We start from the raw sequence: 121,896 nt of genomic DNA, 5'->3' as shown, positions 1-121,896 counted from the left end.
CGGTCCTCTCTGCAAACCACCTGAGCGACCCAGGAACAACGCGGCTGCCGGGCCACCGTGGGGACCAGACGCCCAGGGCGGCAGGTGCAAAGGCGCCAGAGCCAGGGAGGCCAAACGCGCCCGCCCAGACTTTAGGGGTGCGGACCAGGCGCCGGCTGCCGCAGCCAGGTGGACGCTCCACCCGCCGGGACGCGTGTGGGCCATCCGGATCCCGGGGGATTCCGCGGGTGCGGGGCCTCGCGGCCTGGGCATCGGGATTGGCCCGCTGCTTCCCCCGGGAGCTGCTGATGCAAAGCCAGGTTGGGGCGGCCGGGCCCGGCCAGCGCCCTCTAGGCAGCGGAAGTGGCGCTTGCTTTACATCCGTCCTCCCCGCCTCGCAGAGTTGGGAGAAGGAAGGCTGGGGGGTGTGGAAAAATAAAAGGAAAAGTCCTTGCACCATGTAGACCCGCGCCCCCCACCCTGGCACCCGCGCCAGCCGGGGATCTCCCAGTCTGCGGCCATGAACGCGAGCAGCGAAGGCGAGAGCTTCCCGGGCTCGGTGCAAAGTAAGTGCTTTTCCGGGCGCAGTGCGCGCTCCGGGGCCCAGTGCGCGCTCCGGGGCCCGGGCCCAAGCACGTCTGCGACGCAGCGAGCAGGCCCGGGGCCCCGAAATCGGGGTGACGGCCCGGAACCGGCGTCTCGGGGACCGCGGCGCGCGCGCGGTGCAGGAGGCGCCCGTGTGGGTTTGGGGTCGGGGCACCCAACCCAGTCGGGGCACCCAACCCGGTTGGGGGCGCTCTCCGGCATTGAAGGCTCCCCTGGAAGGGAACCGTGGGGGAGGGCATGCATTTCAGACAATCGCCAACCCCTCGGGGCATTCCCCGCCCCCCGGCGGAGTTTGGAGGTGGATTTGGGGTAACCGCGGCAACGCTGATGGGAAACTTCTGTCTCGGTGGCCCCAAATCCTTGAAGTCTGGGGGCTCGGAGGATTTCACGAGATCTGGCCGGTTGGACTTGCAGGCTTACTGCAAAGCATTTTCCACATAAAAGGTGGAGATCTGAATGGGTAACGGGGCTGTGGTCGTTTTCTCTGAGTTTAGGGTTCATTTTAATTTTCTTAATGAGGACAGCCTTTTTCAAGTCCCTGATTTCGTCCGGCGCATTGTTTCCCTAAGAGTGGTCCAGAGAACGCAAACCAGCCACCTGGGAGCATGAGCGCTTATTTAAAAAAAAAAAAAAAAAAAGAAGAAGAAGAAGAAGGAGAAGAAGGCTCTCCAGACCCCACCCATCAGGTGGCGGGGTTGGAGTTTGAGGAGAACAGAGCGATCTGCCGGCCTTACCCTGGGGGATTCGAATGCACATTAAGTTTGAGAACCCCTGGCACAGAGGTTGGCAGACACCTAGCACGTCGTCAGCGCGTAGCTTGTTGGGTAGTTACTGTGAAACAATTTTGGAGACATTGGCTCCCAAACTTAGGTGTATATTCCTTGCGTAAGTTGTGAAAAGCTCAGATTTCCCTAAACACCAGTCCCCATTCACCCCATCTCCCTGTGACTCAGTATCTCCGAAGTGGGGCTCGGATGTGTCCGTTTAAACGAGTCCCCTCCCCCGCCCCCTCCCCCCGTTATTCTGATCCCAAGACGAGTTTGAAGAACTTGGCAAAGGTAAAGGCATTCTTTTTGTTGGTGGTGAGCATTCACTGCCCAGTGCTTTTTGTTCGTTTTTAATATGGTCTTAGTTACACATTTTCAGAGGGGATACTTTGAAATTCAGGTAGGGTACCTCAGTAATAACCCCACCAGGTGACATGCTGGGGCATGGGGATCCCTGTGGTGGCCTTTTACAAGCACCACCTCATTTAATCCTCAGTACCATCCTATGAAGCAGAAACTTCTCCCCATTTCTTCCTGAGTATCCATCCTATTTGATTATTAAGGAGCCCTCAGCTATGCAAGTCACTCTCTTGGTTCCTCATCCTCCTCTTAGCAGGGGCTCCTCAGTAGCTACAGGAGGGCGGTGTTTTAGTGAAGAAAAGGGACCATTCCTTCCATCCACTGATTTCAAAGTAAAGTGCACAGGGCGCTCTACAAACTGGTTTATAAAACATTACCATGATCAGCCCACAGTAGCTCTTCTTAGCAAATTAACCAAATTGTATTTCTACCTAAAGATGGAAGAGGGAAATGGGACATAAAACAAATGTTTTATAAATTTTCAAAAAATAATGAATCGTGGGAGTTCCCATTGTGGCTCAGTGGATTAAGAACCCGACATGGTGTCCTGATGGATGGGTTTGATCTCTGGCCTCGCTCAGTGGGTTTAGGATCCAGTGTTGCTGTGGCTGTAACCTAGGCCTGCAGCTGCAACTCCATTGTTGCCCGGAACTTCCATATGCTGCAGGTGTAGCCCTAAAAAGAAAAAAGAAAGAAAAATGCCAGACACAAATGATTCATGGATGCCAACCATATATGCACAAAGGTAGTTCTCATACTACTTAGATTTGGGGAAAATTGGAAATAATATAAAAACCTTACAATTATTGAGAAGTTCTGAGGCATGGAAAACATGGAATGGTGTGTTATATTTATAAAGAGATTTTAGTGATAAAACACAATGCTTATGTGATATTATGTGGGAAAAAATTAATTTACAATGCATTACGGTCTTAAATTTTTTTTAATTGAAAGAAAATATTTTGAATGAAAGAAAATATTTTGTAATGTTCATGGTACCCATAAGTGGAAAGAATGATTTCCTTCCTTCTCTTCCGTATTTTCTGTTATAAACATGAGTTTCCTTGTAATAAGGCAAAGAAAACTTTTTAAATAAAAATTCAAGTAGTCATATCAATTAGAGACTTATTGTGTTTATTTAACATACATTTATATAGCACTTTCTAATATAGTGTCAGGACTGTGTTAAGTGCTTTGGAAATGTTAATACAGCATTAACTCTTGGTATTATGACTATTGAGAAATAATGTCTCTGTCAGGAATGAATTTTGGCTACAAGTAACAAAACTGAACTATATTGGCCAAATGAGATATCTAGAATTGGTTAATTACAGGGTTGATTCAGGGGATCAGTGAAGTAGGCTTTGATTGAGATCTTAGCATTTACCTCATGGTTACATCATGGCTGCAGAAGTCCCTCACAACTCATTTGCATTCAAGGCCAGAAGAAGAGATGGACAGTGCCAACCATGTCAGCTCCCTGTTTATCATGAAAGCCACACTTTTCCCAGAAGCTCTTCCATCATTGTGCTGGAGGGGTTCCCAAATAGGTAGGGAACCAAGATTATTTAAACTACTGGTTCTCATGTTGAGGGAAGGGCTTAGAACAGTGAGGGCATGGGTTTTCATAATGACCAGGAAGTACAACTATTTTGTAGTTGGGATAGGAGATGGCTGCTGGTCTTTTGAAGTGCAGGGTAGTCCTGCACACTGAAGAACTTCCTTGCATAAAATACCGCTAGTGCCCCTGTGAGGAGCATCATTTGGGTCTGGGCACATCGCTGCTGGGACAGAGCTGGGATTCTGTTTGCCAGGAAGAAGAGGGGAGTGAAATAGATATTTAGCTAGCAAGTAGCCGCATCTGCCATCATTCCCTTTCCTCCCATGAATCTGGTTGGTATTGTAATTTCAGGCTATTTGGAATTAATCTGTGACTTTCCCTTTGCCCCGTGGAGTTCCAGGTGGCACAACCGTGCTGGTTGAGCTGACTCCTGACATTCATATCTGTGGCATCTGCAAGCAGCAGTTTAACAACCTGGATGCCTTTGTGGCTCACAAGCAAAGTGGCTGCCAGCTGACCAGCACGTCCGGGGCGACGCCCAGCACGGTCCAGTTTGTATCAGAGGAAACGGTGCCTGCCACCCAGACTCAGACCACCACGCGAACCATCACCTCAGAGACCCAGACGATCACAGGTAAGAATGGGGGATGCGGAAGTCACTTAGAGCTGGCCTGGCTATGCCCAAATGCCTCCGCAGAACTTGTTAAAAGTATAGACACCCAGGGTCCACCCCTAGGGTTGCTGATTCATTATTTTTAACAAGCTCCACTGGGAAGCCAGCTGCCCAGCCAGGTGTGGGAACTGCTAGGTTAAAGCATTACGTGGTAGCAGTTATAAATTGTTGTCACATGCGAAACAAAACAGACCCAAACCAGGTTTCTAAAACAAAAACCTACCTACTAAGAAAAAAAAATACTTGCAGGAAATGGTAAAAAAGGAAAAGTGGTTATTTTGGGTGGTGAGAATACATGTATGATTCCTGAATTTGCATTATTTGTGTAAAGGGGCAAAACATGATTTTTCAAAACCTATAAACAGGCATTGATGCCTTCCCTCCCTTGTACTGCCAACCAGGAAAACAGAAAAGTTCATCCTAGTTCTTGGTTGTGTACAAAATACATTGCAGATGGATCCACATCTTAAATGTGCACAATGCAGCTGTGAAAGTTCTGGAGTGAAAACTATACACACACACACAGACACACACACACACACACACACCTACCTGTACTTATACCTGTGTGATCTGCCTTAAGGGACCAGACAGGTAACTTTAAAAATAGGAAGTAACCCACTTGGGAGATAGCAGACACACTGTTGGATCCTGTGGGGAAGTGAAAAATATATTCCTTAGATAAAGGCATTCAAATTTTTAAATTGAAATATATATTGATTAATATTGTGCCTACCAAGGAAGGATTCCTTCCCTTGAAAGAAAAACAATTATGTCATATGATTGCAAATAAAGTTACTATTTTTCCAATGTAAAAACAATGTATAAAAAAGTCAAACAGGAGTTCCCATCATGGCACAGCTGAAACGAATCCAACTAGGAACCATGAGATTGCAGGTTTGATCCCTGGCCTCCCTCAGTGGGTTAAGGATCCGGCATTGCCATGAACCGTGGTGTAGGTTACAGATGCGGCCTGGATCTGGCCTTGCAGTGGCTGTGGTGTAGGCTAGCAGCTACAGCTGATTGGACCCCTAGCCTGGGAACCTCTGTATGCTGCGGGTGCGGCCCTGGAAAAGACAAAAAAAGACAAAAAAAAAAAAAAAAAAGCTCAAGGGAGTTCCCATTATGTTGCAGTGATTAATGAATCCAACTAGGAACCATGAGGTTGTGGGTTCGATTCCTGGCCTCATTCAGTGGGTCAAGGATCTGGTGTTGTCCTGAGCTGTGGTGTAGGTCGCAGAGGCGGCTCGGATTCCGCATTGCTGTGGCTGTGGTGAGTTCGGCAGCTACAGCTCCGATAAGACCCCTCGCCCGGGAACCTCCATATGCTGAGGGTGTGGGCCTAGAAAAGATTAAAAAAAAAAAAAAAAGGTCAAACAACTGGAGGAAAAAAATTGCAGCACATATATGACTAAGGTCTAATGCCTCTCATATATAAAGAACTCCTAAAAGTCAATAAAAGAACCAAATGGAAAAGTCAGCGGAGTTCCTGCTATGGCTTAGCAGTAATGAGTCTGACTAGCATCCATGAGGATGCAGGTTTGATCTCTGGTCTTGCTCAGTGGGTTAAGGATCCAGTGTTGTCATGAGCCGTGGTGTAGGTCACAGACATGACTCAGATCCCACATTGCTGTGGCTGTGACTTAGGCTGGTGGCTGTGGTGTAGGCCAGCAGCTGTGGCTCTGATTCGACTCCTAGCCTGGGAACCTCCATATGCTACAGGTGCCACCCTAAAAAAGACAAAAAAAAAAAGGAAAAAAGGAAAAGTCAGCAAAGGGCAGCAGATTATATCCAAGGGTCACTAAACACAAAAAGATGCTCCACTGCCTTAGTAATTAAAGAACTGCAAAGCAAATACTGCTTTCCTTTCCTTTCTGGAAATGTAAATTCATATTACCTAGGCAATTTTGTGATCTCTCCCAAACTTTAAATCTTACACTTAAAATCTTTCAAATGTTAAAATGTACAGAAACACATCTACCCATTAAGTGCACTTCTGGGTATTTATCCCATAAAGTTTGATAAACAAATGTACAAGCATATTTGCTTAGAGCATTTTCTATAAAGAAAATAGAACTGGGAGTTCCCATCGTGGCGCAGTGGTTAACGAATCCGACTGGGAACCATGAGGTTGTGGGTTCGATCCCTGCCCTTGCTCAGTGGGTTAACAATCCAGCATTGCCGTGAGCTGTGGTGTGGGTCGCAGATGCAACTTGCATCCTGCGTTGCTGTGGCCCTGATGTAGCCCAGTGGCTAGAGCTCCGATTTGACCCCTAGCCTGGGAACCTCCATATGCCGCGGGAGCGGCCCAAGAAATGGCAAAAAGACAAAAAAAAAAAAAAGAAAGAAAAAAGAAAATAGAACTGTCATATGTACCTGTCAAGAGGAAATTAGATGCATAAATACCAGAGATGAATAATGAATAATAATCTAATGATAGATAAATTCAGATAGTAGAATATTATTTCACTTTGAAAAGGAGACGTAAACCTGTGTACAGACATAGATTTTCCAGGTATGTGTAAAAGGCATACACATATAGTATTATGTTCAAGGAAAGCTTCTATAACTAGAAGGAGGCAGGTAAAGTTAATGAGAGAAGTAAGCTGTGTGTGAGGTATTAGGGAGTAGTAGGGACTGTGGTAAAGTAGAGAAAGCTGCTCTTTGGATCCTTTCAGATATTTGGGTTTCTCTGAGAAACTGAAAAATGTAAAATTTCTCAGATTTTAAAACTTTGTTGGCCTCAGTACATCCATGAGACTGATTGAGCCCTCCAGCAGCTTCTGGCTTATTCTCAGTGTTTACTAAAGAGTAAGTCTGGAGCAGAGGAATGGTCTGAAGTGGGGGTATCAACTTTTTACCTTATCAGTTGTATATTGGCGTGGGGGTCTGAATTTTTTGGCTATAAGCAAAGTTTTGTGGTTGTTTCCCTAATGCATCCAAAATAATGTTTCTGCTGAATTTTTCAGCTTTGAAATATAATTGATCACCTTGCAAACCTTAATAAGATTACCTTGAGGGCTTCCCACTTTTTCCTGAATTTATCCTAATTCTCATCTTAGAGGCATCACCCGGAAAGTGTTAAAACTGAAAACCACCTTACCGATGGGCCTGGTACAACCTTCTCATTTTACAGCTGGACAGAGTGGGGCTGTGCCTGGGGATGAGACATGGCCAGGGTCTCACTGCAAGTCAGGACAGTCCTGGGATGTCAGTGCTTTGGCCTTTACCCTAGTGGCCTTCTCCCTGAAGCCAAACAGTGTTTGGTTACCTGTCCTCAAAAATAAATCCCCAGTGAGTGGAGTTCCCTGGTGGCGCAGCAGGTTAAGGAGCCAGCATTGTCACTGCTGTGGCTTGAGTTGCTGCTGTGGCATGGGTTCAACCCCTGGCCTAGAAACTTCCACATACTGTGGGTGTAGCGCCACAAAAACCCATAACTCCCAGAAGCCCCACACACCAGGAGTGAAGCCTGTGACACAAGACCCCAGCCCGAGGAGGCTTCCAGGCAATCCGTACATTACTCACGGCCATTGCATCTTTCTGGGTTCAGAGCCTTCGCTCAGAAATACCTCTCTTCTGGAGTTCCCGTCGTGGCGCAGTGGTTAACGAATCTGACTAGGAACCATGAGGTTGCAGGTTCGGTCCCTGTCCTTGCTCAGTGGGTTAACGATCCGGCGTTGCCGTGAGCTGTGGTGTAGGTTGCAGACGCGGCTCGGATCCCGAGTTGCTGTGGCTCTGGCGTAGGCTGGTGGCTACAGCTCCGATTCAACCCCTAGCCTGGGAACCTCCACGTGACGCGGGAGCGGCCCAAGAAATAGCAACAACAACAACAAAAAGACAAAAGACCAAAAAAAAAAAAAAAAGAAATACCTCTCTTCTGGCTATAATGGAAAAAATAAAAATCATTTAAAATTAAAAAAAGAAAAAAAGAAATACCTTTCCTCCTGAAATACCTTTCCCACCTTTACCTGGCGGACCCCAACTCATCCTCAGATTGCACACAGAGGATGTGGCTTCGTCTCTGGACACTCCTCTCCCCTCTGAACTGCAGCAGCCGTGATGATGTCCTTTCTGTTACCACATGAGCCGTTCTTATGTCTCAGAGCCTTTGTACATGTTGTTCCCTCCTCCTGGCACTGACTTCATGCTTGTGTGTGTGTCAGAGCTGGGTGTACACGCCTTGCCTTTCCTCAAAGGCATTTACACATGCGTGCACACTGTTCTCTCAGACCAGGTCAGGTCCCTGTACTTAAACAATTATTTGTAGAACAAACTTAAATTCTATCCCATCACTGAACCATAAGTACCATGCAGGCAGGGCTGCACCCCTCATGTTCACCATGCAACAGCACCATATTCTAAGGTTTTTTTTTTTTTTGCTTTTTACGGCTGCACCTGCAGCATATGGAGGTTCCCAGGCTAGGGGTCAAATCAGAGCTACAGCTGTTGGCCTACACCACAGCCACAGCAATGCCAGATCCAAGCCATGTCTGTGACCTATACCACAGGTCACGGCAATGCCAGATCCTTAACCCACTGAGTGAGGCCAGGGATCAAACCCGCAACCTCATGGTTAGCAGTCGGATTCGTTTCCACTGTACCACAACAGGAACATCTAAGCTATTATTCTTTGTGGAGTGAATGCACAGTGGCCCAAATCTCACGTCCATAAGTGAAGCTGAGCCACACCAGATAACAGCTCCTTCTTCTGTCCTGGATCTTTGCTCAGAGGCGTTCATCCTCCTCTTAGCATCTCTGTTGCCGTTGCTCACACTGACCACGCCTCAGTTTTGACTACTGCTCTGTATGCTCAGGCCAGACCTGGAATCCTCTTTGGGTCCTGCTGACAATGGCACCAGCTGCACAGTGTTGACAGGAGCTCCCAGTCCACTGCTGGACTTTTATCCCAGTCTTGCCACCCTGGCCCATGGGCCAGCCACTTCCTCTGCTGTAGAAAAGAGTTAGCTTGGTACCCAACACTATTGGGTAATGGCGTTAGGTGCTTAATACCTAATACCACTGGGTTATTATGAGGACTCTGTGATAACCCACAGGGGACCTGGGACAGAGTCATTAGGCTCAATAAACGACCACTTTTATTAATGGAGAGATGAGTGAGCAGTGGTGAGCAGATGATGAATTTGCAGGCCGCCGTGTCTCCGCTCGACTTAGCTGGTCTTCCTGATCACACCTGCATCTCTGACATAAAACAAACAGAATCTTGCTTTTTGTCCCTTTCCTTTACACGATTTAAATAGTTTGATTTTTCTGGGCCTGACTCCCCTGAAGTTTGGGCTTCAGTGTTGCACAAGAGGCCATTTCCAGACCTGCCTGTGAACCCTTGATTCCCCCAGGGAGCTTATTAAAGATACCAGTTCCCCAGGCTGCACCTCTGAATCCGAGTTGATGAGGCTCGGGCATCTGCATTTTTAACAAGCTCCCAGGGGCTTCCGGAGCCTTGACCCAGCCTGAGAGTCGTTCACTGCCCCAGGCCACAGTCCGAGTTCCTCAGCCTGGCAGATTCCTCTAAATACTGGCATCCAGGAATTCTCTGGGCATCTTCGGAGCGCTGGGTCACAGGTTCGATCCCCAGCCTGGCACAGTGAGTTAAGGCTCTGGTGTTGCCACAGCTGTGGCATAGATCAGACCTTCAGCTGGGATCTGATCCCTGGCCCAGGAACTCCTTATGCTATGAGGAGGCCAGAAATGAATGAATGAATAAACAAATCAATCAATCAATAATACTGGCATCCAGACATCGTTCAGGGCTGTTTGTCTGTCTTCAGTCCTTGATTAAACCAGATTCTTCCTCACTCAGCTCTTAGGTCTTCTCTCCACCCAGTAACATTTGGATATGCAGTAAAATGCATTCTCTGCCCACTCGCTTTGAAAGGTGCCTGTTTGGCATTTTGGAACTTTCCCATAGGAGCCGTAAAATTAGATACTGATGCTGGTGTAAATGTTAGCATCTTACACACATTTTCTAAGTTCATGGCTTAAAGTTAGGGGGCTTTGGAGTCAAGCCGCTGAATCTGAGTCTTGGCTGCAGAAAGCCTTAGGAGCTGTGTGACCAGTGCTAATTCTAAGAGCGCTTGGTGTCTCATTTTTAGAGCGGGGACAGTGTAAATCACCCACCATTCAATAAAATGTTAAAAAATGAAAAGTTAACATTAGAAAATTAAAAATTAAAAAAAATAAAGGGGGGACAAGAATAAATAGAAAGGCCACAGACCTTCGTAGTGAGGAGTCTGGGGTCTAGAGCCAGACTGCCTGGTTCCAATCCCGGCTGCTAACCAGGTAACCTTGGGCAGATGATGCAGTGTCTCCATTTTCCCATCTGTAAAATGGGAGCAATGACTGTCCTCACCTCAGAGGGCCCCAGCTGGGCTTCTGAGCACTCCCACCTGGAAGACAGAGCTGTCAGGGTTAGCTCTCATTACTTAGCGAATTAGGGGGCTGTGCGAATTAAATGAAACTGCACATGGAGAATTTTGCCTAAGGCCTGGCTCATGGCAAGCCCCTAGCCAATATTTGTTGAATTATCACTGAACCTAGAGTGATCTTTCCTGCCTCTTCTGCTTAATTCGTACTTTTTTAGGTTCCAAGTTAAAAGTCACCTCCACCTGGAAGCTAGCCATGATTTCCAACCCCCTGCCCTGCCCCGCCCTACCCCGCCACCCCTGAGGTTAGGGCTTCACTGCTTCCCCCGCCAACACTTAACACTTGTTGCAATTTATTTGGTAACAAGCAGTCTTTAGTCAGAGAAGTGAATTCAGATGCACCCGGGGAACAGGCTGTGACCATGAATGCAGTGTCAGATCCGCTGTGATGGGGAGTGGGCAGGCCTGTGACACCCCCTGAGGAGGAGGAAAGCAGCCCCGAGATTGAGCCAGGAAGCATCGGAAGCACTGCCAGCTGAGCTGGCGTTCCCAGGTGGGCTATGCTGTTCTCCTGTTGAATACAAACAGTGTAGCAGGACCTCGCCATGAGACAGGGGCCACTCTGTGACTGGTGGAACAGGACGAAAACAAAACCGCTCCGTCATCACATCCAAGTCACAGAACACTAGATGTCCCTGCTCCCCGGCTAATCAGAGTGCCTGTTACAGCTTTAGCCTCCTCTGCTTGTTGGTGATAGTTATTAAGGTATCAAATCAGGGAGTTCCCGTCGTGGCGCAGTGGTTAACGCATCTGACTAGGAACCATGAGGTTGCGGGTTCGATCCCTGGCCTTGCTCAGTGGGTTAAGGATCCGGGGTTGCCGTGAGCTGTGGTGTGGGTCGCAGATGTGGCTCAGATCCCGCGTTGCTGTGGCGTAGGCCGGCGGCTACAGCTCTGATTAGACCCTAGCCTGAGAACCTCCATATGCCTCAGGAGCAGCCCTAGAAAAAGGCAAAAAGACAAAAAAACAAAGCAAAAACAACAAAAAAAACAACGAAAAACAAAAAACAAAGTTATCAAATCATAGACTTATCTCCACTTCCCAACAGCCTCCAGTGCAGGCTTCCTTGCTCCTCCCCCCAAAGTTATCTTACCTGAACCCCAAACCTCTAATACTCTAAGTCTTTTCTAGCACCCTCTTACTGAGCCCCTCTGCGGCTCCCTGGGGTGAGGTTTCCCTCGTTGTAACGAGTCATCAACTTATTCAACTCCAGGTGTGTTCCTGGCCAGAAGTCATTGACCTGAGGAGACTCAGCCCACTTAATTGATTTTGGTTTTTTGGTCGCACCCATGGCATGTAGAAGCTCCCGGGCCGGGAATTGAACCCCACTGCTATGCCACAGCAGTGACTCCAGCCACAGCAGGCACAACTGGTTCCTTAACCCACTAGGCCACCAGGGAACTCCCATCTAATTGATTTTGAAAGCCTTAAAAAAAAAAAATAAAGAAAAATATGAAGGCTCAATGTGGCCTGTGGGCCTCAAAGTCGTGGTCTGATTTCTAGTTTACCAGACTGTAAGTCTCAAGCAAGCAGAGACTAAGTCTGTCTCGTTATCCTCCCACCCAGCACCGGGCCTGGCGCATGCTAGGTGCTCAATAAAACAGTTAGCAAGTGAGGGCAGGAAGGGGCAGCTGTAAGGATTAAATTTGTTAAGAGTGCAAGCCATTCATGGCGTGGTGGCTGCCCCATCGTGAGGGCCCAGGGAGGGCAGCTGGGGGACTGGGGTGGGCCAGATGCTGGAACCGAGATAAAGGAGATGCTTGGCCCTGAAGAATTCCAAGCTCATCAGGGAGGGGAGGAGAATTTCGTTGTAAGACATACAAGCCCAGCCATCTGTGACAGGTACAGCCTCGTGCAGAGGCGTAGTAGATTGGTCCCAGTGGGGAACATGATGAGTGAGATTAAATGGAGAACAGGCTTTGAGAAGCTCACCGGCTTTTGGGAGGAAGATGGTGGGAAGGGGGCTTTTCTTCCTGGAGGTCTGGAGGTGGAGCAGCTCAGGGCGTGATCCGGTGACAGCAGCTGGAGATGCCACAGGGAGTACATGGTAGAAGCTCTGCTTTGACTCTGGCCTTTATTCTGAAGGAGCTGGGGAGCCATTGAAGGTTGTTGAGCGTGTGAGTCATTTCGTAAGACAAACTGTATAATGATTTGCCAGGAGGACCTGGCAAATAATTATCTGGCAATAATAATCATGACACCAGCAGCTATTTTCCTATAGTGCTGATTGTATGCCAGGCACTTTTCTCAGTACTCGAAATAGTTTTTCATGCCTTAAACTGTTAGGAATTTAAATTTAACCTTTAATTTAAAAGATTAAATTTTCACAGCGTAAGTTAGGTGCTAAGAATTATTAGCTCCATTTTACCCATGATGTACTAAAGCACAAAGGAATTAAATACTTGACCAAGGTGACAGAGCCAGAACATGGCAGAAAAGGGCCTCAAAGCCAGGCTGCCTGGCTGCAGACTCTTTGCACTTGACCATACCACATCACCCCTTGGGAAAGTCCTCACTGCCATATTTCTAAAAGAACCACCTACAGCTTCGGTGAAAAATGCAGGTGCCCAGCCCGCACCTTAAGGATATCATCTGGGACCATCTGAGCAGAGTCCTGGGAATGGGAACCAGCCAGTGAGGGCTTGGGTTAGTTTCCATGCTTTCAGTTGCTCTTAGTAACACTCAGCTACAAGAGGGCTGGACTGAAAGACATTGCTTTTCTCAGGACAAGAACCAGCATGGCAGACCTAGAGTTTTTTGCATCTTCTGGCTGTCCTCAGCCAGAGTCCTCCTCATGGCCACAAGGTGGCTGCTACAGCCCTCAGCCTCAAGTCTTCACTCAGCCCTGCCCACGAACGGGGAAAGGGGAAGCTTCTCTTTATCAGACGGGAAGCACTTCTCCAGAAACTCCCAGCCCATTGGCTAGGATAGGTAACATGCCCACTTCCCATGCCCCGTCCCACTGCCTCGGAGGTAGCCAGGCGAGGAAGCGACAAGGAGGAGGGGCTTAGTGGAATCCAATCCCAAGTCCCCCTGCAGAGCCACACACCTGCCACTACTGGATTAGAATAGACTAGAGCAGGAGTACTCACAGCCGGCATGCAGAAGAATTACCTGGAAAACCTGCTTAAAACTACAACTATAAATATACCAGACAATACCCAGATCACGGCATCAGAATCTCTGGTACATGATCCATTTTTGAGAACCACTGGACCAGGAGAAAGGCCAGAAACGACCAAACCACACTATTTTAGCCCGGGTTTCTAATTCCAGGACAACGCGGGTCTGATTGGTCCAGCTTCTGTGCAGGTGCCTCCCCTAGGCCAATCAGCTGCGGCAGAGAGAGGGGGGTGGGACGAGGCTCACCCTGCATGGAACAGGGGGTGGTTGGGCTGATGTGCCCAGGCGGGATGTGCCAGGTGGGGAAAACCCTTTAGAGTAGCATGAGACAACTCTTCCTGGCAGCGTGAGGTGGATTTTCTCTCAGAAGGTCAATTCTGCATTTGAATCAAGTCCCCTAAATGGGAATCCCAAGCAAGGACAGTATGGGGAGAAACAAGCAATAGCTTGGACTGTATGACATCGAAGGAATATCCTTAATGTGTGAAGGTCGTTTATAAGTCAGTGAGTCAGAAACCAATAGGGAAAAAAAAAAAAAGAGCTGCAACCCTGAGTAGACAGTTCATGAAGAAGGTGTGTGAATGGATAAAATATGGTGCAAAGGGATTACTCTTCACCCATGATGAAAGAAATGCAAATTAAACTAAACCGATCTTGTTTTGTCCTGTCAGATACTCTGTGTGGCAGCCAAGGTGAGGGGGAGAATGTACATGGATTTAGATTTTCTGGAAGGGTCCTTTTTTTTTTTTTTTTTGCTTTTTGCTTTTGGGGGCCTCACCCTCGGCATATGGAAGTTCCCAGGCAAGGGGTCGAATCAGAGCTACAGCTGCCGGCCACAGCCACAGCCGCAGCCACAGCCACTCAGGATCCAAGCCGCGTATGTGACCAACGCCCCAGCTCACGGCAACTCTTGATCCATAACCTGCTGAGCAAGGCCAGGGATCAAACCTGAGTCCTCCTGGATACTAGTCAGATTCATTTCCACTGTGCCACAACGGGAACTCCCTGGAAGGGGCTTATAATTATGAATCACTAAACAATAAAATGATCATTCTGTTTTGACCTAGTTCTTCAGCTTTGAGGAAGATATCCAGAAACTAGAGAGAAGTTAGAACTTGCGGGTAGGTGTTGCTTATAAAGGTAAACACCTAGAAACCAACTCAGTGTCCAAAAAAGGAGAATGGTTAATTTAACTGTGACAACCAAAATGGTGACATATCACGTAGCCATACGAACCTGTGTTTTGGATGAATGATAACATGGTAAAATGCTTGCACCTAGTAAAATTGTTTAATAAACTGTTAAGTTGTTTAATAAAAAAGAGTAAGAAACACTTTAAGCCACGAGCACGGATTTATACTTTTAAAATCTATGTAAAAAGAATGCATTAGCCATTTGGTCCATCGTGAATTCAGCCGGTGTTCTCTGAGCCGTTGCACTGTGCCAGATTCTGTGTGAGGTGCTGGGAGACAAACAGTTGTCCTTCCCTGGCTCATCCAACCGACTGGAGGAGATGCGTGAAATACTTTCCCAAATGACTGCTTAACTGCAATAGAGACGAGAGCTCTGTCGGACAAGTGCCGTGTGTAGGGGCTCAGCACGGGGCCGTTTTTCTTCTCCACACATTTCTGTATTCCCCAGATTCTCTGCAATTCGCATTTACCCTTTTTGGAAAAAAAAAATAACACATTTTTCATTTTCAAAAAGAGAAAGGGATTTTTAAATTTGTGAGCTTTTAAGCTGGAGAAGGTAGAGGCCGAGTAGCTTGGGACCCAAGAACGTCTTCAGACATTTGAAAAGCGATTTTGTGAGCCAGGAGCTATAATTGGCCCCGGTGAACCCAGAGGGTCCAAGACACCCGTGGGTCCCAACCGCCGGGAGAGATTTGGATTGCCTTGAAGTTCATGTGACAGTCTTACTTTTTAAACAACGTCATGAGTGAACAACTGAACACCCAGGGTGCTCCTGCTGCAAACAGGGTTGGCGTATAAAAAAACACACGTCCTGCACTCCTGGGCACACGGGCCAGCCAGGGGGAGCCCGGCGGCAACCACAAACCCAGAAGCAGGTGTGAGGCCGTGAGCGGCTGGGGATGTTGGGGGAGGGGTGGGTGCTGCTCTGGCTAAACACTGAACTGGATTGTTAAGAGCCATGCCTGAGGGGGAGACAAGGCCTTGAGCTCTTGCAAAAAGTTAGAAATGAGACCTCCTTCTCTACGGGGGAGAATGGCCCTGGCTGTCTGCAGCTTCTGTGAAAAGAGGGGCTTAAGAACATTCTTCCCTGGGGGTGGGTCATACCCTCTGCTCTTCTCCACTCTGCAGACCTGGGTGCTTGGGGTGGTCCCTGCTGTCTGCATGTCTCCTGGGCACTCTGGAGGTTCCCCAGGGCCACTGCCACTATTTATGCCAAGTCTGAAGACAGACAAGGGACTAACTCTTATTGTGTAACATTATAGCGCTATCAGCTGATAGATAACTTTGCAGCACTCAGGGTGTGCCCAGCTGGCTGTGTCTTAACCTCCTTATGGCTTGACTGGAGCAATAAGGTCTAGGCTGTAAGGTCACCGAAGAGCAGAAAAGGGACTTGGTCGAGACCCCACAGCTAATGAGCAGTGGAGACACAAGTTGGTCCCAGGCTGGTGTGACTACACCCCCCCACCCCCCACACACAAAACCTTGAAATGAAGGGCCACTCTGACGTCAGACCACACACAGATGCCCAAAGGGACTGAGGCAGCCCCTTAGAGATCAAGGCCACCTGAAGGCTTTCCCTGGGCTGCGGGTTCCTTCCAGACCCACTGTAAAGAAGCCAAGTGTATGTGTATGTAAGGGGGGAATGGGAGGAAGTGGCCTTGATAAAGCCAGCAGGGAGCTCCACCCTGGGGTAACTGGGTGCCCCGGTGCCCCTTTGTTAACTGTGCCATTCCAGACACCTGCAGCCGAATGCTATTAATAGTTCCGGGCTTCCATGTTCTGTATGGAAATGTCACATCCTCCCTGAATCCTTCCCAGAGCACCTGCTTAAAACTGCATTCCCCCCACCATCCCCTGGACCCTTCCCTGCTTTCTTTTTCTCCATAGCGTGTAGCTACACAGTGCAGATTTAAATTATTTATTGCCTGCACCCCTCCCAGCTAGAGCGTCCGCTCCAGGCAGGCAGGGATTTTTGTCCCTTTGGCTCTCTGGTGTGTTTCTCGTACTTAGACTAGTGCCTGGCCCACAGCAGGTGCTGAGTAAATCAATGAACAATGACAACAGCAGTAACAGTTTCACATGGCCATCTCCAGCCCTCACCACAGCCCTAGGAGACGGGAAGAGAAATTGTTCTCATTCCCCAGGTGGGGAAACAGGCTGGGAGAAAACTTAAGAGTCCAGACTCTTCAGCAAAAACCCCCTCTGGTCCAGGAGCTGTCGACCGTGGGGTGACTCAAGGGGGATTAGCGCCTGCCCCACAAACGATCCTTGCAGTTGGGTGCCTGACTCCCTGTGCTTCCTGCTGCCTCCCCAGGACACCCAAGGCCAGGCAACAAAGGCAAAAACAGACAAATGAGAAGCCGTCCAACGTCTGTGCATCTAAGGAAGTGACCAGTAGAATGGAAAGGGGCCCGTGGAATGGGAGGAAATATTTGCAAACCATGTATCTGAGAAGGCATCCATATCCAGGAATATTTGGCGTTCCTGTTGTGGCTCAGCAGGTTAAGAATCCAGCAGAGTCCGTGAGGATTCGGGTTCAATCCCTGGCCTCCTTCAGAGGTTAAGGATCCAGCCTTACAACAAGCTTTGATGTAGGTCACAGTTGTGGCTCAGATCCAGTGTTACTGTGGCTGTGGCGTGGGCCTCAGCTGCAGCTCCAATTCAACCCCTAGCCTAGGAACTTCCATATGCTGCAGGTGCAGCCCTGAAAACAAAACAAAACAAAACCCAGAATATTTGGAGTTCCCATCTTGGCTCAGCGGAAATGAATCTGACTGGTATCCATGAGGACCCAGGTTCGACCCCTGGCCTCAATCAGTGGGTTAAGGATCCGGCGTTGCCGTGAACTGTGGTGTAGGTAGCAGACATGGCTCGGCTCCCGAGTTGCTGAGGTTGTGGTGTAGGCCGGCAACTACAGCTCCAATTCGACCCTTAGCCTGGGAACCTCCATATGCCACAGGTGCACCCCTAAAAACAAAACAAAAACCCCAGAATGTTCATGTTTCCCTTTACCGTGACTCACCGTGAAAGCGATGCTGAGGCTTGTGATGGAGGGGCAGGTGGACCGTTAAGAGACAGAGCCCTGCCACTCTCCCAGGAGGGTGGACCACAGGTTCAGGAGCATCCAGGGCCCAGCCCTGACCTCCCAGGAGGCTGTGACAACTCACAGCTGAGCTGCAGGGAGGGCCTGGCCCCTCACAACCCCTTCCCACCCCAGCGCCGTCCAGCCTTCTTTTTGGTCAAAAAGTGGCAGAGCAACAAGCTGGGAGGTGGTGACAGCATGACCATCCTAGTTTCATCACCAGAGGTCCCATGTCCCGGGGAAGCCTCAGTCCCAGGCAGAGGGAGGCTGTTGGTCCCCCTTAGTTTTCATCATTCCCGCTGGGAGTCTGGTGCCCAGTTCTGTTCAGTTCTAGTGACTGGCATTTATTAGGACTCAGCTGTGGCCGTACCTATGGCACAGGTGTGAAGCTTGGCAACAACCACCAAGTGGGCACGGAGATTATCTCCATTTACAGGCGATGAAACTGAGCCTCAAAGAAGCCCCGTAAGTGGGCTGAGGTGCCACGCGTAGTGACTGAATCTGGACTCTATCAGCTCAAAGAACAAACCCAGAGTGGGCGTGCACCCTGGGATCCATGAGATTGCCTTTGAACAAACCGACCACCGTTGATCACCTTCTTGTCACTTTGGCAGAGTTGTGTGCATTTTTGGAGCTGTAAGTGCTGCATTTAATTGCTGTCTGAAATATCTTCTGAGATACCGCAGGATGATTCAGGTTGAAGGCGAAAGTAGCTGTGCCCCAAAATACCTGGAAACGGAAGCAGGGGGTCAGTTTGATATCAATGAAGCAAATTTTCTTGTTGGAGGAACAGCTGCTGTTCTCGCAAAGAGATTACCGCGAAAGAAAGATGGATTAAGATTTACGTTGACTGTACAACAGAAATTGAAATGTTGTAAACCAACTATACTTTAATAAAATTTTTTAAAAAACAAAACAACCCCCCCAAACAAAAAAAACAAAAAAAAAGATTTATGATTGAGTTGGGCAGAAAGGATTGTCTACACCATCGGTTGTCAGGCTTGAGTGAGTGTCAGAATCACGTGGACAGCTTGTTATTACAAGTTGCTGGGTCCACCCGAGAGTTTCTGATTCAATAGGTGGGATGGGGCCTGAGAATCTGCCTCTGTAACAAGTTCCTAGGTACGTCCAGCACTGCTGGCTGCGGAGCAGACTCTGAGGACCGGCGGAGCAGAAGCAGCAGGAGCAGCCGCTAAACCACGCAGAGCAGATGCGGCATCTTCACAGCAGGCAGCGGTGGTAGATCAGTGCATCCGAGAGGCTGGGCCCGAAGACGCATATCAGTTTGTCAGAGTCTTTCAGCCAGCTTTAAACAAAAGCCACTTACCTTCTTCCTGCATGTTTCAATCCAGAAAAATGGAGACCACGAGTCCGCTCAAATGCCAAATGCGGATCAACCGGGCGTTCTTTGGCGCACATTGGAATGAAGTCATCGGCGCTAAAGGTGCCCATGAGCTACAGGTCAAGGACTCAGGTTTCCTGTCAACTGTCCAATGATGGCTGCAAGAACTCATTCAACACTTGTAAAATTTATTTCTAAGGAATGTCAGTATATATACAAACTACCCAAGGAGTATGGAACCATGGTAGTATGTTGAATTGGCAGCTTTTAAACATGTATATAAAATAATGCTGCATCTTATGATCTATAGCATCTTAGATTCAAAGAATTATGATATTTCAAGAGAAAACATAAGTAGCACCTCAGACTTGTGGGGTGAGTATTACTGCTTCGGCAAAGCCCAACTAGGGAGGGCTGCCAGGCCCATGTCGATTTAAATAAATGTACTCTGTAAACACAATGGCAGAAATGTCAAAGGTAGTGCCTCCGTGACTGAAAGTTGGGAAGCAGAACGTGACAGTGGCTCTCAAGTTCATCACTAGGGCCTCTCCACCTGACAGTTTGCCCAGTGAAAAAGCCCCCGGTCATATTTTCTCCTATTTGAATCCAGATCTCCATTCAAATTATTATAATTCCATGTAATAAAGGAAGAAAGAAAATACATATTCCAAACCCCACACCATAAATTTAATTAACAAAGTACTCAGAAAAAATTTTAAGTGAAAAAAATTTAAAAAGAAATTTGACCCTGCCTATTTTACCTGTGATGATGACAGAATTAAAGACAAGGTGATAAAGATGTTTGGTCTCCTTTTTACTCTTTTTTTTCCCTCAAAACTTCAGTAAGAGTACAAGGATTTTTTCTTTTGGAGTATTTGTGTTAAAGAGTATTTGTGTTTGGAGAGTGTTTTGTGGTTTTGCCCAGAATTCTTTCAATCACTTCCTTTCCAGTTGTGGTTAGGATTTTGTGATTAAAGCTTATGAAGTACCCAAATGCATTTGCCTGAAGTTAATAGAAAACTGTTAACTACCTGGTGCAAATGATAGGGACTTTTTTTTTTTTTATTTGATAAGTCTAGATTGGAATGGTTTTCAGGGCTCTGGCTCAGTATCTGATTTTCTTGCTTCCCTTTATGGTTACAGAATGGCTGCCACAGATCCAGACATCACACCTTAACTCCAGCATGTCCAAAGACAGAAAGTGGGGCAACCAGGGTGGCAAGAATGAGCTTTCCTCAACTGTCTCTCTTTCTGCCCCTACCTTTTTTTAAAATCAAGGGGAAAAATCTTCCCAGAAGCCCCCCAGCCGATGTTCTCTAGTGTCTCCTTGTCTGGAATGGGGTCACATGATCACTGCTAACAGGAAGGGCGACTGGGAAAGCAATCAGACATGTTCATTCTCTACAATGAAGGTAGGCAACGGGAATAGCTATTGGTATTCATAGTATGAAAAGTCATAATCATCATATCTTTCAGTTTCAGCTCCCGAATTTGTCTTTGAACATGGCTATCAAACGTATCTGCCCACGGAAAGCAATGAGAACCAGACAGCCACCGTCATCTCTCTCCCTGCCAAGTCCCGTGCCAAAAAGCCCACGGCCCCACCTGCTCAGAAACGGCTGAACTGTTGCTATCCAGGTAAAGGCAGCATCCTGTGCTCCTTGTGTAGAGACTGTGACATGTAACAGGTCCAGGGATGGAACTTCTGAATTCCTGACAACTGTTCCTAAACATGCTCCCAACTGCCTGGCTTAAAACTCAACCCCACGGCATTCGCATCATCACACACGACCCATCTCTCACCATCTTTGGTCACCAGGCGTGTGGGCCTGAGACTTGTATAGCCATGGGCCTTTGCCTGGGTCTAGTGAACATTTCAGATTCTGCGAATTTTTCTTTCTGTGCTAGAGCTAGGAAGACATCCAGAAAACGTCTTCCTTCCTAACCCAAACAACAACAACAACAACAACAAAACTGTACTTGGAAATAATTTCAGACTTAGGGAAAAATTCCAAAAAGTACAAAAAATTTCTTTATGCTCTTCACCTGGATTTCCCCAAATGTTAACATATTGCATTTGCTTTGTTTTTCTTTCTATATAAACGTGTGTTTCCCCCAAAGCTGCAGACATGCGGTGCCTTTACCCCCAAGTACCTCAATGCGTATTCCTACCGACAGGGAAATTCTTTTATTTACCCACAGTACAATCATCACTATCAGGAAATTAACATCTATGCATGCTATTATCAAACTACTCTGATTTCACTATGGTTTTACCAGTTGTCTCAGTGGTGTCCTTTGTATCAAAAACGTTTTTCCCCCGTCCAGGATCCAGTTCATGAACACATATTGCATGTAGTCTTCATGAGTCTTCAATTTCCTTTAATCCTAAACTTTCGTCTTTCCTGACCAGGACATTTTTGTAAAGTACAGGCCAGTTATGTTATCAAACGTTCATCACTTTGGATTTAAGTGAAGCAGGTTGAGCAGGAAGCATAGAAGTGAGGTTACGTCCTCCTTGGTCCGTGGTATCAGGAGGCACACTGATACCTGGTGGGCCTGTTACTGTGGGGTTATCTTTCATCACTTGGTTAAGGAAGTTTCTGCCAGGTTTCTCCACCTGAAGTGACTGTCTCCCTCTGTCCTTAATCTTAATCTTTCTTTGTCTATCATGGACTTGGAGAAGAGACTTGTGGTTGCTGAGGGGGAGGGGGAGAGGGCGGGATGGACTGGGAATTTAGGGTTAATTGATACAAAACTAATGCCATTGGAATGGATAAGCAATGAGGTCCTGCTGTGTAGCACTGGGAACTATATCTAGTCACTTATGATGGAGCAGGATCATGTGAGAAAAAGGAATGTGTGTGTGTATGTGTGACTGAGTCACCTTGCTGTACAGTGGAAAATGGGCAGAACACTGTAAACCAGCTAGAATGGAAAAAAATAAAAATCATTAAAAAAAGAATCTTTCCTTGTCTTTTTAAGGTTGTCAGTTCAAGACTGCCTATGGCATGAAGGACATGGAGCGTCATTTAAAAATCCACACGGGTAAGTTGCATCACATAGATCTGCTCTCTGCACCGGAGCTGAGGATCCAGACAAGTCAGACATGTGATGTGACCCAGAACCTTTCTGGTTATCATGGGAACAGAAATACGTATTAAATAAAAGAGATGCTGTTTCTACACGTAATTTTGGCAGAAAATGTTTAGAGCAATAAAATCCAGTGCTAGAACAGATATGAGTGAATTTAGGAGTGGAAATGTGAACTGGCACAGCTATTTTTGAACATTAATCTGCCAGAATTAATTAAAATTTAAATGCCAATATTCTACTCGTTTGGAGGAGATGATCCCAAAATGCGTGTGGGGGTGGAGTGTAATGACTGGTAAATCGGAAGAAGGCGGAGAAGCTTTACATTACATCGTTGGATACAGTGAGCGTATGTTATTTGGGGAATTTTTTTTTCCTTTTGGCTGCCCCCAGGCACGTGGAGTTCCTGGACCAGGGATGAGATCTGAGCCCAGCTCGGATCAGTTGCAGCCTATGCCCCAGCTGTGTGCAACATGGGATCCTTTAACCCATTGTGCCAGGCTGGGAATTGAACCTGCATCCTGACACTCGAGAGACACTGCTGATCCCGTTGCACCACAGTGGGAACTCCTATTTTTGGAATTTTGAAGAGGGAATTTAATAAGTACTTTTGTTAAAGGAGAGAAGAAGATGGATGCATGGAAGAAGAAAACCATGATTATTTCTGGTGATGTGGATTTTTTTTGGTATATTATTTTTATGTCTCCCAGACTTTCTGCATGGAGAAGGAATTTCTTTTAGACTATTTTAAACAAAGTATTAGATGTTCATAATTCAGATGATACAGACATGTATAAATTCATAGTATCAGTGTGCATAAGGGGGAAAATGTGCCCCGAAATTTGGCGTGGGCATCACTCATTGCCCATATTCTGCTAGGTAGCCTCCGCCTTTGGAAGATGAACTATCTGACAGTTATCTCTGGCCAATGATTTCCTTGTTGCACTGGGGTGACCATCATATCTAATCAACTTCACAGCCTCATGTCATTTGGATTTCTTGTAATGATCAGAACCTGGAGTTACTATGTTTCAGGTGTCGGTAAACTTCTCAATGTAACAAGCAATGAACCGCTCCTGGTCTGTTTCCTGTGTTGAGGATCGCACATACCATATTCATCAGGGCAAGAGTAAAGGGATGTAATTAGTCATGATAAAGCATTATAAAAATATAAATGAGGACAGTTGAAGTCCATTGCTGCACATCTCCAGGAGCGTTTTCTACTGACAGTTACCCAAGCTTTGCTGTGTAGACTAGTTTCTGCCTGCCTGCAGCATCTTCAAGTTGGAGAGGTGACACAGTGTCCTCAACTTAGTTACTTTCAGAGAAGAGGGTGTTGCCAGCCGCAGCAAGAGCAGGCTCCTTTACCAGGAGAGCTGGCCAAAAACCATCTATCTCCCCCAGCATCCAGCATCTGCTCAGCATTGCAGATACACAGGATGGCAACCACAGAAGCTGCTGAGTAGCTGACAACAATGAGAAACAATTGTTGCTGATTTCTTAGCTTGACTATGAACATTTTTAATCATAAGTTGATGATCTTTAATACACTTTTAGATGTATTTCTGAATCCCAGATGTTTATTCTATGAGGATAGGGATCAATTTTGGCTGACAATGGCGTTCCCATTGTGGCTCAGTGGAAACAAATCCAACTAGCATCCATAAAGGTGCAGGTTCGATTCCTGGCCTTGCTCAGTGGGTTAAGGATCCGGGTTAAGGATCCGGTGTTGTTGTGAGCTGTGGTATGAGTCGCAGAAGTGGCTTGGATCTGGCATTGCTGTGGCTGCAGTGTAGGCTAGCAGCTATAGCTCCAATTCACCCCCTAGCCTGGGAACCTCCATATGCCACAGGTGTGGCCCTAAAAAGACAAAAAAAAAAAAAAAAAAAAAAAAAAAACGAAATTTTGGCTGACAATGGATTTTAGTGCTTGGCTATTTAGGATTTGGCCAAAATACATGTTTGATGTATAAAGTAAAACGTGAAAATTGTGGCTTAGGGCCCACCTCCATCTGACACATGCCCCCAAATCACTAGTCTTAATAGTCCAGTGTGTCTCGTTCTTAACTTTTGGCATGCCTATACTAGGCCTAAACACATGTGCAATTTACTTTTTCCATCTCTTATAAAGTTACTATTATATACACTAGCACTGCAACTTGCTATTTTTCATTTAATACTGGATGTCTTTACACTTTCATATGTGTGTATCTCCTTCATTCTTTGCAGTGACCAAGTAGGAAACTGGTTCGGTAATTTACAGTACATGCATTCAGTGGAATACTTCAGCCTTAAAAATTATGCTGTTAAAATGTAATGATGTGAAAATGATTGAAATTATTTTAAGCTCAAGAAAGTAGTCAACAGGGAGGCAGTGCAACGTTTGGCTAAGAAAGTAAGACAGTCCTGGGTTCTAATCCCAATTGTTAAGAAGATTAAACACAATCATTCAGAGGCGGAGTACCTTTCAAAAAATATGTGTTTTGATGTTTGTCAAGGAGGTTTTTGTACACATATACATACACATACAAAAATAATTGGACGATATACATCAAGGAGTTCCCGTTGTGGCTCAGTGGTTAACGAACCCGACTAGGATCCATGAGGATGCCGGTTCGATCTCTGGCCTTGCTCAGCGGTTTAGGGATCAGGCCTTGCCGTGAGCTGTGGTGTAGGTCACAGACACGGCTCGGATCCCACGTTGCTGTGGCTGTGGTATAGGCCAGTAGCTACAACTCTGATTCTGACCCCTAGCCTGGGAGCTTCCATGTACTGTGGGTGTGGCCCTAAAAAGACAAAAGACAAAAAAAAAATATATATGTATATATATATATATATATATATATCAAAAAATTAGCAGTTGTTCATGGGTGGCAAATTGACGTGTGTTGTTGAGTACAGATTAAGCTGCTGTAACAAGGAAGCCCAAATGGCAGCTCACACAAGGCTGGGGTTTATGTCTGTCTCACATAACTGTCAGAAGCAAGCAGGTGGTTTAGGCACATAGGCAGCTCTGACCTGGGAGATCATCCCGGGTCTTGAGTCCCTTCTGCGTCATTACAGTGCATTAGATTACATACCGACCACCTGCAGGTCTGCTGCGCTCACCTGCTCGTTCTCCCCCGTGTCTTGGTAACAGCTGGCAAGACAGGTGGAAAGAAGAAAAGTAAGAGGCAAGCAATTTCATTTTATGAAAGGGACACGTTTACGTTCTTTGCCATTTTGATTGACAGGGACTTCTTCACATAGTCCCATCTCGCTGCAAGTGAGGCTAAAAAATATAGTATTTGGCTTGTCACCTATGAGGTCTAAAACTTGGAGGTGCTTAGTTTTAGGGTGTGTCTCTTAGGACAAAGAAAAGAATGAATGGATTTAAGACAATATCTCTTATTTTACTGAGCTGTACTTTAAAATTTGGAGTTGACTTCTATTTTTAATTAACGAGGAATCCATACTCCATGTAGGAAAAATTAGAGAATACCCATCGGCAAAAGAGCAGGAGCAGTTCCCCCCTCTCAGGATGTTAGCTCTTTGCCAATCATGCACCTAGTTTTGGGGAGCTTTTCTCAATATTCTTAGGCGACTGTGTCTTATTCTTCCTAAGGCAGTAGGAAATTAGCCTTTTTCCTTTTTCATCTTGTTTCCTGATGCCACCTCTGTGTGTTTGAAGGTGACAAGCCCCACAAGTGCGAGGTCTGCGGCAAGTGCTTCAGCCGGAAGGATAAGCTGAAGACACACACGCGATGCCACACGGGCGTGAAGCCCTACAAGTGTAAGACATGTGACTATGCTGCTGCCGACAGCAGCAGCCTCAACAAGCACCTGCGGATACATTCCGATGAGCGGCCCTTCAAATGCCAGATCTGCCCCTATGCCAGCCGCAACTCCAGCCAGCTCACCGTCCACCTCCGCTCCCACACAGGTAAGTCCTCCGTGTGGTCCTCGCTTGACGGCCCAGCTTCCTGTTGCTTAAATCACTGGCACCTTCAGGCCTTGAATCACAACCTCAGTAAAAGACCTGGGAATGTTTGGTTGTCCCATGATTTGCAATTTTGCTTTTCATCTGCTCAGAAGTGCCTTTGTCTGTAAAATAGGGGAAAACATCGTTATAATTCTACATATCTTCATGTAGCTTTATAACATATTCACTAGTCTTTATCAAGGAGGTGCACTATGTTAAGTAGAGATATGAACAATGCATCTTTAATAAATGTCTGCCTTGGAGGTCCCGCTGTGGTGCAATGGGAACAGCAGTGTCTCTGCAGCACCAGGATGCGGGTTTGATCCCCCGCCGGCATAGTGGGTTAAAGGATCTGGTATTGCTGCAGCTGTGTGAAGGTCGAAGGTCACATCTGCAGCTGGGATCTGATCTCTGGCCCAGGAACTCCACATGCTGATGGCGGCCAAACGAAAAGAATGTCTGCATAATGTATGTTTAGGCATATCGGTCATTTTTTAAAGTGTACTCTCATCAGCTCAGCATAGGACAGCTTGATGGAAAAACTCAGCAGAGTAGGTAACTTAAACCATGTACGCTTTTCTTTTAGCAAGTGTATCTGTTAGCTTTTGATGCAATGATGCTGTGTAACAACCACCACAAAAATCGCAGCGGCATATTATAAAAGCATTTATTGCTCACATACTTCAGGTCCACAGAGGGCTGTTAGACTGGCGGGGCTAATACATGTGTGGGAAAGGTTGGGTGTGCACTGACCTTGGCTGGGGATCTGCTAACTGGGGGTTAGCTGGCTGTCCCCTTGCCTCGGTGGGGACAGTCTGGCTCTGCCCCACATATCTCATAGCCTCCCTCTGGGACCAGTGGGCTACTCCAGGCTTGTCCTTCTCATGACCGTGGCTGACCTCTGCATGGCAGACAAACAAGCACGTCCCAGTGTGTAAGCTCATTTCAAGCCTCTGCTTGCATCCCATTGGCTGAAGCAAGTTAGGGAGTTGGGCCTGGTGACAAGGGAAGGGGCTGAGCTCTCCACAGTGGAAGGTCATCACAAGGTTACACGGCAGAGGCCATGTCTGTACCAACCCCAGTTCACCGCACACATGCGTTCATGCCCTCCCAGGACCCCCACAAGTCACATCCAGTCTTAGGATCAGACTTAAAGACCAGGATCTCATCATCGTCTCTATCAGTCAGAGATACGGCTTTTCCTGACTTAGAGCCTTTTGAAATAAAAAGACAAATCGTCTGTCCCCACATTGCCAACAGCCAGGATACTGATAATAATCCCACTGTTGCAAAGGAGAACTGGAGGTACTTGGCCGTCCCCGGTCCACAGATCTCTGAAATCCCTCTGGGCAAATGTTTCCAGGTCCCCCACTCTGGGGACAGAGAATGCTTGTTGATCAGGCCTTGGCTCGGCTGCCTGGTTTTTCACTCGGTCCCTTGGCGTATCCTTTCACCACCTTCCTTAACCGCTTCTGAAAAGGAGTGGAAGGTGTACCTTTGAGAAACTTTCTCTGCCTGCTTCCTGCCTGCCTACGAGAAGTTGAGATCTTCCTAGATTTTATTTTGGTCTAGCCTGGGGACAGCTTTGCTGGTAGAGCTATCTTAACAACTCTGGGAGTTTCCTGTGTATCTTTGTGTTAAAAGCCACACCCACAATCTCTTGGAGGCTTGCCTTTCCTCTGAACCCCATTAGAGGCACTTTGGGCTTCCATAGCATTTTGTAGGCCAAACCCTGTGAGACTTTCAGGAATCCTTGTCCAGCTGAGAGAACTGACTTGGCACCACCTGTATTCTTTTGGAGATTTTAACCAAGAACCTTATGCTTACACCCCTCATTTCTCACTCCTCCCCCGGAGATCAGTTCCCTGGATATGGTCTTTGTCCCCCAGCTTTTGTCTTTCCTTTGAAAATCGTTTGCTGGTTGGAGATGAGCAACTTCCTCTAGCCCAGCACATTGGATTTTCTCTTTCTCCAAATTCCATTTTGAAAATGGCCAGGTCTTTTCTTGGAGTTTTTCTTTCTTGTGGTACATTATCATGTGCAGCTTGAATAGTGCACTTGCTCAAGTCCCAAATTCATGGGGTACATCTTCTATCTTCTAAGTTACTACTGGTGACAGTTTTGCCAAATGTTTGCCATTCAGTCGTGCACATTGACCAGCCTCTATGCCACCCAATCCCAAAGCCAGTGCTACATATTTTAGTTTTCTGTTATGGCAGCCGTCTGTTTCTAGATGCCAATATCTCTGTCAGTTATCTACTGTCAAAATAATGTAGTGTAACAACGCTCACCCCCCAACAAAACCTCAGTGGATCCAAAAACATGCCTTCTCTGTTCACGTTCGGGGGTCAGCTGGGTGTCGTCTGGGCAGCCCTGCCGATCTTCGCTGGGCTCACCTACACATCTGAGAGGCTGCTGGCTGTGGGCCGGTTGTCCGCTGGCCTTGGCTGAAGTATTCCAGCTCTGCTCCACACCTGTCATCCTCCTCCTGGGACCAATAGGCTAGGACAGGCTTGACCTTCTCGCGGTGATGGATGACAGACACACAAGCGAGCAAACCCCAATTCACAAGCCCATTTCAAGCCATTATTTGTATCAAATCCAGTTAACATACCATCAGCCAAGTCCAGTGACGATTGAGCCTATTTTCAGGGGTTGTGGCAGGTCATCCTGCCCCTGTCGGGAGAACATGCATAATGACACGGAAGCCATGGCTACAGGGAGTGACCGGAAGTTGGGGGGTGGGCTCAGGGACATTAATCTACCGCAGCAAGTTAAGACATTGGCAGAACTGCTGCCCATCTGATTTCCTTTGGAAATCTCCCCAGCCCATGTTAGAGGTGCTGAAGGATTCGTTTAGGGAAGCGTTTTATTTACCTTTATAAGTAGCATCTTTAAGTGGGTCTAGAAGAGGGGTAGTTTCTAAAAATTTATATGTATGTCATTTATGAAATGTCTCCATGGACTCTTCACTTCCTTTTTATAAATATGCGGCACTTATTAAAATTTACAAATTGTAGAATTAATAGGATTTTGTTGTTACGCTTCCATCGCTTTGACTGACTGCATTGTCTTAGTAGCACGATAAACCCGAGAAAGATCAGGAAGTTCCCACGTGGCGCAACAGGTTGAGGATCTGGCGTTGCCGCAGCTGTGGCGCGGATTCAATCCCTGGCCTAGGAACGTCCACCTGCCTGTGGTTGCGGCCCCTGAAAAAAGAGTGAAAGAAAGGTCTGTCAGCTTAAATGTATCAGTTGCTTATTCACTGAGCAACAGACAGTAAGTCCCCACCAGGTAGCAGACACGGGAGGGTTCAGGTCGTGGGCAGGAACCAAGGTAATCGTTATTAACTTTAGAGAGTGTAGCCTGTACGGGGACTAGTCTGTGGTGAAAAGGAGAAAGACGATGGCAGTGAGAAAGAGATGTAACCCTTTGCTTTCTTGTTAAAGAGTGTTTTTTTGTTGTTGTTGTTTTTGTTTTTGTTTTTGGTCTTTTTGCCTTTTCTTGGGCCACTCCAGTGGCATGTGGAGTTTCCCAGGCTAAGGGTCTAATTGGAGCTGTAGCCACCGGCCTACGCCAGAGCCACAGCAACACGGGATCCGAGCCGCACCTGCAACCTACACCACAGCTCACGGCAATGCCGGATCCTTAACCCACTGAGCAAGGGCAGGGACCGAACCCGCAACCTCATGGTTCCTAGTCGGATTTGTTAACCACTGCGCCATGACGGGAACTCCTAAAGAGTGTTTTTAAGCTCTGCAACTCAGCTGTGAGCTTTTGTTATCTGGTTTTTTTGGGTTTCACCTCTGCTGATTGCTTAAAAAAAAAAAAAAAAAGGGCAAACAGATCTTCACTAGTTTGGGCAGCGATGTGACCGGAAGACTTAGTAGAACATTCTGGAGCAGGGATTCTTCCTCTGTGCCCACAAACACCTCCATTCAGGGGTCCATGAGTAAAATATAGGAGGTCTGTGAACCTGTGGGAAAAAAATGACATCTTCGTCAGTAACCTTACTGAAATGTGATGCGTCCTTCAATGATGAAAATAGGCATCAATCTGATGAGAGTGTGTGTGAAACTTGTCACCCATAGAGAGCACAGCTCTTTCTATAACCAGCATTTTTTGAGGGATTAAAATATTGTTTACATTCTTCTCTGTTTAGAAATTACTGTAGTCCCTAGATCCGCCGTTAGCGCACATTACGTAATGTATTAATAAAGCATTCACATTGCCATATCACAGATTTTTTTTCTTTTGATTTTTTTACTAGCTTTCAATATAATTAGTTTCTTTTGGATTCCTGTTGATTTTTATTTTAGTCTACTTTGCGCTTTTAAACAGTATCCTCAGAAGGGGTCCATAAATTTCACTAAACCACCAGAAGGGGAATGTGGCATTTAAAAAAAAGGTTATGAGCAACCTGCTAAGGCAGAAATCAGCAAACATTTTCCATCAAGAACCAGAGAGTACATACTTTTGTAGGCTTTGCGGGCCATGCAGTGTCTGTCACAATTACTCACCTCCGCCATTGTCGCATGAAAGCAACCATAGACAAACGGGCGTGACTGTGCTACAGTAAAACTTCATTTACAGAAACAGGCTGAGGGCTGCATTTGGCCCTCAGTCTGTATAGTTTACGTTCCTTGTTCTAGAGGTTTGTGTGAATGATCTCATATGGGCATGCAGTCATGCAAAGCACTGTTTAGTTTGGGGCTTCTCCATTTTCTAGCATCTAGCTTGTTTAATTTGCTCCCTGCCATCTTGAATTGCATTTATTAAACAGCTCATTGTGATCTTATAGGTCTTAACACCAAAAAGCTGGAACACATCCCACTCTTTTGAACTTATGGTAAGAAAGTGAACATGGGTCATGTGTACGGAAATCACCTAGCATCTAAGAGTACCAGCTTTGGAATCAGCCTGGCTTGGAACCCAGGCTCTGCCGTGTACGACTGGCTGACCATGAACAAGTTATGTAGTCACTCTAGGGCTCAGTCTCCTCACTGTCCAGTAGTGTTGATCACAGTACTAGTACCCACCTCATGGGACTGTCAGAATCAGCCGACGGGACCGTTCTTGTGGAGTGCTCAGCAGAGAGCCTGCCGTCCTGGAAGCGAATGAAGACTCTTAGGGCTGTTGTTTGGCTTGCTTAAACAATATTGCAATGGGCGGGGGCACCAATTTGCTTGAATTATCAGTGCCTTAGATGATTTGGACTTGGCCTTCACTGAGGAAATAAATTCGGAATATCATGTCCTTTCAGATGTTTGCAATTTCGCTTTTCCTGTTCATCTTTCACCGAACATGAATTAAAAAATAAAAAAATCAAGCAGCTGGATTTTGTAACTTCACAAGTAAAGAACGCAGCTGGCAATGTGGGATAAATAGTGTGCAATAAACACGTCTTTATTAATAAAAATCTGCATGGAATATAAGCTGGGTGTTTCCATCACTTAAAAAAAAAAAGACTATTCTGATGAGTGAGCACTGGAGCTGACTGATTTGAAAATGTGCTCTTGAATCTGTTACAACATGTAACTCAATCAAAATCAACGGATTATGCAAAATTATACAACTGTGAACAGTTCACTAGCAGAGTGAGCACATAGGAACCATAGCTTGACTGTTTTAAACAATCTGCCAAGTGTATTCGCAATTCTTATTTATTGGGGACAATTAAGTAGCTTGTTTTCAATCTCCATTTGTCTTCTGGGTGTTGTCGTGGTGGTCGAGCACCTAAAGCCTGTGGTGGTGGTTTAAGTTTGGGAAAAGGAGAGGAGCCCCCGACCCCTCTTTTTTTTTTCTCCCAGGGGCTGCTAGGAGCTGCAGTTAGAAGCTCTCCACCCGCCTGCCTTGGTATAAGCGATTTTCTGGTGTGTGCTGCGGGGGGATCCGCTATGGTTGTTTCCTGCCTGTTCTTATCGAAACTCACCTTGTGTTGACAGGGGACGCCCCCTTCCAGTGCTGGCTCTGTAGCGCCAAGTTCAAAATCAGCTCGGACTTGAAAAGGCACATGCGCGTGCACTCGGGGGAGAAGCCTTTCAAGTGCGAGTTCTGCAATGTCCGCTGCACCATGAAGGGGAACCTCAAGTCGCACATCCGTATCAAGCACAGTGGGAACAACTTCAAGTGTCCGCATTGCGACTTCCTGGGGGACAGCAAGGCCACGCTGCGCAAGCACAGCCGGGTGCACCAGTCCGAGCACCCCGAGAAGTGCTCCGAGTGCAGCTACTCCTGCTCCAGCAAGGCCGCCCTGCGCATCCACGAGCGCATCCACTGCACCGACCGCCCCTTCAAGTGCAATTACTGCAGCTTCGACACCAAGCAGCCCAGCAACCTGAGCAAGCACATGAAGAAGTTCCACGGGGACATGGTCAAGACCGAGGCCTTGGAGAGAAAGGACGCGGGCCGGCAGAGTAGCCGCCAGGTGGCCAAGCTGGACGCCAAGAAGACTTTCCACTGCGATCGGTGCGATGCCTCGTTCATGCGCGAGGACTCGCTCCGCAGCCACAAGCGGCAGCACAGTGAGTACAGCGAGAATAAGAGCTCGGACGTGACCGTCCTGCAGTTTCAGATCGACCCCAGCAAACAGCCCGCCGCGCCCCTCGCGGTGGGGCATCTTCAGGTGCCCCTCCAGCCCAGCCAAGTGCCCCAATTCAGCGAGGGCAGAGTCAAAATCATCGTGGGGCACCAAGTGCCCCAGGCAAACACCATCGTCCAGGCTGCGGCCGCCGCAGTGAACATTGTGCAGCCCGCCCTGGTGGCGCAGAACCCAGAGGAATGCCGGGGAACAGCCGGCTGCAGATCTTGCGCCAGGTCAACCTGATCGCCCCGCCACAGACCTCGGGGTGTCCCAGCGAGGCGGCCGCGATGCCCCAGCCGGCCGTCCTGCTGACCACCCACGACCAGCCGGATGGAGCCACTCTGCACCAGACTCTCATCCCCACGGCCCCGGGCGGCCCCCAGGAAGGCTCTGGCAACCAGGCTTTCATCACCAGTTCAGGCATCACTTGCACTGACTTCGAAGGCCTGAACGCTCTGATTCAGGAGGGGACCACTGAGGTGACCGTGGTCAGCGACGGAGGCCAGAACATTGCCGTGGCCACCACGGCCCCGCCCATATTCTCCACCTCCCAGCAGGAGTTACCCAAGCAGACCTACTCCATCATCCAGGGAGGCGCCCACCCAGCTTTGCTCTGTCCGGCGGATTCTATACCAGACTAGGGTGTACGAAACAAAAGAAAGGGAGGGCAAGGAGGGACAAAAAAAAAAAAGTCAGAACTAGAATTCTGTAAGAGGTTTGCCTTTCGTGTTTTCAAGGATTGTTGTGAAAACACCCCGCCCCATAATAAATCGTAATTTTATACAGCTTACTCCAATTTTTTAACGCTCTGATAATTTTGAGCCCACGTGGGAATCGCCGCGTTGTACCTGTTGTAGTGTCTTAAAGGCTGTCAGGATGATCCCGAGTAGGGGTTGGAATTAAATGAATGGAGTAGTGAATACATTAATTTGCTTCCAACTTAATTTCCCAACTCTAATAAAGGTTTTTTTCCCTCTCATTAAATTTGCATAGTAGATGGTTCTCCTCAGCCTCTCTTAAGTCCTCTTTCTGAAATACCCCCCAGTGTTTGGGTTAATACATGGACACAAATCTTTTGGTATCAAGGGACATTTTCTACATAATGCTACATGGGTATTTGATGCCCCCCCCAAAAAAAAAGTTAAGTGCAAGTGAGGGGAAAAAAAGGAATGATTTTTTAATAAATTAATACATTATTAAAATATACCGAATGTTAATGATTCTTTAGAGTCACAATATGATTTGGGTATTGGGGTGTGAATTATATAATTAAAGAGAACTTGAAGAAGCAAAGGTTCTTAGTCCTCTCTCATGAATAGCAAATAAACGTCTTACCTTCTTCACAGTCAAGTCAAATATGCATGGTGCCTAAAGTGACCCAACTGCTATTTTTATTTTGAAACTTCAGTGACAAACCTGACATTTCTGTTTAGAAGCTAATATAATGCAAGTGTCTATTAACCCTTAGGACAGCTTATTAGGATACCATTGTTTTAAATATCAATATATGTACAGTTCTAGGGACCAGATGAGTGGGATTGGAAAAGCATCTAGGTTTTTTAAAAGCGCAGGCTATATTGAGAAGGCAATTGAGATTTTATTGTTTTGAATTGAAATGCTATTTGGTCAGTAGGTGGCGCCAGAGAGCGATCTCAAACTACCTGTGTTTTGACCCAAGATCTCTGATTTCCAGCTTCTAGCGTGGGCTCTTAAGTACTGAATCAATCAAACATGCTCTCAGAGAGCATCAGCAAGGACTGGTGAGGAAGGGAGGGTACTCTGGTGAGATTAGCATGTTTAAAATGTTGTGAGAACACTTTAGATACATTTTTTACCAGAATCAATACTTTTATTTCCCTAACACACAAACGTATAAAAATTCTCATGCATATCAGCTCAATTTTACGTAAAGATATTATTCCCCCTTCCCTTTTTTGGGTAAAAACAAACTAAGGAAATAAGAAAAATGGCAATGCTGAAAGCTTTGAGGGTTGCCTGTTGGACAGAAAGTCAGCATCCCTTTAAGATAACACATAGTGAGCTGGGTTTTGTCTGCTTTCTGTCTCTTATCCTTCATATTTGAACACGATTCTGATAACTTGCCATGTCTTCTTTTGCCAGAATTTATTTTCATAACAATGGTAAAAATGTGTCATTATTAACTATAGTTTGGAAAGAAATCAAAACAGCTTGCAGTGTATTTTCAGTATGTTAGTGATTTTATCACTTTAGAATTATTGCTTGTGACTCTTAGGGAAACTGCAGATATTGCATTTTAACTGAGAAACTTCTGTCTTTTTTTTTTTTTTTTTTTTTTTTTTGTCTTTTTGCCATTTCTTGGGCCGCTCTCTCGGCATATGGAGGTTCCCAGGCTAGGGGTCAAATCGGAGCTGTAGCCGCCAGCCTACACCAGAGCCACAGCAACTCGGGATCCGAGCCGCATCTGCAACCTACACCACAGTTCACGGCAACGCCGGATCCTTAACCCACTGAGCAAGGCCAGGGATCAAACCCGCAACCTCATGGTTCCTAGTCGGATTCTTTAACCACTGTGCCACGATGGGAACTCCCTGAGAAACTTCTCTTGTCATGACCCTATGTTCTACATTTTTCTTTTTTCCCAGTGTGCCCCTTGTTGCAACTTTTAAATGATTTTTCTCCTGATCATAAATGTAATGTATATTCAGGATAGAAAATATAGGAAACACATTAAGTATCTTCCTCAGGGTACGAATGGGTTACATCCTGATAAATCCATTGTAAACTAAAAATATCATTAAATTGAAAATGCACTTAGGTGTTCTCTTGTGGCATAGCAGGTTAGGGATCCAGTATTGTCACTGCAGCAGCTTGGGTTGCTGCCATGGCATGGGTTCAGTTCCTGGCCCGGGAACTTCCACATGCCACAGATGCCGCCAAAATATAATAGTAATAATTTAAAAAAAAAGAACATGCATTTAATACATCTAACATACCAAACATCATAGCTTAGCCTTGCCTATCTTAAGCATGGTCAGAATTTTTACATTAGCCTACGGTTGGGTGGAATCATCTAACACAAAGCCTGTTTTATTATAGAATAGAGAGTATCTCGTGTCATTTGTTGAATACGTACTGAAAGTGAAAGACACAGATCGTAGGGGTACAGAAGGGTTGCAAGTGTATCAGTCGGGCACCACTGTGATCCTTGGCTGATGCGCTGCCACTGCCCAGCATCAGGGGAGAGGATCAGACCAGATGTGCTCGCCTAGGAGAAGACCTCTACCCCACTCGAGGTAAAGATTTCCTCTCTTTAGAATCATTATATTGCACTGTGTACATTTCTCTCTACCTTGCTCTTATTATTCTACTTATTAACAGTACTGTGTGTCTAGCCTACCTTTTTTTAAAGTGAAAGGTAGAATATGAGGAGTTCCCATTGTAGCTCAGCGGTTACAAACCTGACTAGCATCTATGAGGTTGCAGGTTCGATCCCTGGCCTCGCTCAGTGGGTTAAGGATCCGGCGTTGCCATGAGCTGTGGTGTAGGTCGCAGTCGCGGCTCAGATCCTGCTTTGCCATGGCTGTGGGTGTGGCGTAGGCCAGCAGCTACAGGTCCCATTCAGCCCCGAGCCTGGGAACTTCCATATGCCACAGGTGCGGCCCTACAAAGATAAAAGAAAAGAAAAGTAAACTATGACTTATCCCGGTATAAATACCATGCTTTAGTCAACCATCTCCCTATTCATGGAAATTTTGGTTTTGTTTGCCATTACAAACTGCCACAGTAAACATCCTACCTAATCCCTCATATTCAGCTGTGCTTTCTTTTTTTTCCTATAGGTTAGCTTCTCCAACGTGAGTTTCAGGAAGTTTCCATCGTTTGTACTTGCATAGATTCAGATGACTTTTTCAAAATGATAATCTGCTCTCTGGTGTGGGCTCCAAGTATCACCAACCCTGGGTGTTAGCAGTCTTTTGAAGTTGTGTAAGTCTGATGTGTGGAAATGGTGAGTGGGTCCTTGCGCGTCTCCCCAGCCAGTGTTCTGACTGACAGCTCTGCAGAGACTTGTTGATTATTTGCATTTTTTTTTCTATGCACTTTAAACGCCTCCTCTTTCGTTTTCCTCCTTGGGTTGCTTGTGACAGAACCCCAGGTTGGTCACATGGTGCCGAGCTGTTGCCCCTCCTAGCCTTTGTGTTTTGGCTTTCCTTATGGTGCTGTTTCCTGGGAACAATAGCCATGTTTTTATGCAATCGGATTCTTCTCGTGCTTTATTTGTGGCTCGTGGAGTTTCTGAGAAAGTCCTCCCTTCTCTTGAGGTTGTTTCTTTAATAGTTTCATTGTTTGTTTTCTGTTTCTGCTTCCAGAATTCATATTTACATATTCATATTTGCTATGGCATAGGAGTTTGGCTGCCCACGTAAACCAGGACCACTTGTTAAACAAAATATCATTTTCCTTGGAAGTGACATCGTACTGTCACCTTTAGATGAAGTTCCTAAATATACTTGGATCTATTTCTGGAATCTCTGTTTTGTCCCACTGATCTTTATGTCTTTTCTGATTTACCAACATCAGGTCTTTGACTATGTTAGAATTACGCGTTGTATCTTTCAGACTTGCAAAGCCTCTCTGTAGCTATATTTTCCAAAATTTTCATAGCAATTCTTAGATATTCGTATTTGTAAATGAACTTCATTTTGTCCATGACCCCTCCTCCACAAAAAAGAAAACCTTTGAGGACTTATATTAGAATTATATCAGTATGGTTACATGAAAATTCATGAAAAGAATGACTTTTTAAAAAATGTTAAATCTCTTAAGTCTTCTTGTAAACATAAATATAGCTTTCTTCCCACACAGTCTATTCTTATTAAATAGGGCCTGTATTTTTTGTTTTGAATTCTACTGTAATTGTAAACAGGATTTGTGTGTGTGTGTGTGTGTGTGTGTGTGTGTGTGTCTTTTTAAGGCCACACCTGCAGCATATGGAGGTTCCCAGGCTAGGGGTCAAATCAGAGCTACGGCTGCTGGCCTACACCACAGCCACAGCAACACCAGATCTGAGTCTCGTCTGCGACCTACACCACAGCTCACAGCAACGCCGGATCCTTAACCCACTGAGCGAGGCCAGGGATCGAACCTGTGTCCTCGTGGATACTAGTCAGATTTGTTTCCACTGAGCCATGATTAGAACTCCTGTAAACAGGATTTTTTTCATGTTAGAATGATTACTTGTTGTAAGCATAAAGAATAGCTGTATTTGTCTATCGTGTGCTACCTTAGGAAAAAATTCTTATTAATTGACAGTATTTATTAGAAACTCCTGCTCCCTAGTAAATATGACTTATGGTGGTTATGATACAGTCACCTCATTCCCAGATTGTTTTATCTCTTCCCTTGCAATGTTTATACTACTTATTTTCTTTTCCTGTCCTATTGCATTAGTCAGAACCTCTGAACCAGGTTGATGCCGCTGGCTTCCCTGTTGCAGCTCTGATTTTAACTTGAAGAGCTTTAGAACATCCAGTTTAATATACTATATGCTCTTCCTTGGGTGACAGTTTTTATACTGCTTAGGTCATTTTCTTCTTCAATTTTCAGCATTTTTATCAAGGTGGTTTGCTGACTGTTGTCAAATATGTCTTCAGTATCTTTCGGCATAAATATTTGAGTTCGGTACTTCCATATGTTGACTGTGCATTGGCGTGAGACTAGCCTGGTATTGATGCCCTGTGCAGTCCTGAAACAAACCCTCTTGGTCATGCTGGATTATTCTAATACATGCCTGGATTTCATTTACCAATATCTTCCTTGAAATTTTTATAACCATATGTGTAAGTTCAGTTGAATGCTGGTTTTTTTCTTTGTGCTCTGTCTTGGCCTGTTTGTTTTAGGTTCTGTTACTCCAAAAATTAATTAGGCTCTTTCTTTTTAAGTGACTGGCAGTCATTTTTTGTTTCAGGACTGTTTATTTTCTGGGCTGATACCCTTTTTATTGTCAAGTCTTAACAAACATTCCAGTTTATAACTAACAATCTATTCATGTCTCAACCTGATAAGTTTTGGCAATTTATATTTTGCAAAAGAAAAAAAATCATTCCTTTTGCTCTAAATTTTCAAATATGTGACCCTGTATTTCCACTTAACATTCTCCTAAAATTATTTTAGAGTCATTGTCATTTTTTTGGTCTAATAGCTTTCTTAGTCCCCTGTGGGGGGTGTTTCTTGTTTTGTTTTTGTATTTTCTGTCTTCTCCTTAATTAGCTTGCCAAGAGTTTATCTATTTTGTCATTTATATAAAAGTAAAGCTTTTGATTTTATTTATACTTTCTCTACTCATCCTCCATTTTATTCATTTCATCATTTACATTTAATCTCTATTAATTCTTTCCCCTGCTTTTCTCTCAGTTTGTTAGTCTAATTTCCTATGCGAAATTCATTTCTTTTCTGTTTTTAATAACGAAAGCCTTTAAAGCTGCATATTTTCCAGTGTATTTTTTTTTTTTTTTTTTTTTTTTTTTTTTTTTTTTTTTTTTTTTTTTTTTTTTTTTTTCTGCATATAGTTATATCAATCGAGCTGTACTGCCTACCAAGCCACACCAACAGCCCTCACCACCCACCACCCCCCCCCACACAACGACCCCCCATGTCATCATTTAACCACTGCCCACAAGGAATCCAGTGTGACTTTAAAAGATTATTTTTTTCAAAGTTAAAATCATTACTGTCGTACAAATATGAAATGAACATGTGTTAGCAATTTTATTTAGTTCATTAATTAACAAGGGAGTCAGTAAGATATTACGAGTTGGGGGGGAAGTCGATGAACGAACACTTACACAGGCAATCAGAAATGCGGACGTGAATTTACAGACAGATGCACAACCGGCCAGTGTCTGTAGGGCAACCATCAGTTGCACCCACCCACAAAGTCTGTCTGTATTCTTGTATGTTTTTTGCATTATTATATTTCTGTAACACACAAAGTTCTAAAATACCTCCAAAACACTGAAAGATACTAACCCCTGTAGAATATGATAACCCAGAGCTGGGATCTGACAGGACATCCAGTAATCTTTTTCACCTATTTCAGAATCGTTCAGAAATGGTCATGACATCCATATCTTTATAGATTTTTTTATAGGAAGTGTTCTTCATAAATTTCTAGCTACGTTGTTTCCATTTTGAGTTGGTTAATTGGTTTGGTGAGTCAGGAAGATAAAATCTGAGATAAAATATTTTGTATTTTTTCAGTTTGGTTTTGGTTTCTGATAATAATGCATTTCGATCTGAGACTATGACCTGTAAAATATCTCCCTTTTTGTAATTTATTAGTTTTCCTTATGGCCACATAGGTGACCAAGTTTCGTAAGTGTTTGATGTCGATCTGTGAATGAAGCATGTTGCTTTGTCATCCAGAGTTTTTAAACCCCTCTGAGTTTATGTCTATTTGATAAACTTTGGAACAAGTATTTTTAAACCTCTCACTATTTTTTGTTTTTTAATCAAGCTTTTCTTGTATTACTAGGATTTTTCATTTTATTATATTTTGCCATGTGTTGTTGGATGCATATAAGTTTGTGGCTACTATATGTTCTTTTTCAGTTTTACCCTTTTATCCTTTAGCATATGCCGAACTCCTATTAAATAGCTTTTGGCCTTAAATTACATTTTCTTTCACGACAATATTCTAAGTCTTATCTTATATTCTATTGCATTTGCTTGGTTATATTTGCCACTTTATTTTTTACTATCTTTTGGAGTTCCCATTGTGGCTCAGTGGGTTAGGAACCTGATACAGTGTTGGTGAGGATGCGGGTTCAATCCCTGGCCTCGCTCGGCGGGTTAAGGAGCTGGTATTGCCACAAGCTTTGACATAGGTCACAGATGTGACTCAGATCCCAGGTTGCTGTGGCTGTGGCGTAGGCTGGCACCCGCAGCTCTGATCCCACCCCTAGCCCGGGAACTTCCATATGCCACCGGTGCAGCCCTAAAAAAAGAAATATATGTATATATTATTGAATGTGTTTCTTTACCAGTTTGTCTTCGGTAGGAGAATTCAAACCATTTGCATTTATCAAGTAATGTATATTTAGCATTATTCATTTATGTCTTATCATGTATATTTAGCATTATTCATTATGTCTTATCTACTATTTATTATTTATTAAACGTTGTGATTTTCGCCTTGTCCCTAACTTTTCCTTTCTCTTGAAAACCTTTATATATGTCACCATTCTGCTAATAGTTACTTTCTAAACTTCAGCAATTATTTTTAAGTGAATTCCTCTGTTGCTATATCAAATGTAAATATTAACCAGGCCCCATCCTTCCAAGACAAGTCTCCTCATAAACTGGGGCCACATGTCTTGCTACGGCCCCTCCTCTCCAGATCCTGAGTTTTGCCGAGGTCGCTGATGCATTTATTTTTAGGCTTTTGTCAAGTTTTGCCCAGCCGTACATCTCTTTTAATTCCCAAATTACCACCATCCATGTAGTTTTCACCAAAGATTACAACATTCCTCATGCACCATAATTTCTTATGCTCTTCCTCTATGTCATATCTTTAATTTTATCCTTATTCTAACAGAGTCATTTCTTGAGTATATGCCTCAGGAAGGGGACATAGATTGGTATGTCTTTTATCCTGGCGGATGAAGGATTCCTTTGGACAGAGGATTCTTTTCTCTTCAGTGATCTTTAAATTTTGTGCTCGTGGAGATGAAAAGTTGGATACTGATCTTACCCAGTCTCTAATGCCCTAGATCCTCGCAGTTCCTGTTGTGGCGCAGCGGAAAAGACCCCGACTAGGAACCATGAGGTTGCCCAGGTTCGACCCCTGGCCTCACTGAGCAGGTTAAAGATCCGGCGTTGCTGTAATCTGTAGTGGAAGTCACAGACATGGCTTAGATCTGGTGTTGCTGTGGCTGTGGTGTAGGTCGCAGATGTGACTCAGATTTGGTGTTGCAGTAGCTGTGATGTAGGCTGGCAGCTGTAGCTCTAATTCAACCCCTAGCCTGGTAACCTCCATATGCCACGTGTGCGGCCCTAAAAAGCAAGATACATACATACATGCATGCATGCCCTAGATCCAGTGATCCGCCAGGCTGAGAAGGGAAAAAAGTTGGGAGGTTTCCCACCTTAGCCAGTCAGGTTGAGAGAACCAATCTCTGAAGCTTCCACCATAGAGGGAGGGGCTTAAAAATGGGAAACTTTACTGGTCTTGAAAATTGTTTGCTATTCATTTCATCCTATTACTCAGCAACAAAATCATGGTTCTATAAATTGAAACTTTTTTTTTTTTCCCTTTTTAGGGCCACACCCGCAGCATATGGAAGTTCCCGGGCTAGGGGTCCAATCAGATTTGCAACTGCCGGCCTACACCACAGCCACAGCAATGTAGGATCCAAGGGGCAGGATCTGAGCCGCATCTGCGACCTACATACACCACAGCGCACAGCAATGCTGGATCCCCCACCCACTGAGCGAGGCCAGGGATCAAACCTACATCCGCATGGATACTAGATTCATTTCTGCTCTGCCACAGTGGGAATGCCTTAACATTTTTTTTATTCCCTATGACTATAGGGCTTCAAGCTTTATACCTATCTTTTACATCAAATTATCATTAGAAACAATTTTTTTTTTGCTGCTGATTTTTTTTAAGATTTTTATTTTTTCTATTATAGTTGATTTACAATGTCCTGTCAATTTCTGCTGTACAGCAAAGTGACCCAGTTAGACACACACAAACACACACACATATACATTCTTTTTCTCACATTATCCTCCATCATGTTCCATTGCAAGTGACTAGATAGAAACAATTTTTGTTGTTGTTATGTTGTAATCAACATAAATAGATTATACATTTTGATAATTTTTTTTTTTTTTTTGTCTTTTTGCCATTTCTTGGACCACTCCCACGGCATATGGAGGTTCCCAGGCTAGGGGTCAAATTGGAGCTGTAGCCACTGGCCTACGCCAGAGCCACAGCAACTCGGGATCCGAGCCGCGTCTGCGACCTACACCACAGCTCACGGCAACGCTGGATCCTTAACCCACTGAGCAAGGCCAAGGATCGAACCCGCAACCTCATGGTTCCTAGTTGGATTTGTTAACCACTGAGGCATGACGGGAACTCCTTGATAAATAATTTAAATGAGTGAAAATTTACTGGTAATGTATGTCCTAATGAACTAGACCTAGTTTTTAATCAGCGTATATATCTGTGAAGAATATTCTTTAAAAAAATGTTTTACCAGCTGCTAGAATGAGATACAGATCATTTCCAGTTATATTCCCAGTTTTCTTTCTTTATTTCTTTAAACCTGCACCACTGCAGTGACCTAAGCTACAGCAGTGACAGTGCTGGATCCTCAACCCTTTGAAGTGCCAGGGAACTCTTCAGTTTTCTTTGTTATTGATGTAAATGCTGAGAAGTCTTATTCGCATAAATGAGGATATGGGAGTAGAAACTGTGCTGTTATAGCAATGCTTCTCAATTTTTTTTTGGACCATAGTTTGCCAACCTTTGCTGTAGATCCTGGCACATGGTGGATGCATAACAAATATTTATTAAATAAATGGCAGTAGTGATTGTCTGTGATAAAAAGCTAACATTTATTGACTTGGGATATGCGAGCACAGTACTAAATGCCCTACCTAATAATTTCATGTAATCCTCCCAACACCCCATGAGGGCAGTACCATTATTACCCATATTGTGCAGAAAATGATGTGTCCCAACTTACCTTGTATAAGAATCACCTGTTAAGACTGGCCACAGCCACAGCCGAGCGTCAGAAATCCTGATACAGTGCATCTGAGTAGGGGCTTGAGAATCTGTATTTTAAACCTAGTGCCTCTGGATATTTTTCTAATCCAAGCAATGTGGCAAATACTACAGTCAAGAACCAGAGGCTCAGAGAAGGTAAGAGATCCAACCAAGGTCACAGAGCATTTAAACCTAGAGCCAACACTCAACCACCTTCCTTGCTCTAATCAACATGTTTTATGTAGTTAAGAGCTTCATCTAACTTGCTAAATTCAGGCTTCTTTGCAGGAATTCACTTCCCCTCTGCTCCCACCCACCCCAAGATCTCTCTGGAATATTAAGTGGGAGTGGGCAGGCCTTGCCCAGCCCCAGACATAAGTGACAGGTTTATTTTGTTGCAGGTTGGTTTACAATTCTAATTTGCTGAATTCAAAGTTACTGTCTTTGCTGTGAGCTTCTTATATGCACCAAAATATTTCAGTGTTGTGCTCCTCATTTTTCGGCTGTGCTTGATCCAAAGGATCAGAATATAAGCCTGTGGCATCTAGTTTTACGAGTTCTTGGGGAAACCAAGAATTCAAGGGTTATGTTTTGGAACAGGGTCACTATGTAGATGCTAGCTACTTCTGCTTCTTTTTTTGGGGGGGGGGTGTTGTTTGGTTTTTTGGTTTTGTTGTGTTTTTAGGGCCACACCTGCAGCATATGGAAGTTCCCAGGCTTGGGGTCAAATTGTAGCTGTAACTGCCGGCCTACACCACAGCCTCAGCAACATCAGATCCAAGCCACGTCTGTGATCTACACCACAGCTCACAGCAACACCAGATCCCCGACGCACTCAGCGAGGCCAGGGATCAAACCCACATCCTAATGGATACTAGTTGGGTTTGTTACTGCTGAGCCACAACAGGAAGTCCCTGTTTGTTTGTTTTTTTTTTTTGTCTTTTGTCTTTTTTTTGTTGTTGTTGTTGTTGCTATTTCTTGGGCCGCTCCCGCGGCATATGGAGGTTCCCAGGCTAGGGGTTGAATCGGAGCTGTAGCCACCGGCCTACACCAGAGCCACAGCAACGAGGGATCCGAGCCGCGTCTGCAACCTACACCACAGCTCACGGCAACGCCGGATCGTTAACCCACTGAACAAGGGCAGGGACCGAACCCGCAACCTCATGGTTCTTAGTCGGATTCGTTAACCACTGCGCCACGACGGGAACTCCCCCTGTTTGTTTTTGATTTGACCTTTATTTTGGCTTCAGGATAATTCTCTGAGCAAGAACACCTGAATACTTAGCACTGAAATTTACCTTTGGTTCATTAGCCACAATTGGATCTTCTAAAAAAATTTCAGGGGGAGCTCTGGAATAAAATCTCTGATGGCACGTCTCCCCTGGCCTTCTACTTTCCTCGCTGCTGTGATACTGTCCTATCTTAATGCCGTTGTCTGATGAACTGGATCCAACTGCCAGGGGACCTTCCACGGCAAGACTTCTAACCTCAGGCTTGAACTGCCAGTTCAGGGGACACAGCCTGCAGAGACGGGGAACCCTTGCTTAAATCAACCCTTCATTCTTGAAAATGCTCTTTCAACGACTTATTTCTGCACTTTCAGTGAGATGGGGAGACTGAGCGAGAACCAGAGGTCACATGACTTGTCTGCGGTCACTCGGCTGGTCAGTGGCCTAACTGCTCTTGAGCCCAGGTCCCCACCTCCTTCCCCCGATGCCAAGTCTGCCCAGTGGGTAAGGAACAGAAGCAAGATTACCCTTTCTGTTTTCTCTGCTGGAGTTTTCTAATTTAGCCTGGTGCTTCCGAGTTCATCCTGGCATCATGAGAGCAAAAGAAGCCACACCACCAACCACCACGGGACCCCACACCAGAGAACACAACTCCAAGGGAGGTTGTGGTTTAGTATTGAATTATTGGGAGCCAGCAAGGTCACACTGCCACTGCCCTAGGCTGGTAGAACTTCTGCCCCTTCTTCTACATACGCAGAAATTAATATATATATTAACAATTACACTTAGACAACTATGTGGATACAAAGAGTAATATAATCCAAACTGGATTATATATATTTTTGTGTGTGTGTCTTTTTAGGGCTGCACCCATGGCATATGGAAGTTCCCAGGCTAGGGTCAGATCAGAGCTGTAGCCTCTGGCCTACCCCACAGCCACAGCAATGCCAGATCTGAGCCACGTCTGTGACCTATACCACAGCTCACAGCAATGCCGGATCCTCACCCACTGAGACAGGCCAGGGATCAAACCTGCATTCTCATGGATGCTAGTCAGATTCATTTCCGCTGAGCCATGATGGGAACTCCCAAGCTGGATTATATTTAAAATTTTTTTGGAGTTCCCATCGTGGAGCAGTAGAAACAAATTTGATTAGGAACCATGAGGATGCAGGTTCTGGCATAGGCCAACCGCTACAGCTCTGATTAGACCCCTAGCCTGGGAACCTCCATATGCCGCGGGTGTGGCCCTAAAAAAGACAAAAGACAAAAAAAAAAAATTTTTTTTCTTCTAATTTTAAGAGAAATTAAAGCCCTTTCATGGGCTGCTGATGGAGACATCAGTCTCTGGGGGCTAGGAGATTATAAGCAAGCGTGAAAAATGTAAGAGAAGTTTTCATTCTACAGAGAGAAGAAACAGGTTGAGCAGAAAGTTAACTATTTATCTTTGTTTTACCCTAGTTTATTCGTTATATCAGCTTTATTGAAATATAATTGGAATGAGGAGTTCCCATTGTGGCAAAGCATTGCTGTGAGCTGTGGTATAGGTTGCAGATATGGCTCAGATGTGGTGTTGTGGTGGCTGTGGTGTAGGCCAGCAGCTGTAGCTGCAATTTGACTTCTAGCCTGGGAACTTCCATATGCTGAGGGTGTAGCCCTAAAAAGCAAATAATAATAATAATAATAATAATTCAAATGACACAATAGTCACCTTTCAAAGAACACAATTCAACAATTTTTAGTGTATTTACCAAGCCGTGCAACTATTACCCGCACCTAGTTGCAGATCATTTTATCACCCCAGAAAGAACCCACACCCAATAGCCATCACTCTCCATTCCCCACCTCTTCCCAACCTCTGGCAGCCATTAATCCACTTTCCATCTCTGCGCATTTGCCTATTCTGGGCATTTTACGTAATTGGACCCAAAACCATATGGCATCTTTTGCATCTCGCTTCTTTTGCATGGCACAATGTTTTCAAAGTTTGTCCAGGTTGTTGCATGCATCAGAGCTTTATTCCTTCCTTATGGCCAAATAAATAATCCATTGTATGGACAGACCACATTTCATTCATCTATTCAGTGGTTGCTGAACATTTGGGATATTTCCAGTGTTTGTCCTGGTTTTAAAGATACTCGTATATTCAGGTTTGGGGAATTACTTGTGAATTTTTATGGTAATACCCACTACCTATTGAGCAGAATGGGGTAAGCAGCTGGCGCTGGGTTGCACAGCTAGTTTAGTTGATTTGCTTTGAATCAGACCGTGATATAAGATCCTGTTCTGGGTCCTGCTGTATAACACAGGGAACTCTATCCAATCACTTGTGATAGAGCGTGATGGAAGATAATATGAGAAAAAGAATGTATATATGTATGACTGGGTCACTTTGCTGTACAGCAGAAATCAACAGAACATTGTAAATCAACTGTACTTTAATTAAAAAAAAAAAAGTGGAAAGAAAAAAAAAATAGATCCTGTTCTGGAGCCAGAATCCTGTGCTGGGATCTAGTAAAGAGCAGGACACATTCGCCCATCTGTGCATGAACACGTATAATGCAGTTGATTCTAGTCCAGTGGTGAACATGAAAATGGTCGGGCCCAGCAAGGAAATGACACATTCCTCTCTCACTAAGCAGCAAAGGTGGAGCCTGGCCGAGGAGCCATTCTGTTCTCTGAGCAAGCTAACATTTATTGAGCACTTACTGTATCCCGGGTATTTGGCAACCATTTAACTGCTGCCTCCCACAACCAACCTCAAGGAACCAAGAGTGGGCCAGAGGAAAATTCTGAGAGTTCTTCAGACCCAATATTGGCATCCCTTTGTCCTCAGGGAACACATCCATGCATACACGTATCACATTTGTCTTTTTTTTTTTCTAACACACAAAGCTATTTATTGGTATTTTTAAAACATGGTTTCTTAGGATAGTCGAGATTTTTTGCAAACTCTAAGCAAAATAGCACTTCTGAATATTCGTCCTTAAACCAATCTCTGTTTTTCTTCAAAACGCAAGCTATAAAATTTTAAAAGAATTGTTAGTTGTCCCATATTTAATACCAATTTTGTGGTTCTTAAGCAATGAGGCATTTATCTTGGGTTATATTTTTTGGTGTTATCTTTCCCTAAGTATAACGTCACTGCATTTTGAGGGTGGAACTGGCTGATATTGAGTTGGTAGGAAAACGGAGATTATAGGGCAAATGTTCTGAATGCTATCAGCTGTTGCAGTTTTGCGGGTTGATTGATAGATTCATTCCAGGTACATGTACAACACTCATAAGAGGGCCCGAGGAGCTCCGAGGACACCAGATTCTATGATTGAACCATTGGCTTGAAGCACCTTATTCTTTAAATGCCGCAGCCACAGCAATGCTAGATCTGAGCTGTACTGTGACCTACATGGCAGCTTGTGGCAATTCCAAATCTTTAACCCACTGAGCCAGGTCAGGGATTGAACCCACATCTTCATGGATACTAGTCAGGTTCTTAATCTGCTGAGCTCCCACCCCCTTTTTTTTAACGGCCACACCCACGGCATATGGACGTTCCCTGGCCAGGGATTGAACCCAAGCCACAGCTGCGGCAACGCTGGATTTTTTTAACCCATGTTGCTGGGCCTGGGATTGAACTCTCACTGCTGCAGTGACCCCAGCTGCTGCAGTTGGATTCTTAACCCACTGTGCCATGGTGGGAAGTCCTAAATGCCATTGCTTCTTGTCTTGTCATTTCTTCTACTAAAATTGTGGATCTTGAGGCTAGGACTACCTCTAACCCCTCTAACCCCTGGACAGAAGTGCTCAGCAAACTGTCATTAAACTCTTTCATTCATTCATTCATTCATTCAGTGTTTCTTGAGCACCTACGAAGGGCCAGGTCTGGTTCTGGAAGCTTGAGAGCTCTCAAGAGCAAAGAGAGTGCTCGTTGTCCTTGTGGAGGTTCCCTCCTTGTGGGGGGAAACTGACAACAGAACACCTCGGACATTATATAGTCTTAGAAGGGTAAGTGCTGTGGGTGAGAGGCGGGGTTTGCTATGGGGAGAGGGATTGCAGTTGCATTGGTGGGGTCAGGGAAGGCCCCCCTAAAAAATGAAGATCGGAACAAAGACTGGAATGAGGGAGGCAGGGGGAGCCACGCGGGTATCAGGAGGGGGAGAGTCCAGACGGAGGGAACAGCCAATGCAGACGCCCTAAGACAGGCCTTCCCGTTGCGGCTCCGCGGTAACCAACCAGACTAGTGTCCATGAGGATGTGGGTTCGATCCCTGGTCTTGCTTGGTGGGTTAAGGATCCAGTTTTGCTGTGAGCTGTGGTGTAGGTTGCAGACACAGCTTGGATCCCATGCTGCTGTGGCTGTGGCGTAGGCTAGCAGCAGCAGCTCTGATCCAACCCCTAGCCTGGGAACTTCCATATGCTGCCGGAGCAGTCCTAAAAAGACAGGAAAAAAAAAAAGCCCTAAGACAGAAACATGCCTGGTATGTTTGAGGTTAATGTGGCCAGAGAAAAATGAGCCAAGAAGAGAGAGGAGCAGTAGAAAGTGGGGGAGGGGCAGTTTTATGCTGCGTGGTTTTTGTACTCTGCCGTATTTCTTAATATCTAAAATAGCAGTTGCATTCGTTCAGCAAATACTAATTGCCAAGGGGGCATATCATGGTGGCGACACGAGGCAGGCAGGATCCTTGCTTTCTGGCCACTCACAGACCAGTGAGGCTGATGGACAAATAAACATTTGTCACAGCACATAAATGCTCTAACAGGGGACAGAAGGACAGTGAGGAACCCATATAACCCATTTGGAGGGCCTGGGCTGGGGGCTGCACATGGAAGGTCAAAAAGATCCCTGGAATCGGGAACAAGGAAATGGGGGGTGAGCTCCCTAAAGGGGACAGGAACACATGAAGGTCTGGAAGAGAGAGGTCCTTTGTAATCGGAGCATTTTTCTGGAAAGGAAAAGGAAAAAAAAAGAATCGTGCTTCTTAGGGAATGTTAGCTCCTGGGAAGGTTGTCTGTTTCTAGAGAAGCAGTACCACATTTCTACCATGTATGAAAGATGATCATAAAATCCATCAGATGGGCATACCTTTGAGGGTGAGCTGGCACTGTTGATAACTCTGCTGGGACAGCAGGTATAAACAGCTTCCAGGATGCCCTCACCACCCTTACGGATGGAAAGCTGAGCCCAGAGCTATAAAATAATGCCGAATGCCTCGCCCAAATGGTGGAGGACAGCAACACAACACAACAAGGCCAAGGTCAGAGTTGCGTATTCCCCGGGAGTCAGTGTTTCAAGAAGAATAACAAGTCACGTGCCACAGAGCTAATCAGAGTGTGGGTTTTGATCCAGCGCTTTGGAGATAAGTTTATCATTACCATCAATGTACGAAGTCCTTCTCCATCTGTTTATTCACTGCGGCATGACCGTATTCCTATTTTTAGTGTTAGGTGGTGGTAGATTAGATTTTTGTTACCTCTTCAGCACTCCCTCCCTGGTACAAAATCCTGCTTATGCACCCTTGCCCATGAGTATCATGGTGGGTAGAGGGGCTTCCTGGCCCCACTGACTTTGGGCAAAGCCAGGTGATTTGCTTTGGCCAATAGAATATAGGAGACCCGATGGGAAGAGGGATGTTTAATGTGCCTGTACAGTTTGGCTCAGCCTCTTGTTCTCACATGACCTGTCATGAGAAGAACATGTCCTGTGTAGCTAAAGACCCAAGGAGAAATGAGCAAACACATGGCGTGGACCTCACTTCAACCTAGCAGAGCCGCAGTGACCCATAGCCTCGTAAAAAAAGAACATAAATGTTTGTTGAAAGCCACTGAGATTTTGAAATTGTTTGTTACTCAGCAAAACTAATACAAGAAATTATTGGTGAAATTGTTAATTTACAATTGCCTACTGAACTGCTGTATCCGGTGTTTACCATTGAGTTGAATGCATGAAATAATGTTTCGTCACCATGCCACTTTAAAATCACTTTCTACACAAGTAGGATGAAAAAAGTTATTTGTTGTTATCAAATGTGGGTGTGAATCCAGCAGGTCTCTTCTTCCCATCTTATCCTGCCTCATTTTTTTTTTTTTTTTTAATTTCTGGTCTTTCCCTTTCATGGGCATCTTTGATTAGAGGCAACATTTTCCCCTCTGGCTCTGAGACTCAGCACCTCCCAGGAGAAAATATATAAAAGGAATAAAGTGCTTGAGATGCTCCCGCTTTTAAAATGTGACACCTTTTCTTAAAGAGGATTCCATTCATTTTGAGCTAACTCTGTTACCATGTGTCTTCAGAAAGATCAGAAGAGTTCAGATTAATTTGAAAGACTGATATGTTGAAGGTTTAGTGAGAATGTAAAATTTCTTCAGTATTAAAATTCTTGCAAGCTATCCAGTCCAGTCGTCTTTACAGAGCATCTTTCATCCTGATCCAGGGTAGACAGTAGAAATACACCCAAGTTACCTACAAGCAGGAGAGGACCGCCATTCAAAGACTTTGCAAGCTTGGGTTGAACATCAGGCCCATGGAGAAGTGGAACAGGGAGTTCCCAGTGTGACTTGGTGGATTAAGGACCTGCCATAGTGTCTGTGGAGGATGTGAGTTTGATCCCTGGCCTCCCTCAGTGGGTTAAGTATCTGGCATTGCCACAAGCTGCAGTGTAGGTCACAGATGCAGCTTGGATCTGGCATTGCTGAGGCTGTGGCATAGGCTGGCAGCTGCAGCTTCAATTTGACCCCTGGACTGGGAACTTCCATATGCTGTAGGTGCAGTCCTAAAAAAAAAAAGAAAAAAAGGGGGGGGGTGGAGGAGTTCCCATCATGGTTCAGCGGAAATAAATCTGACTAGCATCCATGAGGATGCAGGTTCAATCCCTGGCCTCGCTCAGTGGGTTAAGGATCTGGCACTGCCATGAGCTGTGGTATAGGTCACAGACGAGGCTCGGATCTGGTACTACTGAAGCTGTGGTGTAGGCCAGCGGCTGCAGCTCTGATTCGACCCCTAGCCTGGGAACCTCCATGTGCTTCAGGGTGCATCCCTAAAAAGACAAGAAAAAAATAAAATAAAATAAAAAAAGAAGAAGTAGGAGTTCCTGTCATGGCTCAGTGGTTAACGAATCCGACTAGGAACCATGAGGTTGTGGGTTCGATCCCTGCCCTTGCTCAGTGGGTTTAAGGACCCATCGTTGCTGTGAGCTGTGGTGTATGTAAGCCGCAGATGCGGCTCGGATCCCACGTTGCTGTGGCTCTGGCGTAGGCCAGCGGCTACAGCTCCGATTCGACCCCTAGCCTGGGAATCTCCATATGCTGAGGGAGCGGCCCAAGAAATGGTAGAAAGACAAAAAAAAAAAAAAAAAAAAAGAAGAAGAAGTAGAACAGTAGACAGTAGGGTTTAAGAACAAGGGCTCTGGGGTCAGAAGAAGGTGGGTACAAACCCCAGAGATATGACCCAGACAAGTGACCTAACCTCTCTGAACCTCAGTTTCTTCTTCTGTATAATGGGGATAATAACAGTGCCTACCTTATTGTGTTATAAAGAAGGAGTAAGTAAAATAATACATGTTAAGACTCAGACATAGAAAACAAACTTGTGTTTACCAAAGGGGAAAAGAAACAGAGGAGGGACAAATTAAGGGTATGGGATTAACAGATAGAAACTACTATATAAAAGTAGATAAGCAACAAGGATATACTCTGTAGCATTGGGAACTATACCCTTTACTTTGTCGTAATGGAGTATAATCTGCAAAAATACTGAGTCGCCATACTGTACACCTGAAACTAACACAATATTGTAAATCAACTATACTTCAGTTTAAAAAGAAAAACAATAATAGTAATACCTGTTAAGTACCTGGCACATAGTAGGCAATCAATTCGTGGAGCCATATACGTGGCAGCTCTAAGGATCTGCTTTCTCAGTGCACATGTATCCTCGGGTAAGGCGCCAATAGCTCACCTTTGGCATTATTAGGGCTGCTTGGGATCCAGCCCCTTCCTGTGCAGAGGGCATCTGTCATTGTGTTCACGCAGGTGGAAGGCAGTGTCCTACCCACCGTTGCACAAGCCAGGGAGCATCAGCTCCTTCCACCACTTCCTTGCAGCTGGAGGACAGCACGAGCCCTGGGCTTGGCCCGTCAGGTGTGCTCACCTAAGGCCAAGCAAGCAGCACGAACCATAGGGAGGTATTACTGCTCCTTCACAGTAGCAGCATTTAGCAGAGAGTTATTGCATAAGGGCAGCAGCAGCAGTGTCTGGGAGCCGGGGTGCCCAGCTTAGGGGTATCCAGCATCAGTACCAGAGACATCCCCCTGCAGCATCCCAAACAGACATGCTTGTTCATAATATCTGGCCTGCCTCACTTTCTGCCCATTGCCTGGGCCGGGTTCTGGCCTCTCTCACTCACATCCTGCTAGTCAATTCCTGTTCTGGTTCAATTGGCCAGCAGATTCTGTTGCTTGTAATCATTGAACTCTAATGGATACATTCCCAAAGAGAGAAGCTCTGATGGGACCTGGTGTCACCGACCAATACTGAAGGCTCCAGTTGGGCATAATTTGGGGCCGTATCAATGCGGACAGCATTGCTTTAGACTCAGCCCTTGCACTTAGCTAAAAATCCCGCTCGAGTGTTTTCAGTTGAACAGAGCACTGGCACCTTTAAGCAGAAAGATGCCCCCACCACTGCCATGGAACCCTCCTTCCTCTGAGAGCTGGATGGGTACCAGTGCTTCAGGGCTGGCCTTTGATTTCATTTTAGAAGGGGAATTTTTTGGGTGGTTTTTTTGTTTGTTTGTTTGTTTGTTTTTTGTCTTTTTAGGGCCGCACCTGAAGCACATGGAGGTTCCCAGGCTAGGGGTCCAATGGGAGCTGTAGCAGCTGGCCTGCACCACAGTCGCAGCAATGTGGGATCCAAGCTACGTCTGCGACCTACGCCACAGCTCATGGCAAAGCCAGATCCTTAACCCACTGAACGAGGCCAGGGATCAAACCCTCGTCCTCATGGATACTAGTTGGGTTCCTTACTACTGAGCCACAGTGGGAACTCTGAAGGGGAACTTTTTAAAGTAAAAATGTTCCAACAATTTTTTCGCCATAAAACATTTCAAACGTACAGCAAAGTTGAAAAAAGAAAAGTTTGGTGATCACCCACATTCTTTCCATAAAGATTCTAATATATCATTAACATGTTACTCCTTTCACTTTATCCGGTATTTTACTTCAGCATTTTTAATTGAAGAACTGATACATGCACAGAGTGGAAAAATTCAAACATTCCAACGTGGTAGATGATGAAAAGTTATTCCCTTTTCCAACTGGATTCCCAGCTCCCCTCCCCTAAAGCCCTTGCTTACATGTGCTTACATGTCTGGGTTTTGTTTCTTCTTTCTCCTTATTTCTTTTTAATTGGTGCCTATTGATAAGTTGTCTGGTAGTTTGCCTTTCTTTTTACTTTCACATAACAATATCACTTGATTCAGGATTCATTCATAAAAGTTTATTAAGCCCCTGTATGTATCAGGCACTTTTTCCCTGAATGAGTGCATTAGTTTTGCTTTCCCCTCTCAGGGCTGCAAATTAAGAAATCATCTCATACATATTCAGGTGAAACTCTCTCATTCTCTTTGGTTTTGGCTGCACCTGCAGCACGTGGACATTCCAGGCCAGGGATCGAACCACCCCACAGCATGGACCCGAGCTACAGCAGTGACAATGCCAGATCTTTAACCCACTGAGCTACTAGGGAAGTCTGAAATTATTTCATTCTTAAAGGGAATTTTAAACCAGGGCTTAAATGTCAGGTGATAACAGAAATGGGTGACAGTGTCTGTCATTTAAAAAAAGAAGAAGTAGAACAACGTTTGGGAGTTCCCATTGTGGTACATTGCGTTAAGAATCCAACTGCAGTGGCTCAGGTCATTGCAGAGGTACAACTTCAATCCCTGGCCCAGCACAGTGGGTTAAAGGATTCAGCATTGCTGCAATTGTGGCTTGAATTCATTCCCTGGCCTGGGAACTTCCCTGTGCCGCAGGTGTGGCCATAAAATTTTTTTTCAAAAGAACGTTTGACCACCTGATAGGCAAGAGGTCAGAATTTGGAAGTAAAGTGTATTAGTTCTGGGAACTCTTGGGTAGGGTATTTTCTCTGCCATAAATGAAAGTCCTTTCTCTCTCTCTTTTTTAGGGCCACACCCACGGCATATGGAAGTTCCCTGGCTGGGGTGAAATCGGAGCTACAGCTGCCGGCCTACGCCACAGCCACAGCAACACCAGGTCCAAGCTGCGTCTGCCACCTGCACCACAGCTCACAGCAATGCCCCATCCCCAGCCCCTGAGTGAGGCCAGGGATGGAACCCGTATCCCTTAGTCAGAGTAGATTCTAGTCGGAATGATACTAGTCAGATTCGTTTCCACTGAGCCACGAGGGGAACTCCTTCTGCCATAGATGAGACTCAGCTATTCTGGCATTTGTTTGGTTTGGTTTCTTTGTTTCATTCTGCACGTCACCCTCTCTTCTGGGTCTCCCACACACCTCATGGTTTCTGCTTCCTTAGGGTTTTGGCTTCCTCATTACTTTCAGCAAGGGGAGTTCCTTTCTGGCCTCCTCCACGGCTTGACCACATGCTTTCAGCTCTCTCTTGGTTACAAGTAACAGAAAACACACTGCATCTAGCAGAAGTAGAAAGAGTTCCTGGATAGATATGAGGTAGTTTCCAGAATCAAAGAAAGAAGCACAGGGGCCAGGTCTGCTCCAGGGACCCTGACACCTAAACCAGGGAGATAGTCCTGTGTAGCCTCTTTTTTTTTCATGACCATGGTCTTGGCTGCTGGCCTTTGCTTGGCATTCTTCTCCCCCCCCCCCCCGCAGGGTTTTCTGAACATGGTAGAAAGAGATGGTCACAGGCCACCCCAGCTTTACTTCCTCCCAATTCAGCACATCCAGAAGGCAGTCCTTCTTTTTTTTTTTTTTTATTATTACTCAAATGAATTTATCACATCTGTAGTTATATAATGATCACAACAATCTAATTTCACAGGATTTTCATCCCATAACCCAAGCACATCCCCCCACCCCCCAAACTGTCTCCTCCAGAGACCATAAGTTTTTCAATGTCTGTGAGTCAGCATCTGTTCTGCAAAGAAGTTCAGTCTGTCCTTTTTTCAAATTCCACGTGTCAGTGAAAGCATTGGATGTTGGTGTCTCATTGTATGGCTGACTTCATTTAGAATGATAATTTCTAGGTCCATCCATGTTGCTAAAAATGCTGGTATTTCATTAATTTTCATGGCTGAGTAATATTCCATTGTGTATATGTACCACATCTTCTTGATCCACTCCTCTGTCGATGGACATTTAGGTTGTTTCCATGTCTTGGCTATTGCAAATAGTGCTGCAATGAACATCGGAGTACATGTGCCTTTGCAAGTCGTGGTTTTCTCTGGATAGATGCCCAGGAGGGGGCAGAGGGCAGTCCTTCTCTTTCTGCTTTGGTGTATAAAGAGCCCAGGAATGGTTCTCCACCGAGATGCATGCCCAGTGCCAGAGCACCTCTGTGATCATGGAGGGACAGTGGTTTAGGCTGAGCCTGTCCTAGCCAGTGGTATGCTCCTCTGGCCATCAGTGGCTTTGCATCACTGGCACCACCCCCAGAACTAATTCCTCAAAGGATGGAGGGGAGTGTGGCTGGACAAAACCAGGAACGTTCATTGCTGAGGCCCCAAGGCTTAGATCCCACAGCTAACAGCCTCCTTCTCTGAGCATTTTCTAGGTTTTTCTTTGGGGATCCACTCCACCCCCTCTTTCAGCCTATATGCTCCAAATGGGGCTGACATACCCCCTTGATGAGAGGAGGGTGTGTGTCTCATGTGTGGCCAATCATAGGACCCCGTGACCTTGGTCAAAGTTATTAGTTCAAAGCAAGGGTTAGCAAGCTTATTCTGTAAAGCAGCAGAAATAGTTGCTAGTTTCAACAGAAATCATTGATTGTAAATATTTATCATCTCTGTTGTAGCCACACAGTTCTGCATTTCTAGCACAAAAGCAGCATAGACAATGTGTAAATGAATGAGGTCATGTTCCAATAAAACCTTATTTGCAGAAGCAGGCAGTGGACCAGATTTGGTCTACAGGCCATAGTTTGCCAACTCCTGGTCTAAAGGATGGGCATCTGACTCAAGGCAAGCCAGTCAGGCACAAGGTAGGTATTCAATAAAATAAAATAGAGAATAATGGTTATTATATTGTAAAATAGTGTTAAAAGTTAGAGTATAAGGATAATAGGTAGATGACAGCCCGCAACAATAATAAAACTAAAATGCTTGATTCTTTACTGTTTGTCAGTCCCTTTACGTATATTTCTCTTTTAATGCTCAGAAAACCATTCAAGGTAGATAGAATTATGGTCCTTATTTTGCAGATGAGGACACAGAGGAGGCTCAAGGAGGTTGAGAGACGTGTTCAAAATCACTTACTTGTGAAGAGCTGGTCTCTGGTGAGACAATACCCGTAAATTGTTTTCTAAAATGCTATCTGGGAGTTCCCATTGTGGCTCGGCAGGTTAAGAACCTGACTAGTATCCATGAGAATATGGGTTCAGTTCTTGGCCTTGCTCAGGGGGTTAAGGATGCAGCATTGCCACAAGCTGCAGCACAGGTTGCAGATGCAGCCTGGATCCTGTATTGCTGTGGCTGTGGCATAGGCTGGCAGGTGTAGCTCCAATTTGACCCCTAGCCCAAGAACTTCCATATGCTGCAGGTGTGGCCCTAAAAAAGAAAAAAGAAAAAAAAGGTACCTAGCACATGGTGAGTCTCCGTGAATACTCATTTTTGTCACTGTCATAGTCATCATCACCACCAGTGTTGCTTCGAAGATGAGGAGAAGCTAAGTAACCTAGGATATGCCTTTGGGTGTGTTCAAGGTTTAATAGGGAGAGGGGCTAAAGGAAAAATAGGGCATGGTTTAGGTATACCCTGCTTGCCATACAAAGCCATTGCATCTCCTCCCTACCCATCTCCTGTCTCCAGTGTTCTGCCCACCTCTAGCCAGACTGAGGTTCCTCAAGACTGCTGTAGCTCCTCTTTGCACAAGCTATTCCCTCTGCCTGGAACCCTCTCTGTCTCACGTCTCTGTCTGCCCAAGGCCTGCTCTTCCTACACATCTAGGTTATGAATTTGCCTCTTGCAGGAAGTTTGGCCTGACCACTGTATGAATCTTTATCACACTGTATTGTAACTGCCTGTTCATTATTTTTTCTCTTGATTATTCCGTGACTTCCTTCAAGGCTTACTGTTGCATTCCTAGAGGTTGGCATAGCAATGCACCCAGCTGGAACCCAATTAATGTTTGGTAAACTAATGACTGGTTCTAGAATAAGCCCTAGTGGAAAATGTCGGAGTTAAGAAGACTCTCATAAGATATGGGAACCCAAAAAGAACCTGAAAAGGACAGTTGGTCTGAGTGATTTCATTGTCACCTGAAAAGGATTGGAAACTTACTTTTCTCAAGAGTAGGTAAAATGACTGACCAGCCCTGGCCAGCCACATACCCTGCCCTGGGACTAGAAGCTTAGAATTCCTATTCTTGGATTACATTCCTTTATAGTTTAGGAACTTCCAAACCTGTAGGGACCAGCAGGTGAACTGGAGTCTGTTTTCACTTTGAAGGTCCTGATCCATATTGTTGCTTATACAGGATCGTCCAGTAGTCCATCATTTCAAATTCTAATCCATGAAGGAGAGGGTCTGGAACGGGTAAGCAGAAAGGGAAAAAGACAAAGAACTGAGGATTTGAATCATGGTTATTTCTGTTTTCAACTAAGACTGTACCCTAGTAACTTTTAAATTAATTTCTTTTTTCAATTTAATTTAAAAAGTCAGCGAGTTCCTGTCGTGGCTCAAAGGAAATGAATCCTACTAGGAACCATGAAGTTACAGGTTCGATTCCTGGCCTCGCTCAGTGGGTTAAGGATCCAGTGTTGCTGTGAGCTGTGGTGTAGGTCACAGATGAGGCTCAGATCTGGCATTGCTGTGGCTGTGGTGTTGGCTGGCAGCAACAGCTCTGATTGGACCCCAGCCTGGGAACCTCCATATGCTGTGGGTGCAGCCCTAAAAAGACAAAATAATAATAATAAATAAATAATAAATAAAGAAAAAGTCATATATGCTGACGGGAATATGTTGGAATACAGCCTGGCATTTCCTAGGAAATCTGCACATAAGCATATGATCTGATTCAGCATTTGCTCCTACACTGCATTTCTCGAACTTGCTGTGATGAGAATCACCAGGAGATCTTGTTAAAATGCAGATTCTGGGCATAGAAAAACAACGTGTGAATCAGGAAAACTGTGCGAGAATGTTCAGAGCTGCATTGCTCATAATTACAGGTTGGAGACCACCCATTGGCAGTGAAGGTGTAGGTGAGGTGTGATAGATTCACAAGGTGACAATAAATGAACTACAGCTGCCTGCGGCAACGTGATGAATCCCATGGGCTTAGAGGAGCAAGTGTCATACAAATGGCAACACTAAGCAACATATTTAGGTGATAAAACTCTCTTAAAACAATTATTACACAAAATTAGAGATCCTGGAAGAAGGTGGAAGGAGGAAGGAGACGTTGATGGTTGGGAAGGTGTGAAGGGCCTCTTTTTTTTTTTTTTTTTTTTTTTTTGTCTTTTTGTCTTTTTGCCTTTTCCAGGGCTGCTCCTTCGGCATATGGAGGTTCCCAGGCTAGGGGGCTAATCGGAGCTATAGCCGCTGACCTACACCAGAGCCACAGCAACACGGGATCCAAGCTGCATCTGCGACCTACATCACAGCTCAGGCAACGCCGGATCCTTAACCCGCTGAGCCCGCAAACTCATGGTTCCTAGTCAGATTCGTTAACCACTGTGCCACGACGGGAGCTCCCTAATTGCTACTTTTTAACTGTAAAGTAGAAACTGAATACACTCCCTATTTTTAAAAAATATTACTAAGGATTGGGGTTCGATGGTGGCCTAGCAGATGGGGGTTTGGTGATGTCATTGCTGTGACGTGGGGGTGATCCTTGGCCCAGGAACCTCCATATGCCACAGGTGCAACCCCCCAAAATTCACTAAAATGTAGGTTCTCCAATCCCTCCTCTCCCAATCTACTGCCCCACCCCCACCTGGCTTACATCATAGCCAGTGTGCATCCAGCCAGGGCTTTTTTCCTCTGGATTCTCATTTTTCACTTTGGAATTGACTGTGTGCCTATATGATTGTAGAACTTGCTTTTCCTCTTCCATGTGGTGTATCTGGAGCTCAAGCCACGCCTATAACCATAAATCTGACCGATTACTTTTATTTGCTGCCTGGTATTCATGGTGTGGCTAAACCGCCCTTCAATCTAACCATTCCCTATTGTTGGGCATTTAGGTTTTTTGGCAAGTTTTTTGCTATGATGACAGTATTGCAACAAGTATTCTTGGACCTGCCCCCGTGTGCATGCATATGTACAAGCATTTCTCTGGAGAGGAGGAGATGAACAGCAGGAGTGATAGATGATTGGCAAGGCCCAGCTAAAGACTGATTGCCAAATTACCCTCCAAAGCGGCTGTAAACGTTCACACGCCCATCAGCGATGCTTTAGAAGACTAATCTCCCTGCACTCTCACCAACAGTAGATGTTTTCAGCGTTCTCTATTTTTATTGGTCTGATAGATGAAAACAAAGGGGATTTATGGTTAATATCCATTCCTTTATAATTAGGGAGGCTGAAGGCTTATACGTTTGTTGCCCAGAATCTGCATTGAACACAGTCCCTAGGTCACTCTTCTGCACATTAAACTTGAGAAGCACTGGAGTCAGAATCTGCACATTAACAGGGTCCCCAGTGACACCCAGGTGCTCTGAGAAGTGCAGTGGGGAGGAGGAGCTGGGTCACAGCTTATGCTCTCCTTTCCTAAGGTGTGTGGGCATGTATTTAACTTTTCTCTTCAGGCAGGATGTAAAACTGTATTTCTGTGTATTTTTAACTTGCATTTCTTTCATCATAAGTGAGCTGGGACTTTTTTTTTTTTTTTTTTTCAAGTTCTTACAAGCCATATTTTTCTTCTCTGGGAACCAGCCAGCCAGTCACTGAATCTCCTTACTTTGCCTCAAACACACCAAAGTTGATCGGATAGCCTTTGCTCTTACAGTTTCCTTTCCCTGGAATCCTTCGCCTTCCTCCTGCCCCGGGCTGCCTATTACATTCAGGTTTTAGCTCAAGGGGCACTTCTAGCCAAACTCAGGTCCACCTCCACGCCCACTCTTCACCACACCACTCCATCTTTTTTTTTTTTTTTTTTTGCCTTTTAGGGCCAAACCCGCGGCCTATGGAGGTTCCCAGACTAGGGGTCCAATCGGAGCTACAGCTGATGGTCTACACCACAGCTCCGGCAACGCTGGATCCTTAACCCATTGAGTGAGGTGAGGGATCGAACCCGCAACCTCGTGGTTCCTAGTCAGATTCGTTTCTGCTGCGCCACGACGGGAACTCCGACCACACCATTCCATTTCATCCTGATCGCCGCACCCGTCCCACGCTGAAATGACCTGCACACACGTTCCCTGGTTACTTCCTGATTGCCTTGCTGGATCTTTGTTTGTCTTGCCTGTCCCTCTATACCTAGCATCTGGACCAGAGCCAGGCAAGAGTCTAGGCTCAAATTATCACCAGATGAACAAATAAATGAATTCTTGGCAGATGAAGACATGAGATTTGCTCTTGTCTAGCTCTACACACCATCTGGGCATCATTTTTACCTGGATAAACATTTCTTCATTCACTCCTATATCCGCAATGGAAAATACTAGCGGCCGTGCCAGAAGTCAAGTGAGGTGGCTTAGGAGAACATGACCCCAGCAAAATGCTCACACCCAGAGGCGGCCCAGGACAATCAGATGATTATCTTTTTAACTATTTCTCTTAAAAAAGAAAGTAATTACTTACCCATATTAATATATAATGAATATTATTACTCATTTAATATATAGAGAGAGGAGTTCCCTGGTGGCTCAGTGGGTTATGGATCCAGCATTGTCAAGGCTGTGGCTCGGGTCACTGCTGTGGCACCAGTTCGTTTCATGGTCCCAGAACTTACACGTGCTGTTGGTGCACCAAAAAAAAAAAAAAAAAAAAAATGTGGAGTTCCCGTCGTGGCGCAGTGGTTAACGAATCCGACTAGGAACCATGAGGTTGCGGGTTCGGTCCCTGCCCTTGCTCAGTGGGTTAACGATCCGGCGTTGCCGTGAGCTGTGGTGTAGGTTGCAGACGCGGCTCGGATCCTGTGTTGCTGTGGCTCTGGCGTAGGCCGGCGGCTACAGCTCTGATTAGACCCCTAGCCTGGGAACCTCCATATGCCGCGGGAGCAGCCCAAAAAATGACAAAAAGACCAAAAAAAAAAAAAAAAAAAAAAAAAATGTTAATTAAAAATTAAATATATATATATATATAGAAAGAGAGAGAGAGAACCTGATATGGAGGTGATATCAGTTTGATTCCTGGCCCAGAAAATTCCGCGTGCTGGTGGTGCAGCAAGAAAAAGTTAATTAAAAATTAAATATATATATATAGAGAGAGAGAGAGAGAGAGAGAGAAACTGGTATGGAGGCATGAGAAATCTGCAACTCCGAAGCGCTGGCAGCAGAAGCTTGTTTGCTTCCAGTTTATTTCCACATAAAACAATATCTGTGCCAAGTTCATTGGAACCAGCAATTCTTGATGAGTGTTAGCTGTTATTACAGATGACTACAACTCTTACCCTATTATTATAAATAACTTCACATTTAGAGAGCGCTGCCTCTCTAGTTGACCTTGTTCCAATGACCTTTACATATCTGGATTCATTTATCCTCATGACCACCTGCCTGTATCAGCATCCCGATCTTATTGATGAGAAAACTGGGGCACAGGGTAGCTTTCCCAAGGTCACATGGTGACAGAGCCAGGACTCTCACCCAGGTTGGCCCCAGTCCACGTGCTTAGTAATTACATTTTACTGGCTCTGGAATCTCTGTAATGCTTTGTAAGGAGATGCAGAGTGACCAGGAGAATCTTCTGTATAATTCAGAGATAAACTTTATCTCTTGGCAAAAATATTTGTTATCAAAATTACAAATATACTCTGTTCTTCTTTTACAAAGTGACAGGGTTGAAAATTTATTGACATTCTCTGTGAAGATAGAGAACTCCCTAACAACCATTAAAAAAAAAAAAATCAGGATAAATGTGATATATATAAAAAATGAGAAAATCACTCCAAGAGAAACATCTAGTGGAGTATTTTGAAATGCGTTTGGCCACGATTCCCTTGTTAAGTGATGTTGTTGCTGAAAATAATGAAAAGTTGTCACCTGCAAAAACCTCTATTTTCACGTTTAAACTTAGAAACAGAATTTCCTAATTTGTGTAAACATCTTCCAAATAAAGAGATTCATTGGGTTTGAAACCCGCTTGTTACGGATTTCAAACGATGCCTCCCCTTCAGTTTAAGTTGTAGAAGCCCTAGATTGATTATCAGGGAAGATGAAAATTTATGAGCTGGATTTCAAAAAAAAAAAAAAAAAAAAGGAACAATTTGTATAACTGGTGAATGGGATAAAAAAGGGAAAACCATGACTTATGAAGCATAGCCAGTGATACTTTTTCCTTTAGATCTATGTATCCTCTGAAGGTTTTTTTCTCTTCAGTTTTTCAATGATGACCCTTGAAATCAAGCCATTCAAACCAAACATGGCAATAAACATAATTTAGGGCGGTAACTTTGAATGGATGTTATTATAAGATAGTAAAACAATGCTTTCAAAAAAGGAAACAAATTCTAATCAGTTGCTGTTGTTATAGTTGTAGAAACCAGGCTAGTTCCCATGTCGTTTTTTGTTGAAATAATACATGCAGGGAAAATGCAAATCAAAACTATGGTGAAATATTATGTATCAATTTGATTGGCAAACATTAAGACATCTGATAATACTGTGTGGGAAAGGATATAGCTCCCTGGTACCTCTCTTCCTTTGCTGGAGGAAGGGTAGTTGATGGTGTCCACTGTGGCATTATTTCTTAGTCACCTACAATCCAACAAATGTATACATTCATTTTCAAAACTTACACTTTTTGGAAAGAACATAGCTGCACTATTCATGTGGCAAAGCCTGGGCAAGAACCCAAGTGCCCATCAACAGGAGGACAGATGAACAAACTGTGGTATTCTCACACCATGGAAAATTACAGTCAAAACAGTTGAACAACAGTGACAATTCGGTTGATCTTAGCCATATAATAAATGGGGGTAGGAGCCATTCCTACAAGATTACATATCCTTTTATGAAGTTCTTTAAAAATTAAAAAATATTTAAGGACTACATGTAGGTGCAAAAAAAAAAAAAATCTTGCTAGGGAGTTCCCATCGTGGCGCAGTGGTTAACGAATCCGACTAGGAACCATGAGGTTGCGGGTTTGGTCCCTGCCCTTGCTCAGTGGGTTAACGATCCGGCATTGCTGTGAGCTGTGGTGTAGGTTGCAGACGTGGCTCGGATCCCGCGTTGCTGTGGCTCTGGCGTAGGCCGGTGGCTACAGCTCCGATTCAACCCCTAGCCTGGGAACCTCCATATGCCGCGAGAGTGGCCCAAAGAAATAGCAAAAAAAGACAAAAAAATAAAAAAGTAAAAAAATAAACTGGGCATGAGGAATAAATGAACTTTCACAAGTCAGAAAAAATAGGTTTTTTTTTAAAAAAAATCTTGCTAAAAAGAAAAAGCAAAGGAATGAAGAATGAAGAGTTTGGGTCGATGGCTATGAAACTGGAGGAAGGGCATGAAGGGGGACATATGAGTAATGCAGGGTATGGTTAAGGTCCTAGCTTGGGGCACTGAGTTCCCTGGTATTAATTATATCGTAATAAGCCAAGGAACCAAACCAATACAGGTCAATGATGGATCAGTGATGACAATGGGTCATCTGTCAAAGACTGATTAATCCAATTGTGTGCACCTGCGCTGAAGAAATCCACTCTATCCCCAGGAAGTGCAAACATTGTAGTGAAAAGGGGTCTCAGATGTCTCCCAGCTTCCTTGGTAGGTGCGTTTTCCTCTTTCAACTTCCCCAGAGACACCCACTGTCCCGGAATGATCCAGTATCCTTCTGAGACATTCCAAAATGACACCCAGTAAACACAAGCACACATGTATGTTTTGAAACAGCTTTATGTATATGTGTAACTATACACACATTCTAAAAAATTTGTCCCAGGAGTTCCCGTTGTGGCTCAGCAGTTACGACCCCAACTAGAATCCCTGAGGGTGGAGGTTCGATACCTGGCCTCTCTCGTTGGGTTAAGAATCTGGCTTTGCCATCAGCTATGGCGGTGTAGATCATAGGCGCCATCGTCCGTTGCTGTGGCGCTGGTGTAGCCTGGCAGCTGCAGCTCCCATTCGACCCCTAGTTTGGGGACTTCCACATGGCCCGGGTGCGGCCCTTTAGAAAAAAAAAAAAAAATTGTCTCGAAAATCTAACTTTGACCGACTTCACCTGGTATTACACAAACATCCGTGCAATCAATTCACAACTTGGAAATCAACGGGAAGTTTAAGGAAAACAGTTCAGTTTTTGAGAACTATAAAAATACTCTTCTCGCAGGCAGTCCCCTAGGGTTTGTCAGCGGTAACCTCTCAGAAGGCGAAATTCAAGCCGCTGCGGAAACCCCACAAGGCCGGAGCAAGCCACAGCAGAAAAACTCACTCTCGGCGCGGTTGCAAATACGGATTCCCAGGCCCCGCCCCCACGGATTGAGCGCGGAGCCTGGGTCTTTTTGAAGCAAGGCCCCCACGTGATTCTCAGGTTCAGGCAAGCTCGGGGCACTGCCCCGCCTTAAGTAACTCCCCAATTTGAAGAAAGTAAACACCTGGAGCGTGTTGGTGGCTTTCATGCTCCCAGTTGGATGTCGTTTACCTGGTGCAGGGAGGGGTCCCCCTCGGGTCTCATCAAGGGCCCAGCCAGTCTGAGCACGAACGCCAATTAGCTCAACCCCCAGAGGACCACGCCTCAGTCACCTGCTGGGCAGGGCCCGCGCCCCTCTTGGCCCCAGGCTTCCTCTGTGTGGTCTCAGGCCCCGGGCGCCAACAGTCTCCAGGCGTGGGGGAGGGGAGGGATGCATGGAAATACTGATTCATGGGCCCCCGCCGCCTGAAGCCAAAACTTTCGGAACCTGCATTTTTAACCAGCTCTTCCAAGACCAGTGGTTCACCCTGCAGTTGGAGACACTCTAGCCTCATTTAAATTCTCAATTCAAATATGCAGCCGCGAGGGGAGGTCGCGCTTCTCAACCTTGGCTGCACATCAGAATAACCTGGGGAGCTTTTAAAAAAATATATACCAATGCCCAGGTTTCAGTGCAGACCAATTAAATCAGAATCTAAAAGCGCGGCCTGTGCAGCAGCACCGCCTCGGCATCACCTGGGAGCTCGTTAGAAATACAGAAGCTCAGGCCCCGCTCCAGACCCACTGAGTCAGAATCTGCATTTTAACGAGATCCCCAGTGATTCGTGCGCACATTAAAGTTGGAGGAGAGCTGTGCTTCTAAAATTTTAATGGGCAAGCGAATCACCTGGGGATCTCGTTAAAATGCAGACACGGTTTCTCAAACTTTAATGTGCATGCGAATCACCTGGGGAGCTTGTTAAAATGCAGATTCTGATTCAGCGGGTCTGGGGTGGAGCCCGAGAGTCTGCATTTCTAACGAGCCTCCAGGTGGTGCGGGCTGCCCGGGTGCGGACGGCGCTTCCCCCGGAGTCCCGAGGTCTTGGCTCCGGGCCAATCAGCCGTCAGGGCTCTTGATAAATCGCCCCGCTCGGCTGATGAGCAGAATTGCCGAGACATGCGCGCTCCGGCCGAGGGGGGGTAATTTCCGAACTCCGGGAACTGGCTGTGTGAGGCTGGCCACTCGTCGGGACTCGTCCGAGCCCCGATCCTCACGCCATGTCGCGGCGCAAGCAGGCCAAGCCTCAGCATCTCAGCTCCGAGGAGCCTCAGCCTGGGAGCCAGGAGTTCGCCGAGGCGGCCCGGGAGGTGGTGGGGGAGCTGGGTGAGTAGCGCCGCGGACGCCCGGCCCGGGGTCGGGAGGAAGTTTCTCGGACGTTCCTCCGACCCGCGCGGGTGCGAGACCCCGGCCAACGGCCGTGGAAGGATGGGTGAAGCTTCCAGCTCGGGTTTCGGGGCTTGGACCTCGCTGCCCCCGCGCCTCCCTTGTAAATTTACCCTCTTCGGGTAAATTACGTGGCTCTCCGCGTGGATTCCTGTAACCGCTCCCCCCCAACGCTTTTAAATGACGGTTCATCTCCCGAACACGTTGGAAGGATGCTCTCAGACCCCGTCGGAGGCTGTCTTCCGGGTGCGCTGGCGCCCAGGTCCCCAACCTCCTTGGCCCTGGGCTGGGGCTGTGCGCCTGGAAGGTGGGCTTCCTGAGACCCGCGCCGTAGGCATCTTTTTGGGGGATTGGAGGGAGGCTGTAGAAAACATGTCTGAGCTTCTGCCGAGACCCGGGGCTAGGTGCTGGAGAGGGACACAGCAACGAACAAGGAGAACAAAATTCCGCCTCTCCTGGAGCTTCTGGCCCAGTGGGGACGAGAACGATGGCACAGGAGATAAAGCAGTGGAGCGTAAAGTGTGTTAGGGGTGAGCGCTGGGGAAAACTAATGGCCGGAAAAGGGGGTGGGGGAAAGAGGGGAGGGAGTTGTCCAGGGGCGGTGGAAGGAAAAGCATTCTAGGTAGAGGGAACAGCCCGTGTTGGGGCCTAGGGCGTCGGCGAGGCTGGAGCCTGGGGCGGGGTGGCGGTCCGGGCTCCTACGAGGAGCCACAGTAGGGGGCAGGGAGTGAGCAGGGCATTGCCTCCGTCCCAGGCTGCGTGTGGCTCGAGGGGGTCTGAGCTGCAGGAGAGAGACTACCCTAAGCCCCTAGGGCACTATTTCTCACCTGGTAGGAGCTTTGGGAACTCGATAAATTTCTCAGTCTTACCCTCGGGCTCCCACTCCCCCGACCACCACCCCCTCCCCAGTTGGAATCTCCTAGGTAGGGTGGAGTCTGGGAATCTGCATTTCCAAGGCGCTTCCCCTTCTGATTATCTTGCCCTCTGATAAGACCAAGTAGGTTCCTACTGGACGGTCTGTCTCCTCCACCTTCCCTCCCGCCTTGGCTTCTGCTGCCTTTTGCTTAGCTAGTGGGGGGCGGGGGGAGGGGTGGGGTGGGGGAGAAGTTCAGCAGAACTTTTTCTTCTCCTGCCTGAATTTTCCTGGGTCAGGAAGAGAGCAAGGATCTCTTTTTGGGGAAGGATCCAATCTCCAGCAGCACAGGTCTGTCTAGGGGACTTTGATGACCACAGGCTCCCAAGGTGGTGGTGGAGAGGAGAGAAGAAGCTTAACCACATCACTCACAAACTAATGGTCTGTATTTCAAGTTTGGCTGGGTGGAACTCCTATAACCGAAATATTATAAGTGCCTTTCTGCTCAACACCTAGAATGGGGACAGGCAGGTTTAATCAGAGGGTCTTTATGGGGTGGGGGCTGGGCTCCTGCCAGATCCTCTCTAAAAAAAGTGGGGAGCTAGCAGGATGTTGAATTTGGGGGGGGGGGAAAGTGATTTAAAAAGACAACTTCCTGAATAAGCACAGACTGTTTAGTAGAGCAAGTGCCATGGCCTACTTTTTATTCCTGCAAACAGCCCTTGGAGGGCACCTCCGGGAACCTTGGGGTGGGGGGGCGGGTTTGGGGAGGTGTTGGTGTTGTGCAGCCTCGGGGGTGCCAGGGCACCTCAACATCAGCCACCAAGGAGAAAAGCAGCCTAGCAACTGATACTCCCCCTCCACACGTTTTAGGTCGGCTGTGATGAGTTAGAGCCCTGCCCTCTTGAGTTTGAGACTGGGCCACTCTTCATTTGCACATGTCTTTGCAACTCGCATAGCTTTTGGAGGAAATACAGTGGAGCGGGTCAGTTGGTAGACTTTGATCACCAGTGAAAAAACTAAGAGGCGCAGGAAAACAACCTTATCAAAGAAACACCAGCAGTTTCTCAAAGGGTCAAAATGGCCACTGTGTTAAACTGTGTTTTATAAAATGTGGCCACTCCCCCCATCCCCTTTCCAACTGGAAGGGTCTCTCCGCTCCAGCTGTACCTTTCTCTGGAAACTGGGCTTCTGATCTTTGCTTTCCTGCATGCTTTAAGGGGGAGGGAGTCACCTTTGAGGCCCCACGTGCCTCTGCCATATTCTGCCTGGGTGACCCTGTGTAGCCTGGGGCAATTTTCTGATAGTTGACCCATCAGTCTGCCTTCTGCCTGTCTTCAAATTTGCATTGCCCAGTGTTGCCGTCTCCCTGAGAATCTGGTGGCTTACGTGTGTATACATGAGTGAATAAAACCAGTAACACTTGTACTGTGCCGACTTCTGTATAAGGTTCTTACACATATATAAAAGAATTTAATCTTCGCCGAAACCTGTGAGATAGGGGCCATAATCTCTATTTTACAGATGAGGAAATTGAGGAACAGAGAAGTCAAGTAACTTACCCAGGGTCACACAGCTAATGAAGGATAGGGTTGGAATTTGAAACTTTGCAGCTGGCATCCCAGTCAGTTTTCTTAAACACTGTGCTTTATGGCCTCTCGCCAAGGAATGCCGAAAAGCTGAAGTCTAAGTCTGTGTGGGATTAAACACCCTCAGGAGTTCAAGGGCTTTCTTTTTTGAACAGGTGAATTGCTAAGCAATGCAAGGTTTTGTGTGTGTCTTCCTCAGAGGGGACTAGTGATGGACCTCAGATCTGGCAAGTGTGGCTTCTAATCAGCTGGAAATGTCTAGCCTTCAGCTGCAGCTCCTCTGAGCTGGTTTCTCTTCTCACAGAACAGACATTTTCAAAGTGTGGTCCCCAGACCAGCAGCCTCAGCTGGGAACTTGTCAGAAATGAAAAATTGCCCGCTCTGCTCCAGACCTACTGAATCGGGAACTCCAGAGGTGGAGCCCAAGCCACTTGTACCTTAACAAGCCCTCCAGGCGACTGTGATGCACAGGTGTTGGAGCAGCCAGGGCTGGAAGTTGTACTTCTCCCATTTGAATGCCCACAGGAATCACCTGGGGATCTCGTTAAAGTGCAGATGGATTCTGTAGGTCTGGGACCTGAGGGCCTGCGCTTCTCACCAGCTTTCAGGCTATGCCGATGTTAGGATTCTGGGGACTACCCTGTGAGTAGGGGCTTAGAGTAGCATAAGGGTATCACTTGTTGTGCTTTAAAAATGCAAGTTCCAGAGTTCCTGTCACGGCTCAGCGGTTAACGAATCCAACTAGGAACCATGAGGTTGCAGGTTCGATCCCTGGCCTTGCTCAGTGGGTTAAGGATCCACCGTGGCCATGAGCTGTGGTGTAGGTTGCAGGTGCGGCTCAGATCCTGCGTTGCTGTGGCTCTGTTGTAGGCCGGCAGCTACAGCTCTGATTAGACCCCTAGCCTGGGAACCTCCATATGCCACAGGAGCGGCCCTAGAAATGGCAAAAAGACAAAAAAAGGGCAAGTTCCTGGAGGCTACCCTTAACCATGCCTAGCCCCACTTCAGTCTGGGATGAGGCTTTGGAAACTACCCTTAACCTGCAATTCGGGGGCTTCTGGTGGGGGAGGAGGGCTGGCCCGTGCGCTGTAGGATGTTCAGCGACATCCCCGGCCTCTACCCACTGGAGGCCACGATCACAAACGTGTGCACGTGATCAAGACGATCAGAATTAGCCTCCAGGAGCCCCTGTTGCGGCGCAGCAGAAACAAATCTGACTAGTATCCATGAGGATGTGGGTTCAGTCTCTGGCCTCACGCAGTGGGTTAGGGATCCGGCGTGGCTGTGAGCTGTGGTGTAGGTCGCAGACACAGCTCAGATCCCACGTGGCCGTGGCAAAGGCCGCAGCTGCAGCTCTGATTCAACCCCTAGCCTGGGAACTTCCATAGGCTGCAGGCGTCCATATGCCACAAGTTTGGACCTAAAAAGAAGAAAAAGGAGTGTCCGTTGTGGCGCAGTGGTTAACGAATCCGACTAGGAACCATGAGGTTGCGGGTTCGGTTCCTGCCCTTGCTCAGTGGGTTAACGATCCGGTGTTGCCGTGAGCTGTGGTGTAGGTTGCAGACGCGGCTCGGATCCCGCGTTGCTGTGGCTCTGGCGTAGGCCAGTGGCTACAGCTCCGATTCGACCCCTAGCCTGGGAACCTCCATATGCCGCGGGAGCGGCCCAAGAAATAGCAACAACAACAACAACAACGACAAAAAAAGACAAAAAGACAAAAAAAAAAAAAAAAAAAAAAAAGAAGAAGAAGAAAAAAATCCTCAGGCTGGTGTTCTGTTGTGGCACAGCAGGCTAAGGGTCCTGCCTTGTCACTGCAGCAGCTCGGGTCACTGCTGTGGCGCAGGTTGGATCCCTGACCCAGGAACTTCCATGTGCCGTGGGCACAGCCCCCCAAGAGAAAATACTTTCAGGCATTGCAAAATGACCTCCAGTTGAGAGCCATAGGACGAGGTCACTTGTCCAGACCCTGTGAAAGGGATTTAAGCACCCCAGCCACACGGCCTTTAACTGGAACCCCATAATAGCTGTGACTGGGCACGGTGTCCAGAATTTACAATTGCTCGTGCCTTTTAACTGAGGCAGGACAGTGAGTTCTTTTTACAGATAAGTGTTTGATAGCTTCTCGTGGTAAGAAGGTTGACCTTGACAAACCTCTCAGGGAAAACACACCTTCTAAGCCTGAGGCCAAAAGTCCCTGACCTTGGGCTGTAATTCATAAACTAGTTAATATATTTTTCTTTTAGGACCCAAGATATTGACAGTACTTCTTTTTACCCTGGTCTGAAATCCACTTGGAAGGAAATCTGTGCAGTCTTTTAGGAGAGTCTAGTCTTGGTGACAGAAAATTATCTGACCATGTTGACCCACAAAAACAGCACTTTCATGGGCTTCGGCCTTGCTAACAGGAGACAGTGAACTTCCCATTCCAGATGCTCAGTTTCAACAACGAGTTCCATGTGGCCAGTCTTATTTCTTGACAGCCATTCCCCTGCTCTGGGTTATTTTGAAGCACTTCAGGCATTGGCAGCTCATAAGTAGCCACTCCTAAACTACTAGAATGCTATTAAAAACGTTAATTTCATCATGCCTTGAAAAAAAAAAAATTCCATGTCAAACTTTGTGCTTCCCAAGGTCTTAGACAACTTTGACAATATATTGGAATCAGGATCCAAAAAGGCCCTGATGGTGCAGACCGTCATGTCAAGGCTTGAGTCTCTGGCTTTTCCATCCATCGGTCAATGTGAAACAATGGCATTTTTGTCCTGGGGACCGGTGGCACTTGAAGTGTGGCCTGGGACCTGTTGCTGGATGGAGACAGTTAAGTTCAGAAACAGTGAGCCCTTGAAAAGAGCTCGATCCAGCTTTCTGTCATCTCTCGTAGCAACGTTGGGACTGGACTGTCTTCCTTTACTCTTCCCAGTTATTTTGTACAAATACTGGTCTGTGGGGTTCCCGTCTGGGCGCAGCACTAATGAACCCGACTAGTATCCATGAGGATGTGGGTTCGATCCTGGCCCTGCTCAGTGGGTTAAGTAATCTGGCACGGCCGTGAGCTGTGGTGTAGGTCGCAGACGCAGCTGGGATCTACTGTTGCCATGGCTGTGACGTAGGCTGGCAGATAACAGCTCTGATTCAACCCCTGGCCTGGGAACTTGCGTGTGAGGTAGGCGCAGCCCTAGAAATAAAATGAAATAGAAAATACTGCGATGGATTGGAAGGGACTTCATGAGCCAGGTCTTGCCCGCACCATTTGAGACGTGCCATGGCCCAGTTTTGCAGTCTGGATCTTGCCCATGGTGTTCCTATCATGTTACCATGCCCCTTTGTCCCCTGTACTTGCTGTAAACTGGCACAGAGGAAGGACTTGGTTATGACCAAAATGTACATGGCTTTGAATTTCTTACTGGAGGCGGGGGTGGGGGCGGGGTATGAGTGAAATAAGCCCAGACCTGCCGTGTATGACCAGACTCACCATGGTGCTCCTGTTTGACAAAGGAAGTCATGCTTCTTTTTGTGTCGATTTCAGGCTCAGACCTAGGTAATGATAGTCCAAAACCAACCTGTCCCTCCACTGACAGCAGCGATGCCCAGAGAGCCCATGTCGTGGCTCTTCCCTCAGAGTCAAAGGAACAAACAGTGACCCTTGGGGAGAAGACATTCAACTGCTGCTATCCAGGTAAAGAAGCCCCCTCTCTGTACCGGCCGTGGTCACGTGAGCTCTGTTGACTCGCTTGCTGACTCCTGGCGTTGCTGTGGTCGTGGTCACAGCGCAGGAGCACGGGGGAGGGGGGGTTGGGGGAGGGAGCCGAAGTGTCCTGTCGCATCAGTGCTCAGCATGTGTCTTGCCAGAATTTCAGATTCAGTAGGTTCCCATTTCTCGTTTCTAGGTTGCCACTTCAAAACTGTCCATGGCATGAAGGATTTGGACCGCCACCTAAGAATCCACACGGGTAGGTACCCATTCATTTGTTCAAAACTTCAGTGCTAAAAAAAAAAAGACCCAAGGAAGTGGATATGAATGAAGTGCTGGGCATAGAGTGATGAGCAGCACAGAGATGGTCTCCTGAGAGGAGCTGTGACCTAACGGGGGGGGGGGGGTAGGTAACTGGCAGGCTAGGGGGAAAGTGCTGGAGCAGGGACCCTTGATCTGGGCTGGTTGTGACAGGCTTTTGGGAAGAGGAGCCTCTTCTGGTATGAAAGATGGTGACATAACCAGACAAGGAGAAGGGCAGGTTCCAGGTGGAGGGAACAGCAGGGCTGCAGAGGCTTGGAAGGAGCAATACAGATGGGGGTGGGATAGAACTGAGAGGTTGGCAGCTGGAGGGCTGTACAGAAGCCTTGTGGCCCTAGTCATCTTGGATAAGAGCAAAAAGGCTGCTTCCTAAAGGTGCCTTCAGAGCAACCAGCTGCTGAGACTACAGAGAAGCAGATGTGCTGGAGCAAAGGGATGCATGATCTAGAACCAGGGGCTGTACCCCGTGGCCCACGGGCCAAATCCAGCGTGTTGCCATGCCCACTGGCCTAACCATTATCTGTGGCTACTTGGTTAGAAATATATGACAGGAAGCTCACAATATATATTAACAGTTTTTTAAAAAGTAGCTACTTTGGTCTCTAATGTAGACCCTACACTAGCCTGTGTGAGTTAGGAAATTGATCTCTTTGCTCTCACAGAGACCAAACTAAATGGCTTAAACCATAAGCGGGTTTATCGTTTTCAAGCACAATTTAAAAAGAAAATTGTCCACAGCTGGTAGAAGAGCCACCATCCTTGGGGTTCCCACTGTGGCACATTGGGTTAAGAATCCAGCTGCTGCAGCAGCTTGGGTTGCCACTGGTTCGATCCCCTGCCCGGTGCAGTAGTAAGTCGACGCTGCAGCTCAGATTCAGTGCCTGGGCTAGGAACTTCCATATGCCGTGGGTGGGGCTGAAAAAGGAAAAAAAAAAGAACAGCCATCATCCTTAACATACAGCTTCACCTGGTCCAAGGTAACCGCTCTAGCCCTCCAAAGCTCTCAGCCAGTGGGAAACAGAAGCAGGAGGAAGGGCTCACAGCATCCCTGCCTCGGGTCATGCTCTAGAAGCAGCATCACTGACCAGTGGGATATAAACAGAAGGTACCTGTGGCTGCATCAGGCACGAAAATGGTGTCAGGAAGGGCAGCCACATGCCCATCTGAAATGCTATCAAGAGCACAGCTTTCTGGAGTTGTCTCTGCTGGAGATGGGCATTATGCTATGGAAATGAGAGAACCAAGGGTCAGCTTTGCTGGCTGGGAAGTGTGGATCATGAAAGGCCTCAGTGAAGCCTTGAAAGACAAGGTTGCCAGGATGACATCAGTAATAGCATGCAGACTTCAGAGCCATTTGAGCAAAGACAGTTGGCCCCAAACTAAGATCCCCCCGCAAGGTGGCACTGATAGGCAGCTTTGCAGGGGGTGAATCTGTCCTGAGAAGAACTCCTTTCTTCTCAGTTGGGGCAGGGCTACTGCCATCTAGTGGATGGAGGCCAACAGTGCTGCCAAAACCCTGCAAAGAATTGTCAGGCCTCTCAGGTCAGCAGTGCCAGGACCTAGAGAGCTGCTCTGGGGCTGGAATAATGTTTTATTGGAGTGATACAGAGCAGGAGGGGGCTATAGAAAGTAAAGCGAGGCCCTGTGCTTGGTGGGATTTTTGGAGTCAGGGAGGCAAATGTGGGGCAGACCTGTAACTGCTCTGGTAGATGTACACCCAGGCTACTTCTCTGGACCTTGAGGCAGCTGCCTGGGTTCTTCAAATCTAGAACCTCAAGGAGTTTTTGTTTTTATCTTCGGTTACAGCATTAGAAGTTAAAACCAAAATGTAATATGTAACTGGCTTACTGTTTGTTTTTTTGTTTTTTTTTTTAAATAAAGTATTTTTCAAAACAAAATGCAGCAAGTAGCACTGTGTACACATTTGCAACCCTGTCTTGTTGAATAGTCAGGTGGCTTCTCCTGCCTCTCTGCTGTCTAGGTCCATTGCCATGTTTTGGCCGAAGTAGACGAAGAAAATCTGGCCTTATATATGTAAATGGAAATGGAGTCATTTGACAGTTTTTTCCAGATAACTGTATTCCTTTCATGCCATACTGAAACACAACAAATGATAAAGATGAGTTGCTCTAAAGAATCTGCAGTCATGTCCATAAACTTTTCACATTGTCAAATTTAAGTGCATTGGTCTCTTTTCCACTTTGCATGGCTTACTCAGGCTTGAGTTTTTGAGAGTCATGCATTGGTCATTTGGAAAACGCCATTCCTAGCTAATGTACACAGTTCCAAATGTTGAGCCATTTCATTGTCCCACAGGAAAATAATCACTTTGTTAATGTTACCAATCGCATCAGAAAAATCAAACTAGGGAGATACAAGCCTGTGGTTAGTGAATAAGTTCCAAGATCCTAAGGTTCACTTTAGCACCAAATCTTATCATTGCAGTGGTGTGGGTAATTTTCCTTGAAATGACGAATTCCCTTAGTTCATATATAAGAAAATGTCTGCCAGATACCAAACCTGAAAGTAACCGTAGTTGGTCAGTTCGTTCATATCGAATGGTGCTGCACAGAAAAAGCTCCTAGTGTGCAGTGCAGCGGTCCCACAGGTACTTGTTCTCAAGACAACCAGTGTATTTTGGTTTTACAGTGGAAGCACCTAATGCACGCCTCCCATTTCATTGCACAGAATATTAAACAGGCGTAATAAAGGCTTACTCAGGGGGAGAGACTTAAGTACAGCTGAGCCCTGAATAATATGTGGGGGACTAGGGGTGCTGACCCTCCTTGCAGTCGTAGACTCCCATTTAACTTATAGTTGTCTGCCCAACCGTGTCCCTTCACTGAGGGGAAGGAGGGAGAGAGAGAACGTTGCACAAATGCATCCACGAAGTTCGAACCCATCTTGTTCAAGGGTCAACGGTGATGGTCTTCACTGCTCGCGGGGATAATCCTCAAGGAAACTGGTCCTGTCTTCTCTTGGGAGGGCGTGGCGGTGAGGAATCTCAGGGCTTCTGGTAGGGCTGGCCATGACGTAGAGGCACCAGCAGCCCTGCCCTCACCATTGCTTCTGCATCACTGTAACTCAACAGAGAGACTGCAGACTCAACCAGAAGAGTAAGAGGGACCCCCAGGTACTTGCAGGCTACGCTTTGAGCCTCGTGGAGGTAGTTTGACAGGTGGATACAGGAGTGGTTAAGAATAGGGCGTCGGTGCACCGAGAAGGCAGTTTTGCTAAGGGCATGTTGGGGGAGAGTAAATGAGAAAGCTCGGTTATGATCACATGGGAGAAGTCTTGGAAAATCAACTTTTGAACTTGGATCTTCGTATTAACTTTATTCTAGAGTTACGTTGGTTTGTTTTCTTTATATACCTTACATGCCACTTTGTCCTGAATGGAAACAAAAACTAAATTTTTAAATGCACTATGGAAATAGTAAGGAATGGGGAGGAAGGACAGGATAGAAAACGCTTTATTCCTATTTTCCCGTATAAAATCTTTTTTTTTAATTAATCAAATGAATTTATCATATCTGTAGTTACATAATGATCATAACAATCCAATTTCACAGGATTTCCATTCCATAACCCAAGCGCATCCCCCCACCCCCCAAACTGTCTCCTCCGGAGACCATAAGTTTTTCAATGTCCGTGAGTCAGCATCTGTTCTGCAAAAAAGTTCAGTCTGTCCTTTTTTCAGATTCCACATGTCAGTGAAAGCATTTGATGTTGGTGTCTCATTGTATGGCTGACTTCACTTAGCATGATAATTTCTAGGTCCATCCATGTTGCTAAAAATGCTGATATTTCTTTTAATGGCTGAGTAATCTTCCATTGTGTATATGTACCACATCTTCTTGATCCACTCCTCTGTCGGCCCATGTAAAATCTTAAGAAAAAAATACTATTGGTAATTCTGGTTAGAAGATTTAACAACAGCATCTATTTTCTCCTTAATATGTTGAGTATATATTGCTCTTACTTTCAAGTTTTTAGTCATCCAGGTAAAAGGTGACAAAATCACATTGTTTGAAAATTCCCAAGGACGGGATGGGTTCTTTTCACCACCTCTGCTTCCATAACCCCTTCCCACCGGCTTTCTGCCTGGGGTAAATCACAAAAGTAGGAGGAGGAAGCACAAAAGTAGCCCAAAAATCTTAGACGTTTCACTTTATCAGAAATTGAATTAAGGAGTTCCCGTGGTGGCTCAGCAGAAATGAATCTGACTGGCATCCATGAGGTCTCAGGTTCAATCCCTGGCCTCGCTTTAGTGGACTAAGGATCCAGCATTGCTGTGAGCTGTGGTGTAGGTCACAGATGCAGCTCAGATCCAGAGTTGCTGTGGCTGTGGTATAGGCCAGTGGCTACAGCTCCGATTCAACCCCTAGCCTGGGAACCTCCATGTGCTGCAGGTGTGGCCCTAAAAAGACAAAAAATTAAAATCGCACCCCTATGTTACATTGCAGCATTATTTGCAACACCCAAGATAAGGAAGCAGCCTAAGTGTCCGTGGATAGATGGATGGATAAAGATGTGGTATATGTGTACAATGGAATGTTAGCCATAAAATTACAATTATATAACATTACTCAGCCATTTGTGACAACATAGATGGAGAATGTTATACTAAGTGAAAGAAGTCACAAAGACAAATGCCATATGACTTATTTAGAATCTACACAAACATAACAGTGGACTCAGATACAGAGAACAAGTGGTTGCCAGCCAGGAAGGGAGTGAGGTGAGTGAAAGGGGTGAGGGAGATTAAGAGGTACAAACTCCTTTGTTACAAAACAAATGAATCACGAGGATGAAATGTACAGCGTGGGGAATAGAGTCAATAATATTGTAATAACTTGGACAAGGTGATCGCTAGATGAGAGCCGTTTTCGTCTTCAATGTATAGAAATATCCAGTCACTATATTGTGCACCTGGAACTAACAGTAATACAGGTCAATTATACTTCAATAAAAATGTAAATTAGAATACCAAAGAGCTGTGGTTCAAATGGATAGAGCTAGAATAAATATGGAGTAGAAGGGAATTCAGAAACTGACCTGTGATCTGCAAATTCAGCACCTGATAAAGGTGGCATTCCAGGTGGAAGGCGGAGCAGTTAAAGTGACCCATGTACCAGGACAGTCAGTGGCTCATTTGTGCAGGTTACCTAATGCCTCACCTTACAGTTCAAATTCTGAATACGTTAACAAGTTAATATTTTAATTGCCTAGGAAACAGGGGAGTCACAACATTAATTAGTTTATTTTTGTCTTTTTTAGGGCTGCACCCACAGGGTATGGAAGTTCCCAGGCTAGGGGTCAAATTGGAGCTGTAGCTGACAGCCTTCGCCACAGCCATGCCCGATCTGAGCTGCATCTGCGACCACCACCACAGCTCATGGCAATGCCAGATTTTTTTTTTTTTTTTAATAATGTCTTTTTGTCATTTCTTGGGCCGCTCCCGTGGCATATGGAGGTTCCCAGGCTAGGGGTCTAATCGGAGCTGCAGCCACCGGCCTACACCAGAGCCACAGCAACACAGGATCCGAGCCGCGTCTGCAAACCTACACCATAGCTCATGGCAACGCCGGATCCTTTACCCACTGAGCAAGGCCAGGGATCGAACCCAAACCTCATGGTTCCTAGTCAGATTCGTTAACCACTGTGCCACGGTGGGAACTCCAATGCCAGATCCTTAACCCACTGAGTAAGACCAGGGATCGAACCTGTGTCCTCATGGATACTCATCAGGTTCTTAACCTTCTAAATCACAGTGGGAACTCTGGAACAGGTAGTGCTGACAGGAGCAATACTATTTTCAAATGAATTTTGTGTTCTCGTCAGGCCCCTTGCTGTCTTATTTATTCTGATAGTTCAAGCCAACTCTTTTGGGTTGTCTGGGTGACTACTGCATGCAAATGATGAGATTTCCTTTTTTTTTTTTTTTTTTTTTAACTTGATTGGAGTGCCTTGGTCTTGATGCTCCAGATCAGAGTTAAAGGATAGCAGTGAAGTAAACCATCCAGACTGTCATCTGTACTCTAATGGAATACTTGGATTTTTTTTTTTTTTTAAACCACCATTTGTTGTTCAAGTCCTTAGGATTCTTGTAGAGATTGTTTATCCTGTTGAAACAATTTTTCTTATTCCATGCCTTCTGAGGTTGGTTTGGGGGTGTATGTTTTGCTTTGTTGGAGCTTTTTTTTCACCAAGAATGATGGTTGAGTTCCCTTGTGGCACAGTGGGTTAAGGATCTGATGGTGTCACTGCTGTGGTATGGGTTCAGTCCCTGGCCCAGGAACTTCAACATGGCATAGGCATGACTGGGGAAAAAAAAAAAAAAATCATTGAATTTCAAATGTTTGGGCGTCCAGTGTTTGTGTTTTGTATTTCTTCACTTGGCATCGATAACAGGGTTAAACTACTCCGAAGCGAGTTGAGGCTTGTTTTTTCATTCCTTATTCTAGTAAACAATGAATTGAATGTGGAAACACTTTGCCTGGAAAACCGGGTAGAATGTGCCCATGATATTCCTTCTGATTTTTTTTTTCCAGAGGCTAGAGAGGGGGGCGTAGATTAGGCTGTGATGCATGTCCATCTCTTTGGCCACTGGGGACTGCCCTGCACACCCCCCATGTCCCCACAGAGCTGCCGCTCCACTCCTGGGGCCTTCTCTCTGCGAGCCAGCTGGTGGAGCAGCCTGTCTAGACCATAGCAGATTGAGGGCATTCTTGACCTTTTTTCCTGCTGTGGACGCCTGGCAATTTTGTGAAGCCTACACACCTTTCCCAGCACAATGGTTTTAAATATAAAATTATATTTAACTGTATTAAAGGATACTTGCTGTCATCAAAGTGTTGAATGTGTAGTATTTTAATAGAGCAGAAATGTCAGCAGCGCCTGGGAGCTTGTTAGAAGTGCAGAATCTCAGTCCCCATTCCAACCCCAGAATCGGCCACTGCCTTTTTTTTTTTTTTGTCTTTTTTTTTTTTTTGCTATTTCTTGGGCCGCTCCTGCGGCATATGGAGGTTCCCAGGCTAGGGGTCGAATCGGAGCTGTAGCCACTGGCCTACACCAGAGCCACAGCAACACAGGATCCGAGCCGCGTCTGCAACCTACACCACAGCTCGCGGCAACGCCAGATCGTTAACCCACTGAGCAAGGGCAGGGATCGAACCCGCGACCTCATGGTTCCTAGTCGGATTCGTTAACCACTGCGCCATGACGGGAACTCCGGCCACTGCCTTTTACTCGTCGTTTCTGTGACCTGGGCTTGGGAGATGCCGAGATGCTGGTCTAGCGGTACCAACTTGCAGTTGTTAGAGGGGGAGGTTCTAAGAATCGAATGTACAGTGTGGCCACTGTAGCTAACAGACCGTATGATATACTCGGAAGTTGCTAAGACCAGATCTTAAGCATTCTTAGCACAAAATGGTCATTGTCTGAGATGATGGAAATGATTATAAGCTTTAAACTTAAAATTAACAAATCTTACTGCGGTCATCATTTCTCCAGATACACAGGTATTAAACCATCACATTATAAGCTTTAAACTTACATGTCAATGACTTCTCAAAGCTGGGTGGGGGGCGGTGATCTGCACTTTAGTGAGTTCTCCTGACCCCCAGACGGTCAGTTTGCGCAGTGGCGCGGAAGCCCTGCGTTTAAGGTTAGAATCCAGTGGCTGGTCTACTCACGGCCTTCATTGGGAAGTAGTGATGCGCAGCAGTGATGCTCTGAGAACTGCACCACGTACAAGGTCGTCTGAACATGGCTCGTGTCTGTTGATGAGGGTCTCAGGTACCATTCTTTGTGTGGTTTGTTGATTGCATCCATGATCGGAGGACATGTTAAATTCCAGTTAGAGGTAATAGAAAAAAATGTCATCCTTTCCCATAAAAGGTCTTGGATCCCCTAAATTGTACCCATGAGGCCCGAATTGAGAACTCCTGGTCTTCACATAAAGCCAATATTTTATAAGCGAAATAACCTTTAAAAACTCTGAACCGCTGTTTTGTACACCTGAAACTTAGATAATATTATACATCAACTATAACTCAAAAAAATTTTCTTTAGGCTCAGATTGTCACAGGTCATCCTGGCAAGAGAAGTGTGGCCAACCAGGCACCAGCCCCTTAAAAGAATTTGCCTAATAGTGACTCATCAGTTTTGCTCGGATCAGTTGGTCTGAGCTGGTCACATGTCCAAGCCTACAGGCGATAGGGCCCATAGGGCCATCAAGCACGATTCTCCTGGGAAGAATGGCAAATATTTGAACAACCAACCATTGGCCTCAGGGCTCATCTCTGACATGGCAGTTTTTCTAAATGGTTATTGTTCCTTTTTCTTGATTCTGACTATAATGTTTTCTCTTCCTGGACCCCTCCTGTTTTATTGAGTCTTCTAAATTGATTGGGTAAAGTTCTACTGAATAGTCACAATTGCCTTTGTCTCTTGTCCCCTTTCTCTTTTCCAGTGTCTATTAAAATGGTTCTCAACCCAGTGCAGCTTTGTCCCTTGCCCCCTTCCCAGGACACTTGGTAATTACTAAGGACATTTTTGGTTCTCAGAGCTGGGGAGGAAGGTGCTACTGGCATCTAGTGGGAAGAGGTCAAGGATGTGGCTAAACATCTGAAAGTGCACAGGCCTGCACAGCCAAGAATTACCTGGGCCCAAGTAGTTGGAGTGCCAAGACTGAAAACCCTGGCCTATTGGCATCTTCTCTTTGAGCAGACCTCCCTTTTTAATGGCCATGTTTTTTTGTTTTTTTTACTTTCAGCCTTTTTGTATGTTTGTTTTGCTTTCAGCCATTTGTTTAAAATGAACTTCATTCACAAACATTCTGAAAAGCGATTTGATTAGGCTGTGGGTTTTGTGACATGGAGCTCTCACTCTTTTTCTCTTGGGAGTGTCTAATCTGATTTTGATTCTTTTTTTTTTTTTTTTTTGGTCTTTTTTTGCCTTTTCTAGGGCCGCACCCTCAGTGATTGTGATTCTTGAACAAAATTTATTTTAAAATATGGTCTATAATTTTCAAGCTTTTCTTTGAAAAACCTTTTGTACAACCCTGTTAGATCCATACGTTCGATTCACATCTACTTGGCGAGTTCTCAGTTCAATAAGAAATTTTTGGTGGCTTTCACTATGATGTGTTTTGCCTAATATTGATATTTGATTTCTTTTAGCATTTTCCTAGAATATTTTTCTATCGTTTTCCCACTTTTTTATTTTTAGATGTTTTAAGAGGATTTAGATACCTAAGAGAGATTCTCTTTTGAAAAACATAGTTGACATTTTTAATAAGGAAATGTATTCTATTTATATTCATTGTACTTAATGACATTTAGTTTGATTTTTACCTTATGTTCTGTTTTACTCCTTTTTTTGATGATTGGTTCTCTCTTGTGGTTTGGAAGCAGTACTTTCCATTTCATTACTTATCTCCCACATCTTATTCACTTCCCTGGGGTTTTTTTGGTTGTTGTTGTTCTTATGTACACAGTTGAGGTTTGATACCGAGTCATGTGTCCCCTGGCTTTATTTTCTGTCCCCACTGAGTGCTACTTCAACTACAGGATTCTATTTCAATAAGTTCTGTAGAACTTTGTAGATACTGTTCCCATCTTGCTACCATCCAGTGTTGTCTGAGGAGTTATGTGCTGATCAGGACATTTTTTTTTCTGAAAGCTTTATGCTCTCGTCATTCTTGGGCTTCTGAAATTGTACCACCCTGCCTCTTAAGCCATCTTAAGACCCATGTCTGTCTTTGATGCTGAGAAATAATTATTTTTCTCTAACGTCAGGTCCTTAGGTTGGGCATGGCTTCCTGGTTCTGGCTTTCCTCAACTTTTTGGATATTGGGTAGTTTTTATTGGGGTGTGGTCAGTCTGGAGTGGTTGTAGAGGAAGGGTGAAGCATAGCTGGAGATGCTCTGGGCGTGGGGTTCTCTGTTCTCCAGGGTATCTCGGCTACCTGGGGCCTTTGTGTAGTTTCTCTGGCATAAGCGTCCTCATGTTCCTAACAGCCTGGGAAGTAGAGACCGTTGCCGGTTGTGGTTTAGTACAATAGGGCAAGGATCTACCGGACTCCTCTCGATACGGTTCATCAGCAAGTGAGCCAGAAAGCTGTTCCAAGACCCCTCCACCTGCCCGCTCTGATCTTGACTGCTGTAACCACTCTGGTTTTCCCAAACAAGCTTGGGTCTGTAATTTTCTCCTTCAGTCTGATTTTACGTCTCTTCCTTGGGATTCTTCAAGAGTTCTGAGCCATCAATGAATAGCACACCTTTTTGTTTCCCAGCATGTGACTCTTGACCTCAGTGTCTTCCTGTCTCGGAGTACCGGGTCAGCAGGGAGAAGCAGAGCCCTAAGCTCCGGTGACCATCCTGGTCAAATCTCTTTGTTTGCAGCCCTCTTGTAGAGAAAATCCCATAAAACCTTGCACCTTCCTTATGTGTTTAAAGGAGACAAACCACACAAGTGTGAGTTCTGTGACAAGTGCTTCAGCCGCAAGGACAACCTGACCATGCATATGCGGTGCCACACCAGCGTGAAGCCCCACAAGTGTCACCTGTGTGACTATGCTGCCGTGGACAGCAGCAGCCTCAAGAAGCACCTGCGGATACATTCCGACGAGCGGCCATACAAATGCCAGCTCTGCCCGTACGCCAGCCGCAACTCCAGCCAGCTCACCGTCCACCTCCGCTCCCACACAGGTAAGTCTCGGGCCTCGAGGCCTCTGGGCCCCCCTGGTTGCCCAGCTCCTTAGGATCATTTAGTTAAAGCGCAAGCAACTTAAATGACATCAGGGTGTAAATAAGGAAATGTGGATCTCCGGTGGGGATTGTGAAGCTCGTAGTTTCTTTCGCCAGGAAAACGTGAAAGTCTGAGAGCTGGGTTTTCTAACTTGGGACACAGACTCACCAGGGGATGATTACCCAATTCAGCAGCCAGGGAGCCAAGGATGTATTGCAGTAAAAGTCTGGGTAGATTAGGGGTTTCCATCATTTCACTTAAACTTTGATTGTGTGGCTTAATTCAGAAACCTGTAGCGAAATCACTTTGGATATAGTTGCAAATCACAGGCTTCTAGTTCTAGAAATTCAACTTTGTAGAAAGCTTCTTCTTCCCTCTCTGTGCGACCCTGTTGAAATAACGAGCTAGAACCAACACATCATGGCACAGAAAATAAGGGTTGGGGGGCTCATAAGGAGGTTCATAAAATAAGAATTTCCAATGAATTTATGGAAAATGTCAAGCAGACAGTAAGATAGTAATGTCTGAAATTGAGTAAAGAGGGAATTCCCTAGTGTCTAGTGGTTAGGACTTGGTGCTCTCCCTGCTGTGGCCCAGGTTCAATCTCTGGTCTGGGAACTGAGATCCCACAGTGAGCTGCTGTACGCCACAGCCAAAAAAAAAAAAAAATTTTTTTTTTAATTGAGTAAAGAAACTATGTCCCAGCAGACAAATGGGAGGTAGCCACAGAGTTGAGCCAGTGACTTTCCAGCCAGTGTCTGACTGCCTTTAGAGTTCTGGACTTGAAACTGGTACTAGGTAGGCTGCAGTGGTCAGAGAAGCAGCTGAATGGAGCCTATTGGCAAAATGGCCCAAACTTTCCACTAACAGGTAACACCCATGGCACCTAATCCTTAAACCAGTCTATTCTTCCTTAACTTAAAGTGTCGACTCTGGATTATAACTCATCTGTAGGAAATGGGTAATCTAAAATGTGCCAAGTCTAACATCCTGGAGAGAACAGAGTGCTTGGGTAACTTACAAGGATTTTTCAGTTTTAATCGGTATCCGCCCCCTGGCAGAAGTGTTGCATCCAAGAAGAGTTCTTTGAAAAAAGGTAGTGAGAGCCAAGAGCTATGAACTGAAATAGGATGAAAAGTTTAAAAAAAAAACTTGCCAGAGAAGAGAAAAAAAGGTGGAGAACTGACAATAAAAAGATAGAAGTCTGGTTTCTGACTAGGTCTAGGAGGAAAAGAAAAGTGAGAAAATGAAAGAAGAAAAATGTTGCAATTCTCAGGGCCATGAGCAATGAAAGGAGTTACAAGATGCCACACAGGACAAAGGGCATGCCGGAGAGTTCCATACCTAGAAAGACTTCTCGGTAATAGTGGCTTGTAGGAGATGGTGGAACAGTGCCCTCAAAAGTTGAGAAATGATTTGGGATGTAGACTTCTATACCCAGCCAAACTATCTCAAGTGTGCCAGTAGACTAGACAACAGTGTGCAAGGATTTGGGATTTTACTTGCAGCCAACAAGCTAGTGGGGGTTAATGGAAGATAAACTCGAGCAAAATGAGGAAACAAAATCTGCCATGAGATATTTGATAAATGAATATCTGAACATAGCTGACTGGGGCGGCAGTAAAGGGAAATAAAACGATGATACTTATATGAACTATTAAGAGCAAATTCAATAACTCAAACTCAGTCTATAAGAAATTCCATGTAAAGTGTTATGTAATTAAAAGTCTGGGATGACTTCCGAGATTATGGTGAGATGCCTTTTCCTCAACGCACAAGTCAAGAAGCAGCATAAAATGTAGCCCCAAGTGAACATATAACAGAATCAAGGGAGGGGCAAGATAGGGCTATGGGATTAAGAGATACAAATGACTAAAAAACAAGCAACAAGGATATACAGTCTAGCCTAAGGAAATATAGCCATTATTTTGTAATACCTTTAAATGGAGTTTACTCTGTTTAAAAAAAAAAAAAAAAAGGACCACTTATGTTGTATACCTGAAACTAAAACCGTAAATCAGCTATACTTCAATTAAAAATAAAAATCAATGTGACCTTGCTACTAGCGAAATAATCAACTGGCCCAGGTGTGACAGTGGCCCTTATAAGGAGGTGGATGTAATCCCAGAGCAGAATTTGGCTGTGGTGAATATCACACACTCAATCATAATATAAATTACCTATAGTTTGATTCCACAGTTGAAAAGAACCAGTTCAAGCCTGGGGATTCACAAGTCAATGCAGTAAAGCAATTTCGGAAAAGCATGGAGAAGTAGTGTGACAAAGAGGAAGGAATCTTCAGACTTTGCAAGCTGATGGACTGTTGAGGCTGTTCCTCAATTTAGAAAGTGATGCTAGGAGTTGCCGTCGTGGCGCAGCGGAAACGAACCTGACTAGTATCCATGAGGACACGGGTTCAATCCCTGGCCTCACTCAGTGGGTTGAGGATCTGGCATTGCTGTGAGCTGTGGTGTAGGTCAAAGATGCAGCTCGGATCCTTTGTTGCTATGGCTGGTGATGTAGGCTAGCAGCTATAGCTCTGATTCGACCCCTAACCTGGGAACCTCCATATGCTGCAGGTGCAGATCTAAAAAAAAAGCAAAAGGAAAAAAAAAAGAAAATGATGCTAGAAGAATAGAAATCACAACCCACAGGATACAGGAGAAGGTGGGGGACAAAGATGGAGGTGTAGGATGAGAAAGAATCTCATCTTTCCTCATAGTCAACTGACAATGATGTTTAAAGTAATTTCAAAAGAACTAAACCCTTAGCAGTGCCTCCAGGGAGTACAGAGGAGGCTACGGCATTTCATTATCTGTCTTCTGCTCCTACTGCCACATTCATGGGTTAATTTTATAAATAAAATTCAGTCTGTCATTGCAAAACTACAAAATCTTAATTAAGACAAGCCAATTAACTGATTTAATAATACAGCTTTAATAATACAGTTTAAACACTAAAGGGACCACGTTTATAAATCCAGCTAGATTTGGAACAGTTTTATATACCACAAACCACATCTCTTCCTTCCATGTCCCGTTTTGGGATGTCAAGTTGAGTGATTTAGATTCAAAACTCATGAAGAGTGTGCACTTGGATGCCATGATGCCTGAATTCAAATCCTTGCTGTTTGGCCATGGTCAGATAACTTGACCTCTCTGAGCCTCTATCCATAAAATGGCGGTGATAGTACCCCCTCATTGGATTGCTATGAGGATGAAGTGAGTTAATATACATGGTAAGTGGTGGCTGTAGGAAGTGACAGGTGATTGGTGTTCAAAGACCCAGCCATTTCTTTGTGGCCAGGTGTTCTGCCTCGTGTTTGGGGGGACTGCTGTGTTGCCTGCCTGCTCTAATGGAAACACACCTTCCGTTGCTAGGGGACACCCCCTTCCAGTGCTGGCTCTGTAGCGCCAAGTTCAAAATCAGCTCGGACTTGAAAAGGCACATGATCGTGCACTCGGGGGAGAAGCCTTTCAAGTGCGAGTACTGTGACGTGCGCTGCACCATGAAGGCCAACCTCAAGTCGCACATCCGCATCAAGCACACCTTCAAGTGCCTGCACTGCGCCTTCCAGGGCCGGGACCGGGCCGACCTCCTGGAGCACAGCCGGCTGCACCAGGCCGACCACTCCGAGAAGTGTCCCGAGTGTAGCTACTCCTGCTCCAGTGCGGCCGCCCTGCGCGTGCACAGCCGGGTCCACTGCAAAGACCGTCCCTTCAAGTGCGACTTCTGCAGCTTCGACACCAAGCGGCCCAGCAGCCTGGCCAAGCACATCGACAAGGTGCACAGGGACGAGGCCAAAACGGAGAACCGGGCCCCGCAGGGCAGGGAAGGGCCCCATGCGGGCAGCGCCCACCACGTGGCCAAGATCGTGACCCAGAGGGCCTTCCGCTGTGAGACCTGCGGGGCCTCCTTCGTCAGGGACGACTCTCTGCGGTGCCATAAGAAGCAGCACAGTGACCACAGTGAGAACAAGAACTCAGGCCTGGTCACCTTCCCGCCCGAAAGCAGTGTCTCGGGGCAGCTGGGCGCCCTGGTCTCCGTGGGGCAGCTTGAGACATCCCTGGAACCCAGCCAGTGCCTCTAGTTCCACCAAAGAGGGTGGTCAGCTGTCCAGATGTCCAGACACATGCCCCAGCCGGGCCCTCTGCCGTCAGGCCATCGAGCCAGGCTTGAGTCACCAAGCCTGGGGACCCCTCCAAGTTCATAGGCCTGCAGAGGTAATGGCTGCAGTCACTGACGCCCCACGATGGAGAACCCACTCTATGCCACTCTCTTCTTCCGAACTGTCCAAGCAAGTTGCCTTGGTTCCAAGGTGGGGGGTCCATCAAGCACTGCTCTATCCAGTAGGGATAGTTTCTTCTTGGTGGATGCCAGGTCTAAATCTGATCCGTCTTCCATGAAATTATGAAACTAGATGACATGGAAAAAACTAACACTACTCTGATGTGTAGAGCCAGAAAGGTCTGGGTGATGGTGGGGTCTGGGGTGGCCAGAAAAGTTCGGTTTCCTGACCTACGTGGTGGTTTATGCCTTACGCATTTTTGTGTGGTTCCTTTTATCTGTTGTCTTAAAATAAAAAGGCAGACTCGTTTGTAGAAGGATGAAAGAGGGACAGCCCACTTTTATGTTCTCCCATAGACAGGTTATGGTGGCAGTGGGGGTCGCCAGTGCCGCCCCGCCCCTTAGTAATTTCCTTAGAAATGCACGGAAGATTTCTTCATGTCTTGGTGCCCCAGAGAAGCGAAATGCCGTTTGATCTGTAGGTGGCGCCAAAGATCAAGCTAACACTAGTGCAGCCTGTAATTGTGTGTTGTGAAAATTCCACATTTGTGTACTTGTGTTCGTAAAGAAGAGACCAAGGGCCCAGTGGGTCCTGGGCTTGGTTCTGGGACATGTGATGTGTAGGAAAGCCCGGAACTGGTGTCTTTGGTCACAGTAAGCATTCGGTGTTTGCTGAACCAACAAACAAATGAAACCCCAGACCTCTTGTAAAATGGACACTTTACTTGATGAGAACTTAGAGGTGGCTGTGGAATGCCAGCCAGTGGGTATATAATTTATCCAAAGTTGCTTTGTTCTTTTCTTCAAATACAGTCTTTGTTTAATACAAGTTCTTATGTGCCCTCAGCAAGCTAAATGTCTGTGCTTTTAAAACACTGAATAGATCCCGTTGTTTTTGATACATGAGGAAAAGATGTAAAAACAAAATTTTTTTTATAAATTGTATACGGGGGACTATTTTACTTAGGGAATAGTAAGAGGTCCAGAGCTTATTTTAGAAACTGTTTGAACAAATCTGATTCCATTTATGTTTGACCTTGGCCGCGTGATAACACACTGTTGAATCTTCATGTAAGAAGAAAAGGCAGAGATGACGGCAGAGACCCTCGGTCGAAGTTACCGCTTCTTGGTTTTGGAACTATTTTCGGTTGTTCGCAAGTGTCTGGTTATTGAATTCTGGTGCATCGTACGCATTCTGTTGTCCCCTTTCTGCCGTTTGTCATGAGTCTTATCTGTGTTTCTGTTCTAGTAACAGAGGGCTGTTGACCTTTCAAGTGGGAACCCATAGATCGAAATCATAAAAACGTTCCTTGTACTTCGGGTGTTATGGCTCTTCAGATAAACAGGAACAATAGCAGCCCTTTTAGAAGGCACTTTTTTCACCGCTGTATAGACTTCAAGGGTCTTGGGTCCACACTGGTGTCACCTAGAGGTTTGACCTAGCAGACGTGAACGCCCAGAGAGGTCTGCACAATGTTTAGGACCAATTGCTAAATACGTGGGGCATTATGGAGCCCTAAGTTCTCTTTTCTGACGAAACTCTGTGCGCCAAGGCAAGCAGACAGAAAAAGAATGTGCTCCAACACAGCAAAAAAATCATTCAGGAAATGGGAGCGTGAACGGGCTAACAGTGCTCGGAGGAGACTGAAAAGACACAGCTAGGAGTTCCCATTGTGGCGCAGTGGAAAGGAATCCGAATGGTATCCAGGAGGTTTCGGGTTCGATCCCTGGCCTTGCTCCGTGGGTTCCGGCGTTGCCGTGCGCTGTGGTGGAGGTCGCAGACGCGGCTCGGATCCCGCGTCGCTGTGGCGTAGACCGGCAGCTGTAGTTCCCCTCACCTGGGAACTTCCGTATGCCGTGAGTGTGGCCCTAAAGAGCAAAAATAAATAAAAATAAGTAAATAAATACACAGCTAATCACCAAATAAAACTGGGAAAAAGCCGTAATAGCTAAGAGGCCGCTGACATGGCACAGGACCAGAAAGGCAGCGTTTCTCTGCCCTCTTCCGTTCTGCCAAGGTCGCTGTGGATCTGAAAGGGGAAATTGATGAATGAGTATGTTTGCAGTTTGACGTCACCTGGACTAGAGGCCAGGGAACTTTTTTTTAGTTAAGTGCCAGATAGTAAATATTTGGGGCTTTGCTGGGCTCGGTCTCAGTCGAAACTCTTCCACTCTGTTGGCCTCTGTAGCACCATCCCTCAGCTCTGCCACTGTCACTGAAGCGGCCGCAGAGAGTAGGTAAGTGAGTGGGTGTGGCCGTGTGCCAGTAAAACTGTATTTACAAAAAAACAGGCTGTGAGTTGGAAGACCATCTTTTGCTGACCCCCTGAGCTGGGCTATTGAAGGCAAGCAACAAGGTAGGATGGGAGAAATACTGAGAATTCCAGGTTTCCTGGGGTCCCTTCTAGGAAGGGGCAGCCTCGTGCAAGAGGCAGATGGGTTCCAGGCGAGGCATTGAGAAACGCTGTCTCCTTTCCATTCTTTTTCGGTGCAGCTGTAGAATCTCCAGCAGAGAGTCCAGAAATCAAGTGACACTCTCTTGCTGTCCTCTACTGAAGGTTCTGAGCTGCCTTCTAAACGCTGTAGAACGTGCCTACCTTTGTCCCTGAATTTAATTTCCAAAAGAAAAAGATGCGCCTCCAATCCCGTTGCTCTGTTGATGTGGGTCCTGACTCTGAGCCGGGCCCTGGGCCAAGAACTTGACCTGCGTTAACTCCTCACTCCTCCTGGTGCCGTCCACGACTGGAACCTGAGTGAGACAAGGGCACTGAAAACTCAGTCATCGACTATTTTAAAGCAGTGCTTTTTCACTCAGCAAACTGTGGCCTGCAGGTCAGTTACTTTGTTTTTGTAAACAAAGTTTTATTAGAAGTTGGCCTGGGCAGGAGTTCCCGTCGTGGCACAGTGGTTAGCGAATCCGACTAGGAACATGAGGTTGCAGGTGTGATCCCTGCCCTTGCTCAGTGGGCTAAGGATCCAGCGTTGCCATGAGCTGTGGTATAGATCACAGACGAGGCTTGGATCCCGAGTTGCTGTGGCTCTGGCGTAGGCCAGCAGCTGTAGCTCCAATTGGACCCCTAGCCTGAGAGCCTCCATATGCCACGGGAAGTGGCCCTAGAAAAGGGGAAAAAAAAAAGTTGGCCTGGGCAGCCTTGGTCCAATCTGTCAGATTCTGATTGTGTTCATTGTGGATTTTTCTGCATTATGTTTGATTTTTAGAAAAATCGTGTTAAAATACTTAGGGACATCTGTGATTTAGGCACCACTTTGTATGGGCAGCAGAGAGGATTGCTTCAACCTCCTTACCCTCGTCTCTGGCTCTTGTTCAAATACAGAAACTGAAGCAGGAAGGTGAAGAAACTTCTAGCCCAGAGTTAAGTTTCAGGCCAGAAGTGTAGCTCCAGAGTCCACATTTTTAACCAAAGTACTAGGCTGGGTCTCCAGTCAAGAGAAACAAAACAAAACAAAAACAACCCACTTTGTTAGAGTTGATCTGAGTAGGGTGAAGACAGAACAATCCCAAAAGAGCCTTGTTTTGTTAAAAAGTAACAGGGTTGAGGAGGAAGCGGGTAAGAATAGCCCTGCCTCTGGCACTACTATCTGATTGACATCCTGCTAGAGATCGTACCTCAGATTCTATTTGCTCATCTGTAAAATGGGCCATTTTAGGCATTGGGCTGAATGATAAAATCAACTGGTTTAAGATGACAAAAATTGACTCGCTTATGTGTCCTTTCCTCATTTTGCTGGGCTGCAGGTGGCAGTGGGGAAGAACCAAGAACTACGACTGTGATTTTTATGACATGGGGCATTTTGGTTTCGCTCTTCTCACCCCCACCCCCACATTTCAACACGCAGTCCAAGGTGCTAGCAGTTTAAACTCCAGCCAGGGTAGGAGGAGGCCACCCTCTGTCCCTTCACCATGGCTGGAAATTTGCACATAAAACTTCTGTTCAGCTCCCTCAAGCTACCTGGCTGATCATCCACCACTGCTGTTGCAAAGGGTGCCAGGAAATCATGGCTCCAGAGTAGCTTGTGCTGAGTTAACACCTGGAAGGAGATGCTGGGTTGTGAGTGTTTTTTGCCCATAAGCAGTAACATAGGCTCTCGAAGGCTGGAGATGACTTGACTGTGAAACACTGGCACGGGTCCTGAACACCCAGCACACTATACACGAGCATTTCTATTGTATCAGGGCTTTGTTTGAGGCTCCCTCTGCTCTGTCTGGATATTGGTCCATGGCATTCTTCCAGGGTTTTCTGTCGCTCTGGTCCAGTGGGTCTCAGCTGTGGCTGTCTGCTGTAGTCACCTGGGAAGCCCTTACATATTTGGAGGCTTGTCTCTCAGGGGAGGGGCCTGGGCATGCCTACTTTCTAAAGTTGTGGGCGTGATTCCAATGTGCAACCAGGTGGAAACAGTTGTTCCAGCGAGGGAACAAGGCTGTCTTCCTGAGCAGGCCACCTGTGCTGTCACGAAGGGCCCTGCGCTCAGCTGCACACTCTGAAATTCAGTTGCCATCTTGAAATTCATTATTTCTTGAACAAGGGGTCCTGCGTTTGCATTTTGCATCAAGCCCTACAAATTACGTAGCCAGTCCTGGGAGGGAAAGAAAGCGTACCTAAGACAGAAGGTTGTGTGCACCCCTGGCACAGAAAAGGTCTCAATCCGTGAAACTAGGACCAGCTAGGGCCCCAGATGGGACGCACAGGCACCATGAACCATGACATTCAAGCATTTCCCCGTAGGATTCCATTCAAACCTTACAATGAATGGCATTTGTATTTGCCCCTAAAAAGTAACACTGACCTTCAGAAAAGTGAACTTGCTCAGTGCAGCAGGTATACAGGATTGTTAAACCCACGGGCACCGGACTCTGGTGCCTTTGTCTTACTTGCAGTCGGCTCTCACTGCGTCTAGGGTGTCTTCCACTGGCAGGAGTCAGGGAATCAGGTATCAGGTGAAACCATTTGAGTTCTAAGGGTTGAGACAGACGAGATCTTTAGCAAGAATGACAAGGTCGATAGTTGGATTGGAAAGAAAATTTCTTATGTGGGTGTCACCGGATCATCAGAAAATGTCCCTAGGCTCTCTGCCCGCATGAGAGTAAGTATTGCAAGGATGACTGAGGTTACGTTCCCCCAACATAGGCAAGTTACAAAACTGCACAGTAAGTTTTGCTTCAGTACTGATGGTTGGTGATAACCACTCTTGAACTCCCACCAGCATGAGCAGATACTCAAGCCAGTGTTCAGCCACGAGATCTTGTTTACATCCCACCTCGAGATGCTTCTGTTTTAGAAGAAAATGAAGGTAAAGAAGCCAAGCCCAGCACTGGTCAGGGTGAGAACTCAGGTCTGCCTTCTCATACCTGACACCACCTGCTTGGGAGGGAAACCTGCCTTAAGGCCAGAGCACTTGTTGTCAAGTCATGGACCCCTTTCCAGTGGAGTCTGAGTCCTCTAAGTGATGTATAAAAGACTACAACACAATGCGTAGGTTTGCCCAGGAAAACAATTACATTGCAAGTTATCAAATGTTTTTGAACTAAAGTACATTTTTATAAGCATATTAAGGAAAGGCAGTAGCAGTAGAGGTAGTAACCATAGTTGACCCTAGAACAACACAAGGGTTAAATCTAAGTATAATTTATATTCGGGCTTTGGCTCTCCACGCCTGTGGTTCCCTTGGGTCTGCAGATTCAACCAGCCACAACAGTGTAGCACTCTGGGATGTACTGTTGAAAGAACACCCTCATGTACGTGGACCGGTGCCGTTCAAACCTGTTTTCCAGGGTCCGCCATGCTCTTCGAAGTAGAGATGCACATACGTGGAATATCAAGCTCGCGGTAGCACACACGTCATGTGGAAACACCTCATTTCTTTGGTTAACCAAGTCCCTGGTCCTGTTAATGCTTCAGTGGTTGGGTCCCTACATCCAAAATGGAGGGAAATGCTCAATTTCAGTTAGAGGCTAGTAAGATAAGATTCATCTTCTTTCCCATCCAAATCCCCAGATCCTCTCAATTCTGTCTATGGTCCCTTTACCCCTACGTTAATAAGACCTCTGATGCGAATTGAATTTCTGGGGTCTGGGTGTTTTTTTTTTTTTTTTTTAGGGCCATACCTGTGGCATATGGAGGTTCCCAGGCTAGGGGTCGAATCAGAGCTGCAACTACCAGCCTACACCACAGCCACAGCAACACCAGATCTGAGCCACATCTGCAACCTGCACTGCAGCTCAAGGCAATACCAGATCCTGAACCCACTGATCGAGGCCAGGGCTTGAACCTGCATCCTCATGGATGCTATTCACATTCATTAACCACTGAGCCATGACAGGAACTCCTGGGGTCTGGTTTTCTTAATAAAATTGGAACTTTCAGTTACTTCCATCATAAGTAGATCTAGTAGCATCAGAGCTTAAATATTTATACCCCCAATGCCAACCCCTCCCCCAAAAAACCCACCTTTGATCAGGAGGTATTGACTAAACAGGGCTCTTTGTAATACCTATGTCCAGCCCTTTTCTGACAAGCTGTGCTTCGAATGGCTCAATCCTCACGTGTTAATTAAGGAACGTTGGCCTAATAGAAAACATGTAGGTGGGTGATGCCCGCCCCACTTTACAGACAGAACTCTCGAAGGGCAGCGTCAACAGGTACAAGTAGGTGGTGTTGTCCAAGTGGTTTTGTGGTTGGATGGAGTGAAATCCTCCTAGTGCTGGTCTGAAGGTTGGGTGAGACATCTCCAAGGTGAGCTACTTTCTGGTATCGAAAGTGTTCTGGAGTTCCCGTCGTGGCGCAGTGGTTAACAAATCCGACTAGGAACCATGAGGTTGCGGGTTCGCTCCCTGCCCTTGCTCAGTGGGTTAACGATCTGGCGTTGCCGTGAGCTGTGGTGTAGGTTGCAGACGCGGCTCGGATCCCGCATTGCTGTGGCTCTGGCATAGGCCGGTGGCTACAGCTCCGATTCAACCCCTAGCCTGGGAACCTCCATATGCCGTGGGAGCGGCCCAAGAAATAGCAACAACAACAACAACAAAAGACAAAAAAAAAAAAAAAAAAAGAAAGTGTTCTGTTCTTAAGAACTGTCCCTATTGCAAAGTGGCTTTGTTTTCTTATTACAAAAGCTCTATGTGGTCCCTGGAGGAAATAGAGAAAAGCAAAATAAAAATTAACCTCTGTGTCAGCCATGGCAACACCTTGCTGGTAGGGGCACCTCCAGCCCAAAAGCAGGTAAGGCAGTTTCCCATTGTCAATGCCGTAATGAAAAACTGTGTGGAGAACTGTGGCGAGCATCCTTCTTTCCTGAAGATGAACTTGGCATATAGCAAGGGCCCAGGGGCCCAGTTAGCAGGATGCAACCCAACGTCCATGAGCACAGGGCTGGTCAAAGGATGATAAACCCTACACACATGACCACACATCACTTAAAAGGGGTGGGGGGGTTGCCCCATGTGTATTGACATGCAGATGATTGAAGGTCAACTATTAAGTGGAAAAATAAAAATTGCAGAGTGTGCTGCACAGTTTAATCCCCGTTGGTGTTTTTAAAAAAGAGATAATGGAGTACCTATCATGGCTCAGCGGAAACAAATCTGACTAGCATCCATGAGGATGTGAGTTCGATCCCTGGCCTCGCCCAGTGGGTTGAGGATCCAGTGTTGCTGTGAGCTGTGGTGTAGGTTGTAGGTCGCAGACGCAGCTCGGATCTGGCATTGCTGAGGCCGTGGCACAGGCCAGCGGCTATAGCTCCAATGTGACCCCTCGCCTGGAAACTTCCATATGCCACCAGTTCAGCCCTAAAAAGACAAAAATAAGAAGGGTTAGAGGATATTGTCTTGAAGGATAGGAAGCAACTTTAATGGTGGTTGTTTCTGGTAAGTGAAGGAGAGGTGGGAAAGAGATTTTATGACCTTAACACCTTGCTGTTTGGCTTTTTACAGGCAAGTCTTAGATTAATGGGGAAGAAAGCCTCTACATTTATCTGCCAGGTCCTCATTCGCTTGGCCAGTTTGTTCCCTTTGATGTCCATGTTCTAAATATAAATGGTACATTGAATGTGTAAAACCCTTTGGAAGGTTTAGATTCTATGAGCATCTCAACTCTTTGACTTCTGCTCTCTGCCTCCGCGCCTGTCTCCCTCATCCTTCTACACCTTTGGAAACTAACCTCATTTTCTGGAAAATACTGCAAAGAGTTCTTGATAATACGATTTGTGAGTTGCCCAGAACCTCTTCTCTCCACGTGGAAGAGTGGATCCCCCCTCGTGGGTTTCTTTGTTATTCTCTGGCATTCTAACTTCGGATAAACTACGAATTTATCCAATTAGAGCAGTAGTCGTTTCAGCACCTGACCTTGTTTCTGTCAAAAAAAAAAAGAAAAAGAAAAAAATCAATCAGAGTAGATCTAGACCCTGATTCCATCTGTAAGCTGCCTTCTACTTTTGTGCTTTAATAAAATAGTGCCACAGAATGTGACCGCACCTCTTAAGAACAGGTACTATTGTGCTGGGGACAATACAACGTGTTACTGATGTTTCACACCAAAGGGAAATACTGATCTTAATTTTTTTTTTTTTTTTTTTTTTTTTTTGTCTTTTAGGGCTGCACCCATGGCATATGGAGGTTTCCAGGTGAGGGATCAAATCAGAGCTGCAGCTGCTGGCCTTTGCCAGAGCCACAGCAATGCAAAATCCAAGCCGAGTCTGCAACCTACACCACAGCTCATGGCAACGCCAGATCCTCAACCCACTGATCGAGGCCAGGGATGGAACCCGCATCCTCATGGATGCTAGTCAGGTTCACTAACTGCTGAACCACGACAGGAACTCCCTTGATCTTAATTTTTTTGATTTAAAACTATTGCAGTAGTCAATCATTTATGTTATATAAATTAAATTTATGCTGGTAGAAAACTTGGAAAATACAAAATAATACAGAAAAGTAAAATTACCTATTCTCTAGTTCCAAACCCATAGGCAACAATTGCTAACGTTTTGCTCTATTTGCTTAGTGTTTTACTTGCTTAGTATGTTTTTACATCATTGTGCAATGTATGCTAATGTACGTACAGTTTGAAATTTTTATTTTCTCCTCTGTGACCTAACATGGCATTTCTCCATGTTGTCAAAACTACGTATAAATGCTACCTACCAGTACTCCTTTAGGGGACATTTGGGTTTCTTTTCATTTTTTTATAATTAAAAATAATGCTCCATTTAACGTAATGCATAAATCTCTTTCCATATGCAAGATTATTGTCCTCTGATAGATTCCCAGAAATTGAATTAATAGGTCAAGGGTTATGAACATTTTTCAGTCCTCTTGGGAACGTTGGCAAATTGCTTTCCACAAAGGAAGGTTTTCCCTCGTCAGCAATGCCAGGCCAAGTCCAACCTTCTCCAAAACTGGGTATTATTTTGTTAAGTACTGTGCTAATTTAGATAAGCTGATTATCAGCATTGCAGCAGTAACTTTCAATGGCATTAGTGAAGGACTTTTAAAAAATCCGTGATTATTTTGAAATAGAGAAAAAAATCCATGATTATATTTTTGCTTAGCTAAATGATGTGTATGCAGTTTTTTAAATGGCCAAAAAAAAAAAAAAAGTGTCCAGATAACCAGGTATTAGTTTGCAAATGGAAAATTCACCAACACCTTAATCCAACAGCAGAGTAGGCGCCGTGTAGACCTAAAAGCACTTGAACTATCAGCACTATATTTAGCACGTAATTGCTGTAGTAACCAGCAAAAGGGGAAAGTTTGGACTCTTTGCCCAGGAACGCTGGGAATTTATAGGAGGTGCCTTGATTTGTTTAATCACTATTAGACGCCACTTGTATAGAAATCACAGGACTCAGCAAATGCTGTAACTTCCAGTTGAATGGTGACGCTCATGAGGGCCAATATCCGCCGGCATCGCTGGTTTTTGGCGATGACGGCTGGAAACCTGCCGGGCAGGGGACCGTTTCCAATTGATTATCTTTCACAGCTAAGAGCCTCACAGACTGTCTCTACTCCTACATTTAAATATAGCTCTTGAAGGCTGAACACAGCCGTGGTCAAGGAAAGGGATTTGGGGTGGACACCACGCACACAAAAAAGGAACAGCTTTGCTGGATTTTCAGTAAGCAAGAGCAATGCAGGATCCAGCCACATCTGTGACCTATATCACAGCTCACAGCAACGCCGGATCCTTAACCCACTGAGCGAGGTCAGGAATCGAACCCGCATCCTCATGGATACTTGTCTTCATGAGGATGTGGGTTCAATCTCTGGCTTCAGTGGGTTAAGGATCCAGTGTTGCTGCAAGCTGCGGCATAGGTCACAGATGCAGCTGGGATCTGGTGTTGTCATGGCCGTGGCATAGGCTCCAGCTGCAGCTCTGATTCAACCCCTGACCCAGGAACTTCCATATGCTCCAGGTGCAGCCATAAAAAAGCAATGGCTGGACCAGTATCATTTCCTCGCCTAGAACTACTGCTGGGTGTCAAGTTTAGGTCACAATCACTGAAATCATCTGTCTTCAAGCATGGGGAACTGAAGTCTTGTCACGTCTCATTGCAGGGTTGGCAATCTTCTTTTGTAAAGGACCCCAAGGAAAATGGTTTGGGTTTTGCAGGCCACTCACCTCTGCTGCCCTAGCGCAAAAGCAGGCGGAGACCGTGTACATAGACGTGGGCGTGGCTGTGCGCCAATAAAACTTTATTTGCAAAAACATGCAGTGGTTGTGACCTGAGAGCCATAGATTGTCAACCTCTGCCCTACTGGGGAGTTTTCAAAAGCTGGCCAGACGCGGCTGGGAACCTTTAGGAAGCTCTCAGTGGGCAGCAGCACAATTAATCCATACAAAATTCTCCAGAAGGCGGCCTCCAGCTAGTCTCTCTTCTTTTGCCTGCCACGTTTCTTAAAGGTGCCTCCTGCTGGCAGAACATGGAACCCACAGGGAAGGGGATTCTGGGAAATGTCAAAATGACAACAGACAAATTAGCCCCGTGGGTGTCCCGTTCCCAGAAACAGAAATCCCCTCCTTGCCGCAGCTGTTTTCTCCCCTTGCTCACTGCACACCCTCTCCCATGGTCTTCTCTCCCAGTTCGTCACACCTGCCAGTCTCAGGACCTTTGCACATGCAGCCCCATGGGCTCGGAATGCTCTTTCCGCCCTCTTGCCAAGGCCGCTCTTTTTTATCCTTTAGATTCTAAATTAAAGGATGCTTTCTTGCAGAGGCCGCTCTGACCCCTCTATTTATAGTCACCTCACCTTTTATTAGCATCTATCTTATCTCAACACTAAAGGACTATTTTGTTCCTTGTCACATGTCCAGGTTTTAGGACAGTGCCTGGCACACACTGATGTTCAAATACTAAATGAGGGAGTTTCCTGGTGGTGCATCAGGTTAAAGATCCAGCATTATCACTGCTGTGGCTCAGGTCACCGCTGTAGTGCAGGTGCGATCCTTGGGCTGGGAACTTCCACAAGCCAGAGGCATAGCCAAAAAAAAAACCACCTAACTGAATGTAACACCACAACTGGCTAACATTTCACTTGTTTTATATGCTGTATTGATTGATGGATTGATTGTTGATCTGCTTTATCCATACAAGCACTTTCAGGGCAGAGGTTAGGACTCTGGCAGGTATTGCTTACACCTAGCTCTTAAAATAGTACCAACATAGTTGGTATTCAGTAAACATTTGTTGAAGAAATCAATGAATGAACCTCATGTGTTTAAAAAATTTTTACTGTGGAAAGCAAGCACTAGCTAATCACGGGGGTCAGGTAAAATTACACAGAGAACTTTTCCTTCTATTAAGTATGTTGCAATGTCTATTCAGCGGCTAGATTTCTCATGGTCCCACCCAAGAGGGAAGGGAACTCTGGATCTGGAAGGTCCCCTCCGGGTGTGGGACCAGCCCGCCCTGTCAGTTCTTTGCCTCACCTTAAGATGTCACTAAGTGACTTGGCCACGGCTTCCGCGGGCCGCTGCTCAAAGAGCTGGGAGGTCAGGCCACGAAGGGAGGAAATGACCTGGTGTCAGGAGCAAATCTCCCACTTCCTGCAGCGCCTGGCAGACAAGGTGACGAGGTGCTGATGGGTCCCCTGGCTTTATGGGACGTTCATTAGCACACCTGATGCTCCGGAGCCCTGGAAACTTCTGTTTGCTTCTACAGCCAGAACCTTAATAAATCAGGCCAAGCCCGATAAATCCTGTCCCGTCATGACTGAGTCCGTGGTTGTGGGTCCTGCCCGGTCCCTAGGGCAGGAAGATGGAGAACTCAAATGTTCAGTGAGACTTCTGCTCTCAGCAAAGGGCAGGGGAGCTGAGGAGCACAGGAAAGAAAGATCTAAAAGTAGTAAGAAAATCCTGTAGGCAATATGGTATTCTGGATTGGATCCCCCAAGACAGAAGAAAAAGACGTGAGTGGGAAAAATCAGTGAGATACAAATAAAATGTCTCGTGAATAGCGTTATGTTAGTATGTTAATTTCTTAGTTAATTAGGAGAGGCTAGGTGAAGCCTATTGGGAACTTTCTGTACTATCTTTGCAATATTTCCATAAATCTAAAAGTTTTTAAAGTATACAAGGTGGTGCTGGCTTGGATAGCGTGGACATTTACCTTATGTTCCTGAACAGTGAATGAATTCCCGAAATCAGACCTGGACACTCTATCCTTACTGCTTACCAGCTGTGTGACCTTAAGCAAGTGACTTAACCTCTCAGAGCCTTAGTTTTATTATTTTTAAACAATGTCCATGTCGTTGGGTTGTTGTGAGGGCTCCATGAGAGAACATCTCCCAGGATGGTACCTGCACATCCTAAATTCTCAACAAATGTTAGCGCTCCCCTCTGTGCCATTTCAGAAAAGGGCGCAATCAGCTGAGCTTAAATATTTGGAAAATAAGTAACAAGAGGTGAGATTTGTGTTAGGTCATCAAGGTTGGCTAGTTTATCTTAGAAAAGCAAGAAAGGGAGTTCCCGTCGTGGCGCAGTGGTTAACGAATCCGACGAGGAACCATGAGGTTGCGGGTTCGCTCCCTGCCCTTGCTCAGTGGGTTAACGATCCGACGTTGCCGTGAGCTGTGGTGTAGGTTGCAGATGCGGCTCGGATCCCTCGTTGCTGTGGCTCTGGCGTAGGCTGGTGGCTACAGCTCCGATTCCACCCCTAGCCTGGGAACCTCCATATGCTGCGGGAGCGGCCCAAGAAATAGCAACAACAACAACAACAACAACAAAAAAAAGACCAAAGGGGAAAAAAAAAAAAAGAAAGAAAAAAAAAGAAAAGCAAGAAGGGGGAATTCTCACTGTAGCTTAGCGAGTTAAGACCCTGACATGGAGTGTGTGAGGATGTGGGTTCGATCCCTGGCATCACTTCAGTGGGTTAGGGATCCGATGTTGCTGCAAGTTGCGATGTAGGTCACAGATGCGGCTTGGATCTGGTGTTACCATGGCTGTGGCTGCTATGGTGTAGGCTGGCAGCTGCAGCTCCATTTCAGCCCCTAGCCCAGCAATGCCCATATGCCACAGGCAGATGTTGCCATAAAAAAGAAAAAAGAACAAAAGAAAAGCAGAAAGGCAACAAGAGCCCCACCTGAAAATGAGCCAAGAGAATCTCTTTTGGTCAGTTTTAAAATTTATGAAAGGCATTTCTTAAGCTATTAAAAGGAGGCATGTTTTTAAAAATAAAACTCCTCTTAACTCATGGGGGTTTTCTAAGATAAAATCAGAAATGAGTAAAACAATATTTGTGAATGTTATTCACTGCAAAGCTGATTATAAAGGCCCAGGAGATTGGAAACCATTTATCTTTTCTGTTTGTTTGTTTTTTAGGGCCTCACCCTCAGCATGCGGAGGTTCCCAGGCTAGAGGTTGAATCGGAGCTGTAGCTGCCAGCCTACACCACAGCCACAGCAATGCCAGATCCATGCTGTGTCTGTGACTTACACCACAGCTCACAGTAGTGCAGGATCCTTAACCCACGGAGCAGGGCCAGGGATCGAACCTGCATCCTTGTGGATGCTAGTCAGATTTGCGTCCATTGAGCCATGATGGGAACTCCTGGAAATGATTTAAATGACCCCAAGGAGGGAAGAGTTTGGCTAGATAACTTACCATTCATTAATTTCATGGAATACTCTGAAGACATTTTATTTTTTTCATGATTTTTTTTCCCATTATAGTTGGTTTACAGTGTTCTGTCAATTTTCTACTGTACGGCAAGGTGACCCAGTCACACGTACACATACACATTCCTTTTTCTCACATGATCCTGCTCCGTCATAAGTGACTAGATATAGTTCCCAGTGCTACACAGCAGGATCTCATTGCTAATCCATTCCAAAGGCAATAGTTTGCATCTATTAACCCCAAATTCCCAGTCCATTCCCTTCCCTCCCCTTCCCCCTTGGCAACCACAAGTCTGTTCTCCAAGTCCATGATTTTCTTTTCTGTGGTTCCTTTGTGCCTTATATTAGATTCTAGATAAAAGTGCTATCATATGGTAATTGTCTTTCTGACTTACTTCACTTAGCATGAGAGTCTCCAGTTCCATCCATGTTGCTGCAAGTGGCATTATTTTGTTCTTTTTTATGGCTGAGTAATATTCCATTGTGTATATTAATCCATTCATCTGTCAAACCCTCCTTCACTGCTGGTGGGAATGTAAATTGGTGCAACCACTATGGAAGACGGTATGGCAGTACCTCAGAAAACTAAATTCTGAGGTACTAAAATCTCACTCTTGGGCATATATCCAGACAAAACTTTCCTTGAAAAAGACACATGTACCCGTATGTTCATTGCAGCGCTACTCACAGTAGCCGAGACATGGAAACAACCTAAATGTCCATCGACAGATGAGTGGATTATGGACATTTTAAAAAATAAAAAGCATGTGTCTCTCTGCATGTGTATATACCTATGTATTTATATTGACGTAGTCACACTCGAAGATACACAGGCATGAAAATAGGGTGCAGAGGAGTTCCCTGGTGCCTCTCTGGGATTATCACTGCTCTAGGGAGGGTTCCATTCCTGGCCTGGGAACTCCAAAGCCAGTGATTGTTACTTGATCTATACCAAAGAAAGGGACCATCCATCTTATTAAAATGCTACTGCCAACAACATTTTATATTTTTTAACTTTTTATTGTGGAAAATTTCAAATATACAGAGGAGTGAGAATCATAGTGATAATCTCTGCACCTGTGACCCAGCTTCAACAACATTCTGACTTTGTAGGACATTCACCCAGTTTTCATCAATTATACAAAAATTAATCATTGTAACAGTTCCGACTAAAGGAAGTTAACTTTGTTAACATATATGTAAATTTCCTTGCTGAGCCGTTTGATAAGATGATCAATATTACACTAATATAAAATTCCATGGGGATATGGAATTGAAGTGCAAACCTAAGGAGAAAAACTCCTTAAATAAGGATGTAAAATTTCAACTACTAAAGAACAGCTTACTCATGTGTGATTTTGCTTTTTAGGGCTGCGCTAGTGGCATATGGAAGGTCCCAGGCTAGGGATCGAATTGGAGCTGTGGCCGCTGGCCTACGCCATAGCCACAGCCATGCCAGATTTGAGCGACATCTGTGACCCTACACCACAGCTCCCAGCAACTCTGGATCCTTAACCCACTGAACGAGGCCAGGGAGCGAACCCATGTCCTCATAGATAGTAGTTGGATTCATCACCACTGAGCCATGATGGGAACACCCTCGTGTGATTTAATTAGATGACAGTGGAAATCAAGGATACATGATATTTAGGTTACTTTCAATATATTTAAAGAAATGTAACAAATAATTATAATGTACCAGAATCCTTTTAAGCTATATAAACATATGAAAATCTTCTTGATGTCAACTTTAAAACCTGTAAGGGAGTACATACTTTAAAAAAATTTATGGAGTATGAGAGAAAAATAGTTTGAAGATCACTGATCTAGAAGCCCTGGTGTTTACTTCCAAATCTCAGAGTGCTGTTGTGTTGTTTGGATGTTGTCTGCCTGAACCCTGAGACTGAGGTCTGATCGATATGTCTGTGGCCAAGTTGGATGATTTCAGGAATGCAAGGTTGGTTTAATACTTGAGGATCAACCAGTTTCATTCACCCATCCAAATCTAGGATTACAGATATTTAAGTTCTCTTGGCCATTATAAATGTATGGAAATAAACACCACCAGCCACCAGCTCTTCCTTTACTCACCACACAACCTATTGAAAGCAACCTGCTTTCTCTTGAGAATATGTTACTTTCTTCAATGCAGGGGATAGTCGAGGGTGAAACACATGCACTCTAACCGACCACCTTGAAAGGATGGGGGCCACTGTCTGAGTCACCTCTCCCTGGCTGCATGTTCAGTCTTAGCACAGAGTTCTTCCAAGTGTGGCTTGTTGCCCACCTGCAGTTGAAATCCCTGTGGATTCCTGGGCCACAGCCAAGAACTACTGAGTCAAGCTTTCTAAGACTCTGCACTTTAAACATCTCCCCTCTTCCCAGTACCCTAAGGTTTATAAAATGCCATTCTAGCTCACTCTCACTCTTCACACTGTTCTGAAAATACAATCTCTATGTTATTGTCTCACCCGGGGGGCGGGTGTCTTTCTGTAACTCTCTCTTGGCCTTTCTCCTACTTGACTGTTCCTCTTCTGATCCCTTTAAAGTTTTCACTTCCTTCCTCTAATCCCCCAAATCCATATGCTCCCCAATACATATGCCCCCCTCCTCAGCTATTGCCTTCCTGCTGATGATTCCCAAGTTCCCATCACTAATCCCAATGATTCTTCTAACAATAGCCAGCTTTATTGAGTACTTGCCGAGGAATGTGCACTAGTCCTTGACTTTGATTAGCTCACTTATTGCCCAAAGCGGCCCTTTGAGATAGGTCATCATTATCACGCTCTTGCAAATGATGCAACAGAAGCTCAGAGGGAGAAGCAGCTTTTTCCAGCTTGTAAGAACTGAAGTTGGGTTTCAAACTTGGGACAGTCTAACCCTTAACCTCTCTATAGGTATCTCACCTGTGCTCCAAAATGCCTGAAACAGAACTCCATGCCTTCCCCTTTTCTTTCTCCTTCCCCATCTCTCAGGTCAGATATCTTGTGTGTTTGTTCTTCCAGAACCACTGGAGGTAACCCCACGTCCTGAGTCTTCACATCTCCTGGACATGCTCCCTTCAGATCTATAACTTGAGCGTTTTACTCTCTCATCTAATGTTTTTTTGCCGCGTACTCTCCTTTCACCAAAAATGAGCTGAAGTACAATGACGATGTCTAAAAAGTTATCTGAACTCAGTGGCAGAGCCAGAAACAGACCAACACGTCCAGGTTTGGAGGCTTCTCCACTTGTAAATAGGACGTTGCTGAGTCCATGTTCTGCTAAGTTTATGTGAAAGAACACAGGTAACCCCTTTGTATACATCAGTGTAAGCATGGCCTTCACTTTCTTTTCCAACCTAATCACACATCTCTCCTTCCGTGCTTTTGACTCTCACTGTTTGAGTATTTATCCAGAATGAAGAATGATCATAAATGCTTCAAAAATAAACATCAACAGGAAAATGTGGTAGACCAGAAGGCTGATCGTGGTGGCTTTGGGAATCAGTCTAGCCTAAAGATGTGAGCCCTCCAAGTATGCTTTTTAGTTTTTAATTAGGATTATGTGTAATCTCAAATTTTTCCACATCAAGACACAGAAGTTAGCATTTCTTTTAAGAAATCAGACAGAAGCCACACCAGGTCCACTTTCCTACATGTCAGTAATTGGTAAGGGCAGAATTTATTAAAAATCATGAGCAAGTCGGCCCCTCAACATCGGGTATTCAGCAGTGGCATTGTGCAACTCATGGCATTAAACACACTGTGACTGACACCATTCAGGCCCCACTTCACATCTCTGGTCCTGTCTGCAAAGCAGAAGGCACTTGCTTCTAAATGCCTCCAAGGTTTGCTGTTGCCCTGCTGCCAACATCAAGCAATACTGTTCCATAGCTCAGGGAGAATGTGGGCAGAGGGAGCACTTAGGAAAGAGAAGACGTAACTGAATTAAGTGACGAAGCTCCCCCCCCCCACTCCATAACTGCATCAGATACTTGCGCAGTGTGTCTCAACAGCAATCCCTAGAGTGTCCCCTTTCTAGTTTCTCATTGTCCCAATTATTTATTCTAGAGGGGCTTCCAAAGAGCACACTGTTGTACAGGTGCACCTGGTGGCAGAGGACCATTCTGTAACCCTAAACAAGTCCTGTGACTCTTCAACTTGCTCGTGTATTGGTTTTGATGTAACATGATGAGACTTTTGACCTTGGCAGCTAGATGAACACTGAATTCGGGAATTGAAAATAGGTTTATTTTGGAGTTCCCATTGTGGCTCAGCAGGTTAAGAACCCGACTAGTATATATGAGGATGTGGGTTCAATCCCTGGCCTTGTGCTGTGTGTTAAGTATCTGGCTTTGCCTCTGTTACGGCAGATACCCAGCAGCCCTGCGCTGCAGCGTATCAGCTCTGGCGACAGCCCCGTGGCTGTAGCGTACCAGCTCCAGCAGCTCTGTGGCTGCAGTGGATCAGCTCTTTTACCCGGTGAGAAACCAAGCGAGCACTCGGAGAGTTGGAGAACTCGGGTTTATTACGCCGGCGGGCTCAGAGGAGATCGCTCTCCAGAGCCTGAGCCCGGAAGAAGGGTTTCACAAGGCTTTTATGGGCTACGTCTTCCGGGTCCAAGCTTGGCTGGTTGGACGGGAGTGACGTCAGGCAAGGTAGTCGACGCGGAAGCAGATGCATGGGGGAGGACTGGTTGGGGCAGTTGGCTAGACTTTGCTTAGTCATCATGGCTGGGGTCTCTCCTTTCTACGTTTTATTGAGACATTTTCTCATACACCTCAAGCTGCAGTGTAGGTTGCAGATGCAACTCGGATCTCAGTTTGCTGTGGCTGTGACGTAGGCCCCCAGCTGCATCTCCAATTTGACCCCTAACCTGGGAATTTCTGTATGCCAAAGGTGTAGCCCTAAAAAAAAAAAAAAAAAAAAAAAAAAAAAGTTTTATTTTTATAGCAAATGTTAGCGGGCTTTAATGAATACTTTTGAATATATGTATATATTTCAGCTTTTTTAAAAATAATTTTTATATAAAGCTTGATCTCAATTATCCTTTGCATTTTACCTTTCCGTCTTAAGTACTTTTGAATGTTGGGGTAGAAAAATATTTTAAAACATTCGTGAAACATTTATTTTTTAACAACATTTAATTATTTAATGACTATGTTCAAATTTTTTATACATTGTTTGACTTTTTTTCATATTTTAGATGATTATTGTCAATATCAGTGGTCAACAAATGACAGAAGTTTATTTCAAACAAACTAAGGGCTACATTTACCCCATCAAATAAGTTTTTTTTTTTTTTTTTTTTTTTTTTTTTTAATTGACTGCCCTGCCACATATGGAGTTCCTGGGCCAGGGATCAGATCTGAGCTACAGTTGTGACCTATGCCACAGCTGTGGCAATGCCAGATCCTTTAACCCACTGTGCCTGGCGGGGATTGAACCTGAATCCTAACACTATAGAGACACTACTGATCCCGTTTTACCACAGTAGGAACTCCACGAATTGTGTTTATATTTTTAAAGGTTTATAAAACAAACCAAGAAGAACATATGAGAGAGATCATATGTAGATCACACAGCCTAAAACATTTATTATCTGGCTCTTTTTTTTTTTTTTTTTTTTTTTTTGCTGCACTTGCAGCATGTAGAAGTTCCTAGCCAGGGATTGAACCTGTTCCACAGCAGTGACCAGGGCCACTGCAATGCCAAGACCAGGTCCTTAACCTGCTTTGCCACACGGGAACTCCTTATCTGGCTTTTTATAAAAAAGATTTTAGTCTTTGGTCGATGGAATATAAATTATGCAAAAGATCTGACTGCAAAGATATATTTTGTGATTTTACTGAAATGGAAGCCACAAAAAAATGTTATAGGATAAGTAATAATTTATGAATTATTTTACTCATATGACGATCCCAGAGCCATCAACAGAACACCCAGACGTGTGTAATAACAAGTAAATTCTCTCCTCTGTGATCGTTTTCTGACTTTGGATCATATATAAATGATAGCGTGACACGTACGTTTTGCCTTGGTCATTATGAATATATACGTGTCAAAGTGGAAAGATTAAACGTTCTAGAATGTGTCTGATACTTATATACATCCTGTCATACGGATGTTGGGCCATGGCCCACAAATGTTGTTGGGAGATGTGCCCCCTGAGTGCATCAGAGTTTCTTGCCTGTGCCTGAAAATATTTGACTGGACTCAGGTGACAGATCCCTGTATCTACCGCCCTCTGTTGGCGTTGGGCAGAGTCGTCACACCTTTGCTTCCCAGTAGAGTTTCGTTCACATCAAGGAAAGCTCTGCAGTGACCACTTTAACTAGAGGAGTTTCTGTGCTTCATATCAGTTGTCTGGTTGCACAATAACTTAAAAATGCTTAAAGCAGCGAAGGTGCTTTATGAGGCACCTTTTTTTTTAGGCAACATTTTTATCCCAGAAAAAAAAAAGTTAAAAAAAAATAGGTCAAATCCCATCTTTCATTTTCTAATCATCATCACATGTTACAAACGCTCTGAGCCAATGCTTCCTTTCAGTCTCTCAGACCTTTTTATTGATACTGTTTCAAAACAAGCAAGGAGCCATGTCTTCTGGATACTTGGTGGAAGAAGTAACCCAGTGGAAGAGTGAGAGGGCATTGATAGTCCCAAAGAAAGTCTCCGTCCTTTCACCACTGAAGGCAGAATAAGAAGAGGCACAGAGAAAGGAGCCTTAGGGCTGGGACCCCCACCGAGCCCTTAGCAGCCTCCTCTACCTTAACTGCCTTCCTCCTTAACTGGCTTTCCCCAGCCTCGCCGGCTACTTTCTTTCAAGGTGAAAAGAAGTGTTGCTCCTTTTAAGGGTGAACCTTGGTGAATCTGAGCTTGGGTCTTTTCTCCTGAAGCTTAACTGACCCCCCCCTGCCCCCGCCCCATGGCGCAAGCTCTCAGTGTCACACCCAGCTCCTGAGGGCTAATGGACCACCCTCCCCGAGGGCCACCCTTGGAAGGTTCGCTGCAGTCCTTTCTGCTCTGGGATTGAGTCCCAAGAGGGTCTGAACGGTGCAGTGAGCTACTGTCTTTCCTGTACAGGCTGAGGAGGTGGGAGGTGCGCGCAGAACAGTATCTGGATCCCGTCCCTTAAAGGAATAGGAACACTGCTCGTGCCACCTTTTAATCTGTATCTGACACTCACTTTGTCCTGCGCTGGAACTACTCAGACTTGCCGACATTTGCCAGAGCTGCATACGCTGGTTCTTGCCAGTGGCTTTGAGTTTCACACCTTTGAGGATCTTTATCCTAATCAGAGAACTAATGTGTGCAACTCTAGGTTATTCTGCTTCTGAGTGTTCCTTTTAGGGTTCAATCTATAGAAGCCAGGGGGTGGGGAGTTTGGTTTGAGAAATGAAAGATTTTCACCTTTTGGGGGAGTATGTTTAATTGTGCAAATCACTTTTAAAAAATATATTGAAATGCTATTCTAACACACTTGCTAGATCTTCAACTTTCCTAAAATGGCCCACAGTGCTTTAAAAAAAAAAAAAAAAAAAAAAACCTCTCTAATCACATTTCACATTGACTTTCATTTTGTCGCTTTTAATTGAAGCAAAATGTCTCAGGATCTTTTTTCTGTTTCTTTGCTTTTGAAAATATTGATTCCAAAGGAAGGTCGGGGTCTTTTTTCCCATATAGGATTTTATCTTTAAACTCAGATCCACTGTCCCGACACGCTGGGACATTGGAGTCTTTTCATGCTTATAATTTCCCTTAATTCCATCACTGACATATTTTGATGTCTATAAACCCAACAGAAGGAAGGGTTGCAAGTAACCAAACAAGTCCGTAGAGAAAGGAGTCTCAGGGTCTTGGGGGACTGGCGGACTCCTCTTCCCAGCCGCCTGAAGAGAGATTGACCATTGACGGTTTAAGTCTCCAGTGCTTTATCTCTTTGTTTGAGTCTCGGAATGCCATTGATACCTTCTTTGTATTTATAATTGTTTTAATTAGCCACCCAGCAGGGGCCCCTCTCCCAGCTGGATTATGGGCAGCACAGCAGGACCTTACAACCCAGTTAAAATAAAGCCCAGACTTTATGGCTCGCGTAATATCTTTTATCTGTATCATTTTTTTTTCTTTCTTTCATTTTCGCCTTTTCCCCTCCCCCTTATTCTTGTGGAGGAAGGGGGGGTGGGCAGGAGCCCCACAAGTTGTACTCCCAAAATGACTTTGCTTCTGAAGAATCAAAGAATTGTGGAAAAACCTCTACCATGAATATTTATCAACAGCTCGCATCTCGAGGAGGGAAATAGTGCAGATGTGCGTGTCCGCTGCTCTTCGTAACGTGGCGTAAACCTGCACCGTGATTGTATCTTGAGTGATTACGCTGAAACTGAGGTCGGTTGCTAAACTTTGGTGGGCGGAGGGGAAGGGAACGGCTTGCAAAAAGGCGCCTCTGTTGTCCCTGGCGGTGTTTGTTCTGTGTGACCACATCCTTCTTTTGTGGATGGAAATCTGGAGGATCAATTATGATGCAGATCTGACACCGTTTCCATTTGTGGGAGTGGAGCGGCCTGGGAAGTTGGGACTTTTGGAAATGCTTGCATTGTTAACATGGTTTTTCCTCGACTTTGAGCTGGATGCTGCTACTCTGGCGTGATCGGGACTGCTGTGCCAGGCCCAGAGCAGTTCATCAGGGGGGAGAGAAACACGGGACTTGTTTGTGGCTTCTGAGAAACTGCCAGGGCCTCTCTTTATTTGCGAATCTGTAGAACTCCTAGTCTAGAAATTAAAACAGGGCTAGTCTCTGTGGAAACATGCATCGCTGCTAAAAGGAATCCTCCTGCACCATGCCGCAAACCGTCTAGTCGAACTTCTTCTAACAAGACCCCAAATCGCTTAGCTGCATTTTTTTAAAAGGGATAGCTCCAGTTATGGATGTGGAAAAGGCTTTAACCTAGCTTCCATATTTCTGTGCAAAGGTCTTAAACGTTGTTGGGCCCTACTTTTATTTCTAGAACTTTCCAACAGGAAGCATTGAGTCTGTCCTCCACCAAACACCCGATAAGATGCAGGGGCAGGGGGGAGGGGTGTTGTTTTTAGTTTGTGTACAATTATTTATACAATTGGGTGTCTTTAAAACCAAGTATGGTTATAATTAAAATTTTTCTTGTTACCTGGAATTCTTTGGGCCTTCGTAGCCAATCAGAGATCCACAGGTTTACTTGCTTGGTAAAGCAGCTACATATCACAAAAAACCTGGGAATAATAAGTACCCATAGCAATTTGCTGGGTGCAATCGTAAGGCTTTGAAATTCAATGACAGGACTGAGAAGAGGCAGGAAACCCTGCGTGAGCTAGAGGCCTAGGGGTCGGGAGACTCTGGCAGGAGCCTGGTGTCCTTGAAGGGCACTGAATTACTAAAGGATCAAAGAACCATGCAGCCTGTGTGGTGCCAGTGGTATCATGTACGACATAGATATGTGTTCATGAAGATGGTATATTTCAGTGGTTATATAACATCGCAAATGACCGAAATGCCTCGTAATTATACACCTTAAAATGGTTCTTTTCATGTTATGTGAATTACACAGCAATATAAAATAATTTTACCAAAACAAAACCAAGATAATACAGTAATCAAGATTTGGAAAGTACTTTACAGGGGTTCCTGTCGTGGCTCAGCAGTTAATGAACCCGACTAGCATCCATGAGGATGCGGGTTTGATCCATGGCCTCGCCCAGTGGGTTAAGGATCTGGCGTTGCTGTGAACTGTGGTGTAGGTTGCAGACATGGCTCGAATCCCACTCTGCTGTGGCTCTGGCATAGGCTGGCGGCTATGGCTCCAATTTGACCCCTAGCCTGGGAACCTCCGTATGCCATGGGTGTGGCCCTAAAGGGACAAAAAGACAAAGGAAAGGAAAGAAAGCAACTTTACAGTTTACAGATTTCCCCCCCTTTTTTTAACGTGCATTATCTGGCTTAATCCTCATAGGATAGGACTCCTTGGGGTCCATATTTTGAATATTCATCTCATTTCCTACTGAGGCTAGGGGACCCAGTTGATCTGCTGTCACCCAGTGACAATACAGAGTTGGAGACTTAGAAATCCTGCTTTTCTCTGTTGTGCTTGTTCCATCAAATATGGCAGTTGACAGATGACAGCTCAGTTTTCTCTATGTCGACTTACAGGTTTCATGGATGTTTTTTGTTTGCTTAAATGGTATTATAGTGGGAAATGCTGTGCTTGGGAGCCAAGCAGCTCTGTGATGGGAGCTGCTAAGTACTTGTTCTGACTCTCCTCCCCGACGTGTGCCTGGTTGGATGGGGAGTCCCACCCAACCTCCCAGGACTGGTATGATTTCAAGAGCCCTGAACATGCTTTATATCTGGCATGCAGCCAGACCCGGCAACAGAGCATTTTCATTTCTTTGATTATTGACGTTACTGCTGTCATTTTTATTCCTATAAATGTGACAACCTTGACCCACGATCAAAAGCAGAGAATTTGTTTAAATGTAGAATGTGGTTCAAAGTGTCAACAATTTTAATCTGCGTGGCGATTGCTAAAGATAAGCGGGACTATCTTAAAAATCACTTGGGGGACTGTTATTCCTTCACAGAGGTTATTGTGAATATCTCTGTATCTGTATATGTACAGCCACACAAGAAATCCTCCTCCTCATAAAATATTATGTTAGCATAGGCAGGAAAGGAAGAAGGTTGGAGACACAGGGTCCCTGGAGGGGATAGGCTCAGAGTCTTTCCTTTCCGTGGCCCCTATTTCGTAACTCTTGATTTGGGGTTTGCCTCCTTCATCCCCCAGGGCTGTCCTGGAAGCATGCCAGGCACGAAGTAGATCCTCCAGAAACTGTGTGCTGGTGTGTGCAATCGCTGCATTTAGTAAATGTATGACCAGAAAAGCAATAAAAGGGAATTGACATAACCTAAGTTTGACTAAATCACTGCCCTTATTAGAATGAGGAAAGTACCCTTCGGTAAGATGCTGGTCAGAGTCCCAACAGATGGTGCATTTCCAACTCTGTTTTTTACTTTATTGACCCTCAAGCCCAAACGGAAACACGAGGCACGCTTCTTTCCGAATCCGTTAGAGCTGCTGAGCTCCTGCAGAAACAAGGTGGATGGGCCTCATGCTGGCTCAGTTACATTAGCAGAGGGCCGCGCTGTGCCCTGGCGTGGGCTTCCCAGCTTCAGCTGGTCGTGGACCGGACCTCCCGAAGCTCCTCTTAGTGACATCACTCACATCTGTGGCGACTTAAGCCTCCTGTTTCTTTGAAAACGGAATTTGAGAATATGAAGGGTTTATACTCTCTAAACTAATTAGCGGTGACCAGTAACTTGAGGAGGCCAGCGTGCCCTCCAGGACACTCAGTTTACCCGGGAGTCTCGCCGAGGCCATAGAGCCATTTCTGGCTACGCTACCAACCTCCGGGAGGGAAGAAAGGAGGCGGGGCCCGCTTTAAAAATAGAGAGCTAATTAAGTCTAGTCCTCTGGAGATTTTTTTTTTTTTTTTTTTAAATGCTGTGACCTGGCAAACAAATGTAGCACCCGTTACTGGAAAACTGAATTTTAAAAGAAAAGATGGTGCTTTGCAGGAAGACGTTTAACCACACCAAGCAACTAGTGAGATCGATGCTTAAAAAAAAAAAAGACAGGAGTGGTTTTTCTTGCAAAATTGTAACATATGAAATACATATTTGTGACATAAATATATATTGTGGTGCCTTCTGGTATGGAACAATCTTGAAAATACAGTAAATGAAGAAATCAGGTTATGGAATTGTGGACATGGTGTGTAACAAAAAAACATTCAGGTAAGCAACGCATCTATACTTGTTTGCTTGCAATTGCACGGAACCCCTCTGGAAGAATACACCCGCAACGTATAAAAGCTGTGATTGTTAACAGCGCCTTTCTGAGCGATATTGGAGCTTGAGGCAAAAGGAGAAGTCAGGAGTACTGACCTTGTTTTTCATTTAAAATTTTGGTATTTTTGTTCACCATGGATTTTTTTTCCATTAATTTTTTTTTCATTTCTATTAATTGTTTTTAATGTTGCCTTAAAACAGTATTTAGCTTGATGACTAGTTTGGGGGCACCCTCTCTAAGTTTCGTGCCCACGGTGAGTGAGGGGCCTCGTCTCCCTGGCCTCGGTTCTGCCTACCCTTTCATACTGTTTGATTTTATTTGTACCACATGCAAGTATGGCTTATTCAAAACTCGGGGGGGAAATTACAGTTAGCCACAAGCAGTCTTTGGAACCCTTTGCAGTCGTGGTTCTTAATCTTGTGGGGGTTAAAGATCCCACAGAGAACGTGATGAAAGCTGCAGCCCCTCTGCACATATAAACGACATTCTGCATTTAATTTCCAGGGGCCCCACAGACCCCCTTGACCTCCATTCAAGACTTTTAAAGAATACTACTCCAATTAGAGAGATGACCAAGAGGCCAAACTTCCTCTTTCAACGAGTGTTCTGATCTTCCCTACATCTTCCTACCAGCAGAGAAAACGAAATGTCTTCTTTCTATTTTCCACTCCCTTTTAGCTGTTTCTTAAGTGATGAGGTACACATGGTCTGGTGTAGGGACAAATGACATCTTATTTGCGCCCCAACTAATCTTCACTGCTTTTGTGGTTATTGGCAAGGCCTCCCGGGATCTGAATAATTCTTCGCCCCCCCAAACCCCCCCCCAGCAAGATGCTGTGTCCTGAGCGAGGCTCCATCCTAAAACGGACTTACTGGAAACGTCTGTCACGTTGGATTGCAAGACAAGAGGAACAAAGCTCTGACGTGGCTTCTCTAACTCAGCACCATTTGCCTTTTGAGATGGTACTTTGTTGTGGTGGGGCTGTGCGTTGTAGGCTGTTTAACAGCATTCCTGACCCAGTAGATGCCAGCGATACCCCCCCCCCAAGGGTGACAACCAGAAATGTCACCAGACAGTGCCAAGTGTCCCCTAGGGGATAAAATCACCCCCTGCCTGAGTACCGCGGGGCTGGACTATGAAGGTCATCTGAAGATTCCGTGACGGTTTTCCAGTTTTTCTTTCCAACTTTTGCTGGATGTTTGCATTTCCTATAGTACCAATTAATGCATTGGGTAAACAACACAAACGGATTACTTACAAGTGCCTAGAAATGTTAATCCTGCAGTTCTGCCCTTCTTATAATAGGTCCTGTTGCTGTTTATGAAATCCCAGCTGGGGAAGGTTCATAAGGACCTTCCCTCCCTCAACTGGACTCTCCTCCTCCCAAAATATCCTCTCCCGCCTAACCTCAGGAAGTCAAAACACGACTGTTTACCGGTTACGAGTGACTAGCTAAAGTCATCCCACTCTTTATGACTCCCAGCTTTACTTCCCAAGAGTGTTTTGACCCCGCCCTAGAGAGTAGTATTTTCTGCTCGAGTGTAATTAAAATCCCAGTCATCTGTTCAAGAACCATCACCAGTAAAGTATTAATTGTCTCTTGGAGCTTGAAAGTATTCTTCTTAACAGGACTTAATGGAGCGTACAGATCCAAGGGACATTCATAATCGTTGTCCCCTCCGGAAATATGACACGGGGGAGGTGGATCATTCACTTTCACTGTTTTAGGATTTAATGGAGGGTGAAGTTTTTAATCTACTTGTTGGGAGCTTAATATTTCCAAGAGACAAGACTCCTTACGGTCTCAACAGCCAGACAGAAGTCTCTTTTTATTTATTTATTCTTTTCATTGAGTTTAAAGACTCCCTTTGCGTTTGCCTGTGGGGATTTATTTGTCATTATATTAATTCTTGTTCGCTTTTTCCACTCTTAATGACCGAATATGCAGCACCAAAAAAAAAAAAAAATTTTTTTTTTTTCTAAGGCACAAAGGAACAAAACAAATAATTGTGCATGCCAGCACAGAGATGTATTTTGCACACCATTATGCTGGTGCAAACTCAGAGCCGAGCTTAGAATTGATCTTAGAATATCAGGGCCAACACCAAACCCGTGAAAGACATGATATTCCTTAAGTGGATTCCATTAGGAAGGCCTCATTCCCTAACAAGACGTAGAGCCTGAGCGAGATTCTAAGCCAATCTTTCTTAATTTTGTTGAATCAGAATACCTTGGATAATCCTGTTATTTTGGTGTATGCAATTTTTGCTTGTCATTTTTTTTTCTTGTCATTTGCATATGTGTGATTTATTATTTAAAAGAGGTCCTCTCTTCATGGGATTCAGTATTCAAAAGGTGCAAAGGGCTGTGCAGTAAAAACATTTGCTTCTCCTTTTTTTTTTTTTTTTTTTTTTTGGCTTTTTAGGGCCACACCCGAGGCATACGGAGGTTCCCAGGCTAGGGGTCTAATTGAAGCTACAGCTGCCAGCTTATGGCACAGCCACGCCAGATCCGAGCCATGTCTGCAAACTATACCACAGCCCACAGCAACGCCGGATCCTTAACCCACTGAGCGAGGTCAGGGATTGAACCCGCAACCCCATGGTTCCTAGTCAGATCCATTTCCACTGCACCACGAAGGGAACTCCAGCTTCTCTTCTTCCGTAACCATTAGTTCCCATCCCCAGTGCAGCCACTGCTGTACGTTTCCTGTTTATCTTTTTTGGAGATTTTTATACATTCACAAAGATGTTTACACTGTCTTTTTTATTTGTTCCTACAAAGGAAGCATATTAAGCACTTTGTTCTCTATTTGCCTTTTCCACCTGCATTTGCATCTTGGAGACTGACCCACATCCTCAGTCTTAGAGAAAGCTACCTTCCACATTTTTTAAAAATAGCTGCGCAGTATTTCAATACACGGCTGTACTTAATGTTTTTAACCCTTGGTCTACTTACTGCCATTTACACAGTTCTACTCTTTTCTGTAACAACAATGTCACAGTGAGTATTTGCAAATACAAAAGCTTAATGCAGCAACTGCCTGAGTACTACTCACACCACCTGAATTAAGAGATTCTCTGCATTGCCCACCAGATTAAAAAGCTGCTCTACAATTTTTTAAAAATTATTTTAAGCTAATTTTTGTAGAAGGCTTCGGATTTACTAAGATAGCTTATTGTTAGAGACTAAAGGTTTGTCCCCCATCCCCCAAATTCATATGCTGAAATCCTAACCCCCAACGTGATAATATTAGGAGAGGGGACCTTTGGGAGATAATTCGGTCATAGGAGTGAAGCCCTCACGGTGAGATTAATGGGAAGGGACACCAGGGAGCTGCTTCCTTTTTCTCTAGTCCAGAGAGAGCATGTGACACAGAAGACAGACAACCATCTACAAAGCAGGAAGCAGGCCCTCATCAGACACCACATCTGCCAGCACCTGGATCTTAGACTTCCAGCCTCTAGAACTGTGAGAAGTAAATGTTTGCTTTTTAAGCCATTCAGTCTACAGTATTTTTGTTGTAGTAGCCCGAGTTGACTAAGAATTTTGCACGTTTATCTCTAGAGACCCTAGAATTGAAGAAAAAACGTTTATTACAGGCTGCATCTGTCAAAACTCCTTCAACTGTGAGAAAAACCCAGCTTACATAGGCTTGAAGAAAAAAGGAGATATACTGGATTACATAACTGAAAAGGCTGTTGGTGTCTGGTATGGCTTCAAGCATGGCTGTATCCAGGTGTTCAGATACTATCCCACTATTCCTGCTTTCCTCTTAGGCAGCTTCTACGTGCGGGATCCTCAGGACCTCCAGGCTTATATCCTCCCAACTTCCAATCCAGCATCAAGAGAGTGTATCATTCCTAAGGGTTAGATCAGGAATTCTGAATAGGAATTCCATTTTGCTCTTTCTGAATGGCCTGGGATAGGTCATGGGTCCACCTTTGCTCCAATCATTATGGCCAGGGAGAAATTATCACCACCTTGCAAATCAACTACACATCATTAAAACTTAAAACTAAAAAAAACCCCAAAAAACAAAAAACAAACAAACAAAAAAACACGAAAAAACACTAAGGCCAGTGAGATTCAAAACTGTAAGAAAGCCTCTCTGTATACTCTGTTTGTTCCAATCTTTGCTTGGGACTGAGTGAGGATATGATGGCTGGCAAGCATGTGGTGACAACTCTGAAGATAGAAAACCAACGCAAGAGGAGAGAAAGCAAAAGGATGGAGAGACCCTGAATCCTGGTGGCTTTGCTGAGCCACCAGACCCAGGGAACCACTTTACCTCCAAGACATCTTGTTATGTGAGATCATTAAATATCCGTAGTATTTAAGCCATGGTTACTTGTAGTTGTAAAGATCCTAGCGAGCACAGCATCCTTGAGAGAGAGGCTTTCTTCTTTCCATTTCTTTTTTTTTTTTTAATTCATATTTTATTTTTTAAAATGGGTTTTATTTTTTCCATTATAGTTAGTTTATAGGGTTCTGTCGATGTTCAGCAGAGTGACCCAGTCACACACATATATGCATTCTTTTTGTCACATTGTCCTCCATCATGCTCCATCACAAGTGACTAGATATAGTTCCCAGTGCTATACACAAGATCTCATTGCTCATCCACTCCAAATGCTCTTCTTTCCGTTTCATGGTTGAGGAAGCTGATGCTCAGAGAGACTAGGGTTCTGGCTGAGAACAAAGAAAGAAAGAAGGAATAAACAAAAGAAAATGGTCCTATTGGTTTCCACATTGCCTGCTTGAGCCCAGCCCTACCTGTTCCTCTCCATTTTCCCCATCTCGGGTCTGGGTATCACGATCGAGGCCAAAACCAAATTGCCAGCAATGGTTTTTCCCTTCTCCTCATCCAGTCCACCCTCACACCCATCATCCTGGGCTTTAAACCCACCTGCCTGTCTATCACTGCCACCGCAGCCGAATCCCAGCTCCGGTCACGGTCACCTCCTACCTGGCCATCAGTAGCCCTCACTGGTGTGTGCTTCTGTTCCTGACTCCCACGCTCTGCTCTCCATCTAACAGCCAGAGCAAGCTTTTAAAATAAAATCAGAGTGTGTTCTTCTGCTGAATATAAGCCTCTGAGGAGTTTCTCACAACAGAATTTAACACACACAAAACAGAATAAAACCATAACCACATTCCTTGAATAAAAGTCCAATGACCTGGCCCCAGCTCATCTCTGCACATCCATTTTCTGACACCCCCAGCCCACCCTTCACACCAGCATCCTTTTAATCCCGGAGATCTGTGAAAGGGGGATTGGGCGGCTGGGGTCCGAAATGGACATCTGGTGGCCGAAGGGCGAGGGTGTGATTGCATCACTGCGTGGAGTCTGTTGTCCGTAAGCAACTCTATTGGCCGTTGGGAAGGCAAACTCTTATTCGTCTTTCAGCCTAAGAATCATTTGGTCCAGGACTGTGGCTCACAACCAGGGGCAATTTTGCCACCCCCTACCCCCACCACAGAGAATGATCCAGCCCCAAATGTCAATAGTGCCGAGACTGGGTGATGCTGCCCCCTTTTGGGTGGGGACCTCCTCCCTTATTGAACCGGCCTCCTGATGACAATCTTTTAGACTGTGTGCTGCTCCCCCATTGTGGCCTGACCCCTTCAGGGTATCCCTCTGCAGACCCTGTGTCCACTGCTTGGGGATCACAGTCCAGGGTCCCGGGGAGGGTGGCAGGTGTGGCACATGTAAGAGGAGCTGGTCCTGGGGGATCAGTGCAAACCCTCCCCAGTTTGAAATGTGCTTACCGTCACCTACTCAGAACGCCCCACGCCTTAGCAAGTCTTTGCACCCCCTTTCATCCATTCCTCACCCCCGGGCCCCTCCCCCATGACCCCATCTTTGGCTGCTTCACAGCCCTGGTCTATAGAAGGAGCCCTTTAGGAGGCAAGGAAGTGACAGGTAAGCTAATCTGAGCCCTTTAGGCAGGAAGCAGGGATGCACTGGAAATTGGTGAGGTGTTTGTGACCGTCACACTAACAGGGAAGTGTCCCCTGGCATTTTGTGGACGGGGCTAGGGATGACACATGTCCTCAGTATGTGGGACAGCCCCACGCCATTAAGAGGTACCACCCTCTCCATCTTTCTGTGTCTTATGGGGCATAAGTATAGGACCTATCAGAGCATCTGTGAGACACCCACCTGTAGAAACATCACTCTGGCTCACTTTGTCCATTTTGTGGGCCTGCAATTTGTCTCGGCTGGTTATCGTGACACTCATTAAGACCCACGTCCGTTCTCTCTTGTCTGAGACATTTAACTCTGACCCGTTCATTCTTGTTGTAATTATGTCCACGCCTGCCCTTGGCCCTTTCTTTTCCTATCCTGATTGGCTCCTAAATCCAAACTTGGCTGTTACTGGTTGGAGTAATTGTCAGAGTTCTTTCAAATGCCTTTTTTTTTCCCTTTGGTCTTTTTTTTTTTCAGCCTGCACCCACAGCATATGAAGATTCCTAGGCTAGGGGTCAATTCAGAGCTGTAGCCGCTGGTCTACGAATTGTCACAGCAATGCCAAATCCCAGCCGCGTCTGCTACTTACACCACAGCTCATGGCAATGTCAGACCCTTAACCCACTGAGCGAGGCCAGAGATCGAACCTGTGTCATCATGGACACTATTCAGATTCGTTTCCTCTGAGCCACAGTGGGAACTCCCTCAAATATCTTCTAGCCTAGAATGCTAAGCACTTGTGTATGGAAATCAATTTTTCACTAGAAAACTCAAGTCACTTCTTCCAGGAAGCCTTCACTGCCCACGCATGCTCCTCAACCCTCTGACTGTGCTGAGCACGCCCCTCGCCTAGCACTCGTCGCCTAGGTCCTCAGATTGTTGGTCTGCGCCTTTGCTTAACACCTGCCTGCCTCCTATACCTTGCAGGCTTCCTGAGAGCAAGGACTGGTCTTCCTTATTCTTCCCTGTTTGTTTGCTCTGTCTTCCAGAACACAGGAGGTGATCCATATATATTTGCTAGACAAAAAGGAAGAGAGAGGAGGAGAGGAGGGAGGGAAGAAAACATTATTTCCAGAGCTTTATGTTTTGAAAAAATAATAAATAATAATCCACTGACGCATCATTTGGAGTTTGGAGTGTTACCTGCTAGGTTCACGGTAAAGCACTAACTCTCATGTTTTGCTAGCTTGTGTGTTTATTATTTATTCCTTTGCGTGGAATTTTTGAGAGTTGCTTCCTTCTTTTTCTTTTGTTTTCTTTTTGGGCTGTACCCGCGGCATATGCAAGGTCCCAGGCCAGGGATCCAATCCAAACCAGAGCTATGACCTATGCCACAGCTGCAGCAACGCTGGATCCTTAACCCACTGCCACAAAACAGGGGATCGAACCGGCACCTCCGCAGAGACAAGGTGGATCGTTAACCCACTGCACCACAGCTGGAACTCCCTCAAATCCTTCTTGAGGACACCAAGCAAGGCATTCCCTGGTGACTTAGCAGATTAAGGATCCAGCGTTGTCACTGCCATGGCTCAGGTCACTGCTATGGC

At 45.5% G+C, this 121,896-nt stretch overlaps 1 protein-coding gene across 4 annotated transcripts; it reads left to right on the top strand.

The window, feature by feature from the left end:
- Positions 357-95,923, top strand: ZFP64 (ZFP64 zinc finger protein). 4 transcript variants are annotated; one of them, XM_021077225.1, is made up of 9 exons: positions 358-545; positions 3,674-3,907; positions 20,603-20,764; positions 22,112-22,174; positions 25,889-26,140; positions 72,864-73,013; positions 73,225-73,287; positions 83,811-84,062; positions 87,483-95,923. In XM_021077225.1, exons 1-9 carry the CDS (start codon positions 500-502, stop codon positions 88,190-88,192), a joined length of 1,932 nt encoding a protein of 643 aa, XP_020932884.1. In that variant the 5' UTR covers positions 358-499; the 3' UTR covers positions 88,193-95,923.

The sequence above is a fragment of the Sus scrofa genome, chromosome 17 (genome assembly GCF_000003025.6).
Source record: "Sus scrofa isolate TJ Tabasco breed Duroc chromosome 17, Sscrofa11.1, whole genome shotgun sequence".
Classification (NCBI taxonomy): domain Eukaryota; kingdom Metazoa; phylum Chordata; class Mammalia; order Artiodactyla; family Suidae; genus Sus; species Sus scrofa.
The sequence above is the reverse complement of the archived record's forward strand: the minus strand, read 5'-3'. Positions and strand labels throughout refer to the sequence as shown.

Coding starts and splice junctions, on each gene's coding strand:
- ZFP64 (XM_013985469.2), top strand. CDS start 500: ATGAACGCGAGCAGCGAAGGCGAGAGCTTCCCGGGCTCGGTGCAAA. Junction 546..3,667: donor CTTCCCGGGCTCGGTGCAAA/GTAAGTGCTTTT, acceptor TGCCCCGTGGAG/TTCCAGGTGGCACAACCGTG. Junction 73,288..83,810: donor CCACCTAAGAATCCACACGG/GTAGGTACCCAT, acceptor ATGTGTTTAAAG/GAGACAAACCACACAAGTGT.